This window comes from Styela clava, chromosome 10, assembly GCF_964204865.1.
Source record: "Styela clava chromosome 10, kaStyClav1.hap1.2, whole genome shotgun sequence".
In the NCBI taxonomy this organism is placed as follows: domain Eukaryota; kingdom Metazoa; phylum Chordata; class Ascidiacea; order Stolidobranchia; family Styelidae; genus Styela; species Styela clava.
Window position 1 is genome coordinate 10,351,077 of NC_135259.1, and position 144,179 is coordinate 10,495,255.

The 144,179-nt window shown below is 34.8% G+C and overlaps 11 protein-coding genes and 4 long non-coding RNA genes across 21 annotated transcripts; 7 read left to right on the plus strand and 8 right to left on the minus strand.

The window, feature by feature from the left end:
• The first annotated feature begins 1,145 nt into the window (after window positions 1-1,145).
• Window positions 1,146-3,798, plus strand: LOC120338113 (lactadherin-like). The gene is made up of 5 exons (XM_039406048.2): window positions 1,146-1,417; window positions 1,730-1,774; window positions 2,265-2,417; window positions 3,205-3,371; window positions 3,502-3,798. Exons 1-5 carry the CDS (start codon window positions 1,147-1,149, stop codon window positions 3,658-3,660), a joined length of 795 nt encoding a protein of 264 aa, XP_039261982.2. The 5' UTR covers window position 1,146; the 3' UTR covers window positions 3,661-3,798.
• A 7,973-nt stretch (window positions 3,799-11,771) lies between these two features.
• LOC120338524 (lactadherin-like) lies at window positions 11,772-16,012 on the plus strand. 2 transcript variants are annotated; one of them, XM_039406542.2, is made up of 6 exons: window positions 11,772-12,087; window positions 13,244-13,288; window positions 13,767-13,919; window positions 14,602-14,771; window positions 14,899-15,095; window positions 15,975-16,012. In XM_039406542.2, the coding sequence occupies exons 1-5, from the start codon at window positions 11,820-11,822 to the stop codon at window positions 15,055-15,057; spliced, it is 795 nt and encodes a 264-aa protein (XP_039262476.2). In that variant the 5' UTR covers window positions 11,772-11,819; the 3' UTR covers window positions 15,058-15,095; window positions 15,975-16,012. The 2 variants fall into 2 exon arrangements, with proteins under 2 accessions (XP_039262476.2, XP_077973485.1); XM_078117359.1 differs by lacking the exon at window positions 15,975-16,012 and having other exon boundaries at window positions 14,899-15,968.
• Window positions 16,013-18,604: 2,592 nt separating this feature from the next.
• On the plus strand, window positions 18,605-26,852 carry LOC120337705 (DBH-like monooxygenase protein 1 homolog). Its single transcript, XM_078117358.1, has 15 exons — window positions 18,605-18,796; window positions 19,137-19,247; window positions 19,530-19,679; window positions 19,766-19,856; window positions 20,554-20,607; window positions 21,009-21,139; window positions 21,338-21,415; window positions 21,633-21,837; window positions 22,009-22,175; window positions 22,755-22,849; window positions 23,252-23,408; window positions 23,665-23,761; window positions 23,848-23,906; window positions 25,412-25,507; window positions 25,601-26,852. The coding sequence occupies exons 1-15, from the start codon at window positions 18,629-18,631 to the stop codon at window positions 25,877-25,879; spliced, it is 1,938 nt and encodes a 645-aa protein (XP_077973484.1). The 5' UTR covers window positions 18,605-18,628; the 3' UTR covers window positions 25,880-26,852.
• A 2,224-nt stretch (window positions 26,853-29,076) lies between these two features.
• Window positions 29,077-33,051, plus strand: LOC120337769 (uncharacterized). The gene is made up of 3 exons (XR_013478171.1): window positions 29,077-29,321; window positions 29,514-29,634; window positions 29,906-33,051. It is a non-coding gene; the product is annotated as an uncharacterized LOC120337769 (long non-coding RNA).
• A 3,304-nt stretch (window positions 33,052-36,355) lies between these two features.
• On the minus strand, window positions 36,356-41,641 carry LOC120338196 (tyrosine-protein kinase JAK2-like). Its single transcript, XM_039406142.2, has one exon. It carries the CDS (start codon window positions 41,618-41,620, stop codon window positions 38,282-38,284), a length of 3,339 nt encoding a protein of 1,112 aa, XP_039262076.2. The 5' UTR covers window positions 41,621-41,641; the 3' UTR covers window positions 36,356-38,281.
• An 8-nt stretch (window positions 41,642-41,649) lies between these two features.
• On the minus strand, window positions 41,650-46,985 carry LOC120338197 (tyrosine-protein kinase JAK2-like). 2 transcript variants are annotated; one of them, XM_039406144.2, is made up of 2 exons: window positions 46,564-46,985; window positions 41,650-46,276 (listed from the first exon to the last, which is right to left on the minus strand). In XM_039406144.2, exon 2 carries the CDS (start codon window positions 46,126-46,128, stop codon window positions 42,973-42,975), a length of 3,156 nt encoding a protein of 1,051 aa, XP_039262078.2. In that variant the 5' UTR covers window positions 46,129-46,276; window positions 46,564-46,985; the 3' UTR covers window positions 41,650-42,972. The 2 variants fall into 2 exon arrangements, with proteins under 2 accessions (XP_039262078.2, XP_039262077.2); XM_039406143.2 differs by lacking the exon at window positions 46,564-46,985 and having other exon boundaries at window positions 41,650-46,549.
• Window positions 46,986-50,291: 3,306 nt separating this feature from the next.
• Window positions 50,292-71,119, minus strand: LOC120337256 (transmembrane protein 181-like). 4 transcript variants are annotated; one of them, XM_039404986.2, is made up of 16 exons: window positions 61,010-61,522; window positions 59,932-60,035; window positions 59,316-59,377; window positions 58,927-59,017; window positions 58,082-58,323; window positions 57,500-57,580; window positions 56,875-56,974; window positions 56,640-56,707; window positions 55,578-55,735; window positions 55,041-55,098; window positions 54,687-54,841; window positions 53,587-53,669; window positions 53,256-53,345; window positions 52,120-52,145; window positions 51,610-51,676; window positions 50,292-51,292 (listed from the first exon to the last, which is right to left on the minus strand). In XM_039404986.2, the coding sequence occupies exons 1-15, from the start codon at window positions 61,333-61,335 to the stop codon at window positions 51,638-51,640; spliced, it is 1,683 nt and encodes a 560-aa protein (XP_039260920.2). In that variant the 5' UTR covers window positions 61,336-61,522; the 3' UTR covers window positions 50,292-51,292; window positions 51,610-51,637. The 4 variants fall into 4 exon arrangements, with proteins under 4 accessions (XP_039260920.2, XP_039260921.2, XP_039260922.2 ...); XM_039404987.2 differs by lacking the exons at window positions 52,120-52,145; window positions 61,010-61,522 and adding an exon at window positions 70,629-71,119; XM_039404988.2 differs by lacking the exons at window positions 52,120-52,145; window positions 61,010-61,522 and adding an exon at window positions 69,864-70,064.
• Window positions 71,120-73,965: 2,846 nt separating this feature from the next.
• Window positions 73,966-79,965, plus strand: LOC120337831 (uncharacterized). The gene is made up of 4 exons (XM_039405725.2): window positions 73,966-74,185; window positions 74,524-74,626; window positions 76,664-76,758; window positions 79,765-79,965. The coding sequence occupies exons 1-4, from the start codon at window positions 74,108-74,110 to the stop codon at window positions 79,963-79,965; spliced, it is 477 nt and encodes a 158-aa protein (XP_039261659.2). The 5' UTR covers window positions 73,966-74,107.
• On the minus strand, window positions 79,571-86,644 carry LOC120337830 (uncharacterized). The gene is made up of 5 exons (XM_039405723.2): window positions 86,490-86,644; window positions 85,812-85,915; window positions 85,550-85,731; window positions 85,040-85,194; window positions 79,571-84,660 (listed from the first exon to the last, which is right to left on the minus strand). Exons 1-5 carry the CDS (start codon window positions 86,638-86,640, stop codon window positions 82,787-82,789), a joined length of 2,466 nt encoding a protein of 821 aa, XP_039261657.2. The 5' UTR covers window positions 86,641-86,644; the 3' UTR covers window positions 79,571-82,786.
• An 11-nt stretch (window positions 86,645-86,655) lies between these two features.
• LOC120337829 (uncharacterized) lies at window positions 86,656-91,406 on the minus strand. The gene has a single exon (XM_039405722.2). The coding sequence runs from the start codon at window positions 91,311-91,313 to the stop codon at window positions 88,749-88,751; it is 2,565 nt and encodes an 854-aa protein (XP_039261656.2). The 5' UTR covers window positions 91,314-91,406; the 3' UTR covers window positions 86,656-88,748.
• Window positions 91,407-97,602: 6,196 nt separating this feature from the next.
• On the plus strand, window positions 97,603-101,051 carry LOC120338403 (uncharacterized). The gene is made up of 6 exons (XR_013478165.1): window positions 97,603-97,778; window positions 99,275-99,405; window positions 99,493-99,563; window positions 99,635-99,709; window positions 100,122-100,205; window positions 100,355-101,051. It is a non-coding gene; the product is annotated as an uncharacterized LOC120338403 (long non-coding RNA).
• A 3,454-nt stretch (window positions 101,052-104,505) lies between these two features.
• On the minus strand, window positions 104,506-105,722 carry LOC120337939 (uncharacterized). The gene is made up of 3 exons (XR_005569035.2): window positions 105,314-105,722; window positions 104,957-105,009; window positions 104,506-104,645 (listed from the first exon to the last, which is right to left on the minus strand). It is a non-coding gene; the product is annotated as an uncharacterized LOC120337939 (long non-coding RNA).
• A 2,557-nt stretch (window positions 105,723-108,279) lies between these two features.
• Window positions 108,280-109,308, minus strand: LOC120336826 (uncharacterized). Its single transcript, XR_005568875.2, has 3 exons — window positions 109,097-109,308; window positions 108,727-108,779; window positions 108,280-108,436 (listed from the first exon to the last, which is right to left on the minus strand). It is a non-coding gene; the product is annotated as an uncharacterized LOC120336826 (long non-coding RNA).
• Window positions 109,309-113,215: 3,907 nt separating this feature from the next.
• LOC120337839 (cathepsin K-like) lies at window positions 113,216-126,481 on the plus strand. The gene is made up of 7 exons (XM_039405735.2): window positions 113,216-113,386; window positions 114,728-114,867; window positions 115,094-115,273; window positions 121,250-121,489; window positions 121,868-122,042; window positions 122,694-122,799; window positions 125,817-126,481. The coding sequence occupies exons 1-7, from the start codon at window positions 113,284-113,286 to the stop codon at window positions 125,917-125,919; spliced, it is 1,047 nt and encodes a 348-aa protein (XP_039261669.2). The 5' UTR covers window positions 113,216-113,283; the 3' UTR covers window positions 125,920-126,481.
• Window positions 126,482-127,344: 863 nt separating this feature from the next.
• On the minus strand, window positions 127,345-131,487 carry LOC120337731 (uncharacterized). 2 transcript variants are annotated; one of them, XM_078117059.1, is made up of 2 exons: window positions 130,429-131,487; window positions 127,345-128,690 (listed from the first exon to the last, which is right to left on the minus strand). In XM_078117059.1, the coding sequence occupies exons 1-2, from the start codon at window positions 131,354-131,356 to the stop codon at window positions 128,584-128,586; spliced, it is 1,035 nt and encodes a 344-aa protein (XP_077973185.1). In that variant the 5' UTR covers window positions 131,357-131,487; the 3' UTR covers window positions 127,345-128,583. The 2 variants fall into 2 exon arrangements, with proteins under 2 accessions (XP_077973185.1, XP_039261549.2); XM_039405615.2 differs by having other exon boundaries at window positions 130,339-131,486.
• Window positions 131,488-144,179: the final 12,692 nt, after the last annotated feature.

Sequence of the window (144,179 nt, forward strand, 5' to 3'; positions counted from 1 at the left end):
GGTTTAGTTCGCCTATTCCGTTTCCAACACACGCAATATACACGTAGTATGTGGTTATTCCGGGTATATTTGATATTTTTCACCCACTCGTTTTATTTAAAACAGCTCCACCTGGAGATTTGGTTCACAGAACTTCAGTAATTTGACTTCGATAATGTTTATTTTATCTAAAAATGAGCTTATTTTGCTTTTTTTCAGTTTTCGTGAATGCGTTTTTGATTTGTGTTGAAAATGTGTGAAAATCATCTGCGGTGGGTATTCAGTTACATTAACAGTCTGCCAAGTACTTCAGTCACGACATCTGTTTCGTATCAAAATAAACAATTGCAATTGAGCGTGATTTTGCGAGAAATGCGTTTTTTCTTCTGTAGCTTTGGATGTAAAAAGATAACATAAATATTTTGACAGAAATTAAATCTATCTTGATGGAAGGGTGTTTAGTAATCGGGAGTTAGTAGTTTGGGTTGATCACGAAAAAGGTTGTGATGAAATACACTTGTTCCACTATATATATAAAGAATAACGGTAATGTCGCTTTAGATGGGATGGAGATTGACAAAGTTTATAAATATGACAGTTCGATTTTTTTCTCCGAATACTGGTCTAATGTTTTTCCCAGTTGCGGGTTCGTTTTAACGTCGTAACCCTGTTGTTTTAGACTTTAAATAGAAGACTGCAAATGGGTCATATGCACCGCAGCACAAGATTAGCGCGATATTTTTCGTTGAGGAAGTTATGTATTAGATTTATGTAAAGGATGTCAAGTTTAATGCAGCTTACGTAGTAACAAACACTTTCTCGAATAAGGACGTGTTGTTATTGAGTCCGATGTAGAAGAGAATCTGTTTTTAAAATTTTGAATCCCACCACTGGTGATGGCAGGTGAGAATCACAAAAGCCCCAAATTATAACTAACCACTTTTGATACCGACCAACCGAAGTTATTAACTTAATTATGCTCGAAACAAGCAAGAATAATTATGAGGCTTAGAAGAAGCATTAGCATTCAAGTATCAGGCTATGTCTCCGTCGTATTTAGTTCTATTTCACGAAATAAAATCAAGATCATATTTCGAAGCACATTTCGGGGGTTTGATCGAATACATTTGGGTATTTTGTAGTATTATCAACTATATTTACAACACTATGAGGTATACCCTAATAAAAACTGGCATTGGTTTTGTCTTGCTTGCACAATGTGTGTTGTGTCACATGCCTACGGTATATGAATTCTGTACTCACGTTGTCGCAAATGGGGAACCCATTCATCAATTGACATGTGATTCAAGTCAATGCCAGGGTAGGCCCGGTAAAACAGGACCTCACGGACCAAAAGGCTCTATTGGCGTTAAAGGAGAGAAAGGTGAAAGGGGCACGACAGAACATCTGGTGGAAGAAAGAATTAGCGAATTAGAAGGTGAGCGAAGCAAAACTGGCGTATCTGGGTGGTTCAGCAAGAATTAGATTATGTTTATTTTCTTATCTACGATATGACGTTATTTCGCGGCTTTCGAATATGACGATAAAGCTTTATGGTTCTAGATCTACTTTCCAGTTTTCCATCTTTTTTTAACACCAAGTATGTACAACGATTATACTAAACCTTATAAAAAATACCTACTAAATGTGGGCGAAAATATATATACCTGTCATTGGCCCGTATTTCTTGAAGATATAATTTATCTGTCGAACTTGGTTTGAAAACATGCAACTCCGTTTTTTTTCATAGACTTCCAAGCCACTACATCACGAATTTTAGAAGCATTGCCCAAGTGTGAGTATTTTTGAAAGAAAACCGATAAATGATCGAATTTCAAGAGAATACGTTTCAATAAAACAATCTCTTGCAGTCCTTGCACCATTCCAATCGCAGCAATTCAAAGCGTCTTGCTCCATGCGATAATAGTATCAAGTCATTGACTGATGCGAATCTACATAAGCAACCACCGAAATCTTGTTAAACTATTTTCTGTAAAATTTCAAACTATTATTTTTTCAATATATATATTATTAAAATACCTGAAACGTGTGGACCATCAGCTATTGATATACTTTCAACGAAAATCCTAATTTTCTAAGGCAAGCAATCCGATATAGTTTAGAGTACGATGATCTCGACCACGTGAATGAATGCGTGACTAATAAGTTCAGCTCAAAATTAAAAGTCAGAAACTATAAATAAATATATATATATATATATATAAATCCTTTTGGTATTTCTACATTTTTTAATCAAGTTTTGCATTTTATCATTTGAAAAACAGCCACATACTGCTACATGGGGGTGAGAAACAGAGATGTTCCAGATTCAGCAATGACTTCTTTTTCGATTGCGGGTGGTGGATACGAAGCATACAATGGACGACTTGATAATCAGATCAGTTCCGGAAATCATGCAGTATGGGCAGCAGTATCCAGTTCGTAAAATAATTAACGTTGAAGGGTGCCTGCCTAAAGTGTCGGGTTCATTTTGTCTCAATTGTTTGATTCTCACTTCATACGATAGGCTACTCTAACCTTCTACTAAATTAATATTTCTATCCATTTGTCCCACAATATATATTTAACTCGGAACTGTGGGACGCGGGCATCGTTCCTGACTCCATTCTTTTATATTTTCAAAAACTTTAAATCGGGGGTCGGCGACCTACGGCCCGCGGGACGGATCCGGTCAGCGGAGTAATATAATCCGACCCGCGACACTTCACTGAAATGCATAACAAACCAGCTGTTTTGACGATTATATTCTTTAAGTAACTGCATTTATTGTGAGACACGTATAGACTAAATTATATTATAATCTAACAAGTATAAAATTCACAATTACTCCTTTAATAAGCCTATAATTTTATTATAATTAGACAAATAGCAACAAAACGCAAAAAAAGGTTAAGGCTAAGGGTTCATGGGGCCGAAAATATTCAAATGGGAGCAATGCAACGAGGGAATAAATCTATATTCTATTCGAAAGATCTATCACTGCTTGATCTTGATTATAAAAAGTACCATCCGTTCGGTTTTCAACTTTCTAAAAAATATGTGTGGACCGCCAATGACTTGCAACCCTTAATTTCGACCCGCGAGCGACAAAAGGCTGCCGACCCCTGCTTTGAATGCTCTGTTCTAATTAGTATTGACTATTTCATTGAGTGGCTAGTATGCTTATGGTATTTTAAGTTGTGCCCTTGATATTTATCATTCCAGATCGCCAAGGAGAATGGTTACAGATCGACTTCGGTACTCCCAAACTTATTGGTGGAATCATAACTCAAGGACGACCAATACACAGCCAGTGGGTTCGATCATTCAAAATATCCTGCGGAAGTTCTACTTCCTCGTTAACGACTATAAAACATAACAACTCAGATAAGGTATACTTTTGTATTTCATATGGCGGAGGAATATTTATATGCACTTTCCTGAGAACCTATAGTCTGTGTTACATCCACGACAAGACACAAATACATGGGGTACAATATAAATTTTATGCTGTAATTACAGATATTTCCCGGCAACCTCGACAGAGATTCGAAAGTGATCAACATGTTTACTGCGCCAATAACATGCAGATATATTCGCGTTCATCCGGAATCCTGGTATGGACATATCAGCATGAGAGTGGAATTCATTAACGGACTCTGCCATGGCATGGCTCTCTGAGTTTGCTACATCAATATTTCTCGAAATCCAAATGGAAGAAGAAACTACGGCGGTTTCCATTTTATTTAAAAAATCGATTTAAGTTTTCGTAGACAGTCCGTGTGTAAACTTGTATAAATATTGCTTATTAGAATACATTTGACGCAACATTCTTTTCGGTTCGTATGAGTTTATTCAGTTTGCAGAATCAAGCAATTTAATAGGTTTGTAACTTACGCACAAATTTAGCGTGTGGGCTATCGACAATGGCTATATAAGAAAAGAGAAATTCAAAGCGAAAGACTGTTATATAATAAAGAAAAGATTGGTAATTGCTAGTTTGTAGCAAAACAAAAAGAAAGACAGACAAATGCTAACATAAAAAAAATTGGGATATATTGAACGGTTATGTTGACTAATATTTTCTTCCTGTTTTTGGGGCATGCGAAAAATAGTGATATCAAAAAAACAACCCTCAATGTGATCTGTATTTTTGCCCGATCCTCTTAAGTGCGACCACATTCTCTTATGTACAATTATGGGCACTCCCGAAGTATGTGAACCAAGATGGCGCGCACGGCACGTATATGTGTACCACGTTAGGGTTAGACTATAATTTTATTTCAATTTTCCTTATTTTAGTTATATTATGAGTTCGGGGACTAGCCGAGTGACTCCCGCAGTATTTGTACCTGAAAATTATGGCCTAACCCTAACCTGGTACACATACTAAGTTCCAGTGTCCGACATCATGATTCACATACCTCGGAAATACCCAATTATGTGCCACATTACAAAAAGTGGATAATCAATCTTATTGCCATGCTAAAGTTTTAGACGTTCTCGGTTAGTATTTAGAGCATTTAGGCCTGGAGTAATTTCTCCCATAAAAGCAATCCAGCAGCGCCAGTCGCTGTTCACAACCGTATTTTGTTAACTATAACGATTCCCATTAAAGGAGGTTTCCTGCAATGGAAATTCATTTCAGATTGCATCAAATGCGTTGTCTCAAGGTGAATAATCTGTATGTGGGCTATTTTTACAGTGATAGTTTTATGTAGCCTTATATTCCATTTAACTTGTTGTTGACATGACACACGGACAAACCAATATTGGATATAATATATATAGGTTATATATAATTTATTTAATATATAATAATATATATTTAACTTGATGTTGACATGACACACGGACAAACCATTATTGGATACAATATATACCAGGCTTACCACACGTCCGCTTTAGGCGGGACAATCTCGCTTTTTAGCGTCTTGTCCCGCCGTCCCGACACGTCAGCCAAAAGTCCCGCTTTGGCGTTCAGCCATCTAGTATAATTCACGAACATGTTCTTGTTACTGTTGTTGTTGGGTAGCGCAACACTCGCCTACTTACTGAAGGTGAATACGTTATTTTGTTTGTTTCGTTGTTTCCCGCTAACATTGTTAGAGAACGTTTCACATGTAAAATCAATTCTAATTGGTCTTGTTCGGACGTTCATGTGAATGTAACGATGAACAACGTCAACAGCATGCTTGGACAAATAGGTGAATTCTCAATGCTTGAAAACGGCAGACTATTTCAGAGAACGATCAGAGAATGTAAACATCTACTCGCACCACGCGCAACAGAAAAAATATACTACAACTTCAGAAATATTTGAGTTGAAATAAATTTACTGCAATTATAAATCAGATCATATTTATTCCACCATTCTTTATCCAGGACCATTCTTGATACCTGTGATGACGATCATGATTTTATCATAACCGTAAGTAGCAAATAGCCTGAATCAATACAATAAATGATCCTGTAATATGTTTGCTATATCTTCGAGTGTTATTCAACTCTCTCTTCAGAATAAACGTGCGAATTGCAAAGAAACAAAACATTAAGTGTAAACAAAACATTATTACAAACTTCAATAGACCAGTGTTTTGCAATTATTTTGGCTATTTTCTAGACAAATAAAAATAATGCAGAGGATTCAAATGTTTTCTGCCTTGTTAAATTTGTTTAAACAAGACTAAAAGTATGCAGTAACAAAATGACAAAAGTATGACTTGAAATGATTCGTATATGCTTTGTATGATTTGAAATAATCATATATATTATATTCTTTCCTGTCCAGATATGTGTGAAGGTGGATGACCTGAAAAAATAAAAAAAGGAAATGAAATTCAAAGCTCACAATATTTTTATTTGAAACATAATTTACGGTTCTAAAAATTTACCTGATTAGCAATACAAAAATTCTAAACAAGTGACATACTAGGCCACGAAGATTTTGAGGATTTAAGTCAAGCGAAAATATTTTTTCGACAAAAAAATACCATGAAAAACTTGTAGGACCAGTATAAATTTGTTGATGTGTCATTCCAGATTTTTTGCTCATCAAATAATTGTAAACAATAAACAAAAAAAAGACTAGGATTTGGTATTCTGGATTCGATTTTACGTATTATGGAATGGTAATTGATTCTAAATTAATCACCATAACTAAAATATCATCACGACAAGACATTTCATAAGATGGATATTTCGGCAGCATAAGCATACAACAACAATATAAAAAGCACTTACCAGTACCAGGTTTTGGTAGGCCATATCTTGTGATCAATTACATCAAATAATATTTGTTTTGTCACAGGGTGTTTTATACATCCACAGACATCTGAAAAGACGGTAGAAAATGTAAATTTCATTACGAATTCCATGGAATTACGGGGTGACTAAAAAAAACAAATTGTGAATTTGTTTAATGATACCAACAAATGAGAAAAATTTATTCAACAATCAAATTTCGGTTTGTGTATGCGTGTACCTAAAGTTTCAATAATCTAAGAGCTTTGCGTAAAAGTTATGCTCTCTAGAATAGGTTCCAAATGACCCTGGTTCTAGAATACGAGGCAGAGTGATTATGGAGATGTCCCCTCTTATAAGGTAACATGTATCAAAAATAATATTAAGAACATTGGTTTCTAACCTTATCAGTGCTGAGGACCTTTTTTCTAGAAGTTATGGACCATTTAAATAAACCAGCCAATAATGTAAATGTACGAATATCAAAACTGTTTATAGTAACCAGCAGGAACCCTGAATTTAGAGAATGATGAAACATTTGCTCTGATAAACACTTCTCGAAGATATTCAGGTACACAAACTGCAAGAACAAGTCTTTTGTCAATCTGTATTTACTAACGTGCAATCTCTCACTATAATTCCATATAGTGTCACTAGTTCTGACATTTTAGAGGTCGTTCGTAGCTTCGCTCATGGATCATTCACTTTAACTCTGAGTGTGTCTTGTGACCTTGCTTTGGGCAAATTAAAAGAAAATGCAAATGACAACTTGATAATTTCTTGAATTGAATAATTATGTCCATTCATATGCGCATTATCTTGATACTGATGATCTCTGTATAAGGAAGATGAGCGGTTGGCGTTCTGTTTTGGATGCTTTAATATATTATGCATATGCAGGACCGCCATATTCCGCTTATTTCTAAGATTTGTGCTTATTTTCTAGCCCGCGTCTTATAAAGTAACGATGTGCTTTTTTCTAAGAAAAGTGCTAATTCTTGAGTTACGTGCTTATTTTGTCTTAGAAACATGGATGACTCGTTCACGTTTTGCGTGTGATCATTGAATTACCTGATTTATATTTAAGTTTCCGAAACCCAACTGAAAACTAACGAATAGTTAGTTAGAACGAGTTCAAAAACACGAAAACGAGGTAATGTTTACGACCACGCTTGAAAATATGTCTGAGTGAGAAAAGTGTCTGAGCGTATGAGAAAAGGAAGCATTGTTACGTCACTTTACTCATTTCTTCCCAACGATTGCACCACGCAATTAATCAAAACGATATTTCCTGATTCTGAGATTGTTAAGAAATTCTCAAGTGCTAGAACAACGAAGTGAAACTTTTTTTTTCGGTTATCAGATTTTTAACTTTCGAGTTGGAACTAGGGTGCGTATTCTCGACCTGCGAACGATGCCCTGTGAGTCCTATAAGCAGATAATGAACTTTATTCTTTCTTCTCTCGAGGAAAATGGATTGGGTTGAAAAATGTGACATCCTTCTGTGCTGACAATGCAGCAGTGAACTTTGGGGGTTGCGAAAAAAAAGGAAAAAACAATGTTTTCAATCGTCTAAACTGAAAAAACGAACTTCGGCACGTCTAATCCCAATTAGCTGTTCAGCACATATTTGCACAATGCGGCCGAAAAGGCTCCCAGTCGACATTGAAACAATTGTTCTGAAAATCTGTAATCACTTCAAAAGCCAAACCAGCAGAGCGGAAACTCTTAGACAATAATGCTCTCAACCCGATGCCCAGTACACAGCTCTACCTACTCACACTCCAACGCGGTGGACTTCATTAGACAATGTGGTGAAAAAGAACTTAGATATTTGGGAACCACTCAAACATCATTTTTGTCATTGAATTGTCCGCCACGAATTCTTGAAGAATTTTTTAAATCAGAACAATCGCTGACTATTATAACCTTTCTTCATAGCGATATGCTGGTTTTCGAGAAGCCACTATTACTATTACAAAAAACAACTGTGTTATTACCTCATCTGACTGATATAATCGATTCGTTCAAGGGCGCAATTACACAGCGTCGAAGTTCTGAGTTTAATGGGGCAACAACTGCTGAATTATTAAAAGGGGTTATGGAGAACCATGCTGTGATGCTAAAATCTAGGTTTCAAGAGTTTTACACAATCACTATGTCTGTGGATTAAATTAACAAGTAGTATCGACCAGAAGAGCATTCAGGTAACTTAGGGTGGACATTGCTGAGAAATTGGAAAATGAAATACGAAGAAGTATTAGAAATAGCAAAACAAACTGTGATCGTATCGTATGCTCTATTCCTGTTAGCAAGGCCTCCATGGAGCGAATATTTTCCATTTATCAGCGCAATGGACCACTGAAAGAAACCGTCTACGCGAACAATCTGTCAGAGCATTGATACAAGTTGGGGTAAATTTAGACTTCAGTTGCCCTGTAATGCACAACCTAATTCCCAGTGACCAGAGACAGCTGAAGCAAATTGTTGGTGGCGATAAATATAAATGATTTGACCTATATTTTAGCTCAATAAAGGGAATATTTAAAATTATGTGTTTATGTTATTTGAGAATTAATTTGTTACCCACATTTTGGATTGAATAACTGCGCCTCTCATTGAATAGTTGCAGACGCTCTTTGGGTTGTTGTTTCCTGTTCAATATGTCTAATGCCGGATGTTTAATATGTGTATTCTTACATTTTGGAGGTTGCATGTGGCTGTTATTTCGTGGCTTTCCGTGGTCTTTCGCGATTTTGAGGCTGCATACAACCTTGTTCGAAGCGACTTCTGATAAAAAAAAAACTTGAGTGGATAAAAAGTTGGAGCCCGGAAGAGACTTGTGTATGATTCCTTTCTCATTTTTATTTTGCGTTCTTGTCGTTGTAACCCCCAAATAGCCTTTAGACACCCGTGCTTATTTTTGGCCCCAGGTCGATGGTAACTTTGTGCATATGACATAGACATAAATCATGGCACTCAGCAGCATGCAGGACAACATGAGAGAGATCGATGATTCCATTACATTTAAACCCACGTACATTTGGACCTATGACAATTGCACCTGCATATTATCGCACCTATGGAAAGTTTTTTGTTTTACGGATATTTGGACCCATACTAACCCTAACCCATGGGTTTTACTACCCGCAAATTGATTGAACCCGCGGATATACACATGGATTGGATGGGTTTTTTTTTTTTAATTCAAAGACAGGTAGAGACGGCATCTTCACAGCCTCGATATCAATACACAGGGTTGAGCATACAGTGTAACTAGACTTGCCATACGTCCCGGTTTTAGCCAGTTGTTCCGCCGTGCCGGTCGACAGACGTAATTGACCCGGTTATGCAGTATGGCTGTCATAAATATATATATTTTTATTTAATATGAATACAAAATCGTAACGAAGGCAGCCGATTTACCACTGATTTGCAACTCACTTAACTAGTTCAGATAGAGAGATAACTTGTTATTTCATAGTTATGATATGAATAGGCTTACCATACGTCCCGCTTTAGGCGTCAGCCATCCAGCATAATACACGAACATGTTCTCGTTCCTGTTGTTGCTGTGTAGCGCAACGCTAGCGTACTTACTGAACGTGAATGCGTTATTTTGTTTGTTTCGTTGTTTCCCGCTAACATTGTTAGCGAACGCATCACATGTAAAATCAATTCTAATTGGTCCTGTTCATGTTCATGTAACATTGAACAACGTTTTTTTAAAGGCGTTATCTACAGAAAAGCATGCTTGGGCGAATAAGTAAATTCTCAAAACTTGAAAACGGCAGACTATTTCATTATTCTTTATTCCTTTTGCTGTACATAAAAAAAATCTAAATTCGGATCATTTGTATCGTTAGCGTCTATTCCTTTCTATTTTTAACTGAACTCGATATTTAGACAGAGAATATGCGCATGAACTCTCGATGTCAATATGGTCAATGAAAACAGCCGGGATGGCTTAAATGTAGGCTTAGGTAGTAAAATCGGAAACTGTAAAGTTACAGGAGGCGTCCCGCTTTGAAGTCAAAAAAATATGGTAACCCTAGATATGAAGTATGTATATACCAAAAGTTGAATTAATCCCCAATAGTAATCAAGTTGAATCTTCAAATGCCGTAAACAAAATGCAAGTTCTCGAAAAAAACCTCCATTATTTGAAGCAATAACCAATAGTGGATATTTAAGATTCACAGCTAATGTTGGTGCCCGTGTTCTACCCACAATGGTATGGATGAAGTTTAAACCATAGTATTACTAAGCCTCGGAATCGAACCGAAGTTGGCTTGTTAAATCCGCACTTACCCGTTTTTTGCTTCATATAACTTTTATTATCGGACCGGTATTGCATAATATTTGAACTCTCGGTATCCTTTATCCATGCGTGTTTGGAATACTCGCATACACGTTATTTTATGAAGATGTTTGTTTAAAATCAACTGGACCTTCACCTCGTTGGGACTGCGACGCCTTTTCATATTTTTTAAGTTAGGGACAGGTGGTTATTAGTCGTGACTTCAATAGAATTTAGTTCGCCTAATTTGTTTCCAACACACGCAAAATAAACGTAGTATGCGGTTATTCCGGGTATATTTGATATTTTTCACCCACGCGTTTGATATAAAACAGCTTCATCTGGAGATTTTGTTTCACGGAACCTGAGTAATTGGACTCGGATTATGTTTTATTCTATCTATCTCTTCCACCATTGTTTTTATGAAAGTATTTTTGATTTAAAAATCAGCTGCGACTTGTATTCAGATACAGTAACAGACTACCAGGTACTTCAATCGCGACATCTGTTCCGTATTTGGTTGCTCTCAAATTAAAGAGCCGATTTGAGTTCAGTTTTTCTACAAAATTTTCCTTTGCAGTTTTGGGTGTAAAAAAGAACATAAATATTTGAACAGAATTGTAAATCCATGTTGATGGAAAGATGTTTAGTAATCGGGAGTCAGTAGCTTGGGTTGATCACGAAAAAGAATTTAACAAGATGGCTGTGATAAGGGAAACTTATATATTATATAACAAACAACAGTAATGTCGCTTTAGGTGGAATAAAGGTTGACAAACTTTCGAAATATGAAAGTTTAATTTTCTTCTTTCAAATAAGCAAAATTGTTTTGCCTGAGAAAGGTAGGAAAATACGGTAATATCAGTGACGAGGTTCAGGAAGTATCTTGTGTTTTGTTGTGGTATTCAAATAGACGAGAAAATAAGTTACATGCAACGCAGCTGATGATTAGCGCTATATTTGACCTTTTTAATTGACTTCTATGCAAAAAGAATCTGCTCTTAAATTTTCGAATCCCATTACTGGTCATGGCAAATGAGAATCACGAAACTCCTAAATTATAACTTACCACTTTTGATAACGATCAATCGTAGGTTATTATTACCTATTTTCTTGCCACTCAAGAATGATTATGAGGCTTAAGAAACATTAGCATTCAAGTATGTAACTTATATCGCTGTCGCATTTAGTTTTATTCAACGGAATAAAATCAAGATCACATTCCTGAGCTCTTTTTTGTGTTTTGATCGAATACATTTGTGTATTTTGTAGTATTATCAACTATATTTACAACGCTATGAAGTATACCCTAATAAAAACTGGCATTGTCATTGTCTTGCTTGCACAATGTGTGTTGTGTCACATGCCTACGGTATATGAGTTCTGTTCCCACGTTGTAGCAAATGGGGAACCCATTCATCAATTGACATGTGATTCAAGTCAATGCCAGGGTATGCCCGGTAAAACAGGACCTCACGGACCAAAGGGCTCTATTGGCGTTAAAGGAGAGAAAGGTGAAAGGGGCACGGCAGAACATCTGGAAGAAAGAATTAGCGAATTAGAAGGTGAGCGAGGCAAAACTGACATATCTTGATGGTTCAGCAAGAATTAGATCATGTTTATTTTCTCTTCTACGATATGACGTTATTTCGCGGCTTTCGAATTTGACGATAAAGCGTTATGGTTCTAGATCTACTTTCCAGATTTCCATCTTTCTTTAACTCCAAGTATGTACAACGATTATACTAAACCTTATAAAAAAATACCTACTAAATGTGGGCGAAAAAATATATATATATACCTGTCATTGGCCCGTATTTCTTGAAGATATATATCGTCACGCTAATAACCGAATTGCGTAAGTCATTTTTAGCAGTTTTGAGAAAAACGTAAAAAACTTCCTAATGATTTTGTTATGCAATTGAGAGTCAATAATTTGCCATGGTTCAATTTTTTGATCGTAGCCGGATTTAGGTTAGTTTGTATGACGAAGTTAAGTGACGTCATAATGACGCACTGTGACTTAGGCAGAAATGTGTCTATGACTTGGGGACATACGCAATTTTGCAACTTCACTATATGCACCAGTCCTGAAAACTTAACATTCCAAAAACGAATGTAATTCTCAGTATCTACAATGTCTAATCCCCAAAATAGCTAATCAGTTTCAATTACATTATTTTTTATGTTTAAAAATATATATTTCATCAATATAAATCGTTCTGCAAACCCACCGAAATAAGACTAAGATTAAATATAAAGAATAAAACAGCAATGCACCCAATATAAAAGCCAACCAAGGTAAATTGGACTCGGACATTGAATATCACAAGTGAACGTCTTCCTATACTGTAGTAAAAATTCAAATTAATAAGCGCTGAGCTAGAATCCGAGATGCAAAAACTCGAAAATACTTCGCGGAGGTTATTTTGCCTTTGTGACGTCACAATAGTACTGCGGTAACAATGATAATTCATTATGACAAGACAATTACACAAATGTGCATGTCATACTAAATGTCCATTTTTATGGGTTTCGGAATTCTTAAGATAAAATCTGAGTTAACAGACAGGTGCGCAGCATTACATAAATACCTATTTTATAAAAAACTCAAAATCGCCAAAAATGACTTACGCAATTCGCTTATTAGCGTGACGATATATTTATAATTTATCTGTCTAACTTAGTTTGAAAACATGCAACTCCGTTTTTTTTTCATAGACTTCCAAGCCACTACATCACGAATTTTGGAAGCATTGCCCAAGTGTGAGTATTTTTGGAAGAAAACCGATAAATGATCGTATTTCAAGAGAATACGTTTCAATAAAACAATCTCTTGCACCATTCCAATCGCAGCAATTCAAAGCGTCTTGCTCCATGCGATAATAGTATCAAATCATTGACTGATGCGGATCTACATAAGCAACCACCGAAAGCTTGTTAAACTATTTTCTGTAAAATTTCAAACTATTATTTTTTCAATATATATATATAATAAAATACCTGGAACGTGTGGACCATCAGCTATTGATATACTTTCATCGAAAATCCTAATTTTCTAAGGCAAGCAATCCGATATAGTTTAGAGTACGATGATCTCGACCACGTGAACGAATGCGTGACTAATAAGTTCAGCTTAAAATTAAAAGTCAGAAACTATAAATAAATATATATATATATATAAATCCTTTTGGTATTTCTACATTTTTTAATCAAGTTTTGCATTTTTTCATTTGAAAAACAGCCACATACTGCTACATGGGGGTGAGAAACAGAGATATTCCAGATTCAGCAATGACTTCTTCTTCGATTTCGCGTGGTGGATATGAAGCATATAATGGACGACTTGATAATCAGATCAGTTCAGGAAATTACGCAGTATGGGCAGCAAAAGCCAGTTCGTAAAATAATTAACGTTGAAGGGTGTCTCAAATATGTCGTGTTCCATTTCTCCCAATTGTTGTTGTTGTTATATGTTTTATGGCGCGCATAACTTTAGTGGTATTTTGCGCCTTTGACCAATTCGAATTTAAAAATACTATACTAACATATAATACAATATTTACAAATATATAATTATACAATTGAATCAATTACAATAAGTAATTATTTTTAAACATTTCTGCCCGTAGACAAAACAAATTCGATAACAGTTTCAATAATGTCAACTAAGAACTTCTTCCAAAGTCATTCCAATTTAAGTTTTCTGGGCTACTTTGATGGTTATATTGTTGACAATGCAATAGGTAGTGGGCTATACGGTCTCGGGTACGAAACACTGTTAGCAAAATTCGTCAGAAGATTCTCACTTAATACGTTAAGCTACTCTAACCTTCTACTAAATTAATATATCTATCCTAACCCAGAACACACCTTCGTATGCTTACTTTACCCATTTGTTCCACAATATATATACGTGAACTTAGAACTGTGCGACAAAAGCGAGCATCATTCCCGACTCCACTCTTTTAGATTTTCAAAACATTTTAAATGCTCTGTTTGTATTATTGATTATTACAATGAGTGGCTAGTATGCTCATAGTATTTTGAGTTGCGTCCTTTGATATTTACCATTCCAGATCGCCAAGGAGAATGGTTACAGATCGACTTTGGTATTCCCAAACTTATTGGTGGAATCATAACTCAAGGACGACCAAAATCATCACGTCAGTGGGTTCGATCATTCAAGATATCTTGCGGAAGTTCTACTTCCTCGTTAACGACTATAAAACATAACAACTCAGATAAGGTATATATTTTTTATTTCAGATGGCGAAAGAATGTTTATACGCGCCTTTCTTGAGAATCCATACATAGTTTGTGTTAATCCACGACAAGACACGGCGATACAATATAATTTTATGTTATATTTACAGATATTTCCCGGCAACCTCGACACAGATTCGAAAGTGATCAATTTGTTTACTGCGCCAAGAACATGCAGATATATTCGCGTTCATCCGGAATCCTGGTATGGACATATCAGCATGAGAGTGGAATTCATTCACGGACTCTGCCATGGCATGGCTCTCTAAGTTTGCTACATCAATATTTCTCGAAGTCTATACTCTAGATCAGGGGTGTGCAATGTGCGGCCCGCGGGCCAAATGCGGCCCGCAAGAGAGAATTGTGTGGCCCGCGGAGAGGTGCTCATTTTGAATGGTGTGCGGCCATCTAACCTGGTTTTTAATTTAGTTTGATCTGGTACCCTTCGCGTTATATTCGAGTCCAATTTATTATCTATGCCTATGACGTTACAACTACCTAACAGCGAGGGGAACAACACCATTCACAAAGCTGTCACTTGCTGAGCAGCGAACAATTTAAAAAAAGTGCAGAGCAGACTTAATGAATTTGCAAGAACGGGCAACTGAAGATTATGCAACTATAGACAGCAGTTTGAAAAAATTTATTATTAAAAGACACAAAAGCTAATGAGTTTTGGTTCCAGCAAATCAGTTGATTTTGTCGAAATCTAATCTAAAATAAGATTTGACAGCAAATTATTTGGAAATGAAATGAATCTTGGCGCATTTTACCGAAAACACCAAGATAACTTTCTACACTCGAAAAAAGTCATGGCTTCAAATATGCCACTTTTCAGTTACATATTTATTTCTAAAATGGGCGTCATATTGAATTGCTAGCATTTCCATGAAGCAAATTTTGATAAAAGTAGTCGGGAAAAGCATCAAATTTCTCACAGAAATTTCTCTCGTTTAAATTGGATGTGACAATATATTTGAATTACAATTTCAAATAAATTTATGCGTTCACCTCATCATTTCTAAAAGAACCACTAATGATGACATGAGATCAACAAGAAAAAGAGACACTATATTGTGCCTGCAACTAATAGAAAGCTTATGTTAAATAGAGGTGCGGCCCGCGTTTTTTTTTTACCCAGTTATTGATATTTGGCCCGCCTGCGAAAAAGGTTGCACACCCCTGCTCTAGATGGAAGAAGATCCTACAGCAGTTTTCAATTTACATAAACAGCACGTGTAATTTTGTATAAATTTTTGAGGGTAATTGCTTATTATAATACATTTGATTCAGCATTATTTTCGGTTTATCTTGGTTTATTCAGTTCGCAGTTCGCGAATCACGTAATTCAGTTTAATAGGCTTGTAAGTTACGCACAAATTTAGCGTGTGTGCTATTAACAGTGGCAATGTAAGAAAAGAGAATTCCTAAACGACAGACCAAAATACAGAAAAGATTGGTATAGTTGCTAGTTCGTAGCAAAACAAAAAGAAAGACAGACAAATGCTAATATAAAAAAAAAATTGGGATAAAATGAACGGTTTTGTTGACGAATATTTTCTTTCCGTTTTCTGGACACGCGGAAAAGAGTGTCATCACAAGTACAACTCTCAATGTGATCTGTATTTTGGCCCGAGCCTCTTAGGTACGACCACATTCCATTATGTACAACATTTGAAAAAAAGTGGATATTCAATCTAAATGCCATGCTAAAGTTTCAGATGTTCAGACGTAAAACCAACCAAGCAGAACCAGCCGCTATTCACAACAGTATTTTATTAACTATAACGATTCCCATCAAGGTTTCCCGCATGAGAAAATTTCGTGTTCGTTCAGATTACATCAAATACATTGTCTCTAGGTGAATTAATCTGTATGTGGGCTATTTTTACAGTGATGGTTTTACGTATTGTCATAATCCATCAAATTTGATGTTAATATGACACTCTGAAAAACCAATATTGGTTATAATGTATATAGGTTATATATAGTACAAACTACATACTTTGTATCGAAAATGCGTAAACCCCCAGGCTAACTCTATTTTCAAAAAAAAAAAATATATACAACGGCCTTGACTGTACAAGTGACAGACGTTTACTCCGGTTTATAGAGAAATAGCTTAAGCTTGTAAAAATGATACTTATCAGAATTTGAGACAATATGAAAAATAATATATTTGTAGTAGTATACATTTACAACAAAAATAGCTAAATCTTCGGAATCTATTACATTCTCTGACGCTGCTTTTCTGTAGCACAAAATACGCATTTTAGTATAAAGTTGGGATATTTTTTCATATTAACTAAAGACATCGTATTCACGAAGAAATTTTACATTGGACCGTAAGTTAAGCATATGTCATAGAAACTGGGCGGGACCTAATTGAACTCGCGAGTGAAGATCAAAAATCGGATTTACGCATATTGTAGTGAATTGGACTAGTAAGATTGAACTTTCACCTGCCTTTTTTGACAATGATATAATACACTTTCCACATTATATACTTTCGATGAATGTTTATAACTCGGAGGTTCACAATCCTGACTTAATTCGGCCTTAAGTCTTTTATCTCATCTTTATTCGGAACTTAATCTGATGGTTTGGACCGCCAAATTAGTTTTTGTTCGTTGCGATTTACAGAATTAAATGAGATTTATTTCTTGGCGTCACAGGATGTGAATTGGGGACATTCAGTTCGACCACCCTAATTGAACGACAGAGTAATTTTTGCTGCATTGATAAATAAAAACACAAAATCCTTTGTAATCCTTTGTATTTTTTGTATTTAATAAATATTCGAAGCACAGTATACAATATTAAAATGTACCTGAAACATACCGATGCAAACAAAAACGGGATGTTTATTTTTCAAGAAATAAAAATGTATGTCCTTGTTTAGACTACATATCTAACTGTAAAATTGAGAGCGTCAAACGCATTTTATTGGACCACCGTCACGACAACTTGGAATTATCCGTCCAACATCTAGTGACGTCTTGAAGAAAACCAAATAAATCAGCGGATTATCAGATTTAACGATAAAATTCTCTTCCACAGTTTATTTCTGGAGATCAAACATGCTATTACAATAAATCGGAAATTTGACAGAATTTCGACGTAAATCGACTTTTTCCTTCGGTATTTTATGTTTAACTTACATACGTTGCATAGCTTTACATATTGTATGAATCCCAACAAAATATTTTAAAATTTATATTAAAAGTGAACAAATGTAAACGTTTTTATTTTCAGTAAATCTTTATTTACATAAATGTTTATTTTACAGCTAGTTATCCATTTTTGGCACTTGCACACAGTACATATTTAAATTTCTAAAATTATGCCCTTTTTTCTTACAAACGATTTCTAGAACTTATGTGAGAAACATTAGTGGTATTTTTAAAAATAACTTTTCTCTTAGGCTATATGATGTTATGCCGCTGTTTACCATTTATTTTGTTGTTGAGCGAGACGGGTAATATAATATTCCGTTCGATAATTCTGCCTATCCAACTAGAAAAGTTTAGATAAAGATTTGAGGTAAGTTTAAGAATGGAGGTAGTTAAAAATGCAGACTTTAAATAGAATAAACATTATATAGGTCTGGCTTAACCTTTTACAAAAATATGAATCGCGGTTATTTGGAGAAAAGGGGAGAAATGAAAGTAGATCATATGTATATATATATATGCATAAAGTATATTTTGTTAAAGAGTATATGAAAGAACTAGTGCGAATTATAACTCACCGTCACTGTCACGAGCTGAAGTGAATAATCGAAATATCTTACTTCTCGTTTACTTTATTAGAATATGATTTAGATGCATTAGGAATAAGATGCAGTTGAAATATATTTTTTGTTCGTTTATGCTGATGCAACTTTTCAATCCCTTGGAAGGAATAAAAACAACAAATCAACGTAATTTGCAATATTCAGCAAAGCTTGATTTTGAAGGAAAAGTGCTTTTCCAGTGGAGTTTCTCTGAGAGAATAATCAAGTTTGAGGTATTTTATTTAACACGAGAAAATGAATAAAACCATTTCGTTGCTTCAGACATTTTTTTGTTTCCGATATACCGACCCTGTTAATATTTAAAGGATCCATGCGTGTCCTGTATCGACTAGGACTAGCAGACAAAAACAAAATGATCCTGACATTTTAGTTAAACAAGTTTAAGCATAAGGACAAGCCACCCACAGAGTAGGCGAAAATCTATCTCCGGAGCATAGATATGGCGAGCTTTGGATACAAGTACTCAGTCCAATATATCATAAACACGCCACCAGTTGTTCACCATAGACAAGATGAATTCTGTTTTAGAAATGAATACAATATTATATACAGATCACAGCACCTACTTTAGGATGGATTGGAATCGGTTTTTCACCTTCTGGAACTATGAAAGGATCTGATATCATCTTTGCCTGGTTGAATGGCGGAAAACCACACATTCTAGTAAGCTATGTAAACTCAATGATGCAATTTTCTATTTTGTAACTTTCAATGCTAAACAATAAATATTGAAATAGTATGTTTTATTGTCGAATACCTTGCTATTGCTATACATTGCATTTAAAGCTACAAGTAGTATTCAATGCAAGGCGAACGATCAAAGAATATCTACTCCCACTTGTAACAAAAATATACTTCAAATTTAGAAAGATTTCAGTTGAAATACATTAATTACAAATCAGATAATATTTATCGTTTTTTTTTAATTCACCATTCTTTATCCAGGACATGCATGGGCGCCGAAACGGATTACCTGAAATCGATACCAAGAGCAATATTAGATGGCCGAGTATAACACAGAATGAAACACATACCACGTTGTTTATTAATAGATTTCTTGATACCTGTGATGACGATCATGATTTTATCATAACCGTAAGTGACAAATAGCCTAAATCAATACAATAAATACAAAAATAATCATGTATTATGTCTGCTATATCTTTGCATGTTATTTCAAGGAAGACACAACGAGAGTTATATATGCTTACGGTCATACTATACCAGAGGGAAAATTGCCAACTGTTGGAAGTTATCACGGAAGCAATAGAGGTTGGTTGGGAAAATTTCATTCTCTTCTGTTAGTAAAACGTTATCAAAACGTTACGCAGTATTATTGTGAGTTTTCGATAAACAAATTGAATGTCATCAGGCATAACTTGTTGGAGACAGTGCTATCTAAAAAGGTGATTGTTCCAATATATATATATACTTGTATCATTACAACAACAAGAGAGCTTTGTTTAAATATATGGACATCACGGAAAAAATTTGATATAAAAGCTTTCACAGTACCGGGATAGTCTTCCTCATCAAAAAAACTCTTCGACTTCGCTGACCACCAAATCGCAGATATAAGATCGCCAAACTGCCACAAAGTGCGAAATTTTTAATTTTGATAACGCATCATACAAAACTTCAAAGTGAAAAAAATCCCATAGAGCCCACGAAAATTTTTGAAAATTAAAGTAATAGCTTTCAACAACAATCTTCAACCACTGACAATCTCTAGTTCTAGCAAAAAGGAAAAACAATTCATGTGTTAACTTCGTGTGCAATAAACTCAGTGTTAGATTCGATTGTTGACACTAATCATGATAAACCCAAGTCTAATCTCCTACAATGTAGATATAAAGTCGATATGTATATACAGTATATGTATTTAATATTTATACCATAGATATTTTCCATTCTGTATGTATATCACAAGTAAATTTGATATCAATTATTTATAATGTATTTGATACAGGTGTAAAAAGTCTTCGACTACTCGACAAAAAATATACGGTGTTGGAAAAAAGAAGTAAAATATCTTTTCTTATTATTTAACATACCATAAAAATATGACATTTGCTCCACGTTTCCTAACTTGTTATTATATGCTAAAGGTGGATTCGTGAGTCTGGAACATTGACATTAATTGTAAAATACTATACAATATAATCTATCTTCTCATCAGATCAGACCTATTGTTGATTGTAAAAATAAACCTTAAATTTAATTAGCCCCGAAAGTCGACTGTTTGTTATTTATATTAATTATAACTAATTGAACGTTTTTTCATGGGTTATATAAAAATGACGGTAGATATATATATAGGGATATACCAATTTTGTCTCATATTTAATATGCACATTCAGAAACTCGAATTTGTAGATTTGATTTTCAGACTAAATATTAAACTTTTTTTGTCAAATTTTGCAGTATTAAAAAGGAAAGATACAAAATCACATGATATCAGGTCTCCTCATTTCACCATTCCAAAGACAAGGACTTATTATCACTGCTTCTTTCATAAACTTCCGGAACTGAATGTGAAACATCATATTATTCGGGTAAAGTGCTAAGTCCCACTCTTACATGAAGTACAGTTAGATCTATTTTATTATATTTCATTATTTAGTAAAATGAGTTAAAAATCTATAATATAATCGAACTATATAGAATGGTTTTGCACTTCAATACTTCGCATATTCCTTTTCACTCGTGGCATTTTTTCTAATTGATTTCACGTACACATTGTTGCTTTTTAGTTTGAAGCCATACTGACTCCTGGAAACGAGAAAAACGTTCACCATATCAATGTTTATCACTGCAATGAATCTCTTATGGTAGGTTCACATTATTGCCAAAAGTGTGGCTATCGTGTTATAGTCTAGTCTAGTGGGTCTATAGTCTACAATCCAAGCTTCGGATTCTATAGTTTCGTTTTAATTTAATTTCTATTGTTTATTTTCGTTGCTGTTGGTTGAATTGAGACAACTACTTTTGCTAATTACAACAAATTATCAAAACAAAATGTCTAAATATTTGTAAACTGTTTTTCAGACTCCAGAGCTGTTTAACGTTTCAAAAGAATGTTACACAGGAGATCTCGAACACTGGAATGTTTGTGCACCGGTGTTAGTCTCATGGGCTGTTGGTATGGAGGCAGTCACGATGCCTAGACATGTCGGTTTCCCTATTGGAGTACCTGGATCTCCCAAGATAGTCAAAGTCGAAATTCATTACGATAATGTTGCTTTAGAATCAGGTAGGTGGGATATTAAAAAATATTTTGGATTATTCTCAAGGCCTACTACCGGTAATGTGACTAACGTTATTCTTGACAATGCTTGACGGAATTCCTGAAATGCCTTTTGGTGAATGCTCAGATTTACCAATTGCTACTTTAAATATCAAACGTTTTCATTATTGTAATGAGGTATGAAAGATACAAGTGGTATTCGTATGCTGTATACACCAAGCCTTAGGAAGTACGATGCTGGTATTCTTCTCACTGGGTTTGATGTTTGGCCGACCCTCTTTATACCGCAGGGGAGTAAAGATTACATCGTACATGGACACTGCTCGGCTCAATGCCTTGAAGGGGTATGTTTGGAAATAAAAGAAATTATATAAATTTGTTGGATTAAGGCATAATAGATCGATCAAATTACGAACATAGTCAGATAAAAATCTGAATCAAATTGGCAGAAATCGTTTGTTTCTCGTGTCTTAGTAAAAATGTGAAGAAATATTCCTTAATCAATACTTACAGAAGGCCACTTACGTAGTTTGGTAATCAGCCGATCAACTTTTGCTTACTTTTATATCAGCAAAAAACATTGGAAATCTTTAAATACAAACCGAATAAGTAAATATAATGGTCTAAAATATTCACCAAATAGGACTGTATAAAGATGTATACAATTCCCCCGCGATATGATAGAAGGTGCTATATGAATATGGCGAAGAAAAGCCTTTTGTATTATATCACCAGTTCAGTACGAGTAGGGTCTTTAAACTTTGCAAACGCAAAGACGTTGTTTCCAATAGTAAACATTGTTTTACTATTATAATATTACGAACTTAATGTAAAATGAGCTACACATTATATTGAGAATATACAACAATATGCTTCAAGATAATTATAGAAATACAAACTAAAAATCTTTACTTAATGAACAGATAATGAAGCAAGGTAACAGAGAAACAATCAACGTTTTCGGAGTTTTTCTCCATTCCCATACCGCTGGATCTGGAATGGTTTTACGGCATTATAGGTATGAAATATTAGTTTTTGGGGTTAAGTTTCAAAAATTTAATATTCATCAAACTATTATGGCTCATTCACAACTCCTAATCGTCACAGACTTTTAGCTTAGCAAATTGACTTATTATTTCGATTCGACTACGAATACGCAAACTTTGTTCGTTATCATCCTAACAATTGGTATCAGTGGTAGATTCTTTGCAATAATATCGGGTCATCTGAAGCATTAAGTGGTTTGCTGTTACTCCCGAAGTTATGCCATGTTTTGCAGACCCACAATGCTGTTTTCTGCTAACCCATAATATATATTTAATGTCGTTCTGTATTGCGCTTAGCATTTTATGTAAATAATGCAGTTCAACGTAGTGGTATACGCAAGCATATGTACAAAACAAAGTGAATTTTCTGTTAGGAATGGTACAGAATTGGAACCAATTGCCAAAGACCTGACATACGATTTTGATTATCAAGAAACAAAATTGCTTTCAAGAGAGAAAATAATACAATCAGGAGACAATTTAATGTTGGAATGTATTTATAACACGGTGAACAGGAAAGGTCCGACTGTGGTGAGAAATTTCATTTTTTATTATTTTATTTTCAAAACTAACTAAAGAAATCGCAACTCAACTAGCTAAATAAATGATCAGCATGACTACTTGACTGAGACGCCCAAATAAATACAGGTTGCAAATTAATAACCAGAGACTTCACTATGACGCATGAAGTCTGTAGGCTATGTAACAATTAAAATAGTCGATTACCACCGAGTCGACATTTTTAACCAAAATTTGACCCCTTTTGCTGACATAGTTTTGCTTTCAGGGAGGGCTAGAAACAATAGATGAAATGTGTTTTGGATTCGTTATGTATTATCCTAAAATGCACGATGCGTATTGCCAGTCTTATCCCGTGGAATCACGTAAGTATTGATTTTCTCATTTAATTTTTACATAAGTATTAATATATATATTACTTTGATATGGTGATATTATATTTCCTCTTCAGAGATGTTTTCTGCGCTCGGTGCAGAAGATTTACAAGAAGCTTATATTAAAGCATTGCAGGTAAGGGATTTGCTTGTTAGGGATGAGTCTCGCCAACTCATTTTTGCACTAGGAACTGGTTTAAAAGTGAAATATTTTAATGGATCGGTTTCCAGAAACTTCTTTGCCTGCCTTAATTTACTTCATATATATAACGAGTGTTAACCAAATCATCAATTTCGCTGATTTGTTGACAATGTATTGAATTGTTAACTTAATTTACTCTGTGTAAACTTGCATTATATATATAGTCATGAAATGTTAAAAACCAAGAAAGAAAGAAAGAACTTGTATAACTTCTGTCAGAAATTGCGTCTAAATTGGATAGTATACGTCCTGACAACAAAACGGGTGGTTGACGACCGCTGATCTACAAAAAATCATGGACGTTTCCCGACCCTTACCCCAGAATAACTCTTTCTATAGTTTGTCATTGCACGTTTTTGATGCTGATTTTGAGGTTTTTTTTGCTATTAGCAACATGGTTAATAAATACCATAACCATCATTATAATTCATAGCATTCCACCTGTCATTTAAAAGTACTTACTAATTCAGCCTCATTTTATCGCAACTTTGTCGGAACTAAATATTGAGTAATGCAAACAAACTAAAGCTCCTCAAAAAAAACGACTATTGAGGTATTTGATTTATACCTAAACTTTGAAAACACAACTAGGAAACGGGCGAATTACCGACAGAACGAGCTAACGTTTCCAGTCATACCTGAACGTCTATTGATGTTTCCCAGAGCATAGATTTCCTTGTTTATGTTTGTTCAGCAATAAGTCAACAATGACGTAACAATTACAATTTTGGGGCCGCTCAGACACTTCTCTCGCTCTGGCCGATATGCGAGAATGGTCGTGAACTATGCCTCTTTTTTGTGGTTTTGCGTGTTATTTGTCAGTTTCAGCTGTGTTTACAAAAAATAATTTTAAATTAATTGTCATTATGTCTTCCGAGGGCCTTTAGTTTATTGCAATAGTTAATCACTGATTCCGCAAACGTCGCGATAGACAATAGGGTAGGCTTAAAATTGGCTATCAGTACCTGTGACCGGCACGTGGATTAATGTTTTCGATAAAAATGATAGTTCTGAGGATGTAAGCCAGTTTGTGAGGGTCAACTCTACAAAACACTCTCAAATAGACGTCGAAAATTTTTCAATGGTGAAGAATTTGTTTCAGGGGTCAAAGATCAGGGAAACGTCCATATGATTATTGGTAAACAAGAGAGCGAATCATAGTTCCATTTCGTGTCCAAAAGAGTCTGAGCGGCGGCTTAAATTCCAATTATTATATCACCGATGCCGTCCGAGAATCATTCAAAGGATGTAATGCACAATATTGTTGATAGGTTTTAATTGTGTAATGCATTTGTTACTGCTGCCGTAAATCACATCCTGGCGTGTGCCGGAGAGATCAATAAATGCCAGTCTTGTCGGGTTTTCTAAAATTATATTCAACATGACATTCGTCACGACATGAACTTTTTCTAATCATTTATGGCCCATTTCTTTTGCAGAAAAATTGGACGGACGAAGAGCGACAAAGTTTTAACAAAGTTCAACTCTACAGTCCGGTACATGAGAATTGTCGGACCTTATCCGGCCAAGTTGAGGTATATATATATAACAATGTAGCACACACTTTCAAAGAAGAATTCTAATTTAGATATTTGATAAATATATGTACCTATCTCTTTTACCTATAGGGTTTGAAAGATCCACACGAAATACCGGTGGTCAAAGCAAATTTTGTAGAAGAAGTAAGGCCATGTAACATGAGAGGCAAAAGAAAACATCAGAAAAAGGCTGTACAATCGCCTGACGTTGTAGGAAAATCGCATGGCGTTATGAAAAGATCGCAAAATACAGAATACACAGAAAGTCGTGAATATTCAAACATATTTCTAATACTAGGAGTAGGGGCAATATCATCTGCCATATTATTGACTGTCATTGGTCTAATTTACTACAAGCTCACGAATTAAATGATATATATCGTCACGCTAATAACCGAATTGCGTAAGTCATTTTTAGCAGTTTTGAGAAAAACGTAAAAAACTTCCTAATGATATTGTTATGTCATTGAAAGTCAATAATTTGCCATGGTTCAATTATTTGATCGTAGCCGGATTTAAGTGAATTTGTATGACGCAGTTAAGTGACGTCATAATGGCGCACTGTGACTTAGGCAGAAATGTGTCTATGACTTGGGGACATACGCAATTTTGCAACTTAACTATATGCACCAGTCTTGAAAACTAAACATTCCAAAAACAAATGTAATTCTCAGTATCTACAATGTCTAATCCCCAAAATAGCTAATCAGTTTCAATTACATTATTTTTTATGTTTAAAAATATATATTTCATCAATATACACGTTCTGCACACCCACCGAAATAATACTAAAATTAAATATAAAGAATAAAACAGCAATGCACCCAGTATAAAAGCCAACCAAGGTTAATTGGACTCGGACAGTGAATATCACAAGTGCACGTCTCTCTATACTGGAGTATAAATTCAAATTAATACGCGCTAAGCTAGAATCCGAGATGCAAAAACTCGGAAATACTTCGCCGAGGTTATTTTGCCTTTGTGACGTCACAATAGTCCAGCGGTAACAATGATAAATCATTATGAGTAAACAATTGCACAAATGTGCATGTCATACTAAGTTTCCATTTTTATGGGTTTCGGAATTCTTAAAATAAAATCTGAGGTAACAGACAAGTGCGCGGCATTACATAATATCCTATTTTATAAAAAAAAAACTCCAAATCGCCAAAAATGACTTACGCAATTCGGTTATTAGCGTGACGATATATTACCACCATTTGAGCTACATACGCATTTTTTTTTAAATAACTGGCAATGTGCACATAATCAAACATTTATGCTATGCTAATATTTTTCTTTGTTATGAAAAATCACGCATCGAATACAACAACGCTACGCACCAGTGCCTGATTTAAACACTTGAAAATGGGCAGAATGAGGATAAACATTGTTAGGTGAAAGTGGATTGTGGAATCCAGTGTTGGTTAGTCCCTAAACCACGAGTCATCCGATTCTAGAGTCACGACACCACGAGTCGTTGCAGTTTTGAGTCCGAGTCATAGCAGATTTCATAAACCACGGGGAAATAGACCACATACCGATACGAGTTCTCGGGATGGATAACCCACTGTGATGGATAACTGTAGAGTCTATAAATTGAGCTTAGTTTGCATTACAGCATTAGGAATCTTTTTGGAATTTCACCGTACCGGTACCTCAACCCATTGAGTGTATATGCTCATTGCTCAACTTAGCTGGCTTCGGTGCCGTCAGGGGAGAGGGGTTCGGGGTCGAATCCCCCCTTCTTCATTTTTTCGAAAACTGAAAAAGTCGCCAATAACGCGTGCAATTGCCTTTTGCTAAAACTCGCCGATTGTTTTCATCGTCGTGACGTGTTATTTAGGCCGTGTTTATTCTCTCTAGATTACAAATTTTTGTCATAATAACGATGATAATTACTTTATTTTTGTACTCGCACAGAATTGTGAATCCGGTGAGAGTTATTATACGTTCATCGGTGGCGAGATTCTAAAGACAAATAAAGGAGTAAATCCGCGACCAAATTTTTCGATTGAAAAGCGGCAAAATAAAATACTGAAAATAAAACCGTAAACAATATATGTTTTGTTGAGGCCCGCCGACAATCTGAAAACGCTTTTCTAGACATTGGAAATCGCAAAATTCTGTGTGCCCACTGCACACATTATGTCTGGTCATCGTTTAGAAACATATCGTCACTGAAATCTAAACACGGTTAATTGTGGGCGGTATCTGCTTTTTCATTCATTACTTTAAAATTGCCTTCCAAAATTTTTGTGGTAACAATAAACAAGGTTTAGAACGCAACCTTTTCCCCAGTTTGTGATGATATGTAAGATAATCAATCTAAAGTATATTCGATCAATTTTTATTGTACTGAAATAAATTTTACTTCGTTAGAATTTACAACAGATTTATCGATTTTTCGAAAGGTTTTATCTTTAAAAATAATCGAAGTGGCAGCATTGCAATTGAGCGGAGTCAGTTTTACAAGTACGTTCAAATTTGTAGAATTCTCAAAATAGCAAAAATACGGATCAAAACAATATACAATCGGGCAGTTTACCACGCATTTTTATTTTTAGGTCCGCGGATTGTCGTGGTGTTTTAGAGTGGCTCTTGTTTTGTCTATGCAACCGCAGGGTAAATTGAAGACAATTAAATTAATAATGGAAAACATTTCAAATATGCAAGTATCGGCTATGAATTGATTACTTTGCACAAGAGAAATATCGTTTTTCGTTAATAAAGTCGTTTTTTTAATAAGTGGCGTAATCACGGCGACTGTTCGGCGAGGATTTCAAGGCGGTGAATTAGTATTTTTGATTCACTGGTATACTTTTTATGTATTTTCATTGTATGAACGAAAATTGTACTAAACGGGATTTTATATCAGATATCGAGGTTTTACTAACGGCGATAAGGAGTTTGCAAGATTGCAAAAATACGTATCAAAATTGAATACACCAGGGGGCGTATGTCATATTTTATGTCCACAGATCACCGTGGTATTTTAGTGTAGTAATGTATTTATTTACGTTGGACACAATTAAATTAATATATAAGGACATTATTGTATAGAATCCCGTAGTTATCATGCATTGAATATTTTACGCGACAGAAAAATCATTATACGCTGAAAAGGCGTCTCTCGAGCGTAATCACGGTGACTGTTACAGACGGCAATGGGAATTTCCGATTTCTTCAAAACGTGTTGATGGAGACAAATAATAACAATAACAACAAAATTTTGAAACGATCGTTATGTCCACTACGTACGTGTCCAAAAACAAATCCTATGCAGCTCCCCGGGATATTTGAAATAAATAAAAGTAATAGCTTTCTAGCGAAAATATAATCTTCACTCACTGAAAATTTCATAGAAAATTGTCTAGTAATCAATGAGAAAAGCGATTTTCTCATAACGATACCAAGAAGAATACAGATAAAAACAAGAAGAAGAAGAGTGCCAGCATAAAATGCAAAACGATCGTTATGTCCACTAACGTCAGAACGTGTCCAATAATGGAAGCGCCAGATCGGTACTTTAATGATTATTATGCTTCTGGTATTTTGTGCGTGCGTTCTTGATTACGGGATTTGTAGTTGTGTGATTTTGTTTACAACAATACATTCAAGTCTCGGCTGCTGTTGGAGTAACGTGTGTTTGTGTCCTCGCTTGTACAGCACTGGACAGGAGGGTTTAGTTATTTAATGCAGACGTTCTTCTGTTCTACATGTCATGCGCCCATTAAACACAAAGTGTCAGAAGTGTTCGGTTGATGAAATATCAGAATGTGATTATTTGATTGCCGTGTTGATAAAACTGGTAAGTTAACTGTAGGCCTACCGTGGTTTCTTGAATATATCATGTCTGCATGTTGCGTAAGGTGACAGTACTCAAGCGTTGAACTGAAAGCATGGTCGGCGATATGATTTCACTCGGGATAAATATGTAAATCCTATCCTATCCTACTCGTCTACCTTTATACCCTTAATTAGTTTGTTGTTTTGTTTTTAGATTGTGGGCAAATTTCATCGGGAAAGCAATTTATTGATAATAAAGTAGAATATATGCAGTGCGTTTGCAAACCATGAGTTATTTGCTCCAGTCTGGAAGCTCTAAAACTGTTTTCATCCAGGTGAGTGAACACGTACCACTTCTTTTTAGCAATACCTTCCATCTTATATTATGTACCTACGTTTTAAGTCTTATCTAAGGTTTTGTTTGCTCTTCTGATTTCATAATCAGTCTTATTTATTTGTTTTTATCAATCATTTTATGGTTATGCTGATAAAAGTTGGAAGTTGGAATAAAGACACAGACTCGATAGACGAGTTAACTTATCCGCCATTGACCGTGTCCATTATCGTATTATTGATACTCGATTTTCTGTATTCCGTTATTTGCAGGTCTTGTACGTTACAGAATTTTCAAATCCGAAATGGATCGGTGTGAATTTTTACGGGAGAAATAAAAAAATTGAACAGAATGATAATGATGAAATCGTAGTTACGGAATCTGCAACTGTATTGAATCTAAATTATACGAACAATCTTTGACTTCGTCTTGATTTAAGCAAATATATTTCTTGTTGAAGTCGCCGCTTTTGTTCCAGACTTAGCTGCACGTTTGGTGTAATTCTTTTTATTACCATCAGATGACCCCAATGTTAACACTCGCAGTTATTTCAATAAATTTATGAACTTGCAAGCGAGTCACATTCGAATCTGATGCATGTACAACCTTGGCTTTCTTTTCTTCAATTCTTTTCTTCCTCTTTTGCCTCCACATTTTTTATTTTCTTATCCGCCTCCCTCCTTTTCCATTCCTTAACCTCCTCAGCAATTAGAGAAATCATAAGCCATAGGATTGGTGAATTTGCCACGAATGGCGGCGATTCGAAATTTTGCTCTGAACCTGTTCCAATAATTTACTATTCGAATATTCTAAAATACCCAAAACATTGACAAGACCTCCTCTCATTTGGTGGCACACTCTGGTATTTAAGCACCGAATTTTTCGTTTGAGTACAGGTACAGCAGTATTTTTCAGTCGACTACTGACTTGTTTATTAATCAAGTCATTTGACTACCGATGTATCACAGTACTTGCTTTAATTTTGTTTTCTATGAAAGCTCCAGTATGATAAGCAAATCTGGTATGTCCCTTTAAAAACCGAAGGTTTTCACAAAATTGATTTTTAATTGAGCTGCAGCTTGTGGGTTTACAATCTATGACAAAAAATTTTGTCAATCACACCGCCTCCAACAGATTCACCACCTCTGATTGATATAGGGGTACCCTAATTTATTTTTCCATCTTTTATTGTACGATTTTTTTCATATACACCATGTTTTGCCTTGTTTGAATTTGTTATTTATTCTATTGTGTCTGATTTCTATTGACGCTTTTATTTCACATTGAAATGTATTGTTTTTGTCATGTTTTGATTGTTTCAAATACTTTTTTCTGTGATTGTCACAAGATATTCATGCTAGTTTTTACTGATTCATAAGACGTTAATATTTGAATCTGTTTCAAATCATTCAAAACTTGATCAGAAAATTGTAACTTGGCCTCCAGTTAATGCTTTAGGTTTGATGAAAAATGCCGAATTTATCTTTATTACGCAAAATTTTACTCCGTGATACAAATTTTTTTGAGCGCGACAACGACTAAAGGATTTCATTTTTTTAAGGAATATCAAATTGCAAAATTATCCAAAGCGCATCTATAATTATCGGGTACTATTACTCTGAACTCCCAAGTAAACGCTTCGATTTTAATAATATAAATTACAAATTCAAGTTTATAATTTAAAATCTGAATCCAATAAAACAATCCAGAATCTTTTAGAAAAACTACTAAATCCGCCAGAAATTTAAATTGATCTCAGTTGAGATTTATAAGCCTTTAATTATTAAGTTTTAAATTCACTCTTTCAATGGAAATTCTCGTCCAAAGAAGTATCAATATACACAAGTTTTTTGTAAAACTTATGAACGAATTCCTCCAATATACACCATTTCTCATTCTAGCCAGGGTTATTTCTTTCATCATTATTTTCTATTTAAGCTCTTTTATCTGTTTCACATTAAAATGTAGTGTCGATTTTACTTTCATATATATTTTTCTTCTGAATCAGTTTTGTCACAATCTCTAAACCTAAATCTGAAGCAGCGGTTCTCAATTTTTTATGTCAAGCCCCGACCTAACAATAAGCTACAAATACCAAGGATAAAATGTCAATATCCAAGATGAGGATGAGGAGGGCAAGATCAAATCTAACATTTATCTTTAATTAGCTTTAAATAATTGTCTGCATTCTCCTTGTGAATATAAACGAACCAATGAGCGTCCAATACACATAACCCTAAATTCGAATTGAAACTATCGCTCCTATGAATATCTTTATTTTTGAGTAAAGACTTGTAGTTGTCGAAAATCTGTGACCGTCCCGTCTTGCTTAACCCTATAAGAAGCTGTGCTGCATTTACTCGCATTATATGTTAAATTCCGCCCAAAAGAATCACCCATATACACAATTTTATTTATAATCGTATTCTATATATGCTCATATATTGAATTTACCTTTTTGTGTCACAATTTTACTGAATATTTGCATATTTTGAAGAACGGACCGTCACTTCACCCTGGAACTGGAAGGTAGCAAAATTTTTTCTGTTGTCTCTTTGAAAAGCCCTACGCTGCAGTAACGTCCAGTGCCTTCTCAAGAGCATAGGTCAGACTCGGCAGAAAATCGAAGCCCAGTCATATCTGCTCGTTCAGAAATAATTTGGGGCATAGTTTAATCCAAGCTAGAGCACCCATGCCCCGAGTTGGGTTTCTTTTGCTTATGTATCTACTTAACCAAAGCATTGCTCATTAAACCTGTTTAGCAATAAGGATTAATGGCTTTATTTGGAGAAAAAGCTTAAAACGTTATATCTCCAAATACTGGTATTTTGATATTGACTTGTTCACGGCCTTAGTTTGAGTTTAGCAAGAGACCCGTGCCCATACCTGTGTTATTCTACGCTATTCTATCTGCTTTCAACCCCCCCCCCCCCCCCCCTTCCGAAATGCTAAAAAATATAGGCATCTTTCTGTATCATGCATAACTTTTCGTAGCTCGTAAATATTCTTACACACTCAAGACTCACGAAGGCCCATGTTTTCCGGTCTTTGGTCGAAATTGGCGAAAAGAAATTTCAGAACCTCCCTTGGAAATTTTCTGGCCCCTGGTTCTATATGCCCAGTTCTCTGCTCGCCCAAATCCGGGTCCGAAACACCCTGTAAGTTTTGTACAGTTATGGCCTATCAAGTAAAACCATTTTAATTCGAAGCAATGTTACCCAGTTTTCAATGTTGATACTCAAAAATACACAATATCTCAACTTTACACAAAGCTCTCTAAAAATGCAAATTATATTATTTATTTATATTGATGAAATATTAGAATTTTTGGTATTTTGTGTGCCTCGTATTTTATTAAATTTGAAAAATGTACTTTGAAATGCTTGTTTGTCAAGGAAAATGTGAATAAATTGAAAAAAGGAAATTTTTAAGTGTTTTGCTAAATTATGACGTCACTTCAACGCTAGTTCCGCAGGAATGCCACCCATAGTGTTTAACACTCATGTTATGTTTCAAAGATCCATATACTCCGTAAGGCGGGGAGCGAAAAAAGATTATTCTGTGGGAGAGGAAAACAGTTGAGACGACCTATCGGGTTGAAATATAATTCAAAGCCTTCCAATTCAGTAAATATTTTACAATTAGTAAGCTTAAGATTCACGGTCCAAGTCCGTCCGCCATTATTAGACCAGAACTGGAGTAACTTGGGAACATGTGGCCAAGTTAGAATTTCTTAAATATTTATCAATAACTAACAGCCAATCATAACGCGTATTTCAAGTCACATGATCGGCGCAGAACCCCATCTGCCATGTTTCAGCCATGCGCAGACGAACATCTTAACAGGAAGTTCAACCCCTTGCCGGAAGTTGCTGTTTGCCATGCGCATGAAAATACTCAACTCCCATTGGCTGATTCAAAATTTTTCAACCTGCGCAGTACATTACCGGTCATGTACTTGCCATGCGCGAGATTTAAAAAAAAATGACGGTTGCCAGATATTTTTTGAACGGTCTGATTCAGAATCGCACCGTTCAAAAACAAAATTCTGAAATCTGGCAACTGTCAAAAACGATGAATTTTCGCGCATGGCAAGTGCTTGTCCGTTTTGGTACTGCGCAGGTCACGTGACTTCGGAATTTTATTATTGGTCGATTTTTGTCCAATTGGAATAGTCCTTCATTGTATTAGGATTTAAGAACCCCGCCCTTGTTACTGCAATGATAATGAGAGAACTGCTAGCGTTTGGAGGAATCCTCAGGTATGCTACAAACTTTCCCCTAAGATTGAAACACTTCTAATACCTACTACATGAGATCATTTAATTTATCTCAACTTACTTTGGGTGAACTTTGGCTGTTAAAGAACTCTGCTGGGGCTTTTGCAAGACAGTTATGCACACAATTTTAATTGAGTTTTCACCACTGAGTTGAAACCTGCGATCTAGGATTGTGGTGATTAATCTGTTTAGGCATTAGATGGCACGGTTGTCTTAGAGCTGAAGATAGCTCCGATTTCCATTCAGCCCCCTCACACAAGGTGTAATGAACAGGGTAGGATTTAAAGATTCTAGTACATTCAAAAAATGAAAACTTTTTATGTATGGATCAACTTTTTCTTGTGTCAAGCTTTTCTCGGAGTGAAATCGCATTTACAAAAAAGCTGTTTTAGTGAATCTTGAAGACTCAAGCCCATTTCTTCTCTTTTATATATCAGAGTGAAACTTTCTCAATTTTGGGGAATTATAAGACAATGCCATAAATTATATGTATGTTCTAAAAATGTTCCATAGGGAGCTCTGAAATATTACAATGTTCTTAACTATTTTCATTATCAAACAAAAAAAGATTCACAACCTTTTATTTGGATGGTAATATTAATCAAGAAAAGCATGCAGAACGAAAAACGCAGGCATGCTGATTTTCAAGTTTCTGAATTTTGCGAGATTTGACGGAGCGATTATTTCGAACTAAATCGATAGCGGCCTTCAAGATTGTGGATCCAGTGTTGGTTAGCCTCTAAACTATGAGTCATCCGATTCTAGAGTAATCGGAGCCACGGTACCACGAGTCTGAGTCATAGCAGATTTCAAAAAAAGGGGCGAAATAGACCACATATTTATATGACTCAGTAATACGTCATCACCCGTCGTTTCTAAAGTCACAACTGCGGTCGATTTCGTATGAAACTAAGTCGACCTTGAGTAAATAGTAAGCGTATATGTATATCAAATTCCTCACAAAAGATTTTCCACGATAAGCCACCTTTTAATCAACATTGTTATGGATATGTAACCGGGATTTCATCATGTAACATGATTGACAACAGTTAGCTTACATAGATATTAGCACGGCCTAATCTGAGCTATTGCTTCGAAAAGCTTTCGATTTTTTAGTTAAATGGTGTTAATCTGCATTGCAAATCGTAATTATCTTCGGACTCATTGGAAGCTTCCGTTTCAGCAGGATATCCCTTTGCTTCCCCACCCATTGTAAGCAAGTACTCATTAACTTCGATGAACTGAAATTCATGGAATCACACACGATATATCGATATCTCTAGGAAGAGGATGAATCATTTTGTATACAGTAAATTATAAACAGAAGTTGAATTACATACAGAGATCGCCTCAGTTGCATAATCAAATATTAGCCACGATTGGCATTGCAAGTAGCTAGGCAGGCTTTACTGGCGTAGGCACTTGGTAACGGTAGTAAGCCTTTCTTGCATAGAATTTAAATATTTTCCAATATTGCTGTAATATCTTTCAAACGACTTCGATTAAATAAGGACATTTTAAGGCGGCAACATTTTAGTTTTCGAAACTAGTATTAACGTCTATTCCAACAAGCCCGATCTGGGATCAAATTAATGATTTTTGGAGCTAACCGACCGACAAACGTTGATCAGTGTTCATCAACAGACCGATAGTCAACACGAAAATGACGGGTTTCGAAAATACATGACGGGACAGACATGCATAGTCAAGGCACACTTTCTATATTTTGGTAGAGTTTTTAACCTTCTCAGTGGAGCAGAACCCAAATTAAACATTCCAGAGCGACCCATATGCAATACATCACATGTATATTTGTCATCATGAAATACGTCAATCAAAAAAAAATTTGTGAGACAAAAATATGACGCGAAACGCCTGAGAGTTTTTACGTAACAACAGTGAGACACACTTGTTATATGTCCATATTGTATCCTTTTATATGATTATGTTTAAAAATAATATACCGTACTCTCATATTTGAATCTAAAATCGCGCATCCCCCGGCCTGTACTATCGGAACACTGGAGAAAAATTAAAAAATATAATTCGGTACTGGCAGGCCTACCCCATTATGTTTTAACATCACAGAACCACTTTGAAAATGTAAATATAAACCCAGGTATCCTATGTACATTTGTGACTCAAATGTATGGAAATATAGGCATGAACAACAGATTATTTCGATCCACAAACTACTAAATTGAAAGCGGCGATTGTAACATCACGATTTCGAAGAATTGAAGTGCCATAAGGAATTTCCCATATTCCAAATAGAAGAGTGACTAAGTAGGAAAATAATTGTGGTAAGAGAACTCACGCTTACTGAAGCCAGTTTCTGTGACGGCCAGGCCACCTAACGCAAAAATAAGTTAATTCGTCGTCGGTTAATTCTATATGAATGCTACAATCCCTTTCTCCCTGTTGTTAATCAAAGATGCAGTAACTTCATAAACAACATGTATTATACACGATAAAAAAGAAGGCAGTGCATATTTACCCAATATTCATCATACTTGGGATATGGTGAAGCAAAGGCTTGAAATAGATTAAACTACCATAAACGATAAAATTCATCCATAAACTGGAACAAATCTGAAGAAAAAGGACAAAATGGCTTACACAAATATAGCTGGAAACTTACTTAAACAATAAAGGAAAAGCCCAATATTTAGAAACGGATCCAAGCAGTCTGTCAACTAATTAATTCGTTTCACATCATATATTATCTGTTTGTAATAAATTTTGATTACTGTTAGTCAAACTATTGCAGCAAAATCATAACAAATTTTAAAATTTTTATCGTAAAAAATTATAATATCGATCACACAATTTTTTTTTGGAATCGCATTAACTTTGTCTTAACTGTACTTTTAAAGTCTTCAGGTATTGTCCTCAAAATACAAAGGGTTCGAATTTTTATTGTGATAATGATATTTGGAAATTTTTACATAATAAAATTTGACAATACATGAATTCACAGCAAGAATGGCAAATTTACAATAAAAATTATCAAAATACCATTGCTCGAATAGCAATGATTAATGGACGGACACCTTACATATAGATAAAACCACATATTACCGATTTAAATTCACAACATACAAAAAATACAGATTTGATGATATTTCCATTGAATGGAACACCAACTCCTAACTCACTTTACACAGTACATAATTGGTTAGAACATTACCGGCTACCGCACACTGATCAAATTATAGTAAGATAAAAAAAATTATTTACAGGCAAGAAAGCTGATTTTTAATCAACAAAAAGAATCTTATTTAGCACTATTATACAATAATTAAACACAATTCGGCAAAAGCAGGAAGGAATTAAAAGGAAGAACAATATAAAAATGCGAAAAAAAAAGCATAGGGAGCTTACTGCATGATAAATGTTGTCATCATTGGATTCAAATTAATAGGAATTAGAAGATGCACCTCGAATAATAAAAATGAATAACTAATATTATAGCATAACACGAGTTAATACTCAAGCCCAGTCAAATTAATATAACAGAATACATTATCAATAAGAGAATGGGAAGTGAGAAAATGGTACCTGATAGCCTAGCGCTTAAGTGTTAGCCCCAGTTCAGATCCCATGACCCCACCTGGGTAGGCAATTCCAAACCGGAAAGGTCCCGGTCCTTCCAAATGACGGTAACTCCTTACGTATCGTTAGTTACCAGTGGCTGACTGAATAGGGCCTTTTTCAGAGTGAAAGATGTAAATAAGAGTGATACAAAAAAGTCAAATAAAACAACTGTTCCAGTAATGAACAATATATTGAGTGTTAATATAAAAAGATATTTCCAGTTTCAACTATATCCTTAGAAAAGCTTCCTCTCCTTATTAGAAAGTAGGAAAAGGTACTATACTGAGGGGCATTATTGTTATGCTTAATTCATCCGAATGAATGGCAAGAAATAAAAATAATTTTCTGATCAATATTTCATTTTTATCTATGCCCCCCCCCTCCCCTCCTTCCTAGATTACAGACATTCACATAAAGCTTGATGGGGACTAGAAATTATCCCATATATTATTCAAGTTGACTTTCACTAAGTCAGCAGATGACATACTTTCAAAAACAGTTACATGTGGAATCCTTGAATTTGCTATATGCATTATTTCCAAATATTCTTATAACTTTAGTGGCAATGTGATAATGTTTAACAATTTTAAGATCGTTAGATAAGAATATAGCAGCGGAACAGTATAGACACAATATACTGTCTTGCTGAATAATTTATACTCTATTGAAAATCTGATGCAGAAAAACATCTCAAGCATAAAGAGTCATTAGAAATAAATTGAATTTCTTTGACGTTTCAGTGGGTTTAATACACGAATAAACGAAGTTATTTCTAAAATGGAAGCTGGTCTGCATGTGGACTAAGACTATCCAATTTAGTCTTAACATCAACAAAAGTTAGTCTCTCTGCTGGTGCATAAGCCCAACAATCAAGCATTAACTGGTAAACATTTCTTGGGCAGTATTGTGGTTTTTCCAATCTCTGATTCCTTTGTAAGCAGTTATGTAAATCTTTCAACTGATCTGTTCTTGTGACTTGAGGAACATCTTTGTAATTTGGTTTATCACCATAGGAGAAAATTTCCCATATTGTGACACCATATGACCAAACATCAGATTCAAATTGAAATGCTTTGCGTGGTTCCTCACATAGACATTCTGGGGGATACCATTGTGATGGGAATTCAGTAAGGTTTCCAACATATACATCTTTGTCTTCACTTAGAAATCTTGATAGTCCGAAATCTGATATTTTTATGTGTGGGTTACTGGAATCATTAGCGAGTAAAATATTACGAAGTGCCAAATCTCTGTGTATGATACGTTTTTGTTGGAGCGCTATCATACCTTCTGCGATTTGAGATGAAAAACGTAGAAGCATAGAAGTTTGCCACATCCTTCCATATATTTTCCGTTTTTTCAAATCCTCTGCAAGAGAACCGTTTCTTAAATATTCCATCACAATTCTTCCAGAAGGGGTTGCGATCCCTAGTAAACGAACAACATATGCATGATTCAGTTTTCTCATTGTCTCAATCTCTTGAGTGAAATCCTGAAGCCTTCGATTGTTTCCACGTTTTGACCGCTTCACAGCAACGAGTTCAGTGTGATTGTTTCGATACTGATCATAAGCACAGAGTTCTACACATCCAAAATGTCCTTCACCTAAAGAACTTTGGCAAGTAAGTTTTTCATCCTCATATGTTGGTAAATCATGTTCAAGCTCAACAATGATATCGCAAACTGGTCCAGCAGGCAATGGTAACAGTACATAATCACTGGTCAAAGTGGATCCCAATTCACGCAAAATTTTCTGGAAGGACGGTCGACGATATGGATGTACGGACCAACAGCTACAAATAAGATTGAACAAGTTGATATTGTCGGTAATAAGTTCAGGTATATATAAACAACGACTTAAACTCCCACTACGATAATGCGTCTTCATATCTTCAGTCATTTCATTTCCATTCATAGGATCAACAGTAATTCTACCAGAATTTAGAATCTCAAAAAGCGTTGTTGCAAAACTCCATTTATCTCCTTCAATGGTTGGATATTTGGTTATCTGAGGCAGATGATCGATAAAACAAAATTCATAGCCAAGCCACGGTGAAGTCAACCTCGGTTCGACAATTTGTCTCCTGTTCGTTTCAGAAACTCGAATCGTTCTGATTCTTGTAAGGACTCCAGCATCGGAGAGTTTGATGTGAGGCTGTGGGTAGTCGCTTTGTAAAAGCACGTTTTTTCCTTGCAGATTTCCATGCGCAAATCCCAATTCTTCCAAATAATGACAGGCGCGAGTAATCTGCCAAAGAACCTGCAAACGCCAAGTTGGATTCAAAGCAACCTCATTTCTTCTGTCACTCTGTAAATAAGTGGTGATTGAACCAAAGCGGATATGTTCAAATGCGACCATATTATTCAATGTCATTCCAATATGTTGAACGATATGCTGGTGGTTGAGTCTGTTTAATACGGCTGTCGACTCTTGAAGAGATATATTAATATGATGATGCAATGCATCATCTGGTCGCTGGTCTATGATCGTTTTAAAGACAACATATCTGTCTATTTCACCCCTTCTAGTGTATCTCTTAACGTCTGTGAAATTTCCATTAGATAAAAGATGAACATGTGAATAGTCTTCCAACCTAATGAGCACAGTCCTTGGTACAATACCATGAACATCATAATCTTCGCTATCCCTATCCTCCGCACTGGAGCACAAACGAACAAGAAGGTTGCTTTTGTGTTTGCTTTGTGGAAAAACTTTACGACTTGGATTGATAGGAATTTCCTCTCCATCATAACGACCATCCTCGCAGGCGTGTAAAAGTCCCACGAGGGTTCTATGCTTATGAGATTGCACCCAACCAAATAATCCAAGCTGACTATTTCTTCCGCGATCCAATTTGAAATTTCTAATTTCAAGGGGTGATGTATGACACACTGTGTTGACATAATATTCATCATAAGAATCATGCGTCTGACGGATAATACAGTCACCTACTTCAACAATACCTTTTGCCTCTCTTTTTCTTAGTAAATCTTCAGCAAATGAGCGTGTTATTGGTCCATGGCATCCCAAACTTAATTGGTCAATAAATGACGGTGATGAAACTTCTTTACACAAATAGTGATGTGCATCAACGAGTAACCGATAATATCCATCAATGCACGATGCTAAATTTTCCGCTGTGGCCTCAGATTTCATAGCAAATTTTTTCACACTACCGTCAAATTTTCCAAGACTTACTAGATTGGCCGGAGTTTTAAGAGTCATATCAGTCAGCTCCGAAAAATCACACCATTTTTCTGCATTTTCCTCACTTTCATCACTATGTAATGTTATTCCAGAATCTCCGCTGACTGTTATATATCCACTTTTAGCCAGATTGTATCGTTCCACTCCATAAGAAGCAGAAAACAATTCCAAATTCAACAGATACCTCTGATGAAAGAATGCTAACGAATAACCGTTCCTGTCCCAAATCTGAGCAGTTGGAGAAAAATATCTCAAATAATGGTCAAATTTGTTTTTGACTCGAATTTTGTTGCAGAAATTGAATTCAGACATTTGGTGGCGACACGATTTCGGCAAAAGTTTCTTAAAATTTACACGACGTCTTACAGCAGACACATCCATATTTCCAGCTTTTGACATGCACATCATATCCAGAACTACAACACCAAGTGCTGCCGATAGCAAATCAGTTTGTGATGATTCCTCAATAGAAAACTTGATTTTATCGAGCAGAAAATCATCTCTTCGTTGTCTGTAATAATAAGCAATTAATGTATCATCCATAAAAGCAGGTGAGGTTTCTCCTGGAGGTGCCCAACGTTTTGCAACCTTTTTCTGCCCTCCTATTTGCGTTTCTGTCTTGACAACAAATCGAATTCGAAATTCCAAATGCTTATCTTGCATATCGATAACATTGCTTAGATTCATCCAAGATTTGTCCACAGGATTCCAAATAGCAAACATTGATAAGTATAGAGGAGAAATGTGACATTTTATTCCACATTTAGTGAGTAAATTATCATACGTATCTCCAGGAATGGCTGGGAATTCAACGATTTCAGAGTTGACAAGCAAGTCATCAATGGTAGCTTTCGCACCATTTATCAAAGTTTTTCCAATGAATACTTTAACAGGGATACTCATTTTTTCTAGTATTATTTCTATTTATACAATCTAAAATTATTAGAATTTTTTTATTAAAATACGACTATTACAAAAACTCAGGCTTCACTAACAAGAACATACGGCTAAAACCAAACATCAGGTACATTAGGGAACTATCAATAATAAAAACAGGTTTACTAATTAAACATCTGTTACCTATTTATCGTATGGGTACACACACACAACGAGCACGCAATCATCAAAACAGGAAATATCACATGATTGAATAAAATTACAAAATTAAAAACAAAAGCCTTGCAAGCTAGGTATTGCATGAATAATACAATATATTGAAAATATGGGAATTTATGATTAATGTACTCTCATGATTGGGAAAAAGATTTACAGGGCATTTAAGGATTTCAATAGATTCACAACACAAAAGGAGGAATGAATGTGAAACAGTTGACACACGTTTTAAATGTTTACTTTAAAGCAGTTAATCGTGAAAAAAATTGTCATCTATTTCTAACCTCTGATCAGATATTTTGATATATCTGATCAATTAAAGCTATCTCGATCCAAAGCGATTTATATGTATGATTGCAGGTGGGCAATGGCCAAGATGCCATAGGTATCAATATCAGGTTGGCAGTAAATTTGTGGCTGGCATTGTCTAGGATTTGGTAAAATTTATGAAATACTGTATTATGTTGGTAATGTAAATAAAAAATAAGATAATAAAAAGTTCAATTATATATATATATTGCAGTTTTGAGTTAGTTTGCACAAAATGACAATTCAAATTTTGATACGTATGACATAGAAATAACAACACTGGTGTACAAATTGTAAAATTTACTTATACATAATTACACCACTATTCTATTATATCATAATAAGTGACACAGTCACGTGTCAAACATTAGGAAGTATGTTTCTCCTTTGAAGTAATCAATTGAAAATGATTTCCTAACAGGCCTATTCATTTTCTAAATACAATTTTACTGCATAAAATTATTAATTAATGTAAACATCTATTAAAACATATAAAACTAATGAAAGTATAAATAAATATATAGTTAAAAAGTTTATTCTATTTCGAGTTAAAATAGAGACGAGTTAAAATGTCATAAATATAATTTTTATAATTCTTCAAATTCTTGAACTTCAAAGGAGAAAAGTATTTTAAAACATAAAATTCATGCTATTATCAAAAAAATATAAAACAGAAATAACTTTCAAGCAAATATAAAATTATTAATACTAAGCTGTCAGAAATAATTATAATCAGAAAAATTAAATGCTTAATTGACATAGAGTAATTGAAAAAAATTCATATAGCAAAATTATAAAAAAAAAATATTATGTTATGCAATCATTCATTATATTTATAAAGGAAGCTGATCAGCATGTGGAAACAAGTCATCAAGTTTGTTTTTAATTTCAACAAAAGATAATCTATCAGAAGGTGCATATGCCCAACACTGCAACATAAGTTCATAGACTTCAACAGGACAATCTCTTGGTTTCTGCAGTCTTTCATCATTTATTAAACAATTAAGTAAATCTTGTAACTGTTCTCGATATCTGATTTCAGGGCAAGTCTGGTAAACTGGTTTGTCCCCATAAGAGAACATTTCCCATAGAGTTACTCCATATGACCAAACATCTGATTCAAATTGGAAACCAATACCTTCCTTGCAAAGGCATTCAGGTGGGTACCATTTGGCTGGGAAATCAATGAGATTTCCCATATAGGCATCTGCATCTTCGCCGAGAAAACGAGACAGCCCAAAATCTGATATTTTTATACGAGGGTGGTCTAAGTCGTTTCCTAATAGAATATTACGTAAAGCTAAGTCTCTGTGAATCAAACGTTTTTGCTGCAGAGCTACCATACCTTCAGCAATTTGTGATGAAAACTGTAGTAGTGTAGACATAGGTAATGTTCTACCAGTCCTTTTCTTTTCTCTCAAATTATCCACAAGAGATCCATTTTTCAGATATTCCATAACAATCCTGTTAGATGGAGTAGCAACTCCGAGTAAACGTACAACATAAGGATGATTTAATTTTTTCATAGTTTCTATCTCTTGAGTAAACTCTTGTAGTCTTTTATTCATTGGTAGCTTCGATCGTTTCACAGCGACAAATTCAAAATTGTTATTTCTGTATTGATCATAAGCACAGAGTTCGACACAACCAAAATGCCCTTCACCTAAGCTTCTGCGGCAAGTCAGTTTCTCATCTTCGTATGTAGGTAGGTCGTGCTCAATCTCAACAATCATATCACAGATTGGTTGAGCGGGAAGAGGCGATAAAGCGTGATCACTAGCTATAGTGGATCCCAACTCACGTAAAATGTTGTGAAAAGATGGTCGTTCACTGGGATTCTTAGACCAACAAGAACAAATTAAGTTGTTAATTTTGGCGTTGTTTGTAATGAGTTCTGGTATACATAAACATTGATTCAAAGTACCATTTCTGTAAAACGTTTTCATTTTTTCTGTCATTTCATTCCCGTTCATAGGATCCACAGTTATTCTACCAAAATTTAAAATCTCACAAAGCGTCGTTGCAAAACTCCATTTGTCTCCTGCAATTGTTGGATATTTGTTAAAATTTGGTGAATCATCGATATCACAAAATTCATAAGCAAGCCAGGGAGAGGTCAATCGAGCTTCAACAAATAATCTTTTACAAGTGTCAGAAACTTCACTTGTTCTGATTCTTGTTAAAACTCCAGCATCTGCTAATTTGATATGGGGCTGAGGATAGTCATTTTGCAAGAGTATGTTTTTCCCTTGTAAATTGCCATGTGCAAAACCCAATTCTTCCAAATAATGACAGGCACGGGTTATCTGTAAAATAACTTGTAACAGCCAAGTCGGGTTATGCGATAATTCACTTTTCTGAACATTTTCTAGATAAGAGGTGATTGATCCAAAACGAAGGTATTCAAATGCTAACATATTATTTAATGTCATTCCAATATGCTGAATTATATGGTTATGTTCCAAACGGTTTAATATCGCCGTAGACTCTTGGAGAGAGATATTGATATGGTCATTGAGTGCTTTTGAATCAGCTGTGTTTATATCTTGATCAATAATTGTTTTGAAAACAATGTATTTGTCAGTTTCACCTCTTTTTGTATATCTTTTAACATCAGTAAAATGACTACTGCCCAAATAACGCACATGAGAATAATCTTCGAGTCTGATAAGAACAGTTGTAGGGACGATTCCTCGTACGTTATAAAAATCAGTTTCTCTATTTTCTTGATTGCAACATAGATTTACTATCAAATTATTTCTCTGTTTACTTTGAGGGAAAACTATTTTAGTTGGTTTGATTGGTACTTCAACTTCATCGAAGCGTCCATCTTTACATGAATTGAGGAGCTGGGAAATATGTTTATACTTATATGAATGTTCTAACCCAAATATTCCTAGTTGCCCAGAAGGATTTCTGTTGAGTTTGAAATTTCTAATTTGAAGAGGAGAATGATCGAAAACGGTATCAACATAATATTCACCATGCGTATCGTGTGATTGGCGTAAAATGCAGTCCCCTACTTCAACAACTCCTTCAGCCTCTCTCTTTCTTAGGGATTCTTCTGCAAATGATGGTGTTATTGGTCCATGACATCCTAGTATAAGATGTTCAATCAGCATAGGCGAGGTAACTTCCATACATAAATAATGATGAGCATCAACGAGTAAATTATAATATCCATTTATGCATGAAGCTAAATTTTCTGTTTCATATATAGATTTCATTTCAAACTTTTTCACGCTTCCATCAAATTTTCCAAGGGTTACCATGTTGTTTTGAAAGTTAAGTGACATGTCGGTAAGTTCCCAGAATTCACCCCAGTGTTCTGTGATTTCATCATCATCATCGCTATTTCTGTGGAAAGTTATTCCTAAATCTGCACTAACAGTGAGATAACCATTCATGGCCAATTTATATGACTCTGTACCATGGGATACAAGAAACTCATCCAAGTTTGAAATGTATCTTTGATGATAGAACACCAATCTATGATGATTTTCCTCCCAGTTCTGAGCACTTGATAAAAATTGCTTCCAATGTTGATTAAATTTTCTTTTAATTTCAGCTTGTCTAAATGAACGAAAACAAGACTTGGGCAAAAGTTTTTTAATTTTAATTTGATGTTTAACTGCATTTATATTAACATTGGCAGCTTTGGACATACACAGAATATCATAGACAGCAATTTCAAAAGCAGATAAAAGAATATCAGTTTGTGATTGATCACCGGTGTTTAATGTTAATTTATCGAGCAAATAATCATCTCTGAGTTGATGATAATAATACGCAATCACCGTGCTGTCCATGCAACGTGTTATTTGTTCTCCAGGAAGAGACCAACGTTTGGCGATTTTTCTTTCTCCAGCTATTTGGGCTTCTAATTTGACTATGAATCGAATTCTAAATTCCAAAAACTTTTCTGTAATGTCGATACCCCTGTTCATATTTTTCCACGATTTATCCGATGGATTCCAAATAGCAAACATCGGCAAGTAAACAGGAGAAATGTGACATTTTATTCCACATTTAACAAGCAAATCATTGTAAGTATCTCCCTCGAAAACCGGAAAATGATCTGTTCTACAGTTCACCAGAAAGTCATTGAAGAAGACACGAGGTGTTACATCATCCAGACTGAACAGTTTTAAAGGTATAGTCAATATCATGGTTTCCAATACTACAGCCAAGTATTGATATAACCTCACACAGGGCAGCAGGGATTAGAATATAAATTAACAATTATAATTCATATTGAATTACAAACAGGTACCGGTACCAGTACTGCGGTACCAGCAAATATGGTTTTGATGTTGCTATTTCTATGATTCTTTTCACATACTAAACTGCATAAAAAATGCAATAGACTAAAATACATAAACCTGTTTTATCAAAAAATAAATAACAAATATTATATTACAAACCAATGTTTCTCGACTTTTTTCAGGCTTCAGATCGCGTTCTTATATCGGCAAACCCAGTACCGAAAAATAACTGCAAACAACTTTTTTCTGCATACTTTTCACATTCAGACTTTACCGTACGCACACCCACACGAAACAGATTAAATTCACTTCCCTGTCCAGCATCCAGACATCCGCGTCCGCAAACATGATACGTAATACTCATACGAAGTCCCTTGCTTAGAATTCTTCGTACTGCCTATCTTTATCAATTACCAAGTGCCGGAAACGTAGCGTGAAGCAGAAAGGGGAAAAACGAATAACCAATTTGTCATCTACAGTAGGGATGTGCAACCTTTATTACAGGAGGACCAGATAAAAGTAACTGCGTGAAGCCGCGGGACGCACCTTTATTTAGGATAGCCTTTCTAGTAGTTGCACGCACAAAATATTGTTTTTTTTTCGGTATTCATTATACGGCATTGTTAAGGGTCCTTTCAGAAGAGGTAAAACGCATAAACTTCTGAAGAAAACTGCTATCCAAATTTATTGTCACACCGACTTTCAGTGAGTGAGTAAGTTTATTTCGACTCCATAATCAGCAATAGACGATGAAATAATTGATAAAAACAAAATAAATAAAACTGATTATAGAACCGGGAAAGCAAACGAAACCTCAAGTAAGTTTTAAAGCGTACAGATTTTAGATGGGAAGGTATTGATAAAAGTAGTAGTACGTGTTTGCTTACCCAAAAGTATTAAAACTAATTAGGCCACGCACGCACACACACACACACACATACAATCATCGAGACTGAGACATGATAAGTCGGGAGCAACGATTAACATACCGGTCGGGAGTGAAAAAAGCGAGAGGAAAAATCAATTACTCAGTAAAAAGGAAAATATATAAATAAAAAAAAAGAAATGGATAAATTATTTTGCCACACCAAATTAATAATTTGATGAGAATTGCCGAATTGGATACCGAAATAACGCAACAGGAGTTATATACTGTGGATAGAAAAATATTCCTCAAAAGATATCGTCAAGCTGATTATATTTGGAGGCACCTAATGCCATATTCCCCAATCAGAAGTGCCAAGTTGATTACATGAAGAGGTGGCATAGACCTACTTCACTCACCAGATAGAAGCCAAATTAACGTCCAAATTATTGTAAATAAATATTATTCAATAAAATTACCGGTAATTAAAATTAATTAAGGCGATATGATACAGAGGTAGGAAAATTGGTTACGGGAATATATAGGTTAATGAAGGTTCAAGTAAGGTTTCTGAAGGCATGGATTATAGGCAAGCAAATTTAATTGAGGTTGTTGACCACTGTGGTCAGTTCTAATTCATCACGGATGATTCATCAATCCGCAAGATTTGCTGATGTAAACACCTTTTATGTTGAATTAGCTAGCTTTTAAATTGATCATCATGACGTCCTGAAAAAATATATCTGCGAGTACAATATTCAATGCTCGCAAATAAGGATTCAATAGAAAACTACCCTACACTTTTAAGAGAAAGTTGTTGATTTGTGTAAATATTGATCAATATTAATTAGCTATCATCAAACTGCTAGTTGAAAGGCCTGGAAAAGAGGAGATTGTGGTTGGGACACAGGAGAAACTGTTCACAAATCATGCAAAAACCTTTTAATGTCGGTCAAACCACACTCATGTTGTTCATCATTTTAATCACCAACATCACACTAGTCAACACACATTTGCATGCTGTAACTACACAGCATAAATTCGACCAAGGATAAAATCTTTGTATACACACATGACACAGCATATAATACTACAGCGAGTTAAAATATAGGGGAGAATCCAAATATAGCTCGACTGGCCACCTAATCACAATAATAGGTACAGGAGTTAAATTGTACCGTCTACAACCCTCACAAAGAATCCACCCAATTAGAAAACAAAGATCATGCATGTGGAATATCAGAAACCCAGCATAGAAAAAAGGAAACATGCGCATGCAGATGTCAGAATGTGAACAGTCATATGAGGAAAAATTCTTTTATTATGCATGCTATAGAACAAAATAAATAGCCAACTAGAATGCAAAACAAATGAAGGGAGCTTAATGACTGCTTGTTCAAAAATAACTATCAATCTCGGAGATGATAACAATATTATGGCTGTTCAATATTCTCATGAAAATAATAAGTATGTGCAAGTGAGGAGTGTCCCAACTTATGTCATGGTCTTTCTTTTGAAGTTGTAGCCAATTAACTCTCCGCGGGCCGCACAATTTTTTCTTGTGGGCCGCATTTGGCCTGCGAGCCGCAGTTTGCACACCACTGATCTATAGTATATATAGAGCTCTACTATTCGATCCTATATTCTCTTATCATCATTATGGTAATTACATTACTTGTAGATAGGTGAATTTATATAAATATCATTTATAAATTAAACTTATTGCACTCAATTAGTAGTGAGTTAGAAACCCATGTACATCGTCTGTACGAGTAGAATTATGCATGACAACGTTTTGCAAAATACAAAAGCACCTGACATTTTTATTTGGCGTTTATTTTTATTCCGTTTTAATTTTATTTTTCAATTTTTTTTTATTTTTAATTTTACGCATGACAACGATAGGCCACCATAAACATCTTTGCATTAATATACGCCTATGAATCCATCAGCATGATAGAGCAAGATTAAATAGAGTCCCCAAACTTAAAAAAATACCTTTAGTGAAATGCTATTTCAACGTTCAACGACTTATGCTTTTTAACAGTATTGAAGTTACGCAAAATGCTATTTGAACATTCAACTACTGACGCTTTTTAACAGTATTAAAGTTACGGTGAAATGTTATTTAAAAGTTTAACGACTGACTCTTTTCAACTGTATTGAGTAATGAGTACCAAACCAAAGCAATTGTCTATTTTTCTTAAATAGTTTGGTGCATACATATTGTCAAAAGAAGTGTAGGCAAAACAGTAAAACTGGTGGGAATTCAATACAACTCCACATGGTGGTCTCAGTGTGAAATGTGAATCTCGAGACGCAAAATGGCAAATAATACATTATATTTGAGCAAGCGGATTATATATGACCAGCTAACGATTCCCGCTTGCATTACAAGTCATGAATTTTGCCACGTAACTGTGCAACTAATTCTGCATCAAAGACGCTGATAACCAGGTATTGAATCGACACAGGAAAACCAATTTGATTGAGAATAACGCCAGTTGAAGGCAAGATCCTTCTGGTGAAATCTACAGCCTTTCTCACAAATTATGATAACACCCAGAGCTAATCCATTGTATTTAGCAATCGACTTGTTTCTGCTTTGAAAAATATTAATATTAGACGCAAGCACTCAAAACTGTAAACTTGGCCAAATAAACTTATAAACTAATATGAATTTTATGCACCAGAAAACAGATCCTGCTAAGTGTAGGCCATAGGCGAGTGCAAGTTACGCGCTCGGTAGTTGGACGAAATAGTTGATTTCGCCCTTTTCCGAGGGCCACAAGTATTTGTATTCGACTTGGTTTTCCAGGGATGCTCGAATAAATGATTGTTTCGACCTGAGAGAATAAACTAAAGGAATCCGCTATCGCTCACCTCAGAAAACTATGCCAAACTTATACACTTTAGCTTTGGGAAAACAATATCGGGTTTGCTGAATATGACAACCTGCCAAGAATGGGTTGGCACCCGAATCCCACCATTGCCTTAACTCACACCAGATATCAGACCACAATTACTCTACAAAAAGAATTTAATTAAATTGCACGTCTAAGGATGCTTCAAATACCAGACACCAATGTACAATGATTTAAATAACAAGTTAAGTCAGTTAACTTGTCCCCAATTCATAGAAAAATTTCCCCCAGCTGTACACAGCTACATTCATTTTAGACTGGCAAATTAGTGGATTAATATTTGCAGGGAGTCAAAAATCTGGATTTATCAACGTGATCGATCCACTCTTGATAAAACATGATTTAATTGGAAATGTTAGATCAAATTGGCAAGCTATGGAATATATATGTATTAATACAGTAAACACACTAAAAGCTATATGATGTCTAACCATTGCTGAAAGCCCAAAAATAAAAGATACAAAGAGAAAATAGTGCAAATGGAGATTGTTACAATTCAAAACAAAAAGCTACAAAAATATGCAAAAAAAAAATTTTCCCAACTGAAAAAACGTCAAAACTAGACTAAAATAATCTACTGACGATAACTATTGTTAAATTCTGTAATAAAGTACTATAGATAACCAGTAGTATTGCTACACTCATGCCACTCTGTCAGATGCAATATATAAATGATTTACATTATCACATGACACAAACCAAAACAGATAATGAAATGAAGAACAGTAATAGCAGGAAATTTTGATTTTAGTTCGATGTAGCTTGCAATTATCCAAGTGTTCTTTGTCATCAACTGGAAGGAATCCACATGGTATGCGCTTGTACTACATTTGTATTGTAGTTGTATGTAACACAATTTAAATTCGGATTTGCTGCATTTGAATCAGCAATGAATCCATACAAGATGATACTATCCATATTGCTACTATGTCTCATCTACTCTTGAAGGAACTCCAATATTTTCCATTGAGCTTACAGAAGTGTGTGTTGGCAGGTGATCCCTTTGCACCCACTTTCTTTATTTGGTCAGTCCGAATCATCATAATATTGGGGTTTTCGAAGCTTGCCATTACTGAGTGGAACTTCTTCCGAATCACTTCTAAAAATCAACAATGATATATCATGAATTTTCATTATCAAAGATTTGGATTCTTCGAAGTGTATTAAATAACCATAGTGTGAATTTTGTGATGAATCTAACCTTCATTTGACATATACCAGAAGATATGGAGAAATATAACTACCTTCAAGCAGTATGTTTCAAATCAGCTGTCAGCAGTTTTACCCATTTAGGGTCGATATGTGACTTGACGTGAACAGCTTGGTTGCAGTTGGCAAGTCTTTATACATTATGAAATCCAATCATTATAGGTAGTTTTAACCAAAAAGCTAAATATGTGAGTCGGCAAAACTTACCCATATAAAACATCTTCATCTGAATCATTTAAAAGGGAGAATCCTGGGTGATGTTCAAAGTCTGATTCTGTCAAAAAAAAAACAGGGGCTTGTGATATCAACTGCACTAAAGTAAGATGTTAAATTTAAAGCATAAGAAAGTGCCAAACACTGCCAAATGACATGCAAAAATTTAGGAAATTTATGTACTACCATGCAAACATAGTTATCATGTATATGGTAGAAGGCGCCAATAACAGTAAAGTAATTGTATAAAACAGTATGCAATGGGACCTAAGCTAAGCACTAGTCATTCAAAAAATAGGGCAATGAGACATCCAACTTTTGTCTTACACATCCCGGTTTGTTAATGTCAGGCAAAGGTAATTAGACAAACTGTATTTCTAATCACCGATAGTATATTACAGGCATAAACAGTGGAGCACCCAGCAAAAGTGTGACACAAATTCAACTAGCATTTCAGTGTTATTATCAGCAGAAGTGACACCATTTCACCCCAGCACTACTCACGCTAATTAATTCTGTTGAATCATCAACTGGTCAGAAAGATTGAAATGTTAGAAACATTTGTAGAATAAAAGCATGACATGCCAACTAAGGATGGCAAATTTAATTGAAGTAATACAAATATATATATGTATATATACAGATATAAAAGCCTTTTTATTGTTTCAGGGACAAAATTACAGTTGTATTTCTATAAAATTTAACATTTCTGTATTGAAATAATGATTTGTGTTACACTTCACATAGTACATATTGCTACGTATTGTGATTTTGCTTTAAACGGTTCTGAAACTGGAAGCAAATTGCAAGGTAGTATTTCATAATTGCTAATTATTCAGATATAAAAATCAACACCTGAGAAACACCTACTTTATAAATTGTACAACATAATCAGTTAATCGTGTTACAAATCTCCAATATCTTATTTATCTTCAGTCAACCAAAAATGAATGTTATAACTTATAGATTAGAACTACATTGACAAGACATCAAGCATGAGATTTTTTATTGTATAGCAAACCGGTACTCTCACCCAGCCATGCCAACAACTCAAATAAAGAAGAATATACAAATTGTGAAATACTACCACCAGATTCATATCAGTCAGCTACAAGTTATTATTTATCAAGCAATTTGTTTCTTGCTTATTTACTATTATAACCTTATTTTAAGCAAATGTTAAAACGAAGTAATGGAAGGTTTAAAATGAATTGAGGCAGATGAATGAAAAAAATTGCCACACTGAGCCAAACTTGAGAAATCTTATGAAGTACCAGTATATGATCGAACTACTGAGCATTTCACTAAAATTTGCCTTTAGGCAATTTTGTTAAACAGGACCTATCAGATTTTGTGAAACATGAATTGGTTTCAATTCTGCAGAGAATTAATAGAAATTTTGAATTTCCAAACAACATTCAATCAAGGCATGATCCTTTACCAAAGCCATATTTTAATACAATAATCTGATCCAATCAATAAAAAAGTTAGATTCAATTCTGAACTGAAACATGTTTGTGATGGAATGAATATACTTCTAATAAAACAGCATAATGCAAGGCAACCATTCTCGCAGTCTTTAATCTCCTAATGATGCTGATAGTAATAATGTTGACTAAAAAATAGAAATTTGCTCTTACCTTCTTGAGCAGTCTTTGATGGAGAATACACGAAAGCCATTGTGAACATGTAAAAATTCAGTAAAGCGTAGAAACAAACAAATTCAGCTGGTTAACATTACATTAAGGAATCATATACAGTACAATATAAAATTGGACTACGAAGAAAAACTTATAAGATATCTAGAATATCCAATTTTATATTTATCATATGATTGTGATGTGATGAAATTGAACAATCTTATCTGACTATGACCACATGAATTGAAATGAGTAGATATAGTTGTCAATCTTGCTACATTATACAAAAATTACTATGATACTATGACTATATTCGATTAAAAAAGGATATAATTATCATATTGCGTTGATATGTCAGCAACAAAATTATCTTGCAACATGGTAGCACCAAACCTCAGTACAATGATTGCAACACTAAAAAAAATAATAGTATCGTTTATTTCACTATAATTAAAATGTTATTGAATAAATAATAAAAAATGAATTGGCTGAATCAGGCGGGAAAGAAATATCACAAGGTTGTCAATAAGGCAAGGTCATTTGAATTCTTATAAGCAGGGTTTTTGAGTCAGAGAAAATTATGACCTTTTCCAGACTCTAAAGTCTGTCTCCCAACTCCTGATTGACAAAAAATTTGACTCCAATTTGAGTTGTTACCCCGGGTTAAAGGATATGTGGACTCAGCTTATGACAAAAAAATTATATTTTAACAAAGAAAACTTCATCATGCAAAGGTCTTGTTGAATTTTCTTTCAATAACAATGCTTAGTCGACTTGATGTTTTCAGTTTCTGTTGCAGATTTTGATTTCGTTCACCACCATTCGTTCCAGAATCGTGAAGTTTTGACTCCGATTCCCAACTCTGAAGAATTCGAAACTACCCCCACTCGGTTAAATTTTGGAATACGATCCAAGTTCAGACTCTGATATTAATAAGATAGCAACTAATGTGAAACCTCCAAAAGGTGCACAATTTTTTATTTTGATGACGGCATCACATACAAAAAACAAATCTTATAGAGCCTCCAAGAAATTTTTGGAATTAAAATTCCATGCTGCTGAAAACAAATAACTGGCTAACTAATCCCATACATGGGCTGGTAATCGGACGAGAGGCCGTGGTTCGCCATATGATTAGGCTGTCTTATCGACTTTCCTCTCCTCCGGGACGAATATGTGAATCCTATCTTAATGGCATTTTCGTGCCAAATACAATCTTTAACCACTGAAAATTTTAAGCAAAGTGGAGTGATGAGAAAGGCGTTTTTTTTCACAACAAAAAGAAGAAAATATTGACTAACAACAAACAACAACATACCGGTAATAACAAAATGATGTCCTCTTTGTGTCCAATAACATGTTACCAGTTTTTACTAGTAATAATCATTAGATAGTATTGCTCTAGGAATCTATATACAAGTCAGTACTAACCTTATGATTAGGACAAATGCAGTCAGTAAAGTAAGGAAGCGAAGTCTCAAATTAAAATAAGGTTTCAAACGAAGTTCTGAGCAAGCTCGAACCAATAGAAACAACAGATATAGAATGTATGCCACTCCAACTGTGAAAAACATTACTTTCATGCCCTGCAAAATAGGTATCAATGTTGATTGTGATACAGATATAAAAAATAGAGTATAATTGAGCATGAAAAAACAAGGAAAATAATCCTAAATTTGCCTGTAATGAAATGGTTTGAAATACCAATAAAGGTGGTGTAAATGATAAAATGAAAGCACAAAGAGGGGTATTGTAAAATAATGGAGAAATAAAGAATCAACTCACAGTAAAATTTGTTATATCCAATTTATACTGGTATGTTGGATCTCTCAACTCATTATACCTGTTGAAAAAAAGATAAGGATTACTTGAATTATATGAGATATTATTATGCTTAATAATATATGGTTTTTCAAACTAGGTCCTCTGCCTCCCTGGGGGGCGACAGAGTGATTCTCCAGGGGCCATGGGCAAAGGCCCTCGCTAAGTACCATTTGTGATGACTAAATCAATTTGAAGTAAATTTGCTGTGACTTTTTTAAAATTCTTAACTGTTATGCATTTATACTTTTGTTTTCGTTTATTTGGAACATAAAATAACTGAAAAAAACATGTAAAAAGCAAAACTAGATGTTTCATATCAGAGTAGGCGACCACAAATGTATTGAGTTGAAAGGAAGCTACAAATCAAGTTTGGGAACCACTGAACTAGGCCGATCAATTGAGATGATAACTACTAAGTCAAGAGTTGGCTTATTAGTTCTCATCCCAATTTATCAGTTTAGTTCAGTGCTTCATAAAAACAGAAATCAAATCACTTACTGTTGCCATGAACCCAAGGTTACTGCTGCCAACCATAATAAAGAGCAAATAATAAGTTTTGGAAGATAGAAAGTTGAGAATCTTCTTCTGTCTGTTGCTGCTCTTATGCCATGGTAGACACACAACCAGAATAAAAGTAGAGCACATAGAAAAGTGGCCTGGAGATAAAAATATGATTTAGTTAGATTCTTTATACACCTGTGCCATACAAAAATATTATGGTTAGATGTGGTAAGAACAGGTCTTTACAAGCTTGAGTGTGATTTTGCATGGATAAATTGTTAAACTGACGAGGATCGACCAAAGAGCAGCAATTTCAATTCTAATATATATGCACTCTATTTATGTACAGGGTGACTGAAAAACAGAACCCGTAAATTTCAATTAATTTATGATAATGGGGAAAGTATATTTTTGAACTCCTGTTTGTGTATGATTGAACCCAAAAGTAATCTAAGACGATTTTGCACATCATGTTCTCTCTAGAATATGTTCCAAATAACCTGTTTTTGGGCCACCCTGCATTAAGGTAAGTTATCACATTCATATATAAATGATTTGTTATTCAGGCATTCACGTTTGCATTTAATTTTTGTTTAAACATTTAAATCCTATTTTTACATTCAAAAACATTTTTACATATTTCAAGTTTATATTCAGGCAGATCCAAATTGATTTTTTGACAGTTATACTAGTTTAGATATTCTTTTCAAACATGGAATATTACATTCTTAAATTAGTATGCGACTAACATGATCGTATCGTCCCCATTTAGAGAATTGTTCACTCATACCGTATGGATCAAATGCATTTATAGTAACCTAGTGACTGAGATATAAAAATCATATTATTTTCTCTTCACTCTTCATTGACACTTCGTATTTTATCAGTAAGTGTCAACATTGTCTTAAACAAGTCAAATATGTAACAAAATGTGTGAGTAAAATACAAATCTGATTGAGTAAACAAAAATGAGATATAAGTAACAAGTGCTTGATCACCCCTCCTGTAATACCCTGAATAAACATTGGCAAAATTTAGATATAGATAATGGTGAGTTACCTGAAAAATTGTGTCAATAAATCCAGGTATCCAACTGTTTATCAAAAAACTCAGTGGAAATAAGGGATCTGAAATAAAAGGAAGATATGTTTGTGTCTTATATTTTCAACTACAGTAAGTTAAAAAATTTAAAAAACAATTCAAACGATTCTTAATGTTATTAAAATAATGACCAAACAAAGTTTATTTTGAACACTCAAAAATAAAAAATAAAAAGATAAAATAAATATCTCACCGTTATACAATAATAATAGAGGTAGAAGTAATGAAATCCATTTTTGTTCTATCGTCCAATCTCTCATATGAAAACGACGTAAGGTATGTGCAAACATACACTGAAACAAAAAAAATTTCACAATATATAATAAGTCAATAATTGACCAATTCTTGTCTGTTTCAACAAGAGATGTCCTAAATCAAGAAGTCAAAATATTCAAATATATTTGATGTTTTAAATTCTTGATTCAAGAAATAGTTTAGAATAGTTTTGAAAATTATTATGACTGTGACTAAAATGCCTTCATTTATTTTTTAAAAAATGCAAAAATGAGGAATCAATTAAATCACTTTTTATCGTAGCTTTTCCATTTTTCTTAACATTTCAAAGTTTAAATTCAATGACTTTGCACATGCACCATCTTTTTGTATTCATTTGTTGTCCAATTTAGAAAGCATTTGATAATATTCATTTCGGGCAATCGCTAGTTCTAACATATACACATTTATTCAAAAACTTGACTAGATTTTTGTAGAAAATGCCTATGAAAAACTGCAACCTTCCTGATATTAAAAATTTATCATATACAAACAAGTTGATTAAGAAATACTTGCACCAAATATATGACTAATAATAGACTTACCGTGACAAGAAATGAAATAACAAGGAAGACGAATCTGAACCAGATTTCAACTTGCGTGAATGTTGGATTGTAATATTTAAACTGAAATGAAAACAAAAAATTTTAAGATAATTTGATGAATTGACGTTAATTGACAAGACACTGGGTGTAGGCCTAACGGTTAAAGCATCAGACTTAAATATATTGGCATCACAAATTATACACATCAGGTTTGAAACCCATGCCCCCACTTCACCACGGGTTAATAAATTGGGTAAACAATGCCGAACTGTAAAAATTACGGTGCTCCCTAAGTATTCGTACTGAGATGGCGCACAACCTGAACATAGTATGTGTACCAGATCAAGGTTGTTCAGGTTGTGCGTCATCTTGGTAAGAATACGTTCAGGGCGCCAAAATTACAGTCCTTTCTCATAAAAGTAGCTCCTTTTGTATCATAAGATATCAGTGGGCAGTGGCTGCTTATATATGGCCTTGGTCAGAGCAAACGGTGTGGACACAGCCCGCCAAGTTTATTTATACCCCGGGTAAGTGGTCAGTATAGGGACCCTAGATCTTCAACTCGTAGGTTGTTCAACTTACCTCGAAGAAAACATCCTCGACTGAATATTTGAGGTTTTCAATTCCATAAAAGTTAACTTGCACCCTTATTCTTGTATATTCGAGATAGCCAAGATGCAAAACGACTAACGGATCACATTCACTTCCAGAACAATGTAAAGTCCTCGTGCGATTGTGAGTTCGTGTTCCTTCATGGCCAGATGCATCAGGGCTGATCGAAAATATCATAACACCGAGAGTAAAATCTTGTGAAACTGTAGCCCCTGAAAATATAAACAAAGTAAATAGGATGTAAAATCATAAATTCATAACAAAAGCATTATTATTGTAAAACTGGGAGTGGAATAACCATATAGTCCATCTTTTCAATTGACTTTTGGGACCTCCTGAAATATGCGCACCAAGATGGCACACAACCTGAACTCATGTTGTGTACAAGGTTAGGGTTCAGGCTGTGCGACATCTTGGTACGCATACTTCAGGAGGATGGTACAAAACCATTGCTATATGTTAATTTCCATTAAGAAAACTGGTTTCATGACTTCAATTGAAACTACAAAGAGAACAATGGTTCAATATTGAATTTCTTTTATACGAGTAAATGACTTTCTCTCTGAAAAAGGCCTTACACACACAGTCACTCCTAGTCAGGAACAATGATATTAAAAAAAAACAGTTCCATATGTATAAAACCTGAACTACCTGCTTTACAAACATCCCATAGCAAGCAAATGGTATATTTCCCTTTTTATAAACTACTTGCTGGTGAATGTGGAAAAAATCACTAAAAATTCCACATACATTTTTTGTTTTGGATATTTTTTCCAAAATTCCCAATGGTACCAAATACTAACAACAGTTCTAACCTGATGGATTTTTCACTTTGATATTTGCCAGTAACCATAACTGTTGATTAAAAGTTGACATAACTGGTGACATAAATGTGTAAGGTCCAGTCTGAAAAAAGAGAAATTACATTTTGGACATACTGACAAAAAGATTTTATAAGAAGTAAATAACCAACCATAAATCAAATAAAAAACAAGTAGGCTATAAATATTAAATAACCACATGCCTAACAAACAATTATGTATGTGATTGCCATTAAAATTTCAGAAATTCAAGTATCTATTTATTAAAAGTATAATATCAGATTTTCAACAAGGAGAGACATGCTTTAAAATACCCATATATATTATATTAAGCATTCATGAGCCTCTAATGAAGATATGTGTAATATATCGAGGATACTTACGGCTATATTTTCTTGTTTCACATTGCTTGTGTTCATATGAGTAGAGCTTATAATACGAGGACCTAGAAAAAATGAGGGAGATTACAGGACATGGAAAACAAAAATTAATTCCAATGTATATAGAGTTCTTCGATGGATATGAGAATAAGTATTATCAGAGAATTTAACAAAAATAAAATTTTACTTATAATTTCAATTATGATCAAAATTTGTTCTTATAGTATATGCCGCTGTAATTTTTTTCAAAATTTTCAAATAAAATGGGTCATCCGTCAAAGGTTTTGCTATTTTGCTATATCTATATAAGAAGTTAATTTCAAAATATTTTCAAGAATTTTTTTTTAGAATAACCAGTTATTCAAATATTGAACTCCATTGAAAGATAAGACAACTGACTGAAGTTCTCAAGGAGTGTGAAACTGATCGATAAAAAGAATAAGGAATCTAAAACATTCATCAACTAATATATTTGTACAAATGCCATTTGACAGATCATATACCATGATTTATGAGGAAATGCATCATTAGAAAAAACAAACATTACCACTTGTAAGAACATGATTCAAAGCAGCCTTAACAAACCAATGAAAAAATGATTCACAACAAAATAAACTACCTGCAAGTCCAACAAGAACAGTGAGAAGAAAACAAGTAAAAAAAGCAACAAAAACCAGCACAAATTGACGTTTCGACAGTGTGTACAATCTCATCTGAATCGTCCTGAAATAAAATACAAGTTATATAAATAGTAAAAATAACATGATCTCTTTCAACGAAATAGTAAGAATCCATATAAATAAGAATCCATATATAAATGGAATCATCGTTTTGGCAAGTGAGCAATCTTGCTACTAGTCTAATCGAAGTACCGGTATCCATGTGAATGTGACAAATTTTATGAGTTTTTGTTACACCATCACAATGGTCTGTGTAAGATGCCACTGACTACAAAAAGAGTTATTATTTTTGGTAGGATTGAAATTTACGGTAAATGCTTAACCAATCAATTCATTACAGCCTGAGTGAAGTGGATGGCATGAGATTAGAAACTGGGAATTACCGTACACAGGTCGGTCCAACATGTTAACTAGTAGAAAGTAGGCAACCGTGTCAACATATATTATAGAAATTCATTTCCTGAGTAAGCCAAAATATTTATATTTAGCTAAACTTGGACTAGCAGAGAGGCCAAAAAATAGATGAGTGTATTTTTAGTATTTCCTAACTAACCCTAACCCAACTGATTGATAAGTTGGTGTTTCATTCATTCAAATAAACCAATATCTGAGCAGTATGATAAAAAAAATCATACACATGCTAGTCTAATGTATATTTATATAGCCTATATTTGGGTTTAATGTTACAGACAAATGGTTAAACAGAGGTATGAATTAGAGCCACAAATTTCCCCATTTCGAGAGCTGATTGCATTTCCATTTCTGGAACGTTTATGCAATTTGAATAGAAATGGTGGCAGGAAGACAACCACAAATTTAAAGTACCACCAGTATGAATGGTTATGCCTCAAATTTTGATATTTTGACAAGTACCAACGATTGAGTTTATTTGTGTATCTGTATGGGCAGATAATAGATTTGTGCATTCTTTTGAGCAGCAGAAGTATAACAATAAATAGAGTCAAAACTTTACTCAAGACTTGCCAAGAAGGAAAAAATTTATTCTCCAATACTCACTTTTGCGTTTTAGCACATGACCCGTTGTCATGGCTGCCGCTGTGGCCAAAACATTTCCGAGCGTCTTTCGTTACTGATAACACCATAACAAGGAATATTGCAAATGCGGGTAAAATAATAAAGTTATCTTGAAGTCTTTCAGCGTCCGTGCTGTATTTTTCCACTTGTGATTTTACAGCTGATGCGATTTGCTGTCCAACGGACAGATAATTTTTTTCCGCTTTGCCGACATAAATATAGTCTGATATTGATCCACGCAAATCTCGCGGGTTATACCTCACAAATTCTATTACTGCCGCCGACGGCAGTTCAATTGGGTTTTCCATTTTTACGTGGTTTAAATTTAACAAAAACGCTAACGGGTTGTCGATTTATTAGATATCGTAACCTGAAGCAAGTCCGCCTTTTTGTATTTTAACCGGGTATCCCAGAGGGGTTATAGACCCGGCAGTAGCGGTATGCTGAATTGCAAAAAGAAATGATACATTCTTATTAAAATGAAAATAAAGAAAAAGTTTGAAAGTTATCTCATGGCTATCATCTAATCTCTAATCTAATGTATAACTTTAGTAACAGACTTCATTTGAAAGTAAAACGTACGCTGGTGAGACGAAAACGATATAGTCTAGGGCTCTAGGCTGAATTTCTTCCCACCTGGGCATGTATTACTTTGATCAATAGATCTAAATTGAAATTTATCAGATATTTGAATGTTGCGCCTTTTAAGATCAATAACTGCGCTATTTCTCTGATCACTCATCAGCTGCAGACTAACGAATAAACGCCGAACACGGAACCGTCTATTGACTGCAATCTCATTAAGTCTTGGATTGGTTGTAAACATATTGATCACTTCGAGATTTATTCGTTCTGTTGAAACTAGCCAGCTTAGAAAGAACTATTCTCAATTAATTTATTTATTTTAAACGCAACGCTGACGTAAATTTGACGGGAAGCTAATTTTGGGTCGAAACTTTACATGTATATTACGATTAATGTGATAAACTGTATTGAGAGCATAGCGTCGTGATGATGAATCTTTAGAGCATGCACGGTATCAACCACAAATATAGTATCGAGAACAGAAAGACTTGATCTGATTGCACACGACGATGACATTCCCATAATCTACAACGGCTGAGTGATTCAAACAACGCTGAATTGTTGCACACTTCAAACTTAGACCCTAACTAACTGTGTTAGACTCGTCAATATATTATTCACTTGATATCACCGGCAATACACTCAGTTTATTTATCTAACAAAAACAATCCACTCTTGGGTCATCGGTGATTCATACATTTTTGCAGGTAGGCTACAGTGTGAAAATAACTGTTTTTATACAGCATAACATCCAAGCCAAATCAATTATGTCGTCATAAAGGAAGTAGGAGAAACGTGACATTTGATTAACAATACAAAAAATAACTATAATTCAAATTTAGTGTGATTTTTCTCGAGTTGCGCATGATACGAAAGAAATTCCAAAATGCCCTTTCTTTTTCACAGAAAAGTAGGAAACATGTCATGAACTTCCTTTCCAAATCGGGTCAAATTGCTGGCGGGAAGTGAACTCACTACTCAAAGTGGATATTGATTCAACTCTGATTTTATACATGATAATATAAGTCATTTATTTTAATCAAATTTTAATGAAGTTAGGATCGATGATTTCCGTGCGGTGTTGATAGATAGAAACAGAACGTGAAATAGCAAGACACGCGAAGTGACATAGCCGGAATAGCAAGCCCAGTGAGTATAAGATTAGACGTCGGTATGAATTCTCTCTTGATGGCCATTGGCCATGCCCGTATATTATCAATCTTACAAACGCCATGTATTATTCTTCGATAAATTCAACTGCGAACCATTAGAATGCATCTCAAAATGAGATAAAAAGCGCAACCTTCATATTCTTGCACAATTAAAACAACGAGCTATCAAGCACGAGCAAAGATGGAACCTGTGTTTTATCTATGACGGGCTTACGTCCCACGTACACCCAAAAATAACATAACGTATCGCCTACAGTTTCGACAAAATTCAATTTAATTATTTCCTTTCTACATGGTAGCAGAGGCGTATTATAATACGTACTACGGTTACAATAACATTTGCAACCATAACTATGCTTTATATAACTTGCCACATAGGAGAAGTGCCTCTTCAAATAATTTGCTGCTCTTCTATTTTAATTCATACATCTAGCGATACTTAAGTTTACCAAGTAGCTTCAAATATCGAACAAATTTTATAAACGCGGATGTCATCGTTAAATTTCAAGACTTTTAACGACAGCCAATAAAATTTCATAATTCCCCGTAAATATATAATTTCTGTTTAAATTCAAATTGTACCGCTACACGTTCATAAACACGCGGTTGATAAATTTAAACTGATAGTATATAGTAATAATCTAAAATTGTACCCATCGCATTACGAAACTTTTCATTCTAAATAAGTAGTGAAGCTTGCCAAATAAGGAATATCCATCGCCACTTTGCTATTAAGATTGTGAAACGATTATCAAACATGCCTGCTTATAAATTAGTATCTCTATTAGGTAAATCTGAAAATGCATTCCATTCCCTTGCTGATATTTCTTTAATACTAAATAATAAAACAAAACAAATTTTTCTATATTTGCAAACTGTCTTAATATGCGAAGTCGATCGTAGCATTATATACATCTATCCAAACACGCTAAATAAAGGACATACAATCTAATGCCCAAAACAATGGGACGAATTAACATATGCAAACAAAACATTGGGACGGAAACAGCTGTAACTATACAACAGCTTAAATCGAACCTTTGGTCCGCGTATGGCCGAGACAAAAAGATTAAGGATGCAATAATCCTAACAACATTGACAATTTGGCATGAGCGACGAGGCCGGGGATTAATATTTTCTGCATTAAAACAATTCAAAATGTTAAAAAATCAACAAAACGTTGCAGGCGCGATTTCCTGGCGATTGTGTCAGTTCGTTGCAGGGTGTGCAGATGATATACAAGTAAAGAGAACGCATTAAAAACGCCGATGAAAGGGAATTTCAATCCACATTGAATCTATATAGTGATGGACAACGGAAAAACAATCCGCTGAAACCCGAATTAAATAAACGACCAAGTATATAATATATTTCAATTAATCATATCTTACTACAAACTCGAACGATACGGTTAATCTAACTGTAGGACTCTGCGTGTTGTCATATTATAAATATTCTTATTAATTTACATATACGCGAAGAACACTTAGTGTGGAAGAGGACTCCCCATGGGGATGTAGGAATATGAATAAGATGTTGATTGCATCGTCATCAGATGAACGCCAAACCACAAAAATGATTTATATTATACAGATATATTATGTTCGCAAGAACCGACCGTGGCTATGAAAATACGAAACCACGATCCAGTCTTGTTGTGTGGTTATTGTTCTGTATTTGAAAGACACGTTCGGCAATCGGTGGCGACATAATGTTGAACAACAGCCAATAGTCTGACTTAAGAATGTAACCACGGTGTGGATGTTGCGATATACAATCCACGGAGAACGTAACATATTTATCGGCCACATATTTACCCATTACCAACTAATTTATGTTCTCTGAATGATTGAAATAATCTCGGTACATGGAGCCAGATTGTCGATCATTCAACACTGATAGTGAGTGAATATGCATTATATATCCCAATGGTCAATTCAACGGGCTAATAGCAAAAGTAATCTACAACAACCAAGCGCGTCTACAAAACATATAATTTCTCGTCGCGGTATACGGCGCTTCATATTAGAATGAACGCCACGGGACAGGCGACTGACTGACAAATGCGATTTGTCATTTTAGGCCAGTATTCAGCTATCTTATCTTTAACTGATTTAAAAAACTTATACCGCGCGGTGCGTGACATTTAGCTGCTCTCTCTAAGGAAACTTTAACGTAACACTGAACGAAACACCGCTGATCTGTTACGCTCCTCAACACCAACAACAACATGATCAATACTCCACGAAAATCAAAACAAAAATATATCGAACTGATACGCTTAGTAGTGCAGTGATAACTAAGGATGCTCATATCAGAATAGTTTGGTATTCCGAGTAGTAGACCCAGTTTGCAGCAAGATTATGAGTTTTATCAGATTTGCGACGCAAAACAATAGATTTCACAAAATACTGTAATTTCGATTCTTCCTTCTTTTCGTAATTAATTTCAAATATCGATCGAACCAAATTGCTTCCTTTTGACATCAACAGTGATGTATGAGCAACAATTTGTTTTGGGTATCGTTCTATCCGAAATAGTTGTTACATACATTTGACAACACAACTGCAAAAATACTCGTCGCCTCAAAAAATTATATATCACTGGATCATAGAGAGCAGCGTTAACATAACATAGCAAATTCGCTACTACTTATCTAAGCTGTATGTGATTTCTTCGCCTTCAATCATTTATCTCAAAGAACGTTCTAAAACTGCCCGTGTTTAGAAGCATTCCTATCGTAGTTTGAAATCGAGAATACGAACATAGAAGGACGGTCCTAAACGACATTCTGTTTCTTGAGTCCGTGGATGGCCGATTGTGAAGAAACTATCGAAACCATAGATATAAATTGATCTTCAAGTCGCATTAAGTATATATATCGTTTCGTCTTCGGCCGCAAACGTTGCCTCTCAAAACAAGATAGATTTGACTTGGGTGTTCAGTTAATCACAAACAATAATGTTCCAATGTTTAGTCGATCCCTCTTTCGCTAACAATGTGTGTGCAAAAACACCATGTATCATAACAAATTTATCCCAGTAATGTTGCACATGAATGCTACCTTGATTACATGCTTCATAAGCTCTTGGAAGTTTAATAAATATAGGCAGACAGCATAGCATGATTGTACCGAGTATGGCTATCCATCTTAAATCAGGGGTCTTGAAACGACATTCCTTGGGTTACTTACTTGCAATAACGATCTTTTCCTAAACCAAAAGATATCCTATTTAAAACCCCCCAATGGCTGTATGGCTGTGAGCAAGAATAGACTAACAACTGGAATAACCAGATTGAGATATCATTCAAAAGCTATTTTTAATATGCTGAATACGAGTTCATGGAATTCAGTTGTAAGAAGCTTGCTGTTCAAGCATTTAAAATCATTTATCAACATTGAATGACATACCTAAAAGTAATTAACCCAGCAAGTACTTAAATAAAAGGAAGGAAGAAATGACTAATCATAACATAATAAAGTACATATCATTTTGTAAATATTATATATATTTAAACTTTTATAGTAAAATATAAAGCACACCAAGCATTTTAGATCATAGAAGAAAATCCTGAAAAGCAGTATGCTTCTTTGATGAGATATAATCAATGATATATTTCAAAGATTTATTCCTTATTCTCCAATATTGTGTAAGCTCTTCATTCAATTTTGTTAATGTAAGTTGAGAACAGTCAGATACAGCAAACATCTGTTGAATGCTCCTGGTGTATATTCTGAATATCTTTTGTTTAAGCCTCTTATGTTCCTTTTTCAATGGGGGATCACAATTGTCAAATTAAATGCGAACAATTTTTTTTCCAGTAAACAAGGGTTAAAAACTATTTCACAACTCAATTCTCATAAGTACTTTTAGCATAAAAATCAAATTTTTCATTCAGACAAAAACCTACCCCTGAGCGGTCATTAATCAATGAATCGACAGAATCTACTGAGAAACTACACTGCATCATACCAATTTAAGCATGACTTGGGCAGTTTGGTATTCACTCAGTGCTGAATGTTTTTTTAGCTTTTTTAATAATATGTTGGAAATAGGTGGTAAAGAATTCCCAACTGAATAGTCTGACACATGAGACATGTTGTGCACTAAACAGAGGTGAACACCGAACGCAGAGATAGATAGCATGTCAAAGTCAGGAAGAAGGTGACATTATATGACGAATGAGGTTATTGACTTAAATTCAAATGTAATTTAAGTTTGTATCCTTATTGTATGATTTTTTCTTACCAAAAGTAACTTTTTCATTTTATTACAAATTTTATTTTGTCAGTTACAAATGCTTACTTAATTTAGATGTTATTTTGGATATACCCAATGCAAGTTTTCAATCTGTAGAAAAAGCATCATCAACATACTGCTGACTGAGGCATTCTTGAACACAATATTGTATTTCTGAAGTAAATGAGTATACACTCAAAAAAGTACTGAATGGTTTTATTAATGTTATTATAAATCTTTGGCTTAAGTGAGCAATCTATAATTTTAATTAACCCAGTAACCTATATAATGCTATAGTCTATACCAGGGCTTCCCAAACTAGGGGCCGCGAAGAGAACACCAATTTCACACAAAGTACTATATCTATTGCATTTTTTCACTCTTGATTTGAAATACAATTATTAAAAATAGTGTAAACGATAATTTCACGATTCCGAGTGAATATACATCATCATACCGTGTTTTCCCAAAATTAAGACATTGTCTTCAATTTTTTCTCGAACACTGGGGCTCATTTTTTGGGGATGTAGAGAATAACGAGATTTTTCTAATATACAAAATATGAATACCGAAATATGATACCAATTTAATAGCACGTTTTCATTTCTAATAGAGGCTACATATAGATTATTAACCATTTAAAAAGTAGATTTCTTTCTATCAACCAGGACCCAGTGGTTTTCGAACTTCATTGTATCATGACGCCCTCCAGAAATATGCTCAAGTTGCAACTTCCCGTGAAACATACCGTACGTATTGATACATTTCAATATAATACCTTTTTTGCAATGAGTTTTATATAAACGAACAAACAAAACCTAACAACAGTCAGTAAAATCACATTTATTGGGCCATGGTAGAAAATCCTGCTTTATATAAATACAAAATCGCAAAGGAGATGTCGTGCGAAGCGCTTTTTGAATCAAGGAAAAACAAACGTTATCTACAGAAAACCGAATTTTCAGAATTAAACTCATTACTTATAACATCATCACAAAATTTTGCGACGCCCTAGCAGAATTGAAACTTCCACGGGATTAGGTAAACAAATTGCGCTATCGACGAAGTCTTTTTTCAAGGCTAACGGTTGTATTGAAATCATTTTTAAAATTCCGGTTTGGACTTATTTTGGGGGAAACACGGTAGAATCATCGAGCTTGCAGAGCAATGTATATTCTGATTGTTAGATCCAATTTGCGTGCTTGCATAACAATGCCGACTTTAATCGCTAAGCTAGCGGTTTCGGAAGGCGATTTGCTCAGTGCGCCTCTAAACATATCACATATATATTTTATTTATTCTAAATGTTTTATTGTTTCTCATTAAAGCAAATGATGAGTATATGAATCAAATTCATTTTAACTCCTATATTATTTACTCTCTGTTACGTTGTTACGTAACAGCTAAACCCTAATGCTGCAATTTCGTTGGTCGCAATTTATTCATTTGCTGAACCGAGTTTATCGAACACAGGGAGTTTTAAGCATTTTAAAGAAAAACTAGGCAGAGATAAAAAAAGAAAAATTAACCTTTTGCCTTTATTCCTTAGGCCTACATGTTTATAAACTTCAAAAGACATAAAGTACATATTATCGATGACAAACTTGTGTTTTATTTTGCGACAGCATATTTTTCGTGGAGGTGCGCCATTGGTTTTTTCCTTGATGATTTGGTGCCGCTGCAAACCGCTGCTTTATGCTAAGTTTGATCAATAAGAGTGAACAATTCCGGATTAGGACCAGGTAGTCGGTGGGCAGACATCGTAATTCATCATTAGGCCTGCATAGACAAACATTGAGCCACGGCTGAACTTGCTATGCAGCAAAAAGCATTCGCACCCATTACATTGAATAATTGAGTAACTTTAATCAGAGTAAATATGTGCTTGTTTTTGTTATTGAGTAGGCCTACTGGAAGCTGGGAATTAGCTGTGTCAATAAAATATAAAAAATGCATATTTCAAAGTGTTTAGCATTATTAACTTGAACAAGGGCCGCGAAAATTTTTAAAATATCAAAAGGGGCCGCGAGCTCAAAAGTTTGGGAAGCCCTGGTCTATACTATATTTATCTTCAACTGAGACACAACGTATGAAATATTGTAATCTACAACAAAAACACAATAATCACAAGACTGCAAGAGCTAGGTCAAATTATTCCATGGGTTATCATAGGATAGGATTTACATATTTATCCTGGGGGAGAGGAAAGTCGATAAGACGGCTTATTCATATGACTAACCACGGCCTCTCGTCTGGTTACCATTCCAAGTCGGGTATGGGATTAGTTATATTGTTTGTTTTCGGAAGCATGGACTTGGTGGTGGAGGAAGCCGTAACCGACCAGCGGTTACGTGAACCACCCAACGACGGCGAGGAGTCCAGCAATCCTCTCGCACATAACCATCCCTGCATGGGATTCGAACCTGCGAACCCACGCAGTGTAATTCAGTAATTAGAGGTGCGGTAGCGAGCGTATTCCTAACGCTTAGCCCGTTGAGCCACACTTCAATTCCAAATGTTTTGCAAAAATGAGACATAAAATAACTCTTGAATCTGAATATTGTACATGGTTACTAGCGGTATTGATATGCTCCTAGGACTCCTAGCCTATTTAGCTATGATAAAACTATTCTGGCCAATTTATATTTAATGTGATCTTAAATCAATAAATGCTGAAATGTGATAGAACTACACATATTTCAAACAGAAAATGAATACCCCATAGAATATAAAAATTAGAAAAAACATAAAAACTCTTTTTCCTCATATTCATTTTATTATGTTACCGGTATCAAATGAAAAGTTAATATACATTCAGAAGTTAGAACATTTACTTACGAGTCCATGTTTATTCAATTTGAGTTCAAAGTCACGTGGACACTGATACGCCAACTTTCCTCTTTTATCAAAAGCTTCAAAACTTCATAAAATCACCATACGATTGCAGACACTACCGGTATTTCTAAGCCCTTTTTTATTACGCATAACCTTCTCGACTTAATGCATTCAGACAGAAAATCATGGTACAATGGCCGTAGGCAACACGTCGACGAATGTAAACAATGGTGACGATGACGTCAGTACTCCGCATCCCCAACTCGCGGAAGAACTTTTAAGTGCGAGCCTCACTCGACAGTAGCGATTTGCGAAATAGAAAATAGTGTCAATTTCGGAAATTTGTTGCGGGTTTTTTTATCGCGATAAAAATCGAAGTGAATGCAATAAGCGTTTAAAATTTAAATAGCTTTGTCAGCGTAAATTGTCAATTCGACGTTATCAAAACTTTTATGGAATTGTGTATTTCAATAGTTATATTATAATACACTCAGTAAATAAATTGATTGCAAAATAGAACGATCAATGTATTATTTAGGATCCAAAGTGGAATGTGCTTTCTGTAGATTGGTTGGGTATATATACAGACTTTTTCATTAAAAATGGCCGAATGTTTAAAGTTTAAAAAAAATGTAAAATATTTGCCAATATCTCAAAAACAAATGATTAAAATAATGAAATTAAGAGAGTTAAATTCAAATTAAAACATAACCATAGATTGTACATGACGTCGGAAAAACTAGCTCATGAACAACCATGAATATTCACCTTCCGCCTGGAGCGCCTGTGTATCCGGATATCAGAACACTTGTTGGTACCATATAATCTTCGATTCCTTCCCTCAGTCTTTGTAGCACGGATGATGAGTCTTGTACGGTTTCGGAATATTCCAATAGCTTTTCGGTAAAAGTTTTGTGGGTCGGCTTTGGACTACTATGTATTGCATCTTCAATAAACGAAGGAGTGTTGTCTCGCGTCATGAATAGTAATGTCGACAGGTGAATACCACCAAAACCTCACGGTCTCGAAGAGCAAATCTAATTCCGCGGCCACCAATGCAAATTCCGCCGCATGCAAGTCGCTATCGATTTTTATTTTACAGCTATTTGGTTTTAGTAGTCTGCAATTTTGTAATCCATCTGCTGGCACATGTAATAATATTTATAAATGTGTGTAATTCTGTCTTCCAGAATTAATTTTGTGTCAGAATCTCAGACCTAGCGTAAATCTGAAGTAGCTATGTAATAGTGTACATTACCGCAAATTGAACATTGCCTCAAGGAAATTAAACAATAATCGGTGTAATTGTCTTTAACTAGAAGTAGCCTGAAACTATAATCGGGCAAAAATATATTAAATCTCAGGATCTATTTCCCTGCAATTTTTATTCACCAATGGCACCAATTAAATCGTTGAAAACTGGCTGCTAAGTAATTACATACGAAAGCGTCAGTATATGAAAGTCCTGGCCAAATAACATTTAATAATCTAGGAAATAAGAGTTACTCTTTGCAATCCCTGCCACGTACATCATACTATTTTATACTTTTACAGTGTTTAACTATGGGCGGAAATGGATACCGCAAACGCTCTACCAGGCGAATCGCTGCCAGCGAAACTGAAAGGGTCGCCCTTAATTATACCGCTATACAGCATCTGATGCCTCATCTCCGTGTGCGTCATAGCGCAAGGCTACATACTATATGTGAAATACATGAATAATTTAGCACTCATCACCCAAAATATTGATAGTGAAGCAGAGCAAAGATAAAATAATATATGAAAACGTTTGATCGAAATTGGTGGATTGCATTTGGTCAATTCGATTAAAAATGCCTAAGGATATTATATCTACAATGTGATAGACTTGAGGTTTGGTTAAACTACCACTTACATTTTCATAACAAGTACAAATCCCGACCGCAACTAGTTGTGAAACATACCAAAGTGTTGCCCCTCCGGCCAATTTGGTATAGTAGCTTTCGACTGATCTATGGTTGAACAAAGGGTAAATTTCGCTATTATAGGTTTCCGTAAATAACCCTGTTCTGATAGGACATTCCTTATACATATATACAGGTATATTGAAGACGAAAGTGAACGTCATGCACGTAATTATCCAATCTAGCTGTAATCAGAGTAATTATGAATCGCATATTAGCATACGGTGGAATGGGATTTACATATTTATCCCACTGGAGAGGAAAATGGATAAGACGGCTTAATCATACGGCAGGTAATCGAGTGATAAGTCGGCGAAGATGTTACAGAATACATATCTCCGAATAAATACGTAGACAAATGAATATACCAAAATCATCCCGACCAAAATTAACTCGGAACCCCACCCAGACACGTGAAACTGAGAATTCTACAAACTGTCTACTGTCAAAGAAACTAATGTTTTCAATCCTTACAACTTTCTGATATGCGTCGTCGTAAAAAAAGAAAACCGTGGCATATGTTACATGCATACCGTGTCTCCTCCGTCATAATTGTAATAATCAAAGCTGAACGAAATATATCGATCTCTGGCAATTCTCAATCCTAACAGGCGTCATACATACAATATATTGTTTATCCCCAAGCGGTTTATTGTTTTCAAGAACATGGCGATTTACGTATTTAAAATTCGTATACGCATTATTCTTAGCGCATTGATTATATGTCCGGTGCTGGTCTGACTGAAAATCTTCGACCTTAAAATAAAACTACTCACTGGATTCGGTTATTAATTTCAACAGGGCAAATCGATGCGAATACACGCCCGATCTAAATAAACAACCGGCGATCCAAATAGAGGCGCGGTTGCTCATTGCGTGATTTATTTTGAGAGTAAATATTGTCTATATCTGTGTATCTATTCATTTACGTACAATGAAAATAACATATTTGGCTGTGATAAAATACCTCCACAGCGCAATTACAGCTGTTTAGCCTGATATTTCCAAGTGCAACAAGATTTTTGTATGACCACGGGACTCACATTAGTTTTGAAACTATTTCGCACTACAGTATTAGTATTGAAACGAAACAAAAACAATTTTGAACAGGCGGACTAGGTATGTATCACGCTGTCGGCCGCAGCAATCAATATACATCATTACCTTATCTTAGAAAACATGACATGGATCATATTGTGCAGTATGATACAGCGGGAAATGATTGCATACGACGCCTCTGTAATAAAATGTCACGAAACATAAGAGTCACTCCTGATTATGTGATTGAACAACCGGTCAATTTTGCAAAAACAAACCGGGTCAAACATACTGGTTTTGTTAGTACAATTGTTTGGAATCGGGAGATAACAACCACAAGTTATTCCTAGCTATGTGCAAACATAAAGATAGATAGTTTATTTTGAAAACCCCATAATACATACAAATTAACAATGGAGAATTCTGGAAAGCGGGTAAAACCTTCAAAAAAGCATGAAAAATATCATATGCCCTCTAACCCGCACACGCACAAAAATTTACAAAAACACAAACCTTATATGAGGCTTGGGTCAGAAATAAACAAACAAAAACACGCAAATATATTGCACTTTCGGGCTGTTGTAGACTACTTTTGAAACACTAAAGCTAATAATGACCAATTTACTCTGATACAGTATAAATCTTAATTTAAATGTTTTTCAAGGATGGAAACATAAAATTCAATTTTTAATCCTTACGAAACTTATTAGGCCTACACTGATACAGCAATAAACATACATATGCTGGAAATTAAAGTGCCGTTCATTTTGCCCCATGACTCAGTGGAATTGCAGTTAACCGAATATATTTAGCATAAAATGTAAATCTTGATTTACCGACAATATTATTTCGAATCCTCAAATTTTTTTTTACAATATGACCAACTGACCATTACAAATAAATGTAATAACACACAACATACATCAAAAACGTTCAATGTTATTTGCAGGCGGGAATGATACGGATGGACCATACATCATTGACAGGTAGAGTAGAATTGATATGATTCATATTTGAGCAAATCAGTGGCACTGCACTGATAAACGTAGGCACGGAAACATTATCTTCTGTCTGCAATCTAAATTGTGCCTATTGATAGACACAACCCCAGCCCTTCATTGTTGGATCAAAAAGATGTATTGTGACGTGTTCAATTGATCGTTATGGCGGGTTGTTTTGCTAGCAAGTAAGAATGAATGTAACTCAACTTGTCATTCATCGCTTTCTAACTGGCGGTTTTGGTGGACTACGGAGACTTTCAACAAAATGGGAAGTACCGGCGACGAACTGAAGGAGTTTCAATCACTTCATGGTATGTACGAAGAAAACGAAAATTGTTTAGAGGTATGTACGGAAGAATTTGTATCCCTAAAGCAGCCATTCTTTCGTGTGCGTCTGGAAAACGACGTGGACTCGACCGTTGTATGTAATCGCCAGTATAATATAGTAGTGGGCTATCGAGCTGAACAATGGAATGACCGATTCTATGTGGATTTTAAGTGCAGTCTAACTAGAAAAACGAATCATCAAAACTACCAGGCATGACCCTTTGCATCAATGACAGTAGAGAGAAGAATATATCGTGAATCCGGTTACCACGATTTATACTTCGTTGTTGTGGGCAGTCTATCGACATTGGGCCAATTCGAAAATAATATTTAGCGTCATGTCTTTTATTTCAGTGTGCAGTTAGCGGCAATGTAATTACACAGCCCAAAAGATGCAGAAGATTTGCCAACGATGAATGCGACAATGAAGCAATCACGACTGAGCTACTAAAAATAAGTGAGATAAAAAAGTTTTTTTGGTCCATATCGCTCATATCGTTCAAGTTCATATCGCACGAATCGGGAGGTCTGGCGGTACTGTTGTAGATAAATTTCATCCAGATATGCCTCGACTATGACTATAGCCGAGAGGTTCGACAATGTGACGCCATACTTTTAAACGGCACTATTTTACTCTCTGATTACAAATTGCCATTTGTAACAAGTTATTTGCCATTGTCAGCACATCAGAAGGATTTTTTTTCCACGACGCACCCAGAAGTATAAACAAAGTAAAACGAATCAGCCAGCGTTTTAATTCTTGTATATAAAACTATGCCAACCTGTAAATAAATAGAGGTAAATCCCGCATTATAATGAATGGAACTTTTTATAAATTTATGAGATGATTTGTCATACTTTTCGCCCGTCTCACATTGTAAAAACGTACTAACTCAGTTACCCGGAGGCCTGTTTCAAAGCAAATACCTTACTACTTCTCTGAACATCTTCCGCTGAGAGCGGACAAATGTAGTTATATATATACATTGTTTAAACTGGTCCACGTTGTGAAGCAATAAATATCTGGGGTCATCTAGTTAAAAATGAAGGCCGATACTCAAATATATGAAAACGGGGACCACCCGTCAGTGCCGGTACGGTAAGGCCTGACATCACCGAGTTTCCTAAAGAGTAAAAATTTAAGCAAAACGGAAGCGGTTTTTTGAGATTGAAAGAAAAACAGCAAATTTTTTTCGAATTAGATCATTATGGTACCCAAAACATTTTAAAGGCAATAAAAGAAAAAAAGACTCCGCGTGTTTTCTTTCATCTCCAAGTACTGATTAATTTCAGAATAAAAGAGATTTCTTCCCAATCATAACAAGATAAATTCCAAAAAACAAGAATTCCGCAAAACAATCCATATGTGTCCGTATTTAGTAGTTTGATGTTTTTACTATATAATAATACGGTAAAATTTGAGCGAGATAAACACACCGAGATAAGGTATAGTTTCTTTATTAAACGTCATATATATTTCAATTTCTGTGCTAAAGATAAATAAGGTATTAAAACACATTCTATACATATATAGGCATATGTTTTCGTGAAATGGTAGAACTTATTACCTAATATCGTTGTGAAAAGTTGAATGCTGTTGAAGTTCGACAAAACCTCCGTGTCCTTTAATAGCGTTCCTCAAAAATTTTGCTTTATAGACCGAAGTTGTATCATTCAAGTTTCGTAAAACATCAGAAAAGAGTTCAAGCTTCATCAAAGATAATTGGGGGCTCCCGAAGTATGCGAACCAAGATGGCGGACATCGGAATGTAATATGTGTACTAGGTTAGGGTTAGGCCATAATTTCAGGTATGAATACAACGGGATGCTCTTGGCTAGTCTTCGAACTGATAATAGGACTAAAATAAGGAAAATTGAAAAAAAATTATCGCCTAACCCTAACCTGTTACCCATGTTACGTTCCGATGTCCGCCATCTTGGTTCGCATACTTCGGGAGCACCTAAAAAATTCCTTAATTACCTTCAAATTATACTGCACTATGTATGCGATAAATAAGAGCCAACTTTCGCACTGTCAACTAACACGCCAATTGGGGCTAATATGCTAACCATTCATATCCTGTGGAAGAGATATGTTGCTGACATTCTGCGTAGTCGTACTGTCCTGATCGGTTGTGGTTAACTAGTTAATTGGTTCATATCAATAAACTTTAATGGTATCATACTTATTGGGCGTTGTCGTTTTCTGAAATATAGCACTGGAACATAACTTAATTAAAAGGCTTGTCCCGAATTTAGGAGCCGGCCCAGATTCCCAATTTCATTGCACCTTGGGTAATTAAGAGCGTAGGATAACTTCTGAACTTTAAATCCCAGTATGGTACTTTGTGTATACTTCTATATACGGACGCTTTAAATAATACAATCACATTATCCCATTTTACAGTGAAATATCTTGAATTGCACGCATTTGTAGAGATTGTGATTTCGCCACGTCTTGCTATTTCTATGAAATATATTTTATGAAACACAGGCCAAGATTTCAAGAAAAGAATCAGTGAAGAAGTTTCATCATACTGTGAAGGAATGGAAAATGCCGTTTTGGGGAGCAGCTCTGAAAACACATTGGTTAGTCTTTTAAAGCCTGCTAGAATTTCCAAAAATAGTAACTAAGAATTTCATACGCCCTGAATAAATGCAACTTCGAACAAACAAAATCATCTCATCGTAAATTGAACTGGTGATCGTCCAAAGCTATCAAACCGCGATGAATTGCTGGCGTCTGGGGGTACTCTAACGTGTTTTATATACCTACCCATTTCCATGCTGTATCCCGTTAACATAGAATTGCATACAATCGGAAGAGGAAACAGATGAAAATGATTTTTCACGAATCTATCTACCAGCAACAGCAATCCTTCGCACATATTCATCTCTGCAAATAGGAAGCCCCCAAGCATTACCGGTACATTTTTGCAAATAAGAAAGAAGTTGAATGCGTATTACCTTCGGGAGTGCAGACGGTTCTAATCGTACAAGTCTCCTGTAACGATTCTATCTGTTGTGGCAAGTCTATGCATGCCACTTTCTCACATACATACCGTAGTTCATTTTCTCGTGATTTACGTTTGTTATGTAATAAAATTTCACTGAACAATCGATTTTTTCTGTAATCACCACTCAAGAACCGCAGCCACAATTTTTTTTTTTTTTTTTTTAAATTCCAGTTTGTATAAAGCAGGGGTGTGCAAAGTGCGGCCCGCGGGCCAAATGCGGACCGCAAGGGAAAATTGTGCGGCCCGCGGAGAAGTGTCACTTTTGAATGGTGCGCGGCCAGCTAAACCAGTTTTGAAATTTAGTTGGATCCGGCTCCCTTTGCGTTGCAAAGCTTATATCCGAGATCAATTCACTATCTATGCATGTGACGTAACAGCGTCCTGACAGCGAGGCGAACAACGCGATTCACAAAGCTGTCCCTTGCTGAGCAGCAAACAATTCAAGGAAATACGGAGCAGAGCTAATGAATTTGCAAGAACGGGCAATTGAAGATTAGGCAACCGAAAAGCAGTTTAAAAAAATAATATTATATAGATAGAAAGGCTAAATGAGTTTTGGTTCCAGCCTGTCAATTGATTTTGGCTAAATCTAATCTAGAATAGGATTTGACAGAAAATTATTTGAAAATGAATCTTATCGGAAACACCAAGATAACTTTCCACATTTAAAAAGAGTAATGGCTTCAAACATGGCACTTTTCGGCAACATATTCATTTCTAAAATGAGCTATTTTGTGCCTGCAACTAATAGAAAGCCTATGTTAAATGACGGTGCGGCCCGCGGTTTCACTCAGTTATTGATATTTGGCCCGCCTGCGAAAAAGGTCGCACACCCCTGGTATAAAGTATTGCCATGATCTTCTTTTGATCAGTGTCTCACATTTGAAAAAAACTGATTTAAAAGGTATTGCCCGATTTTACATCGCGTCTTCATTTTATTGTGTTCTTTTGACTGTTTTTGGTGGACGGGCATATACTTGTACGTTTTAAACTTTTTTATCAAGTTATGCCCGTACTCAAGGTCCTCTGCATTTTGCTTGTTCGTTTGTTGTTTTGTTTCTTTCATAGTGACCACTGGCCAAAGTAAAACTGATTAACCCAATATGCCTGGCGGATCATTCACGCGGTGGCAAGAGTATTCAAACGCGTTGAACTGCACTATGCACCAATCGCCAAGGAATTTCCATGCCCACGCTTGCTTCAACTGAAAATTTGGAGCATGTGCGAAGCTTTGTGGTTGATATTTTTTTTTACCTTGGAGTCGAGAGTCGTGAGATTAAAATTTTCTCCACCTTCACGACACTACTTCTATGTCGGTGTTCACGACAAAACAAAAACCGTGGTAATAAAATATTAAGTGCTTTCATAAATTTTGCCATCGTGGTAAACATAGATATTATTTTCTAATCGGTTTTATGAAATATTGATAAAATGGGAAAACCTCTACAAGAACAAGTGCATTAATATTCATGCCAGAACATTAGTACTAACGATCATAGGACGCTTATGAAACGCTATAATTATACATAGGAAGCCATCTATTATGGTTTCATCAGACTGAGGATCAGTTACAGAAGTCTCAAACCAAACTATCAAGTACACGGTATTAAATATTTCTTTCTGAATGCACAAACATTGAATTGCTGATCTCAGGATTTTCCATTCCTTAAGGAAGTCTATCTATATTATTGGTTATAAAGCTGACATGGAAAACTAGGGCCAATCCGACCCGTTGGGTAATTCAATCTGGCCCGCCTGATGCTGCCACAACCAAACTAAAACCAAATTTTGATGTTTCAGCTAAAAAATAGCTCAAGAAATTTGTTGAGATTGCCATTAAGTTTGGCTATTGAAGAAGGCTCATTGTTTTCACTTTTGCAACACTGTATAAATATTGTTCATGAACTGTAACTTTCACTTCAAACTTACATGGCCCGCCAGTCTGAGTGGGCAAAAATGTTTGGCCCCTGGTCCAAAAACCTTGCCCACCCCTTTTCTAAAGTACACTAGTGGTGAAAATATTCACATGGGGTTCGGGGAGGTGCACAGATCATACAGCCTTGTACGTTTTCCATTTTTATATGGGTTGGAAATGTTTTGTTTGGTCTCCGTGCAAGGATACAACCCATCGCGACCGTTTTGGCTGAGGATTATAATATCAATGAATACATATCATCCATATGTTTTGCCTCTGGCAGATGTACCTTTGTTTGGTATATTTGGATATTGACTCAATCATGATTATGCCATTTTGTCAAGTTTCATAATCTTGTGCTTTGCACTGTAACAAAAATGATTTTGCCTTACAATGAACTTAGCCATTTTGGCGAGCTCATTTTTAAGGAAAAAAACATTAACTGTGCAATGTAATCTGAGGAGATATCGATGACAAATCATTGGTATATTTCAGACTATTGACGCATTAATCACATGTGCATGTGCCACGTATTAATGCTAAAATAAAATGTGCCCATGAAAGTAAGATAATGGCCATTGTGACGTAATTCATAGAACTCAATTCTTCATTGAAGCCTCCTAGATAGGTGTACAGCTATTCCAGTGATTTCTTTATTCGTAGGATGACAAAAACATGATTTGGCGAACAGTAGAGAAAGACAAGACACTGAGGTGCCGACGCTTGAAGAGAATTTGTATATCCCGAGATGCACCAGTATCTTTGTCTCCTGATGATCGACGTATCAATGAAGTCGTATACAAGCTTGCAATTGATACGCTGGAGATTGAGAATTCTCTTCGCTTGCACGGAATTTTGAGGTAGCACTTTAAACAGAACCATATGTGACGTATCCTCATGTTTTGCCTTGAAAGGAGCAGTTGTCATTCTGAGAGCCACTGGAAGGTTTAGAAATTCAAACGCGTATGATACATTTTCTCGATGTGCATGGATTTTAAATGACCATTTCAAGTAGGATTTTTTTACCAGAGTTTACCATATCTCTTATTTCATTCAATATTATATTTTTGAACTTTTGTTTGGAAACAGTCTATCAACTGCTTCATTTTTAAATTGCTATTAAATTAAAAAAGCTTTTAGTTCAATTCTGGTAACAAATAGTGGTAAAGCTTGATCAGTGAGAATGAAGCAGGCAGATGCTGTGGTTATAAAATAAATGGTGGGTATCAGCAACAAAATTTTCCAACTGATCATGTGTTTCTTTTCTGAAAAATTAAAATACACATAAGATAAAACATGAAACGAAAAAGTTTTTCTTTTTCGCTCTTTATTTTTGGTTTGTTTCATAATTAAATCCTCCAATCATTTTTCACATAGTAAGCAGTGTAAAAACTGACACGTTTAGGAAGGTATATACAAAAACACACAAATTGTAAAAAATGATAATACGCAGATTCGCTGCTTAAAAAAAATACACACTTGATACCAAATTGCTACCAATACATAATGGAACGTGTAGGACTATGTGCAGAGTAATGCTGGCTTAATCATGATAGCATCGCAATTTACACACGGCACTTCCAAAGTATGAGTTCTTTTATGGGGCTAATATAGTGATCACTCTCCTAACCATCCAAGGAGTATTTACGCTGCACATTTAAAACTTCGATAATCCCAAATTTTTAAATGTATACTTATATATAACCCCATTTTTTCAGAGTGTAGGAATGGGAGAACACCTCATGTCAAAAAAGAATTCTGAAATTTTGTTGATATTTGAATATCATCATATATCATATTGAATACCATGAGATATCACTTTTCAAACTAACTTCAAGTGTAATGATGTATTTTCACTTTGAAATAAAACAATGGTAGTGCACACAGAGCACTAATATAAATTGATAGATGATTCAATAGGAGTCATAATATCACATAATACAAAACAATGCCATCAAATTTCACCTCTGTATTTTTGACTTACTTACTGTAATTAATTGCTATTCAGGTTGTTAACAGAAAAAATATTTCCTATTTGATAGTAAATTTTAAAAAGCTGAGGTTATACACCATTTCCGAAATTGTAAAATGTGACTCGAAGTAGTTGTTTTTTTATTACAAAAAATGCCAAAAAGGGTATTCAAATTACTACAACGAGAAAAAAAATTGTCTATCGGTGATATCTGGATTTTTTGGTATCTTGGTTCAAATACAGTATTATCATGATATTTGACATAATAATAATTTCTTCACAATCAAATTCCAAAATATTTTCTTTTCGCTGTTTGGATTATAAAAATCACTTTCTAAGAGGGATGAGGATTTCAATTCAACAAAATTTCTGAAAAACCCTAAATATATGATATAATTCAAACAAAAAATGTAACAATACTAATTAGAAACCTTACAAAACCCCAAATAATAAGTCGTAAAAAATGACAAATTACTAACATTCAGAGTGAACAAATATTCCAGACCATTGGTTCATCATTAAATTCTGGAATAGAAAGCAAATGAACACAAGATAAAAAATCTGCTGTACGAAATAAGATTAGTTCAAATAAGACTGATCTACATATTGTTCCCTTAAACATAATATATATCAGATTGTACCAGACATCTTCTAACAATGGATCGTTTTCATTTAAACCTTGAGTATTTTCAATTTTGCAAGGATTAAAAATTTGTTCAATTTTCTTTTTCGCCTCGAATGCAAATTTACTTACTAACCTTGTCAATTTAACACAGTTTTCAATGCCAAACTTAAAAAACCATCAAAAAAAAATCATAAAACAAAACTTAAAATCAAGAGAAGGAATGAAAGACTCGATATTGATATCATAATGTTTCAAAGTTGTTCTGTAAGTTTTCAATATTAAATATGCATTATGAAAATAATAAGAGTTTGAAATACATTGTGCCCCATCAAAATAATGTACTAATATTTATTTATAAACTAGTTTAATGTAACATTACATGTATAGATCTCTAGCCAAATAAATTTTCCAGACCATAAAAGTGTGAAATCCAATTTTTCCAGGCAAAATAACACCAGAAGAATGGTAAAGGAAGCAAGCAATTTTTGCACACATCCAGTCTGTTACTAACAATTTCTGATTAGTTAAAATTACAAAAAATAAGTCTGCCATAGATTTGATTCAGCCTGTTAAATATTTTTGATGCTATAACAATATCCGAACATTTCAAGAAGTGATAAGGAAACAAGAAGATGTGAAAATACACTTTTTAAGGTCCGGCTTACTGCCTAATGTACAAATATAAAGTAAAATCCTACCCTAGCTGTATTGTATGTTTATTAACGCTATCTCAAAAGTGCGGAAATTTTCATAACATTACAGCATTTCCCCAAAAGCAGCTATATCAAGTAAAACATAGATATGTATATGGGACTCACATGCCCAATAATACTCTGCCTGCATGTAGGTATGGGTATGTAATCATCATCTGCTGGTGCAACCATAATAAAAACAAATTTTTAGAAGCGTATTGGTTTAAGAAACAATTTAGGTATGGAATTGGCTGATATAATTGGCATGAAATGATCTGTGGTACTATTGGATATAATTGTAAAACTTTTCATGTGATATGATGGTAAAATGTGTGAAAATATGGCAGATTATTTTAAGAGACTGCAGCACTCATTTTGAGCCTATGCGAGACAATATTACGCTACCGCTTGAGTTGTGTCTTCTTTTGGGTTTGTATCAGGCGCGTCCGTATTCTTTTGTGAAGTTAATCCATTTTGTATAGGTCCATGGTCCCCAGACCCGATATGTTGCTGCTTGGTGTCTGTTTCAACAACTGCCGGAGTGGCAGTTACAGCATGTGAAGTTAAATTGTGCCCGGGATAGAGCATCATACCTGCTGGGTTAGCGCCAAGAAATCCCTGCGCCATTAATGGGTGGGGCGCATATGTTACGTTTGTGCAAGATGGCCACGATGTCGTAACACCGTTGGTAACAGGGTCAGTGGTGGGTTGTGGCACGACAGGTGGTTGAACTAAAGGGAGACCAGGATACAACCCCAGCCCACCGGGGGTTAACATCTGAGGTGTTTTGCCATCAGACCCTGGAACAAACATTTGTTGAGCAGCCAACATAGCCTTGTATTGTGCCATGAATGCAGCAGCTGGATCTGCATATGGTAGCCCATGCATTAGTGGGTTCATGGTTCTTAATTCTTCCCCTGTCCTCGGGGTATTAGCGCTATCGGGCATTGAATTATTTTTTTCATCTGCCATAGTCAGCTGTTGCTGATGTTGGGCTAGCATGGTTTTATACATGAGTGCCTGTTGCTCAGCTAAAAAGGCTTGCTGTTGGGCCAGTGCCGCATTTGGCAACTGCTGAAAATGTGGATTCATTAGGTAAGGTGATGTCGAGTCACCCATAAGAGGAACATGGGCGTGTGGCATGAGGGAATGTGCAAGAGGCGGCAGCATGGTTTGCGGTCCGTTCGTTGGTGTCACGACCTCGGTTCTCGGAACAGATCGAGGTACAAGTTGTTGAACTTGATTGGTTGAAGGCTTTTGCACATTGTCGTTTTCAACCAAAATCACATCTGCATTAGAAACTGTGGTCTGTGGTTTCTCAGTAGTTGAATTGTTTACTTTTGCAGTGGGTTCAGTGAGCGGATCCGAATTGGTCGCGTCTTGAATTCGTTCTGCTGCAGAAATTGCATCTTCTTCTTCAGGTATGGTGTTTTCAATGATGTCAGAAACGGAGTCAGGTTCGTGTTGCTCTGCGTTAACATCTTCAATGATGGCACTACCTTCACTATTCAATATATCATGATTTTCATCATCACTAATTGGCGTTCTTATTGCTTTATTATCTTCATAAGATATATCATTTACACGTTCATCAGTCGCATCATTTGTGCTAGATATTTGCGCTATGTGTTCCGTTTCATCGTCGCTACCGTTATCAATAACGGCATACATTTCATCATTGGCTGGACTGCCATCATTACCCAGTGATTCTATACTAGATGGCATTTGATTTTCACCCACCTCCCCATTATTCGATAAAGCCCTTTCTGGGGTATGCAGGGGGGTTGAGTCTTGTGACTCATCGATCACTTCATGCTCAGAATATGTTGGTGTATTTTCACCTTCTTTCCCCTCACCCCCGCTTTGATACTTATCGATTTCCATGGGGTTTTCTTCACCCCCTTCATTATCCCCATCGGACTCGCATTCCTCCTTGCAAACAAATTCACTATTTTCAAAACTAACAGCCGGCGAGTCAACCCCAATTTGGTTTTCGTAAATACCATTCACACCAACCTTAGCTTTAACATATTTTGAATCCTGGTCCCCTATTTCCTTTTGAGAAGTCGTTACCTCCATTTGATTTTTCGTTCTTATATCCACGTTTTTATCTTTAGTTCTCTCATTCTCAGAGAAGTCGATATTTTCCGTCATTTTCTTATATTTTTCTAATTCTTTCCTTGAGTCTGTTAATTGTTGTTGAAGAAGTTGTATGGTACTCTGCATTCCTTCCACTTCCTCATCAAGTTGAATTACGAATTCATTCAGCTCTGTGAAACAAAATATTTGATAGCATTAGCTCTATTAAAGATTTTTAATAAAATTGGGGTAAATTAACTCGTGTCCGGGAAATCCGTCACACGAAATTTCGCTGTAGGAAATCTCGCCGCATAGGAAAATTCGACGCATGAAAAATTCCCTCAAGAGCATTTTGCTGTAAAACTAGTATTTGTGATAAAAACAGTTCGGTTTATAGGGTTAGGGTATGCTCTTAAATAATGAATATTTTTTAAATAAAAAGGTAATTCAAAAAAAAACTGTTTTTATCACAAATACTTGTTATACAGCAAAATGCTCTTGTGGCGATTTTTCATGTTACGATTAAAGTAAGAAACTGAAGATTTTCAAACTGCAAGTAAGCGAACGAACCTTCCTGACTTTCTTTTAACTCTTCGCTGTATTTCTTTTGCAATGCAAGTTCTGCCTCAAGTTGAGCTACTTTTCCTTGTGAGAGTTGTTTTCCAAGTTCCTGGTTCTCGGCAATCAGCGTTCGACAACGTGACATCAGCTTTTTTCCAGTTTGGCTGCAAAAAAATTGAATAAGTAACTAAAGTAGTCCAGCAGCCGATCAATAACTTTGTGTTAAAATATAAAACAATATATAAATAGAATGTAATAGATATCGTCTACCACAGGGGTGGGCAAAGCTTTTTTTACATAGGAGTCGGGACGTACTCAGAAGATCTCTTAAAGGGCAAATTTAGAAGTTGACAGTTACTATACCCAGTCGCTATGATAGTGCCAAAGTTGATGGTGACTGACATCGTTGAAGATGATGAAACATTACTAATATTTCAACAATTTACAGTTTAGATTTTTTTTGATAAAGTTTTTAGATAAAAAAATTTTCACAACTTCAAACAGGTGAAACAAAGATACCTGTCAGGGGTAAATTTCCAAGCACTCAATTCACTTTGTGCTTGTTCAAGTTTATCTTTTGTTTCTTTTAGTTCATCTTTCATTTTATTGAAAAGCAGATTGATAGCCGGATCCAGCATTACTTCACGTAAACTTTTTGCAGCTGCATCTTCCTGTGCTTTTTTAATGTGAGTGATTTGCGCCTAGAATATGACAAATTATGTATGTTTTAATAAGTAGTACACAGTAAAGATGCATAGACTAAAATATGATCCAAACTCACTGCATATTGTTGCATTTCTTGCTCTTTTGTTGCTAGTCTCATCATTAACAGATTTTCCCGTCGACTTGTTTCACTCAGAGAATTTTTGGTTTTATCTCCACCATCTGCAGAAAATTGAAATTTTAATGATGGAAGTTTGTAGAAATTCCAACAATAAGGTCCACTAACTTTTTATTCTAGTTCTTTTTAACATAATATCAAATTTGATTTAGCCGATTAGTGACAGAAAATACATATACAAAAAAGCATTCCAAGTTAAAAAGTTGAAGATTTCGATGTAATACATGTTTACATGATTCTAAAAATTAGTAATCGACAAAAATTTGGTGAATCAAATATTGACTATAAACCAGGGCTATGGTGTCAAAAGTTTTTTGGCTCAGACTCTAAGTCAAGAAGAGATTTAACTCATGACACCAGGTAGTCCAAAATTGGACTTTAACTTTAGCTCTGGACACTAAAAAAAGCAAATGTTGCTTACAAAAATTTATCAACATATGTGAGCCTTAGTGAATTTTGTAGATTTCGAAGAGAATATTGACTTCTCCTGACATTGCAAATTGGACTCTGACACAAGTGCAAATACGGTAAGCCAAACTCAGGTCTCACAAATCCACATTCACATTATAATATTAACATATTAAATCCACATTATAATCAACAAATACTAGTGCAAACCTTTAGCTGTATCCCTTGATTTTCTTTGATTTCCATCTAATAAATCCTGTTGTTTTACATATAGATCAATCAGATCATCTTTACTAATTTTTTTAAGGTCCTCACCCGAATAGCGCATGCGCTTGGTGGGAGGCGGACCACTATTGTTCATTACTACCCCTAGTGGCTAAAATAGGTATTGATAGCAATATTAAAAAAAGATTAAATAGCACCGATAGTAAGTGAGGAGAAAAGGAGCTTGCAGGTGAAATGTGAATACAGTTATTATATTGAAAACGTAAAAAAAATCCAACATTAAATCATATTTTACATGATCATTTAACTAATATCCAAAACATTACATTTTAGGAATCATAAAATATAAGTCATAATAGATCAATATTGACTGTTATGACAATTACAGAAATATTTCAATAAACGAAATTCGAAGCAAATGCCGAGTGAAAGATTCATCGCAAATTTGGGTATACAAAATTTTTATTTATGAAATTTGTCACTTATTTTGACTTCAAAATAATTTATCTTGTCAATAATGTGTTTCCTATTCAGTAGTGAATCTGGTTATTTATGTCAAAAATTAAACAATCTACTATTATCAAAACGATATGAAAGTAATACTTTCAAATTCTAAGTGGAAAAATTTTGAATTTGAAAAAAAAAAAAAAAAAAAAGTTTAGACATATAATAATTTTTGGTTGGTTCTCAATTACTTTTCAAACGGAATTATTCTAAATAATTGCTAAAATCCAAATTTGAAAATATCGAACATAATTAATTCAAATATTTGATATCCCATTTTAAAACATTCAACTAATGAGGCACTAGTATAAACTAAAAATTTTCCCTAAAAGCAAGAATTTTCTACACTGAATATAAAAATTTTCAACTTGTTTTGAACTATCTTGTGGGAGATAGAACAGACTTATGTCTTCCGTGATAAAACTGCCATATCTTGAGTTTCACAATGGTCCACGATATCAAGAAAAAAACTATCAAAACATATACAAGAATCATTAAAAAAAAATAAGTATAAAAGTCACTGTTAGTACCATTGGCAATTGAACGAGTTCAAATATATAAGGAAGACATTAAAATGTTATAAAACGAGATCACGAATGAAAAATAAAAATCAATGGTTGTCATTGGCAACATGGGAAGGTATTTAATCATTGTGCATAAAGACGAAGATCATATGAACAGGGTAAAAAAATACAATGGCTCATTTTTTAATGGTTTGTGCAGTTAAAAAATTTGGTATAAGACAAAAATAAGTGTATTGATATATGAAAATAGCAGAAAAATTAGTAATCTAAAATAATGGAAGTTCTGAATTTAATCATGTAAAATATATTCAAACGGTTTCATAATTATGCTAATGATGAATTGTTCAAAGGCAAGCAAGTGGCTATCCTTGACAGCATAAGAATACGCTCAAAACAGATCAACTTGTTACATAGGAAACTTTTATACAATGGGGTAGCAGAACTACATTGAGAATTATGTACTTGCTGTCATAGTAAACAAACCTCAATCATTGTTGGCTGCAAAATGCAATATCAGAAGAATAGTAGTTATAAAAAACTTTTTTTTATGTAGTATTTACCTAAACCAAGTTGCGTGCAGTTGGAGTAATAATAAAACAAACTCTGTTATGACGGCAGAATTAATTGCTAATACAAATTTATAAAAACTCTGAACCCATTGATATTCAAATCTACAACTGCAAATCATATTCTGCATGTAAAATATTCAGACTAGGATTCTTGTTTGGATAAGATATTACTTATCATTTAGCAACAAGTTAACATGAGAAGAGATTGGAAAATATAGTTATACAAAACCTACCTTAATAGACCTAATTTTAAAATAAAGGAAAATGGACGGAGTAAGACTCATAGAACATGATATAAAAATAACTATACTATTTTTAAAAACATTAGTTATAATAAATTCACTAATTTGTTTTGTGGCATTACTGAAAAATAAAAGCATTCCAATTGGAGGTAAAGTATTGAAATAGTATTAAGTCAAGATTAAAAAAAAGATATCAGGTACTACAGTTGTCTTAAAGTTTTATTTAGTATGTTTCCAATTACCTGAAATTGAATAAGCCTATTTTTAGACTTTTGTTAGTGAAACGCTAAAATTGATAATTTTTCAAATGAAAAATATAAGGAATTTTTTTTTTCAAAACAAGAATTTACTACATCAAGGATAAATAATTCTGAAGATATTTAAACATCCAATTTACTTTTGCGGTTATATCCAGCTTTGTCCCTCAGGATCACCTCTGGAGTGTGATCGAGATGAGTGACTCTTTCTATCACTAGAAGATTTCTCAGTTTCCCCTCTTCTTGAGGAATGAGAAGATCTGTGTGATCGCAACCTTCTGCCCGAGGAGTCTCGATTTGAAGATTTCTTATTATCCCGATGGTCACTTTGTTGCGACTGTTCTGGAGATTTAGGACTCTTTCTTGGAGATGGACTATCCATGTGGCTATGTCTACTTCTAGAACTTTCTGGAGACCTATGTGATTGAGATTTATTTTCACGCGATGACGAATGTCCCACATCTTGCTGATGTTTATGTGATTTTGAGGATTTATGGCTACCTCGTTCACTGTCTCTATCTGTATATTTCTTCCTTGGTAAATTTTCGGACATCTTTTCGTTAGTATCTACTGTATTTGGGCTGAATTCATCCAAAAATGCTGGTCTGTATTTTTCCGCTTTTGGTTGTTGTTTAAGTAGTGGGATATTTCCTGGACTGCTTGATGGAACTGCAGGAATAACCTGTGAATTATTGTTACGTTGACTCTTCTTACTTCTGTTAGAATCCCTATGACTTTTTGGAAGTATTTGGGATTTTGTGTCTGAAACTCTTGCGCTTCTGCTACTTCTCAGTGATGCAGGAGCTTGTTCTGGTATTGGTGTGGATGACTGAGGAGGTGTGCTTGGTAAAGGAGGTGGAGAAACCGTGGAAGAGAGAAGGCCCTCTGTTTCAGGGTTTTCTAGGAATTCAAAAGTTGAATCCTCGCCCACTAATCTTTCATTAGCAGTAGTTCTGGAATCTGGTCGGGCTGATGATTCCTCAGGATCAATTTCATTGAGGCTTTGTTTGCTAGCTCCTCTTCTAATATCAACCCATTCTTCTTCTTCTGGCGTCGGCAGTTTTTTAAAGAGTTTTCTTCTAGGAGCATAAAATATTTTACCCCTTTCATCAATAAAACATTCTAAATTTCTGCCACGCTGTCTATTTCCCCGTACAACAGTGTTGTAACTGTTTTTGTATTGCTTCAAATTTTCACGCCGCAAGAAAAATATTTCACTTGTCTCAGATTGTTTACACACAGTCCAGTCCGATGGTACTGAAGGGTTCATCGCTGAGCAACAGCATATTTTTTGCAGTTTTGTAATTGACGGATAAGCATTTCTTGTGTAAACACTCATCTTGTGCACAGAAAAGTAGTAAATTGTGCAAAGGACTGCACCAAAAACATTCAATGTTAATTCAAAGATTAAAACAATGTAATATTGATAAATCACCAGCATACTTTCTTCATCAAGAATGGAATAATAAACTCCAGGTATCAAAAATAAAATTATATTTTCGATAATAAATGCAAAGTAGAACCAGAAAAGGTAGCAATATGGTTGTCCTAGAAATCCATAATTTTGAGGTCGGACGCTTACGAAGATGCCTATAAGGCTATTGAGAAACACACTGAAGCAATCTTGACTTAGAAACATGTAAGCCCTGAACTTATAATCCGCTTGAACAAGCTGTTTTGTCTTTTTATCAATGTCAGTTGGATACCATAAGTATACAAGATAACACATCAGAACTGCCCAGTGAATGAAGACAAACACAAGAACATACCATTGGAAATATACAGTGAAATAGACAAATACCAGTATTCGTGCAGCCAAGAAAAATCCCTTGTACAATGACAAAAACAAAATTTGTGGCCACTCTAGTCTTGTAGTGAAAGCTCTGGAGTGGAGTAAAGTGCGATCAACCATCAAGCGATCGGCTTCATTATCTTTGCGTGTTTTGTCATATCGAACAATTCCGCCACATAAAGAGAGATATGATATTGTAGCAGATATGTACTGTATAATAGGTGTTTCCTGATAAGAAACAATCAGGTATAAATTGATCAGAAGCTGAGGTAGAGATTCGAGCATACTTTCTATTAATTTCATTTTATTTAAATGAGAAAGCCACTCTTCACGAGTGAGTTCTTTCCACCATGTTTGATCAGTATTTCCAGGATAAACAATAGGAGGAACATCAGATGACGCAGGAACTTCCACAGACATTATTGCACGCCGCCCGAGAGTATTTGCACGGTCGTCCAAATCGGCGAGATTTGACATAGACATTTTTTTATCCTCTTCTCTTATAGGGTTATTTTCTTCGTGACGTACATTATTCAGCCAAACTTTAAGATATCTATAAGAGAGCTTAAAATGATACCAGATCACAGTAAGCTGAAATGGTATGTTCAGTAATGTACTGACAATCACATTTCCCCACTTTACATTTTTGCCAAACATTTTAAGAAGAAATTGACATTCGAGAACCGCTAGTAAAATTGAAGGCACCACAATAAATCCAATAGAGAATCCAAAAGCATAGTACCATTCTCTGTCATAATAAGCTTTTAATGTGATTATATCCGTGACGATATCAGCAAAATAAACGATAGTTGTTCCGAAAGTAAATGCAAATTCAATGAACAGAAGCCATCGTAATGGAATGGTTGGCATACGCAGGCAACAACATGATTCTCCACCAGTTTCCCCAGACTCCTGCGTCATGTTTATTTCCTTGTGTTACTGATCCAGTAATACAGACATCCCAAACCCTAGGACCTACACATTAAAATTCACTGTCATTATACTGAAAATAAAAAATATTTCTGTGTTTACATCATTTTTATATGTTGCAAATACTCTTTGTTAGCCTGTAAGAATGATACGAAAACGCATTTTCTCGCTATAAAATGTGTGCATCAAGTTTACAGATCTCATGTAATTTCGTACCTAACGCACTTCTAGTGAGCTTGGCATAATAATTTTTATATGTTGCAAATACTCTTTGTTAGCCTGTAAGAATGATACGAAAACGCATTTTCTCGCTATAAAATGTGTGCATCAAGTTTACAGATCTCATGTAATTTCGTACCTAACGCACTTCTAGTGAGCTTGGCATAATAATTTTTTGGAAGGTCAATCCTAACCCCCATCTGACTTCGCCATCCAAAAATTATGTCACTACGACATCACAATCACGTCATAGAGCTTGCCAAATATGCGTACGATCTCCTAAAATGGCATCGACGCCGATGATGAAGAACTCATTAACGTCATTGATTTCTCCCATATTGCTGTATTGGGATCATTGCGAAAAGAAAACGAGAGAAAAAGCTGTTCGATTTTGGGTGCTTGCTCGTCTTGAATGACAGTTCGTTTAGTTTGAGGGGCTCTATTACGTTACTGTGACGTCGTAGTGACATAATTATTGGATGGCGTAGTCAGGTGGGGGTTAGGATTGACACATGAAAAATTGTTATGCTACGCATACTCTGCCACTAGAAGTATGTTAGGTACGAAACTACATGAGACCCCAAGTTTGCTATGTGCCGTTATGCCGTGTCAGTGTAGCGCTTATAATCAATTACAGATTACTTGCAGTTCACCAGATGCAATAGAACAGACAGAAATTAGAAAAATTGTAATACAGTACAGCAGTAGGTAATAGTGAAATAAAGTAGATGAAATAGTAGAATACAGCAAAAAAGGAACAATTCAGTAATAAAAGAAATTTGGAATCAACAAGCATGGTTAAAGGGGTTCCAGCAAAAACAGCATAATACATCAGTACATTGCAAAACAGAGAAACGGTAGAACTGCAAAAATTTGAGCTGACAGAGTCACAGAAATTCCAGAATAATCACACAGAAAAAAAAATATTTTCACCGATTTAGGATAATGTTACAAAGTGTATATTTTGATTGTTTCACGATATTTTGATTAGCACAGGTACGGTACCGGTACCGGTAGTCTACAACCAGACAACTGTCAGAAAGTGAGCTCTATCTAGAGTGCATGAGTGTATGCTTGCAGGGACATAGTTAACTATACAGAGAAGTTAGTTTCATAACATTTATATATCATAGAATATGCATGGTTTCAAAACAAAAACCACCACCCAAATAACTCCGAAGAAAAGTTGTTGTCTTGATGAATCGCAAGGCCGTTGCATTGCGGTAATAGAGCCGCGAGCCGCGCGGTCTTAAAATCTATTTCAACTATGGGTGTTTGGGAGGTGATAGGAGCGTGAAATATTCATATCGACACACCGGATCCCTACAAAAAACAAGTAAGGATAATCAGGAATCAGTATTCATAGTATTTCTAACGCTTAGCACGATGCGTCACACCGACGAGCCAATTATTGCAATCAACTTTCTGAGGATTTATTATACAAACTCTTCGCTATTGAAGTTCAGCTGGATTGCCTCACATTTTAAACAATGGAGCAAGGCTCAAATAAATGGGCATGATGGCTGAAACGAGATAGTACGGGTACTACAATCTTCCAAAGTAGCACTTTGATTTCATGCAAAGTTGGAAGGATGGGATTCGGACAATATAAACTAGTTTTACACCGTTGTGCCAGACATCAATCTTTGATTCAAGTCATTATTTAGCTTATTTGGAAAAGTAAGCCAAAGTACGAAGTTCAATGACCTAACCATATTATAAGAATTTCTATCTTAATGAATAATATCCGCTTTTTCATTTACTGTTTGTTCAGGTCTAGAGTGAAAATGTATACAGTACACCACTTGTTTGTGCTAGCGCACCGGTTTTATCATTGGTGCGCCACAATACATTTTACGCAAGGCGTATATTACAAAATATGACATCGTATTCTGACGTCACAACTTTTCATGTAAAATGTCATCCATTTTGATATATAGAGGACTTGCACGGGTCACGTGACTTTGTTTACTGGACGGCAAAAAAACAAAAACGTCCATTTGGCTCCTGTCAGTTGCAAGTCGGATTATACGTTTTCGTTTTGTTTGGCTGTTAAAAATCGTTATTTCGCATTGTTCCGTTGGCTGTACGTATAGTAGGCTATAGACAACGAAATGGATTTTCAGTTATATTCCACTGTTTTCAAAAGATGTGGAACGTCGCGCAATGTGGATATCATCTACCGGTATTGGCAGGACTGCTTGGTGTCAAGTCCAGAAGTCATCTCGCTTGTGTTTCACTGTTTGCGGACAGCACTTCGTTGATGGTGAGTGATAATGTGTCGTTATCAATTTCTTTAAATATTCATAAGCTCCCTCATTTCAATGGAAAGCAGATGACAAACTACTGTTATTGGTAGGCCTAGGCTACTTGCAGACTTGACTTGTGTAAGGAATTAATCACCAATTGCCATAAGGTATTGTTTCTCTAGTTGGCAGGTAATCTATTACTAAGTGTGAAAGGTTGAATAGATAACTAAGTTTAACTCCATGGGCCATGCAAAAAATAACCAGAATTCATTTGAATTCGCCATCTAGAAATACGCTTGCCACCGCATCTCTGATCACCCTGGTAGTTTCACAGGTTCCAATCCCATGTAGGGATAGTTATATACGAGAGGATTGCAGCTCTACTCCCACTGAGGGTGGTTCACACGACCGCTGATCGGTTACGACCATCCCCCACCATCCAAGTCCATGCTTCTGAAAACAAATAACTGGCTAACTAATTCCGACATAGAATGGTAATCGTACGATGTTGCACCTTGCAATCCTCCCCCTCCCAGAAAAATCCTATCCTAAAAACTACCGGCATTGGTAGGCATATTTGCGTTTTAAATTAAAAGAAATCTTCATTAATGGTCAGAAGGTGTTGTCTGATTGTTTTGTTAGTTAGCAGGTAATCTATTACTGATACGATATACAAACTTGGCACTGTCAAATGATGATTAGTGTTTAATTTCTTTTCGGGAAAAAGGAAAGATAACCCATTTTCAGCTGCTTTCAAAAGCCATCAATATTTGAATTTTCGCCATCCCCAGAGAGGAAAAGAATATCAATCAATCAATCATCATTTATTCGTCAACACAATTTAAACATGGTAAGATATATGAAAAAATATTACAAATACAAGTGGAAACTAACTTAAATTGTGTGACAGGAGTCGCGAGGGACCTCAAGAGGTCTTCAGGCAGCGACACCTAAAACGCTTGTTGATTCAGGTTAATAACTTAAAAAGTTAATGAAATACCAAAACATTTCAAAATAAATATTTTGAAGAAAAAAAGAACATTTTCAAAAAATACCAAATATCCATCATAAGTATTTAAAATAAAAAAAAAACATAACATCCTGGTTACGAGCATGTTTTTTTATTATTTAAATCAGTGGCCAAATTCATAAAAGATGAAATGCACTGTATGAATTAAACGGTTGCACGAAAAGACATAAAATATGTTATATATCGATTTGGAGTAAAAAAAATATAACGATTAACTATAATTCCCTTTAGACAGAATCTTTCAGTATCCTCTGACATGATGTACGCAATGTCTTTAACCAAAATTTGGTTTTCAAAAATTACGACTCCACGCACATCTGATTCGTTCGCAGAGCTGCGCTTTGTTTGGCAGAGTAGAATAACCGTACGTTATTAATACGTTGCGACCAAAGTGACTATAACACTTTATAGTCAATTTGGCTGCGACAGAGTAAAGGGACAGGCAGGATTCGAATATTTAACCCAGCGGATAGAAAAAGAGGGATTTTAAAGACAGGCAAGAGACAGGACCATTTCAACAAATTCTGTTAACTTGTATGCGTAACTAGGGAAACAATACCTTATGGCAATTGATGATTAATTCCTTACACAAGTCTGCAAGTAGGCCTACGCCTAGGCCTACCAATAACAGTAGTTTGTCATCTGCTTTCCATTGAAATGAGGAAGCTTATGAATATTTAAAGAAATTGATAACGGAACATTATCACTCACCATCAACGAAGTGCTGTCCGCAAACAGTGAAACACAAGCGAGATGACTTCTGGACTTGACACCAAGCAGTCCTGCCAATAGATGATATCCACATTGCGCGACGTTCCGGATCTTTTGAAAACAGTGGAATACAACTGAAGATCCATTTCGTTGTCTATACTCTATAGGTACAATACGAAATAACCATTTTCAACAGCCAAACAAAACGGAAACGTATAATCCGACTTGCAACTGACAGGAGCCAAATGGACGTTTTTGTTTTTTTGCCGTCCAGTAAACAAAGTCACGTGACCCGTGCAAGTCCTCTATACACCATTGATGTTTTGACCTAGGAGAGTGAGAGACATAGATAATTTTCGATGTTAGGAAACACGTTAGTACATCGGCTATGGAAACCACGAAGTCCCCTGAACATGATTACGTAGCGATCGATCGTGGTGCTGTTTTCATTACAGAAGTTAGCTACCGAATCCAAAAACCTGTTAAGTTTGATATTGTACCACGGTAACGACTTCAGTACATCAGTGGACAATGGGAAAAATTATTAAAAGCGAATGCTTTCCGAATGTATATAAACTTACTTTCGATACCAATCGAATGCAACCAGGAACAGCCAGGTGCCCCAGATGTATTTTTTATTTCAAAATAATAATTTTTTTTGAGAGCATATTTTGATTACATGTTTTTTAGGTAAACGATAGGTGTTGGGTTGAACCACATGAATTTTGTGTAATGGTATAGAACTATAGGTGGTCCTCGGTTGGAAACCCTGCTTTAGCAATTGAGATCATTTCATGTTGTTTTTAGTCAAACCGATAGGTGACAATTGTATCACATGAATTTTGATGTAGTGGTGAAACCTTGATTCAATATTCCACTTGTTGTATGCATTACATATATCTTCTACAGGCAAATAAAACGCTGCTTTAGTAGAGTAGTTATGAATGTGTGAAACTAAATCGTTTTTTCCGCACGGTACCGAAACTTTGGTAATGTTCGACCAATTTCATTCAATTAGATGTTTTACTTTAACTTATTTCCTATGACTAAAAATAAAATACGCTTTATCATGGTTGTATATTTACAGCCGTGGTTCTTAAAGTGGGCGTCGCGACGCCCGGCCCAAGTGCGTCGTTTCAAATTTGCTAGGGCGTCGCAAAACTTTTCTTCTTTCGCGGAATTGTACCTACGGTGCGTAGAAAAAGTCAAAATTCTCGTTATTCTCGTTTGAATCACACTTGAAAACTGGAGATAACAATATATTAATTCTTGTAACGATCAACCTTATTTATATGTGGCCTCACTGACGTCATGCACACACTGGATAGACTTGAGTCATGCATGTCATTCTATTCTAATTCTTTCATGAACATGGGCATGTCGCGCGTTGTTGAGCAACGTTCAGCACTTCTTCTGCGCGGGGACTATAACGGATATTCAATATAGACACCTGTAGCTTTGAGTTCATTTTTCCATTTCTTTCTTATGCTTTTATTCTTTATGTATGCTATAAAAGTATACCACGCAATGCGACACGGTCTTTGTTGCAAACAAAAACATGGAAATATTGCATTTTGGTACTATTATCGTATAACAATAAAATATATAGTTGATGATGTACTGCTCTAGTGTATTGCTATGCAGACGGAGGAAATAAAAATAACGAATGAGGGGCATGCCAACTACGGAAATTTGTGACTGAGTCGGATATGTACTGCTCTAGTGTATTGCTCTGCAAACGGAGGAAATAAAAATAACTAATGAGTGGAATGCCAACTACGGAAATTTGTAACTGAGCCGGATATGTACTGCTCTGCAGACGGAGGAAATAAAAATAACTAATGAGGGGCATGCCAACTGCGGAAATTTGTTACTGAGCAGGATATGTACTGCTCTAGTGTATTGCTCTACAGACGGAGGAAATAAAAATAACGAAGGAGTGGGATGCCAACTGCGGAAATTTGTGATTGAGCAGGATATTCGTTTGACTCCAACCCATGGCATTTAACCCAGAGAACACTCAGACGTTTGCGACGGAAACAAACATATTTCTATATGGTATAAAGAAACTATAAATAAGCAACTCACCTTTAAAATATTGGTTTATTGAATTTTACGTTGCTCTGAAAGATTTTTGAGGTCCGTGCTAAAATGAAGTCCACGCTGTTGATTCTGTCGATGTATATAGTACTGGCAAATTGCCTGAAATGTGGAATTCCTCCGGAAGAGGACATCGATTGGAATAGGGTAAGATTTTTGGGTACTCCCGAAATATATGCCTCAAGATGGCGGGCGCCGGAACGTATTATGTGTACTAGGTTAGGTCATAATTTCAGGTACAAATACTACGGGAGTCCCTTGGCGAGTCCCCGAACTCGTAATAAAACTAAAACAAGGAAAATTGGAATTAAATTATGGCCTGACCTAGAGTGGTCCAAGGTTGTCGGCTCCGGGCCACGAAATTATTTTTGCATTGTTCGCGGGTCACAATAGTGCCAAGAATAGGTAAACAGTGCAATACAAATCAAACACTTTAATTATGCAAACACATTGATCAGTATTTGTCATTTATCAAGCTAAAACATGCAAAAACCACCAAAAAACTTACTAAAACCTGCAAAAGTTTTTTTTATATCTACATTTAGTGTAAGATTTCAAACTCTTCATAACGGAAAAAGTGCTTCCGCAAATGTGAGTGCTTTCGAACAACTATAAGATTTTCAAAGCAAAATCCTAACTTTGGAAAATGCTCATTGCTCACAAGATTCTAAAATGTCGTTTTAAAGTATATTCTTTGTCACCATCACAACTTGCCGACATATCGAGCAAGCAGCATAGTGGTATATTCCCTATCACATCCAGTTAAAAATCTGTTTGAATTCGTCAGTTTTTTTTCGAACTCATGTCTTCAGAATAACTTACAGATAAATAACTGCAGACTGATTAATTACCAAATGTGAGGTACAGGAAGGTAACTACTAAATTCTTCTGACATGTAGGCAGCATTTTTTGCAATACTGTTTAGGCTGGCTGCATCCGGCAATATTCAACTTAGTACTTCGACTTTCTTTACCAATTGATCCGGCAAGAATTATATTGTAAAGCCCATACCATTTATATTTAGTTATCAGACATAGCTAGCCAAGCTAATAGAATCCGCATTCGATTTTTAGTTTTCTATGATGGCAAAAGTGTTAGCATATATTCGCGACCGAAAAGATAGAAAGCCAGATAGCAATTTAGACTGCCAAGCACATCATTGAACTTCGCTAGTCGTTTCAGAACACCAGTCAATTCAGTGATATTGCTGATGTAACAATACGTCAAAAGCTTTTTCTGATTAATTTTATGACGAAACAACACCAAATGCTATATTTGATTACCTTCTGAATGCAACGCGGGCCGCAAATAATGCGGCCTTTTGGCCCGCGGGCTTGGGTTTGAACCGCCTGTCCTAACCTGGTACACATACTACTCACCGGTGTCCGCCATCTTAGTTCACATACTTTGGAAGTACCGAATTTTGGTATTATAGTTGGAATGTGCTGAGTACAACATCTCCATACCATAAAAACTGATTATTTAATTTTTTCAAAAAGGTCTCAACCGAAAGTGAAACAATATGAGAGAATCGTAATTTTAGTGGCCAGATGTTATTTTTCTACGCAGAAACCTTATTAACCAGTCTTATTGCTCTTACTGATATGATTATAATGCTGATGTCGTTCTGCAAATCATTTTAGATCCGACGGGGCAGATGGTACGATGTTGTGGATATCCCACATACGGACTATCCTGCTGGTTGCTGGGAGGCAAAAGAAGTTGTTCCTACTAAAGTCGGGATTTCATTTCGTTATTAAATCTATGTAGGAGGGTGAGTAATATTTTGTTTAATTTTTTCTTAACTGACCAAAACTGTTATTCTCGGAAGATAATAAGATTATTATATTTAAAATTGCAGTGAACAACCAGAGTTTTTAACAGACCAGAACTTCATCCGTCAGAAGTCCGGTGTTTATCGTCTATCTGGAGGTGAATTTAAGTAAATTAGTTTGTATGAAATTTTCACCATGATTTAAAACTGATTTCACTTATTTTTTCAGCTGACTCTTTGTTGACCGCCTATGACCATTTATTAGACGAATCTAAAAAATCGACGGAGGAGATGATAGTAAACGGTATGTATATTTTTATATCGCATTAGGTGTTCATATCTGGAAAATATGAGCATTCCGAATTGGGAAATCGATTAGATAGTATAAACATAGTCATAGAGAATAGTGAGAAATGGAAGTGAATAATAGATGAACAAAAGTTCGAAAATGGCGCTCTTTTAACAAACGTTAAATTAAGTTAATAATATGTAATATTTAGAATAAAATGTACTGTAAAAAGCTTTTAAAAGTCGATATTATGAGTATCTCAGAAACCGATGCAACTAAAAAATAATTGGAATAACTCAATGAGATACATGTCATCATGAGCGTAATGGTTTGTGCGCTTACAACATCACTTGCTTGATGATGTCAGTTGTTTTACTCCTCCTTCATTGTATTATAATGAATAATGTAAAATTTATTACTGTTGCAGAGGCTAATGATTTTACTGCCAACGACTGGACATTTTTCACTGATTATGAAACCTACATGATTACAATCACTTGCCACAAAGGAGGTAAACAATAAATTAGAATAAACTAGAAATAACTGATACACAAGAAGTTTACGTTCCTTCCTAACACGGAAGTTACAATTCGTTTAAAAATTATGTTGCGTTAGTGTCTAAAATCTAATTTTTTAACCAAACTGTAATTTTTTGTATAGGTTGGGAAGCGTTTGCCAAGTTTAGTACACCACAAATAACAGTTGCTCAATTACAAAATATTTCGAAAGTTCTTGTCGATCATGGATGGATTTCCCCAGTTATGTCACTGAAAAACGAATGTTTGAATAAGGGTCAACAGGATTTCGATGAAGCTGCCACAGTCCTTAAATAGAAGAGAAAAGACTTAAATTCACAATTCCTATAAACTTCAATTTCCTACCTCTAGTATTTGGTATCTTTGATACTGACTATAACAGATGGAAATGAATCAATGTTATACTATCATTTATTATACGGAACCGTGCAGTATTTAGACTTAGTCATACAATCTGGGTGATTCTTATTCGTGCTTAAGTTTAGAAATATACATATATACAGTGATGAGCTGTAGCCGGATCGCACTGGAACGGCGTTCCGGTTGTTGGACATTTTATTGCATTTGCGTCCCTGTTGTTGAAATGAAATTATGTCATGGAAAGTTTAGTTTCTCTGGTAAACTCAGTTATTAACTTACGTTTTGTTACGTAATAATTCATTTTACATTGCGGCAAACAATTAGTCAGTACAGCAGTAACATGTAGTGAATTTTCGCCGACCTTTGACTCCGTGAAAATTTGTCCTGTTACATTCTATTGTATTGAATTGGTATGAATATTCTTGTAATTATACACAGACATATTTCAGATAATGAATTCATATTTCATTGTAGTTCTTCGGCTCTATCTTGGGACAGACAAAAATTTCTGCCAGCGTCCGCGTCGTGTTGTAAATATATTGCATACACGAATTAGGCGCGTTCCGGTTGTTACGATTTTTCCAGCTCATCACTGCATATATATATATACCGTATATATAAATAAGTGCAAACGTTTGAAGCATTCCACAAACTAAAGATTTAGGAAATGGACTTTGGGGCAAGTTGGAATAAGTAAAAATTGCAAAAATGCACCACTGATATCTTTATCTTATATGTGAACATGATAAGGACTCCATAATAGTCGCACATATTCACGCCTATTTCATTTCATCTCCAAATACGCGCCCAGTATAGATTAAAATAATGTGGTGTATGAATGAATATATAAAGAGATCGAAACTAATTTCAAACCTAGTATGATGTGCAGCACCAACTTTTGCATTTACGAAATATCGTAAATTTTCGAGAGATTTATTTCGCGCCAATCCGACGTCTCGTACAATGGTGACGTACATTTGAACCCATGTGTATATCCGCGTGCTCAATATATACGCCTGTGCTAAAACACAAGGGTTAGGGTTAGTATGGGTTCAAATATCCGCAAAACAAAATTTTTTTTATAGGCGTAATAGTATGCAGGTGCAATTGTCGTGGGTTCAAATGAACGGGAACCTCGTAGAATGCCTTCCCACATTTTCTCAAGAAATTGCCATTCGCCAACTTTCTTTAGTGCGCTAGAAAATTAACGATGCCAAAATTACCCTTGTGGGGCAGTTTGGCGTGTTCTTAGTAGAAATTCAAGGTAAAATAGTCTCGTTTTGGTGTTTGCCTACTCCGTGGAAAATTTGTTATAGAGATCTCAAAAGTTATTTATAAGCCATTTGTGCATATTTTGGTGGGACCAGTAACTGATTCACTAGAAGAGATCCTTGTGTACCGGTATTATAACATCACATACGAAATTGTTTATACTTACAAAGCTGATTAATCAGACAATGGTTTTGTCCAACGATGTAAGATTTGGAGAGAATGTGTCTGGCCGTGCGTTAAGTGCAACGACTAACTTACCGGTTAAGTGTGTACAATATATTCCATGTATCGCACATGAGTGATTTCGGTGTTGCGATTTTGAGAGACACAGTTACGTGGTCGTAAACCTTGCTTTTTACGAAGTTTGGAGAATGACCGTCGGGTTGCTAATCATCACGTCATTCAACGTATTCAGGATTCCCATAATCCAGTGGGGTTTTAGAGTGGTTCCGCGGACCACTGAGGGGCCCGAAAAATAGTTTTATGGGATCCGTAAAGAACCCCGTCCTAGAATTTTCTGCGGGTCATAGATCGGTTAAACACTTTGGACGGGTAAACTGGGATCACCTTTTCCTCAAAAACCCCACAAAAATATTCCAGAGTTATAACAACCTGATTAAGCAACCAACATTAATCATATTGGGCGATAAACTCTATTTAAAAACAAACACATCAATAGAGCGGCGACGTACTTGGGAATCAAAATTCAATCAAACTTTCAAAAAATTTATGCTTTTTCCCCTCAATTTCATTATCCTTCACAAAAGCATGCGAGGGGACCAAACCATTTTTGGATTTTGTGAATAATGTGACAATCTTAATAAAACAATATACAATTATATAATATTTTCCATGGTAATATGGTATAAGGATGACTATCATGAGACTCAGCTTGAAAAAAACTAGTTAACTAATATTTCTACAATATTTGTTTGATTCAAATGTGAAACGTAATCTTCTCTGTGCGAAAGTACTTAGGTACTTGGCGTGCAATGCAGAAAAAATATGAAATACAACTCGTCTAATATTTTTGTTCCAAGAATTATTTATTTTGTGAGTCTAGAGTGACAACAGATTTTCACAACGAGTACTTCGTGCCTAATTATTGTTCATTACTATCGAGAAAAATTGTTTTTTCACTGCGTATTGAAGTCTCTCAAAACATCTGAAGTATTCCAACTGAAAGTTCGAAAGGTTTGTCTCTGACTTCAATCTCCAGGCCTGTTGATCAGATAGGGCGTCAATAATGATAATTTCTACAGTAGTTGTACTTTTCATCATCAAACAACAGATTTCTGTGTAACGATGTGGGTCACGGTACCTTTGTTTCCATATATTTGTCTAATGACTCTATTATTTATCATTGCCTCATGATCATATAGCACAGGGATTCCCGAACTTTTTTTTTCGTGACCCCAATTTTCGTAAAATTAATATTTACACATATTCACGATCCCGCTACAAAAAGGATACGATAGAAACTCTACCTGCGAAATTAATCCGTTCCTGAAGCCCCTTTGTAGGCAGAAATATTTGTAAGTAGAGACGCATTTGTGCGATGTTACTTAGGCACAACCGTATGTCATCTTTAACATTCAAACTTTTTCTGTTTTTTTTTTGTTCAAAGTACAGGCATTGTATTAAATCCTACTTCATGGAGGTATGTTGTTGCAAAAGGAATCAACTCCCTTATCACAAATTTACGGTAATCATTAACATCGTTATATTATATACGTATGTTTTTTGCTTTGGCAAAAACAATAAATTCTTCCACCCCGCAGTCAGTTGAACAGGTGGGGAAAATCTATTAACAATCACCCGACTATCGAAAGTACATCGTTATGCAAATTGCGACACCGGTACGTTTCAACGTTACGTTACCTGCACACCGATACGCAACGGAGAGAGGAACAACGAACGCATCTGTGCGATACAGGGATATAAAGATAGTGGAACTAACTTAAGGTCACAGACCTAACTCCTGGAAATATATCTCCCTAAAACCCATTCTGTCGACAAACCGAATTCAACCGAAAACATAGAAGGTTTAGCCTGCAGGTGTACGTGTAAAGAATGTTGTCAGATCATGACCATTGTCAACTACTTATTCGAATTTATTACCCACAGAAAAGCTAAAAACGGGGATATATCATTGACGTTCTTACCACTAAATCGCATTCACATCTGACCAAAAAAGTCGCTTTCTGATTTCAAATTCTAGTTAATTGTAACCGAATTATTGCACGTTCATGGAAGTCAGGCGACCGCATGCAGAAAATCTTCACTGATATCGCGTAAGACCTCTTATGGAACAAGGTATGGAAGAAGCTATTCTAAGTCAGTCGCTGCATTTATAAAAAATCTGTATTCTTTAATAATTATAATCATTATGTGATCATTCTTGTCGATGGGCGTTCAGAATTGCTTTGAGCCAAATTTTTATTTGAATACTGTAATTTTTGTTACGTTGACTAATACCTGTTATTCGCATTTAACGATTTTACCCGAAAGCACGAAATTATATGTTGATACAATTATTTGATCCTTTTTTCCTATTCTATAGTAATTAGTTTACCACTGTATAATGCACTTTCCAATAACGTAGCCTGCCACCCGACTGTGTATCAAGAAATACAATTCGTTTATCTATATATATAATAAATTTATAATTTTCGTCAAATTGAAATGACAATAGCATTACTGTATATGTGACAAATGATGCATCCTTGTTGCATTTTTCTGATTTTGCTGTTTAAACAGTCAACGGAAAAGAGCAATATCATCTGAAATAAAATTATATATTTACTTTATTTCGTAAATTTATTTGACAAACGTTTTTTTTTCATATGCGCCAAAACGAACGGATGATTATTTAAATAACAAAAAAATATTCCAGAAAAAGCGCAAATATTGAAAATTGGAATCTCCCCAAATTGCTTTCATAAATGAAAGAACACCATACTTGTCGTCAGCAAGATATTATCAGATTTACATAAACATTTACACGCTCCTGGATAAAATACATGAGCTACTTAACGATTGTGCCCTTTTTATATTATGGCGCTACATTTCATAAATAAATGTATTTTAGTACCTTCATTGTTCGGGAATAAAATATCACGCTTCTTTCTTTTCCACGAGGCGCCTCTGTAAAAATAATGTAAACTTTGGATCTCCTCAAGCAAATATAATCTCATCCGATTATTAATAAGTTTCTATGTTTACTTATTGTCTTATTTCAACAACTAATCTAAATATTTCTCACCCAATGCATTTTAGTATTATACTTGATTTAAATTCAAAATCGACGAATTTAGATTCAAGTTTTATAGCGAATTGTTTGATAATAGCAATATACACTACTATATTGAATACAGTAATACAATATTAACTGATTCTATACTAAAAAATATCAATTACATGACTATAGTCGTGTACAGAAATTTCTTACTCGATCATCCTCCTTTGATTAGTATGACCGAGAATGTCGAGCTCAATTCCATTCTCTCCTTGATCGTCGTCATCTTCAGCTATAGCACCACTGTAAATGGTAGCAAACACAACTCCAATGGCTATTAAAATAAATACGTTCTTCATAGCTGGTATTTGGATCTTTAAAATATATATCTTGAAGTTATAAGATGAATTAATTTGCGAGTACAGATGTGAGGTTTAGAATTCCTAATAGGAGCGATTCGAATCAATATCAGTTCGGAGCAATGCCAAATAAAATGGATCGATTTTATTTACAAAATAGTCAAAAGTCACAAATATTACGTTGGCAGAGCACAATATATCACAACAAATTGTAATTGTTACGCCATATAACCTTAAATTGGTTTTTAGATTTTACTTACAAAGTATCATTGGCAAGTACAATGTATATTCGTAAGCGACTAAAAATAGCGACTATTAATAGCAAACATTTCAAGCACAAATACGACACTGAGAGGTCTTTACACATATTATTGAACAACATGCCCAACAGCTAATTGATATTCAACGCGGCGATCTTGAAAATATTCTACAATATTAAAGCCGGTAAATACATTCGTTCATTATGAGTAAATGTGTTTCTATCACATATATATACATATATATATAGATAAGAGAATAGTTTTTGGAAGAGCCTAGTGTTTTATACTCTTTCTTAATCTTGACAAATCCTTTAATATGGACTCATTAGGAATTGATACTGAAGGTACAGGATAATTTTATTGAAGGTAAATAATAATTTGTAAAGAGCAGTCAAATCGATTTTTAGAAAGGAAATTAAAAATTTCCCCATATATTGACAATATAATAGCACTGTATGATATGCGTTGTTGCATAAGTACATGTATTTCAACATAAGCAATTACGTTTCGAATTAATAACATGTAATTACAGTACGGTATGATTATAATAGATGTATACACTAAATCAATATTTACCTTACGTAGTTAATTATTTGCTATTTAATCCATAAATGGCAGTCTGACAAAAACCCATATATCGATTTCTCACTGCGATGAATAGCAAAAGGACATTCTACTCCGAGAGAGCCATATTTTTCTATCGACTTTCATACGCAATCAAGTCACCATCATCCTGTCCCATTGATATTTCAGATTTCTGAAATCTTATCAGTAAATAAAATCTTAACGATCTTATCAGAGAATAAAATCTTAACGATCTTATCAGTAAATAAAATTTTGTTTTCAACAGCTTGGAAAACGATTAAACTGCGAGGTAGCATATAAATTCATTGTACATACCCAAAAACATTCTGCGAGGTTGCGAGTAATCAATAGATCGATTGGATTGTTATGTCATGAAAAGCATTGTTGCTAGTGTATGCCTACCGTTATATACCATATTTCAAAAGTTCACTTATTGTTGGATTGAATAAGGAATGTTTCATTATCAATTTTCATCGAATAAATTCTTGATTTGGCGGGTCATGGAAAAAAATGGTCGGTCACTTTGAGACTGGGTCAGAGGTTTGCCATCTCTGTTTATGCAATATCTTATGACCAAAATGTTAGGTGCAAAAGACTGATGGATTTTTGTGAAAAATTAAATCTTTTATTTTTACAAAATCTAGATAATTTACACAGCTCATTTTAACAGCTGGTATATAAAATATATATAGCAAACGTATGTAACCTAAAATCAATTTCCAGGTTATGCTTGTTTTAGCGCAATTCAGATCTGTCAAGCGGAATTTTTGGATCATCGTCCCAGCATAAAAGAGGCATGAATATTTGAAAACTACATTATTCTAAAAATAATTTTATTTATGAAACGCATGTGAGTTTATTTGGTTGAAGATTCATTTGATGGCTTTGTTTTCGACTTTGATATGACTGATTAACTTACCTCGCGACAACTAGATTCCCCTTATCCATACTTTCCCTGGTAGGCGATGATATAAATTCGTTGTTAGGGCTGGGCATTTTCGAATACCCGATGATGTTAGAATCGAATCGAATATTTTTCCGAATCGAATCTCGAATACTTGGGATGTATAAAATTGTATGTAACCTTTTGCTCTGAACCGATTCGAATAATTTACTATTCGATTCGAAATGCCCAGTCCTACTCATTGTTAATGAGCCGTTTGACGACAACCAAGCTTACGCGAGAACGTATTTCGGTCACTGATGAAAGCGAGGGTCAGTAGGAATTCCTTAATGGGTTCAACCCTTGTCTGACGCCGTCTGACACTGATTTCCCAACGCACGTTCGTAAGTTTTTATATTAAGCAGACCCAAAGATAATATATATGCATTTATCTTTATGTATAAAAGTTAGAATGCTTATTATATTACTTGCGGATTTAGTGTTCGAAATTTCTTGCATTAAATAGTGACGACGGGCTGACATGTATATTCTGATATCTAGAACATATTTTATTTATCCCTTATTACGAGACAAATTGCGTTCAAAATTATATATATTGCTTATTAGTTTTGGGGTTACCGGGCTCGTGGCTATTATGAAAAGTCACTTTTCTCAAATTCCCACTTTCAGTACTTAAAAAAAGTGGATTCCCAACCTTCTCCCCCCCGACCACCCTTGCCAATTTCAGATATCTTTATTTCACTCTCACTATGCATCGACGAGAAAAAAAAAACTATTCTAAGACAATCAGTCTTTGCATTCATTAATAATCATAATATTTTTATTCTCGACAATAGGTTGTTATGGGTGTTTGGGATCAAATTATTATTAATTGATTACTGCATTTTTTGTTACTTCGATTAATGATTGTAATTCACATTTGACGGTCTTAACCGGAAGCTCAAAATGATATGTTGATACAACCTATTTGCTACTTTTCTTTTTCCTATTTCATAGTAATTGATTTACCACTATCTAGTGACGTAGCCCGACATTCGACGCTCCAGTGTATCAAGGAAAACAAGTCATATATATAATACATATAACATTTTTATTAAATTCCTAATTTTTATTAATTCGGAAATATAATAACATTATACGTAATTACGTAACAAACGATGCATCGATGATTGTTGTATTCCTTTATTATTGTTGTCCAAATGAAGTCAATGAAAAAGAGCAATGTCATCTGAAATGAAATGAATTGTTTTGATCAATGGAAAAAGGACATTTTTCATATGCGTCGAAATGACAAAACGAACGGACACTCATCTGTTAAAAAAAAGAATGTCGGAAAATCGTAAATATTGAGGTTAATACTTCCCTCGTGATGCTTTCATATTTGAAAAAACGCCATAAATGTCTCTGACAGGATTTATAGGATTCACATAAATAATTACATGCTTCAAGCTAGAGTATGTACTTAACGATAGTAACTCAACTTCTATTATGACTTTATAAATAAATGTTTTTCAGTACCTGCATTGTTCGAAAATAAAATGTCACGCTTCTTTCTTTTCCACGAATCCAATCTGTAAAAATAATTTACGATCTTATATTTGTAAGCAAACACAAGCCGATTAATAATCGTTTTCCCTGTTCACCTTTGTTTTTCGTTTCAACGCACCATTAAGAATATTTTGCACTCAACGCATTATAGTATTATATTTTATTTAAAATTGAAAATGATGAATTTAGATTCAAATTATATATATAGCAAATTAAAAATAAACATAATCAATATGTTATAAATAATAGTAACATACACAACAATATATTTGAAATTTTCTATTGATTATATGCTAAAAAATATCATTCACAAGAATAGTCCTGCATAAACATTTCTCACTCGATCATTCTCCTCTGATTATCCTTGGAGCCAAATTTTATTCCTACATTTTCTCCCTGGTCGTCGTCATCTTCAGCTATAGCACCACTGTAAATGGTAGCAAACACAACTCCAATGGCTATTAGAATAAATACGTTTTTCATGGCTGGTATTCAGATCTTAAAATTTATATCTCAAAGTAAAAAGATTGAATGAGGTTGAGAGAACAATGGCCTAACATTTGCAAGTCGATGCACAAACTGAGCAGTTCAAAACTCTATGAGTCTATGGTATTAGCATTCCCTCAGCTTTGTTAACTCAATTATTCCATCGGTAAGACACAATATATCATGACAAATTGTTATCTCATATAACCTTATATTTATTTTCAACAACAAGCCCGAAAGTGGGAGTCATGTCCAAAGATGGAATATGCACATATTATTCAACAACATTCACCAAATTTATCTAATACATATTCAGCAAGGCGATTTAAAAAAATCCATAACTTATCATATGTACACGGAAAATACTTTCGTCTGTTATGACCAAATGAATTCTGTTTCGGAAACATAACTATATATATGCAAGAGGAGAGCTTTTGTGAGGTCGATATTGCATTATCTTGATCAAGCTTTTAATGTGTACCTATTAGGAATTGATAATCAAGTAGTCTGCTCAAAATACAATTTTGTTCAAAGTTACTTAAAGTTAGTATTTAATAAGATATTTGAGAGGGAAACGAAAAGATTACTCATATATTGATACACTATAATAGGCCTTTATGGTATGTGATGGCGTATAAGTGCACGTATTTTCATTTCAATATCAGTGTAATTGCATTTCGAGTTCATATCATATTATTATAATAATTTCTACATAATAATCTCAGACAAGAAAGAGTGGGTTACGGCAAAGTAAATGTTTACTTTACGTAGTTAATTAGCCGTCATTTAATCCATAGGAAAACAACCTGAAAAAAATCCCATACATATTTATATTCCTCACTGCGGTGAATAATAAACGAAGTAGAACGTTATGCTAAAATATTTTAATGCTCCTCATTTTATATTATAAAAGTTTATCTTGAAAGTAAGGCTCATTCACCCATAATTAAAATTGGTCATTTCAATAATTGGAATTTGTTTAGACGGAAATTCTGAATCGACGCCATCTTGTTCGATTTTTCGTTCCTCAAAGGTCAGGGTGAATTCGTTAATTTTTTATTGAAGCCACAGTTTTAAAATGCAATTCTGAAATGTGACTTTTTTCTTCTAAGTGATTCATTGGTGAAACATGGTTTTAGTGTGTGTCAACACTCAGCGATCTGTATGTGTGACGGATTCTATGCTTTCAATAATTTGTAAACGGGCGCGTTTAATCTGTGTTGCCAAGTATATCAAGGCGTGACCTCTGGTTATGAACCTCCCTAATTTCAATAGTCTAATATCCAAACGCCGAAAATCCTTACACAAATTTAAACTTCATTATAAATATTATCTTTCAGTATTGCATAAATCCAGAGAAATTTAAGTAAACCCTAATTCTTCAAGGCATGTATTTGATGTAGATGTTTACATATATATAAATGTGGGTACTCGTAGTATGTGAACCAGGATGGCGGACACCGGAACGTAGTATGTCTACCAGGTTAGAGTTAATGTGGGTACTTCCGTAGTATTTGTACCTGAAATTATGGTCTAATCCTAACCTGGTTGGTACACATACTATTTTCCGGTGGCCGCCATCTTGATTCACATACTACGGAGCACCTAAATTTGATGTATATTTCCGAAAGGATCAACTTCTTCAAGAATTAATAATTCACAGATCATAGAACCGCATGGTGTCACTATGGAATAATGGATCAGTCTCTCATTCTACTATTTGTGGCAGGGCTACTCAACTGGCGGACCGCGGTCGAAATCCGGACCTTTCGAGTATTTGATTCGGACAGCACATCCATCTTTATTTTGGATCATTAGCTACATTTTAAGTTTCCTTTTATAAAAATGACTTTTATAGCTTTGAATATATATGAAAAGAACTATAACGCCATAATAAACAATCTTAATTAGCTAATAATCATTAGCCGGTCGAGTAAGTGTGCGTTCAAGGGTTGCCGAAATATAATTTCTGGAAATACCAATAATTTTGAAGTTTTGTAAGCGGACCTTCGGTAAAAATAGTTGAGTAGCCCTGATTTGTGGTATCCATTCTATTCCTGAATCTGAATTAATATACGTATGACATTATTTCTATTTAATATATTTAATATACGAGACAACTAAATTGCCTTACAGGATACCCGGGATTCATTTCGATCAAAAATTGTTATTCAAATACTTCGAAAGTGTTTTTCATGTGTAAAAAGCGAACAAGACTTTATGCTAAATCTCAAATAAAGCATTGCTTTTATCAACATGAATCTAAAAGTATTTGCATATGGAACTGACGAAAGCATTTAAAATAATTTGTTGAGAAATCCTGGGTGAGCGATTGGTTTTAACTAAGAATTTCATGATCAAAATAACGATTCGACTTGCTGTAAACCACAAGACGTATTTGACGTCATCTGAGGTTATTTTTCTTGTCATTTTGTTTGATAAACATTGATAATCTTTTCATGTCATTAAATTCTGCCAAGTCAGCAACCATAAACAACTGATTCTGGCAAAAAATAGCGACATTTCTTTTGTTTGTAATTTTTTGATATGTAATTAAAGAGTGTGTCGTGCCGTTGCACAATGAATCTTTCATGAAGGTACAAACGAAGTAAACAGAACGTAAGTTTCATGATATCGAGATTAAACCAGGTGATTTTTAGATGTGTAGAACATTCAGAAATATCGCCGTATAGCATTTTATTGTTTGCTTGATATCTTGAAAAGGTACATTTTGTCACTCAAACTCGGAAATAAATTTGATCCAAAAATTCAATCAGCGAAAACGGCTATTGCCATGTTTCTTGTTTATCCTGTTTGCCAGCAGGGTGTGGTTTTCGTCAAAAAGGGTCTGTTTACAATATTTCAAATAGGAAATGTAGTCTATAATTCCCAACCGTGGAATGCATTAGTATAAACACTCGAGGACATATCATTCTATTTTAAAATGGCAATTGAAACTTTCTGTACGTTTCCATGTCAACAGTACGATAACACTTAATTTTGACGTCATTTGAAGATTTCAATTCGGGATTTGCATTTATTGACAAATTTCAAACGGGATGGTTTGAAAATAGGCCACATTTAATAGGTACAGTCATTCCTCTTCAGTTTATTTTGTTTCATCTGTTATTTAGGCAGTATTACTAAAAAAAGACACGTGAATAAGTATATATATCTGAAAAATTGTGTGTTTGCAGTATACTGAATATATGAAGTGATATTGTTCGGGTACGTGAAAACGGCAATCGTATAAAAGAAAAGTTTTTCTTGTCTTCAAAAAAGATGGAATCGCATTAATCATTTTTATGTTATGGAGTGATTTTCAGGTTCAGATTATGAAGAATGTTCACCTCCTCTGTATTAAGATAAAAATATTGCCAAACTTCAAAAAATTTTTGTTGATGAAAACGCACTCACGTCGTTTTGAATGATAATACGTGTACCAATATTAAAACCTAAAAAGTAGTATTTTTTTTTAGTAAAACAGCTCATCTAGTTACATAGTACTGATGCCTTCGCAGGCAGATGTCTACGACATTTTCTTGTAATCTAAACAAGTCTGTAAATCTAAAAATAAGATGAAAATAAATAAGAGAAAGCTAAATTAATTCAAGCGTGTTTAATCACGGGTTACTGTAATTTTATGTCGTGCAACTTTGCTAACTTTCGCAATAGTTGCTCTATAATTGAAATTCAATTCTATAATGTACTTCAATCGTTAAGTTGTTTATCAGATGATTGGTCCCTTTGTTTTATTAGCCGGCATTATCACAGCATAAAATCTGAGAGCATTTGTCGTGAAGCGTACAAAAATAAACTAGCATTAATATGTAACGTTAAACTGGATTAGTATATTGAAAATATTAACAAACTTATATTCTGCTAGAATGATAAGTACTTTGTTTGTGATAATACCAAAAGTGCAATGTTAGATAGTTCAACACCAACCATGCTATTTTATAATTTTTTTAGTTAGCAAATGTAAATTCTATTAAATATTATTGACGAAAATTGTTAAACACGGATCAGCAGTATAGAAGAATGAATTTGAAAGTATTTGTAATACTACTCACACCAACAATTATTTTTGCACTGCCGCCGACATTAGGAGACATATTTTGGAGAGAATGGAAGCGAAGTTACGGTAAAATATTGATATTTAAACTGCTTTTGTTCAATTCGGATTGTTTACACTTGAAACCTCGCAATTTGACTTATGACAGTGAATGAAAATGTCGCGATGGTGAAGCAAAACGGAACACAAATATGCCACTGTAAACTCTAAACTCACAGTGTCTAATTGTGTTACATGAATCAAAATCTGTACTTCGTCGAGACAGCGTGAACACAAATTTGACCAGTATGTTTTTGGAATGTATAATATTTTGCAAGGGCATTCAAAAAAGGGGTTAGCATAGGATTACGACAAGTGTTTAAAATTGTTTAGAGTTGAGACCGAGTCTGCCTTTTAAGTCTTGATGCATTCAGAACGGCGATAAAGTAAACCGCCTGTCTTTCACCGCTGACGGCGCTCAAGTACTTTGTGTTACAAGTACTCAGTTGTGAGCACACCAGAGCCGACGTGGAGCATAAGACGAAATAACGTACAATATATGTCCGCCCCTTAAGCAAGAACTGCAGAGAGTAGGATTCAAACCTACGACTTTCCGATAGTAGCGCGGAGCAGTCAAGCATGCTTCTAATCTATACATATATTTTAATCCCCTATTTGTGGTGATTCTGCAAATACGCCTCTGATTTTGTTAATTAGTTATTCACGTCTACAATGAGACAAATACAAAAAACGTTTCAAAATAGGTGGTAATCGAGTTGGTATTCAATCTCATATACCATAATTGCGGATAATTCAGTTAACGAAGCTTTGTCAATGTTGTTTGCAGTTATCACATGCGTACGGTATTGTTTTCAAGTCATCGTCACGAGTCATCTCTAAATTTAGACAGCCAGCGACGTATACGTTAAACGAATTAGAATTTGTTTTGAAAAAATGTGCACTTTCGTTAAAGGTTTTAGTAAAATAACAGTTTTGCATTTAAATACCGGTAGCTTTATATCCATTCTACCAGAAGATGTCTCATCTAGTTATAAAACTATACATATTTGCCGGTTTTCGCCCAGTGCTGGTCGAACAGAAAAATATTTATTGGACTTTTCACGTTCCAGATACATGAAGTTAACACATATGTTTATTGATTTACCCCAAATTATAGATTAAAATATTAGTATTTGAATATACAAAACCATTTAGAAGCACTATCACGAAGATCGCGAAATTTATAAGACCTACCGGCGTTAGGAACGATGATCACTAGTGTCATTGGCCTTACTATGTTTACTTGTAGAGTTTTGGATTTCTATGCAGGCAAATATAATATATATATTCTATCTTGAATTTCTTTTAGTGTTTAACATCTTACCAAATTTGACCTTATTCAAACCTCAGAATAATTACGTTCAATTCCAGACAAATCCTATACAAGGGCGGAAGATTTCTTCAGAAAACAGATGTGGGAAAGATCGCTGGAACAAATTGCTGACCATAACTCTAGATATACGGCTGGAAACGTAACTTTCAGGGTTGAATTGAACAAGTTTTCAGACTTCGTAAGTTTTATTTAATTTGCAAATAATTCACTCATTTCTAAGTAAATAGGAAAAAAAAAACACGAAAGTATATTCATATGCGTTTTATTTTGTTTAATTGACACTGGCTGCTCATAATATTTTGTTTCTTTCGGATTGATGAATGTGATTCTTTGTATTGTTGTATTAATTGGGTAAACAATTGAATTTCAATATCTCTCACGAAAATTCATATTCTTTCATTTAGGGTTACACTGAACTTCGGTCAAAATTCACTCGGACATATTTATTCTCGGCAAAAATGCAAAAGTCAAAAAAGGTTGAAAAACGATTACCACGTAATGTCGATTGGAGAAGGAGAAACGGTAGCTGCGTTTCGTCTGTGAAAAACCAAGGCGGGCCAGGATCCTGTTTTGCTTTCAGCGCCGTAAGTTTTAATTAATATTTGGTTGATTTATACTATGCATATTATATATCTTTTATTATACAAGGCTGGCGAGTTGGTTCTGTTGCGAGAAAACATTTTGCACATAGCATTCGCCACTAATCTGATGTCCAAAGCTTACTCTGTACATTTGAATATAGTACTATATTTGTCTTAAACAAGATCATAATCAATTGCCATACGATTTTATTGTTTATAAATTTTATACGATTATTTCATGACTTCAAGAAGAAGTAGGTCTACTTGCTTGAGATCGATTGATGTCTTTGCTTCCTAGTCTGTTAATACCATCCATTGCCAGATAATCTTTTTAACACAAGCATAACGAAAAACTAACCTTTGTCAGAATAATAAAGAAGCCACAGCATTTTGTACACCAAAACTTTCGGACAATGGCAAATCTTATTTGATGATTTATTTTTGTAACTATCCGGTCATTAATTTTAATTCGACCCCAAATAGAGAATCTTGTGTTTGCATAACGTAACTAGGAAGACACCTTTCATCACCAGCAAGTTGATGTGAACTTGCTTATTACAACACACTCTGCGAACTATGCATTCTAATCGCCGTTTTTCCTCAAGCAGGGGTTTTTAAACAAGGGAACATTTCGACTTTCAAGGGGTACATTAGATTTGGAATGGTATAAAAATATTCTTTCCATGAATTTCTTTCTGCCTAAAAATATTTTTATCACTCAATAATAATAATTCAAAGACATGAGTTTAAGAACTCCTTAGGAAGTCACATTTTTATCCCAGTAAAAGCTAAACTACATCAACAGTAACTACCAAATCTATTTCCTGGGATATTTCCAGCAATCCAGTAAATATGAAAATGTTGGCACTCTCTCAAGCTGACAGGAGAAAACTACAGCCCTCGGGTCAAATCCGGCCCGTTGGGTAATTTGATATGGCCCGCCTGATTCTCCCACAACCAAACTAAAACCAAATTTTGATGTTTTAGCTGAAAAAAAAAATCCAGGGAATTTTTTGAAATTGCGATCGAATTTAGTTTTGGTAAGAGGTCTATTGATTTTCACTTTTGCAACCATGTAAATATTGTTCATTAATTAAATGTAACTTTATACGTCACACTTCGGGGAAAGTGGGGAAGGTTGGGACACTTTTTTTCTTTTGCATATTTTTAGCCGTTTATTTTGCACGTGCACGTTCATTCGGACAGACCCTGGGGCACAATGGGGCATTCTGTAAAATACAACGATGTATACCCTAAAATGAGCAACTAATCAGAATTATAATCTAAATTCTAAAGAACGCGAGAAATTCATATTTGAAGATTTAATATTTTGGAAATCAATGTTCAACTAAAATATTTCAGATATTTTTCCAAAGAAAATCTGCAAACAAATTGAATTATTTTCTTTTTCAAATCTTTATCTGAAAAAATATTTTGATTCTCGAATATATTTCATATGGGCCGAAAGAGACCCTAATATTACCCAAAACATAACGCATCTCTGGGCCTTCACGCACTTAATGAATCAAACACTGTCAAATTGTGCCCAGTGGGGACTGTCAAATTGTGCCCAGTGGGGCATGTTTCACTGAACCCCGGTCCATTGTTGCCATCAAAAAACAAATATTTTAAGACTATCTCACGACGAGATTAGGAAGGCACATACACGCCAAAGTTATGAATATTTTACAGCGCACTAAAGCTGAAATTTTAGTTCCAACCCCCCAAAACCAATTTCACCTCATATCTTGCGTCGCTCTGCACGGCCGTTGCCCGTTTGCGGGGACGTTGTAACTCACCTGAAGACAGATTCAATATCAAACCGCAAACCGGATATAGAGCAAGTGTGATTTCCACTGTGCCCCATGTCCCACTTTACTCTACATGTCCCACAAAATGTTGTGCCCCTGGTCTAAAAACCTTGCCCTGCTCTTGAGGGATGATTTTTTTCATTTTGATCCTTGCTCATTTTGTTGATTGTCTTGATCATCATGGCACGCTTTAACATACATCAAATCTACAACAGTGCACTAAATACACTGTCAACTTTCTTTTAAAAATGGGACTATGAGTTGAAATTTGTGTCGCGGGATTATCTCTCCACAGCACTTGTATGTTGTATCGACCCACATTATACAGAGTATAACAAACATTAAGTTTGCTTAAGCGAGTTTCAGGTACAACTCAAAATTTAAACGAAGCCTCTACAACATTGTTTGGTGTATTGTTCTCATAACCACCAATATATAACGAACAAATGTGCCCAAAACAGCAAAGCAGAAGTCCGTTTGGTCCAGCCATAGCTATATTTTCTGGAGCTTTTAGATATGGGTTTATATATATAAATCGTTTTTTTTGCAGAAATAGAAGTTGTGTCACTTCTAAACCTGTTTTTTTTTTCATTTCATTCATGAGGTTGTCTGGTACATTTATATTTCTGAGCCTCTCGTAAGAAACATCTATCAAAAAGACAGAAAGCACGCATAAGTGGCCTAGTTATGTCTATAGCTTTACATGATTGAAATACGTGCTCAATGAAAAACAGGTTACTTTGCCAATACAGCATCAACTTCCACGCTTTCTGTGCTGATACTAGATTTTCCAAACTTTTGTCATTTACCATTTCCTTCATTCTAGACGTTTTTCGCCATAAATAATTTCGCATAAAATTCAAGAATTTCATCGATAAAGTCGCAGGCAGCACACGTCACATTCAGATTACTCGATCGTCCGAAAATGGAGCTTTTCATTTTTCAAAATGTCAAGTGCGCACGACTTTTCGTAAATCGTGGCTAAAAGTGTTCTATTATTTACGAGCATTTATTTCTTTATCGTCTAATTTTCACCACCGCCGTGGTTGGATAATGGCCAAATATGACCACAGCTTCTAAATCAATTTTGAAAATAATACGACGAGCTACAGATGACTAGACGCACTCAAGAAAATATATGAAACATGGAAGAATATCATTGAACTTCTTCATATCTCGACGTGTAACTGCACGATCATCAAGTGTAGAAGAGTTGATGACATTACCAGAATTTCAGCGAAATCCTTGGACAAAAAGAGATTTTCGAGAATCCATCGAGGGCGTTTTCAGTTTGGTGTGAAGGAGGATGACAAAATTAGTTGCTCAGCAATCCTTTCGTACATAATTATGCATCACGATATTCGAACCTGTAGTAACTAGAGGTGACATGGCTAGCGTATTAATAACGCTTAGCATGATGTGCCAATCCAGTTCGTTCAATCAATCATAATACTGTAATGAAAACCTAAACCATAAATATTATTTAATCAGTTTTATTGTTTCATGACTATTTTATCGAACAGATCTGCAAATACAGTCATATTGCTGTTCTGGTAGGCTACGCTAAAAGGCCAGTGGGTTACGGTACCGGAAGACTGTTCAGTTGCTCAATAATTTGGCTTAAAATTAGTTCAACAAGTTCATTTCTTTCGATCGACAAGGTCAAGTCTGAAGTCTTTATATTTACATTCAATATCAGCTCGACTTTGCAGTTTTCCAAACATTGTGAATGTTACATGTCGTGCAAAATATATCTAGAGCCTAGATTCCAGACTGTCGATACCAGAATTGAAAATCTTGCACATTTAGACCACTCGCATCGCCTGCAGGGCAACCTACTAGCTACACTCGGAAAACATTTTCCAGTCGTGATAGTAATTTTTTTCTAATGTAATAGCAAACCGCCAGAAACTACAATATCCAGCTGCTTATGGAATATTGCAGTAGTACGACAGTCTGTGAGGCCGCAGAAGATTCCTTGTGCTGCAAAGTCACACAATCAGTTCGAAAGGCTTATGGCGAAAATCGGTCTAATTTATCATCTATCAATTTCACGATTTGAACAGATAAAATACAGAGCAACGAAAACAAGTCCGACCTCAAATAGCAGTAAGACAACGAGGAGCGAACGGCATGCTAAACCGGTGTCACATGGACAGATATGTTCGGAGTCAGCAAATAATAGTCAAATCTTCCTCATTGGCACTGTGACGGTACAGGTACTGTCATAGATATTTTAGATCCTGTGACAATGATCCATTCTTCTTGATTATATTGAAACATCAATTGAAATATCTCGTTATACGAGTCAATTATGTACCGTATTACCGGATCAGGTACGAACCACAGTCAAACATTTCACATACAAACGTTACAAAATAACATGCGTCAACCTAACACCACCTGAACCGAGCACAAATTTCGGTACAGTGACTGTCATAGCCGCTTAGGGCTGATAAACAATTCGACTACACGAACAACTCACCAGGCCTATCTGTAGTCGAGTTGTCCGTGCGTGGCAATGATCTATTCTCCTCCATTCAATTGCAACATGAATTGAAATATTAAGTGATCCGTTTCATTCCCTTCTCCATTATTGGAACAAAATCCAAAACACAAGCCCCGCTTTTACCAGACAGCTACGAGATAGTTTAGTGTCACTGCTCTGTGCTACAGTACCGGAACTGCCCTATCTTTAGCAGTTCCTGTCTTGTGACAGCGTGAATTGAAATTGCAAGATGGTCCGATTCACAACTGTAGTAATACCAACGATCCGAGTCATTACTGTAATATAACACGAAGTACGGCACTATTCACCATTTCTCAAATTCTGGCAAAGCAAGGATTCCGTTACGAATCACCGACGTTCGATGGCACGTGATCAAAAGAACATGAAGAGGAGTGCCAGCATATGCGTCCGCAGAACGTTCGTGGCGTCATAGCAAACAAAAACAAATCCCACGGAGCAAACAGGAATATTTGCAGTAAAATCAAAAACCTTCTGGAGCAAAATTTCATCTTGAACCACTAAAAATTTCAAAGCAATTAGTTCAGTAATGAAAGAGAAAAGCGGTTTTTTAATATGTCCACTAGGTGTCCTATTCTGTGTCAAAGAACAGGAACAAGATATTAACACAAGAGAGCTATGCTCAAATATATCGACACTTAGAATGAAACGAAATATATTATCATCACTTCACCGAAAACCATAGGGTACACTACGCCTTCGGTACGGTATCCTGTACGAATCTGAACAGTGAAACTGCTACATGGCTATGGTAACTGACTTACTAGTAGGCCTACTTGGGTACAAATAACGGTACATGGACTGTTATAGCTCTTCCATGTCCTGTGGTATTGATTTATGTTGTTTACATCAGAACTGTAACGAAAAGATGACCAGAGGTAACGTACGGTACCTTACCAGTACCTACCTGTTGCTTTACTGTCGGCCTGCTATTCGATCATGGAACGGTTCTTCTCTGGCTTATAAAAACTCAATTCAATTTGCTCAAAATTAACTTATACGGTAGGCCGGATTTGCTAGAAAACCTACATTTGACATTATTGCAATAGTAAGATCGCGAAAGGAATAAGCTAATTTCACTGTGGTAGGATAACTGAGCAGTACCGTACCTGAAGGCTCGATCACGCAACCGCTTGAAATAAGTTTAAAACAGTATTCCCAAAAGAGTAAATTTTAGAACAGCGAAATTTTGAATGAAATATCAAATCTCATAGAATTCATAAGAAATTTAGAAATAATTAAAAGTAATAGCCTTCTGAAAATTAAATCAAACTTTAACCATTGAAAATTTCGAAGCAATTGGTCCAGTATTCGAAAAGAAAAGCGATTTAGAATAATGATGGTGACGAAGAAAAATAATAAAAAATAACAACAACATAATATTGAAACGATCCTTATGTCCACTAAAGTGTCCAAAAACGATCGTTATGTCCACTAACGTGTCACAATATTTTTCTCTTTTGTTTAATGTTTCCTATTTTGCTGCTGATAAACAGAGAATAAATGCATCGCCGCCTTGGAAGTACAGTTTTAAAGGCCTTGATGTTTCTAACTTAGATACATTTCTTCAAATCTCATTCCAAAAATCTCCAACATGAAACCAGATTCAAGCAATTAATCACATTTTTATTTACTTTTCAGGTTGGTGCTATCGAAGGTCAATTGTGCAAAAAAATCGGAAAACTGACGGGACTCAGCATACAACAAATATTAGATTGTGATCTCGGTAATTGTGGAGGATATATCGATGAAATATTCAAATATATTAAACGACAAGGTGGAATAATGAGTGATGTTGATTACCCTTATACATCATGCTTGGATTGCATGCAATGCCTCGTGAAGGACCCAAAGAAAACTTTTATACCGAAAATAAATAGGGTCAGTGTTACACAAAGTCTTAAGTACAACCTTTGTATACCCCACGTGAGAATAGTAGTCGTAAACATTTTTTTACCCTTATATCTTACGGGGAAAAACATGCAAAAGGTATTAAAAGGTACTGTATATGATAATCCGTTGACCAGGCTAAGTAAATGGCAAAAGTTTAAGGCATCTGACACAATGATCCATCTTATCATCTGTAGACCGTTACTACTGTCAAGGGATGCACAAATTGTCAGTGAATGCAAAATGTATTATTGAGAATTCTTCAATTAAAGCTAAGTAAAGTACTACAACTTCGTCTGCGATAATTACCACTTCGTTTGCCTCGAGTTGCAAGCTTTGTATTATACTAATCGTTCCATGTTATTTCAGTTTCTCTGCGATAGTCATTGTAAATACAGATACAGAATATCGAAAGCAAAATTACAAGGATTTCGTCGAGTTCCTTCCACCGAAGAAGACTTGAAACGAGCTGTTGCGACAATAGGCCCTATTGCGGCTGGAATAGATGCCAGATTTGATTTTCCTATGTATAGCAATCATAATGGTAAGAAAGCTATATACAATAAGCGTATGGGCTTGCAAAAAACTCAAAAGGAAAGTAGTTTTATTGTAGTACATTACACAAATAGTAGGGCGGAGCTGATGTATCGGCTTCGTTTTTGGCAAATTTCGTTGCATCAGAAACAATGCGTCAGTTATTGTATATTTATTTTTGAGTCTTTTATCTAATAGTGAGTTTAAAGGAGACATCATAAGAATATTATTTTATGATGTATTTACTCACAAATTATTTATGAGTAAATTATTTATTTACTCATTTTTAATAATAATGAGTGAATCAGTGAAGCATTAGATTGACTAACGTGCACATCACTTGTTCATTATCTTATTTGGCTACGTTGTCATTGTAGGATATAAATTTCGGGGATGAGAAATATTAGATCGAAATCGAAGCCATATCTCATTCTCCACTTCACCAAAGAGTAAAAAAGATTATACCATCTCTTTTTCATGGATATCTCGTATGCGTGGATGACTGCAGAGGCATGGACATTGGTTGAGTTAATAAGTTATGTATTGGCTTATTCACATTAATAGACTCCGGTTCATTACGAAAAAAAACTTGGGATTATGACAACCCACTAATCTTCGATATGTAATCGTTCAGAGTTATATGCTCGAATTATGTTTTCAGATATATATTACGAACCAAGGTGCAGCAGGAGGAGATTAAATCATGCTGTTCTGGTTGTTGGATATGGCACTAACAAGAAAGGAGATTACTGGATTGTGAAAAACAGGTAAACTATATTATGCAATACGTTTCAGGCGTAAAAAAAACGATTTGTAATTAAAGAATTCACATAAAGATTGCGGCCAATAATATATTCGGTATAGATTTCGATTAAAAATTCTTCGCATTTTGAACCTTTAATTAATAATGTAGATAACCTAGCTCGATACTCCTAAATAAACCTGTTTATTGTGAAATTGAAATTTCATATTATATGGCTGAATCCTTTAATAAGTTCTATATCGCATCAAGTCGCGTTGACATGACCTGACCAAATGTGTATGTCACAATCCCAAGGTCTTTAGCGTGAACATTCATGTATGTTCATTAGTTTACCTATTTGTTCACAGTTCAGTTTTCCGAAATCATTTATCCCAAATAAATTAATGATTTTGGGGATCATATCGTACCATATTTAATTTGGTATACCAGTACAGAATAATATTTTATATATTTTAAGAAGAAAGCCAACGCTGATAAACGTTACAACTTGTAAAGATTGGCCGTTCTAATATTTCCACCACCTCCGCTTTATTTCAAGAAATCGTTTGTAAAATAGCCATCTTCGTTTGTATTCCAACGTAAATAACATTGCGATCAGATCAGGGGATGAATTAAACATGCAAATTCTAATAATATATGATTTCTTCCGGATTGTTTCATAGAATTATATTGATTGGATTTTGGATACTTTGACATTTGTAATACATAACGAACGGATATACGCATATAGATATATACTCTGTATATAAAAGGTGTATTTTAAATTTCCTTCCCATTTCTTATATCGTAAGAATTAGATGTTCCAAATCCAAGAAAATATAATAAATAGCTTGACCTCGCCAAATTTGTGTCACGCCTGGCTTTGTGCCACCGATCAATTTATCGCGAAGCAAGGTGACAAAAAGGAACATGAAATCGTGTCATTGAGTGATTTACGAAGACAAACTGATCAGTTCACTATCATTTATCACAAAAAATTTATCTGGAATTCCCGTCGAAGCGTATGATAGTTTTCATTGCCAAAAATTGCAGAATCTCATTTTTCTTCAATGAGGTATTTATGAAATGAATTCATTAATAAAATTTATATCATACAAACGTATTGTTCAAATATGAAAATCCAGCAACTTCCGCGAAACTGCATAAGAAATGACAAAGAATTTGTCACGTTATGTCACGGATAAATCGATTTTCTTTCTCGTTATTTTGTAATGTGCTGTTCCGTGTCCAGTTTTGACCCTAATCTGTGCATAAATGAATTATGGGATGGTCATTTACCAAGTGTGATTCAAACCTAAAAATAAAGTTAATCGGACAAATGATTATTTGTGTTTTAAGGAGATGACAATTTTGTTGTATTTAATATTCTATATTATAGAATCTATAATACCTCTTTATTATAGATATATTGTGCAATACTGTTAGATACATTTTCTATAAAAATCGAAGAATATTAAATTTTTAACTAGTAAAAATCGATCGATTCAGCAATGTAGAGCGACGGAATCCATAGCATGACCAATCGGGCTGTACCTCGTTGTAGGATTTCGGAACATTTGTTTGAGGACTCATGTATGCACGATACCCTGATTTGAGAAAACTAATTTGAAAATATTGAATGCAACTTGGAATTAAAACTTAGAATTCGGTTCGCTATGCGCAAAAGTAGTTGTGATGCAAAAAATTGAAATGTAGGCTACTCGGTACCTTTTGTTTCCATGAATGGTATGGGGTATTCATTTTATGGATTCACGAGTTGCATGTAAATCTGGCAGCCAATATAAGGCTTTTTAAACTTATGTATATGCAAATAAAGAATTTTATGTGTATCTCTCAACAAAACCTAATTTTTGGGGTCGAGTTCTTACTCGAGTATGAAAAAAAAGCGATTTTACGCAAAACATGATACTAAGCCATTAATTTTATCAAACAGATCTAATGCAGACAGAGATGATAAACGCCATTTAATTGAATGGGTATTTTCAGATTTTTTGGATCTAGTTTACGTCTTCTTGTTTATTTAAAAAAAGTTAGCTACTAGTTATATCTAATGCAGATCAAACAGATCTAATGCAGACATAGATGATAAACGGCATTTAATTGATTGGGTATTTTCAGATTTTTTGGATCTAGTTTACGTCTTCTTGTTTATTTAAAAAAGTTAGCTACTAGTTATATGTGTTATCTTTATATTTTATTCCATGACATGTGTTAATAATTAAGCATTGTATCGCAGGCCAAGTTGTCACTTCTTTCACGACGTACCAAACAATTTTGTGATATGCTAAAAAAAATTTGGAATTTTCCTCTTTTTAGAATATAGAAAACGACGCCATATTCTATGTCGCTTTTGGAAAAAATCGATCGAAATTGTGTTTCCATATTCCGACAAATAATTTTAGCATAAGTTCAATTTCATGGTCTTCCGGGCGAAATTTGATGAAAGGAAAATTCGAAAATAAAACGTGATATTAGTTCGTAGAGAAAATTAATTTATTCTCAGTTGTAACCTACATTCACATGCATAATTCACAGCCACATGCCACTGTCTTAAACTACAAATCTGTGAAGTCATATACATCTTCATATACAGAATGACAGCAACGAAACTTTTGAATCTAGATTTTTGCGCTCAAAATTTCGAAGTACAAATTTAATAAAGCGACAACGTAAAGCCGTATTTGACATTTTCTGTCATACATCTTTGTCTTGTTATATGTAACAATATAAAATTTATCGATTGCGATATTGACTAATGACTACACGTGTTGCAAATGCATGTTCGGGGTTTTGATAGTTGATTTAAATACTGGCTTTGCTATATTTGAATGAGTATATATGAAAATCATTTTGGAACCCGGGGTATATCGAAATCGAAGTATTTAGAATTGATGGTTATGTCCACTATATGTTGAAGCAGATCTGTCATTTAACACGCTTTAAATGATACTTTATATTGATAATTTCACTCATGCAGCATAAACTCACCGGGTTAGCTGTAATTGCATTTTTTTTTTGCAGCTGGGGCACAGATTGGGGAGCTTCTGGATACGTTCGAATGAGTCGAAACAGGGGGAACAATTGTGGAATTGCTACGGCTGCTATGTATCCAATTTTAAAATAAAAATACTTTTATTTCACAATGATTTATAAACAAATCGTATTTGCAGTGTTCTCTCGAAATTTTCTTTATTTGTAAATAAACATTAACATACCAACCCAAGTTTGTGTTATGTTATTCATTTTCTTTCTTAAATTTGGTCAAAATCGGATGGCGTGTTGTAATTTTAAGCATACTAATTTATTACAAACTGGAATGCGGTTGTAACCACCCTAGGACTATCATAACAATGTATATAGTATACGATAACCGATTATTTGCGTTATTACCACAACTCAAAGTTTACATCAATTTTAAAAAGATTACGGTTATACACAAGTACGGTAAAGGGTAAAGCATATAGACTACTGTAAGCATATTTTAAATTAAATTTATTCGTCTCGTCGCAAAAATTCTTAGAAAAATCGATTTCCCAAAACCTATTCGTGATTTACGGCGAACATCACGAAATAAAGTGTTTTTTTAGTTGATTCGATTTGTTCTTGTCAAACATGCGTGAGTTAGAAGTAAGGATGGTATCCTGCCCGATTCTCCAATAAACTGTTTTCTCGCAGCGGGGGACATCTCCACTACACTAGCGAATTCTAAGCACTGACAATTGGGTTTTGTTTTTTTATCAATTCTAAAAAAACATCGTGTTTTAAAACAAAGGCTTGTTTAAAATCAATTTTTTTCTGTGTTTTCTGTATTTTTTTTTATTGAAATACCCCCTGCATCGCCTCGAAACTACGCCAAAACGTTGCATTTTGGCAGCTGCACACGCAGCCAGAACTATAATTTCAAAAATGTGAGTAAAATTTTTTATTTTGACTTTTACTTCTATTGCGTACAATCATCGCCACGTTTGTATATCCACCAAAGTCATAAGATTTTACCCGGGATGTTTAGCCGAGATATCAGAGAGATGTTTTGAGTAAGAAAAATTGACATATTGACATTTTCCTCATAAAATGAAGGCATTATTACGGTTAATACTGTTCGGTTCATTTATGCTTTAGCATACTTTGTTTTTAAGGTTGAAGTGATAGAGTTTTTCAAAGTTATACAAACAAATTTATTCGATCGCATATTAATTTTCGCAAGGTAGTTTCATCGCAGCAGGGTCGTTCACAATACTCTGTTACTGGTCAATGAGTACATTTTATTTAATGTTACCAGTCCGGTAGGTCAAAAGGTTGAGAACCGTTGATTTAACATTACAATCTGACCTATTTATCACCCATGGCGGGCAATGCTTGAACGAATCGTTCCAATAAGCATGCTGTTTTATGAATGTTTTGTAAAGCTGGCTGTTTTAAACATATTATTGTCTTGGCTCATTGTCAAAATACAAGGGAAAATTTCAAAATTAAACCTGCACATTTTTGATTACCAGTAATATTAGGTGATCTTGGTTATTAGTTTGAAGCTTTTCAAGTAAAATAAATGTTCACTGACCAACTTTATTACAAAATTAAAAGAAGAATCACGTACATTAAATCTCGACATTGAGGAAAATATGTAAATATATATTTGTGACAGTGATAAAGGGTTACTTAGACAATCAGAATCTCTACCTATAGGTAGATGTGGTTTGTCCCGCGGCACACTCTCGATATAGCGCATATAAACACTATATGTTTGGCGTATGCCGCGTGATATAACTTAGGTTTTTACAATAGGGATACACATTTTTATTTTCTATATTTTAACTGCGAATTGTGTAGGGAAATAAAATTATTCTATGATAAATTGCGTCTACAAAGAAAAAATAATTAAAACAAGATAAATCAAAATTTAAACAACGAAATTAACTGGCTTGAAATTCGGACTGTTTAGGGTTTGAGGTGACTATCTATCTGCCATTCACATTGGAGGATAATATGCATCATTGACACTAAGTGTTTCGTGTACACACAAGTTGTTATTCGTCATATCTACTAAGTCAAAATAAATATGAGTCGAATATTCGGCTTGAAAATTGAAAAGCGAAAATAAATGTCGTGGTGACTTCAAATAGACAAAATAGCATGAAAGGAAAACAATTGTCAAAATTATACAGAATATCACATGTTGTGCAAAATTTTGATACCAAAATTTAACACAGTTGGAAACATATTGTATTCATGTTATCTTTCGAATTAATCATTCAAATAGTGGGTAACCAATTGCTAGCGGAAACGGGAAACGTATCTATTTATATGCTATACTTCATTTGGTTGGTAATTTATTTAAAGATTTAAATAGGTAACAATCAATGTAATTGATTGAAACTACTGATTCATCTGTATCTGTAAATTGGACATGCGTTACAACAAATCCAATAATTTGTCTGCATAATTAGACAATTAGACAGAATATGATAAATTGAGTTCAATAATTTTTTATATTTTTCTCTCAAATCATTTTCTTCTAAAATTCGGATTTGAGTTGATTCATTCGGTTTATATGTATGAACTAGTGTCCATACAAAAATATGTGAATTTATAATATTATTGATTTCTTTTTACTACGTTATTGAAATTGAATTTTAAAAAGTGAAAAGTAATAATAACAACGAAAAATTATGAAAAACAAACAAAAATACAACTATTCATCATCGATTGAGATCAATGATATAAACTCGATTATTATGATTTTTATAGGGAATAACAAACAATAATATAATGAATAAAACTTTAGTATGTGTTATAACTCAGTCAAAAGTTTTTGTTCATTATCATTCAATGGTGTAGAGTTTTGTAAATGATTTTTTTCATCATCAGAGCAAGGGTATTCGCGATGCATTTTTTGTCCTGTAATAAAAAAATATCATTATCAAACTAGTGGGGCATTCTGCTGAGAAAAATATTAGACATGAAATAATACTTAGGAATCAGGTAGAAATGAAAAAGAACATAATATGATGATGATAATGAAATACAGTTTAAGATATTTAACTACAATAGCTACATTAATTGAATAGATATAGAACAACACAATCGCACCACGGTAGAAGATTTCTTTGGGAAAGGGTATCACAGCGCAATTCAGTATATTGTGCTTCTGCGCAAGATTCGGGATTTATTTTAAAGAAGCATACACAAATTGCATCAAACACATAAAAACTCAGGTATAATTCACACGCAACGATAAAGCCGCTTTCAATGCACGAGTTATTTAAAATTTTTGGATCCACTTCATGGCTTCGAATGAATCGAGATTTTATGTTTAGTTTCACTTGGCACTGTTGAAGAATTGGACGATAACTCAGTGACCAAAATTACTACCATTAATCTTGCCTCACTAATCTATCTATCGTTCAATTAATATCATGGCATGGGATATTATGGCGGAATTCTTATAAAAAATCGTTGCAGGTAAATGTATTTACCGGACAATCGATTTAATTAAACTTTGCTACTGTAAAATGCTTTTTGATATGAGGTGAACATATGAATTTTTACGCTAAATTGTTGGTTATTCGGATGAATATACAAATTAAAAGTAATTTACGTGCAATTAAAAATTTTGAAAATTATTAAATTGTGTATTTTTAAAGGTGGAAATGTAACAATTGCTCATTGTTTTCAAAGTTTGTATCTATTTGAATCTCAGAAACATTAGTATATATATCATTTATTCGGAAGTAGCAATCATGACATGTATCGACAGGTGTTTCGGGCCAGTTAAGGTTTGGACCTCTTACAATTCCGATCTGAAACGTATTCATCAATCAACAAAATAATAAGACAAGACTGTTCATCATATTGAACATAATTGTCATAAAATATTTTACGCAAAGACAATTTATTGATAATGTAACGGTAATCTAATGGTTACGGTGGAATACTTTGGAGTTACAATCACTTATTTCAAGCGCATACTGGAGGAGTTAAATTTGTCGCTACGCTCATTTTCGAATTGTTATAAATTATATGATGTATTATAATACCGCCAATTAAACTATTAGTACGTGTCGTAATTAACTCTCCCCTTTATTTTTTGGGTTAAATAATCAATGTTCATAGTAGTAAATTATGAGTAAATTGAGCAACTGTCGGTTAGTCATTTATACCTAGTGAATCACGCACGTGCATAAAAAGCAGCTGATTCATTAATTCATTATAACGTGTTAATCTTTGCAAGAATATGCATCTACTCGTAGACTGCAAGATATAAAGCATTCAAGAGCAGAAATTCAACTTATAATCGAATATGAAATATATAAAATTTACAAATAATACATCTATTTCACTTTGGTCTGTGACATTCGCTCACTATTGACCAAATAAAATTGTTGTTATTGTTCGGCTTTCCATGTCATATATATAGAATGTATATAGAGTAGGATATGTTAAAGCATACGTAGTATCTTCAGCTAAACTGGGTGAATAATTATGAACTAGGTAGCGACTATATTAATGAGTTAGTCTAGCGTGATATATGTTAGTTAGTACACACCAAGTTAAATTGAATTCGTGCAATGTGTTGCAGAAGCACTTTCAGACGCCGAAGTCGGTGGTACACTCTCTTCTGGCGTCGAGTACTCACTTCGGCAGCAGCACCGTGGGAACACCGTTTTCTTCCAATCAGGAAACGAGAGAATCACCATCAGCAAATTTAGGAGAGTGCTGATCTGCATTGCTACACCTATTGTGACGCCATCATTGAAAACTGATGAGGCGGCAAGAATAGCGGTTCCAGTATCAGTGATGGTGCAAATCAGTGCTGTAATGAATGCTCTCATTATAAGGGGTTTAAGGTTGAAGTTTCCCGCCGGCATTCCGTTCATATTAAATTGGTGCCTCAGAAGTGGTTGCAGGAAAAGACCAAGGAGTATAATTTGCATTACTGCAGACGTCACGCCAATGATTATCCATGGTGTTTCAGGGTTGATTGAAGACCCAACTATGGCGCATCCTGTAGCTACCACTTCGAAGGAAAAGCTTGCGATATAGATGATGGTGTTTGTAACAGGCGATGCTACTAGTAGGAATACCACCACAAAGCTGAGTGCTCGGAAGATTGGCGTTGTCAGGTGTCTGATGGCTGCGTCGCTGTATATCGATCTCTGTCGAAGCCACATCACCAAATAAGAAAACATAAATGCTAAGCTCCCCGTTATCGCTTTAACACATTTGCTAAAGCCACACATATCCGGCAAATAATAGTCGACAATCACCTCCTCGAAAATTCCGTCAGCAAGATGCAGAGCTACTGATATGCTGAGTAAAAGAGTAGTAACTTTCATGAGGTACCGATATCGTTTTCCTGATAGCTCTTTGACGGTACTTTTACGAGCTTGATGCACATCCATAGATAGTCTGACTGTAATATACAATACGATTGCTAGCGTCACATCCGTCAGAAAAATATGTCGAAGCCAGTTCTTGTGGCTAGCTACATGAGGGTGAGTAACATTGCTAGAATTTGAAAATGTTGTGTTCGGTATCGTCGTTGACGGATTCGTTGTTTCCATAGTTTCCGTGCTCCCAATTTTGCGATATACTTTGTAAAATGAACGCCCACTAGATTAGGCAAGCGAACTATAGTAGTTGAATGTTTGATAAATAAAATGGTAAAGCTATGCTAAAAAAAAAGAACAGCTTTAATATCATATTTTACTCTGTATTTATTACTATATATATCTCTTTATTAATTTTGTCAGTCTTGAAAATCACTAAATTTTTCTACTCTGCAACCGACGCTGCAAACCGACTTCCGAGGAATCGAAATGCCTGTCTGAGGTTTATCGCCAATTTAACCCGCTGATCATATGCATATTGTAGCAATTAAGTCGACAGCAAATCAATACTAATCTTGTATCAATCACCTTTTTTCAAATGCCCACTCCAAAATTTCAAATTAGGTTTCCAATTATGGCTGCCAATTTTAGGTACATGCTCTCTCACTGTTTCACGTCGTCATCTGGGCACCGCATTTTACTGTTATTATATACAGGGCGTTGTTCATAAAGGTCGGTTACAATTTCAATTTGGTTAGGTCAATTCTTGGTATATCTTAACCATGTTTGTTTTATTTTAATTATAGTTTATTCGCGTTTACTTCATTTTATACACCTGTAGAGGCCAATTTATCGATCGATAAGTTCCTTTTGCAATTTAAAAGCTTTTAAGACTCCATCAACAACATGTATATCTTTCTAATACTTAGGAACGTGCACCGGCGAAAGAGGGTTTTTGACTCGCGCGCCAAGTGGCTGAAACTCGCGTTGAACTTCACTAACTGATAATCTCAATAATTTTCTATCGGTTGTTGTTGAACTTGAAGTTAACATAACTCTAAATATATTTACCTCCACGTTTATATAATATACCTAAATTCACGATAAAACTACATAACACTTATATTGCTGAACGGGTGGTTCGTTTAAGATTACACAGTGCACATTTCACATAAATTAGCCTACTACACACGTTAATATAAAACGAGTATTTGAAGCATTCACCCATATCGTTATATAGCAACTTGAGATTCTAAAAAAATCCAGTAATTTCACGTGACAGGTTGCGTCATCCACTGGATAAAACGCGTTTTGAAAATGAAATATGTGTAGAATGTGACTATTATCGTTTATCACAGATGATATCGAACATACACTACAGGAACCAAATTGAAAAACAGTTAACAGAGAGTAAATCCGATAAATTTTTGGTATAGTGAGATAGTCTGGCCCATTCAAATAGACATGATTCTAGTGCACTCGATATACTCGAAAGCACACTTCTGTTGTGAAAACACAGTTTTCATTTTGATATTTCTGTTTGTAAGCCGCATTCAAGGACGGCTAATGAGTAGACATAAGTCAACTAATATTTTACCGCAATGCTATTATCGATAAGTTCAACTGTGTAGAAAATGCTTAAAGTTTCTCAGAATACGCACGAGCGATTGAAAACCATTATAGGCCATAAGTCGAATTTTGGCTGCTCAGCTACGAAGAGGAAATTAGAGATTCTTTCCAAACAGATTTTTGAAACGTTTGAAATTCAGAAAATGGTACCGTACATCAATTTGTATAACTTGCGGGAAAAAATCCATGACTACGCTTTTGACTCAAAGCTAAATTTTGTGAGAGATTGCTGACTGCTGCTACAACTACAATCTGAAAACAAAACTAATTTCAAGACTGAGGATCGAAAAATAATGATTTTGTACAATGTAATGTTTCGCAGTGTTCAATTAATTAGTACCTGCAAATAATTACGATCCCACAAGAAAACAATTATAGTTCCCAAATGACAGCATCATATAACCCATGATCATAAAAGAATGACATGGAATAACAATAATAAAATCTTTCACTTTACCTGATATACCTACACGACCTGGACTTATCGGTTCAAACGAACCTAATTTTACAATGATTCAATTATAACATTATGGATTAGGATTAATAATTAATATCGCGAATATTAACGTATCCTCACGTACTAATTAGTTTTCGATTCTTACTGCTATCAGATGTTTAACGTAATACTATTCTATATACTGTCTAGTAATTTAAATAAATATACCTATATTCACCAATCCTGCAATTTTGATATATATAAACAAATATTGTGTTTATTAACATTTATTAATATATATATATATATATATATCCTATTTATATGACTTCCAACTCCCATTTATTTAGGTAATTTAGTTAATTTGCTATATATATATATTCGTTTCGGTACAAAATTTATATACTATAAGTTAGTGGTATTTTTATCCTCCTTTTTCGACTTGCATTCACATTATATATCTGTTGAACTCAGCGAACAACGCAACGGAAGCACATCAAAAACGCGGCATGGAATTAAAATCTGAAACTGATACATACAGACCAAATCCTTTTGTTTAAAAAAAGCAACAGTGGTCGCAGACCATTAATTTCAGATAATTATCAGTATCAGAATGAACTGAACCTATTTTTGGTGTGAATGATTCATTAACAAGAAAAAATTCTGTCACTAATCGGATTAAATATTGTTGTGTCTCTCTACGATAAGATGATTTATATTAATACTTATTGTTTTTATTATTCTATTGAGACTTTTGAGAAAATTGTCGGCCCCTACTGAATATGCATTTTTCGTGGCAATAAGTAATTGCGGTTGTATTCTCTGCCCAAGCCTAATAAAAAATACATGGGTCGGCAAAAGCCGTTTAATATAAATAATGATAATATAAACATCATTAGTCATAATACGAGATTTTAATTTACATAAGAAGGACGGCCATTAAAATTCAGTAATTATTTATAATGCAAGACATAAGAAAGTCAACGAGTTAATTTTACCATATTTTTTAGACAAAATTAAATACTACGCATTATTTCAAATACTGAATTGCGATCGTTTCCAATTTTTTCAGCAAAGGAAAACATTTTATATAACTAATATGTGAATCACATCAATTAAATCGAAACTCTTCTAGTTTTATCGTACTAACAACATCTTATCGCCAAAATGCCACTCATACGAGTCATTGAACTCCAACAAAGTAGTTGCTAAACCATACTATTTTTATGACGATTACGTTGAACGGACATACATATATTACATTTACGGCCTATATATGATTTCAAGATTACAGGCAATTCATCAATGACACGAAGCAGACTTCAGTAATGCGATTAATATGATAATTAGATTATTTAAACTAAAAATCATTTCTAATTTCTTGGTCTGGTAAACCACTGTAAATTTATTATTCAATCCATTATCGCTATTGCCACCATTCGTGTTGTTTAAATGCAAATTTGTTTCTCAAATTCATGCTATTTTATTTGATACATAGCCATTTTATCAGCAATACATATAGTAACAAACCAACAGAATATACATCAGTCGAAAGCAATAGCTAAATGCATATTCTTTTTCAGATTTATTACAGAAAAAAAATGAAATTGCCACAACTGACTTCGCTTGTCTGTAGATGGTGAAAATTGCTCCCCAATACCTATTTCAATTGCAAATTTTACTAAATTGTATGCACTCCATATTCCTCAATATATCCCATCCCAATAGCAGTTAATGTGCCACAGGTGCACCATTATCCAACATATATGAAAGTTTGTCTTTCGGAAATCGAAAAAGGCTTAATGATACCTTAATCCAATGTAATTAATCATACGATATCAGTAAGCAGTTGAGTAAATTCAAATAAATTGCATAGTTATTTTAGTGGTGTACATCTATGCAGATCTTCAGTTCAAGTATCTTTAACCGGGAATATACTACTGATTAGTAGAGCCTTCAAGATCTATTCAGTGTTTAGAATATTTTATCCGGAAGGATCCAAAATCATCATTACATGGAAATTTTAGTAATTTGGCCATTGTGTAAAATCATATTGATACCGCATCATTGGAATGTTCAATGCATTATCTCGAGGAAATCACGATTTTACTATAACCACCGTGTCAATACTCAAATTAATCTCAATAATTAAGTATTTATTGACAGAATAGTTCCTGAGACTGAGGTGGCATGAGGTCGTTCAGGCTGAAAATAAAAGTAAGGTATTCACGATTCTAGACGAAACGTCTCGTTCGTATTGTTGAAATCATGTCATATCGTAGGTGTTCTTCGTGAATGAAATATATCAAATTTGAATTGTTTGAGTTTTGATAAAAGTGACATCATTGAAGGTTCCAAAATTCTGCTTTGGAGGCCAACTTGGGAGTAAAATTGATTTCTAATTGTTCCCTATCCTGAAATATTTTCATTTGTTTCGATTTTATACAATATCATTCATACAATGTTAAGACTCATATTTATTTGATAATTTATCGATGTTTACTGAATTAGAGCTTCATCACAATTAAGGCTGTCTGAAACTAACTGTTGATTTCCTGACTCCGTATGTTGTACGATTGTCTTCTGATATCTTTTGAGCGTATAAGCCTATCTTACTATCGCTAGGATATCACGTATACATGTCTGACTACCATTCATTCCAGTGACCGTCATTTATATATTCGCATAAAATATTTGGAATATTTGTTGCCTAATTTGCAGAAATTGAAACATTATACTTTGCACTGTTCCTAATTCAACGAGAAAGTTATATATCAAACGCAGCCAATTTTGGATAATTTGTCCAGGTCCGCCACGTACGACACGAAATTGAGCGCGCCATACATGCCACTACCAACTAAGATCCATACTTATTAGATTTCAGGTATAACAGTGCGTTGAAGAGTAATGTCACATTGATAAAATATTGCATGGTGGCGTTTATGATAGCACCTATACAAGACAATACTGCATAGAAATATATAATACAACATACAGTTATATTGGAAATGTTTAAAATAAACAATATTTATAATCCCATATGAAAATAGATATAAAAAGATTTGCAAAACCCATTTTAGAGTTTCAGGTATGTGTATAGTTTATCCTTATAAATTTTATCATCCTGGATTCGATTAGATTATTAGAAAATGGCCTTACAACACCTCAATACACTCTTTCATAATTTAAAATTCAATCTCATGATAAAGTTCGTTGCGACCAACTTACTAAATTAAACGGAAATGAACGCTATTATTATTTTTTTCACACAAACAAAACATTCATCTACAAAATTCTACCCATGAATACTAAAGTGTAGTGAAACCATGACTTTGTAACAAATTGTTTCTTCGTTATTCCAATCACTGCTAACCAGACAACGGTTGGAATGATAAAAGCCCACGGCATGCGTCTGAATGCAATCTATGTGAGCGGTTGATAACCGTGTTATTCACCTACCTTGAAACGTCACAATTGACCCGCATTATTAATAGTAAAATAATGTTTTGCATCATAGAGAACATAAATAAAATTTGTTGCACCCGAAGCTCGAAATTAATCGACACTGAAATACTTCAAAAATTTCTGCTTTAGTATAATACTCTAGTCAAACGCTCTAAAAGTGATATGTCGAATGAAAAACAACGACAAGAACAATTTGACTCACTTCAAGAAGTTCCGCGTCGATTTAGAAACAGTTGAGCCTTTTAAAATAAGGTACTATTTACGTCGGTCAATGCCTTTCCATGTTTTTTGCTTGAAATGATTTCTAACAGCAAATCTTCATAATTGACTAAGATTGCAATTTGACCCGGAACTAACATTCTTTAACATTCAATTTTATCTACTTTTATTCAAAACTAAACACGTAATAATCATTTCACATAGATATTAGTTGCAACAAATCTGACCTATATAACGAACATAGCTTATGTATGACATTTGAAACTTAAGACATGGGCTTTTCGTACTTGCTTTTTGCGACGCTTTCGCATCGGTTACTTAGCCAACCGGAAAATTGTCAAACCATTCACGATTATCTGTTTGATTCCAGCTAATGGCGTTGACGCTGCATCCGGTTCAAGGTAATATTATTTAAAATTAGGATTATTCTTAATAGGGATAGTTTAATAGGGACAAATTCAATCACCTTATAATTAGCTCGTATATATATACTATAAGGTACCAATACAAATAAACTGCGTGAATTTGATGAACAGAAATTCATAAACTGCAGATTCCGAGAGTTCTAATATTAGGTTTCTAAGCCACTTCTAATATTCTGTAAAAAAGTATATACCCATATAGTATAACAATGCAGCTTCAATGGGCCAAACAAAGCAACATAACTCAACGTAGGAACTATGTTGGCCCAATAGAATAAATACATAAACTGAATAAAATACATCGTCCTGTAGTAATTTGCAACTTCCTACAAGTCCATAGACTTTTAGTCATGTTTTCATTTCATGCTCTTCAACCTGGTCTATAATTAAATCTAATTTCCTGAGCAATTATCTTTTCTTGGTATAAATTTTTAACACTGTCTTTAACAACAAGTCCGTTCAGGACAGGATTTACGTCGCTAAACGAGATAACTGCTGCCTTTCAATCTGCTTGACTTTCAATCGCTAAATTGTAATTACATGCTTGGCTGTCTCTGGACCAAATTACAATTTGTCTGGATCGTTCAGCCTTGGAAACAATCGGGATTATTTTAATTTTGCAGAGAGGCGCGTTATGGAATATTTCAATGCGTTGTGACCTTATGTAGAATGAGCCTCTGTCGTTTCCTCCGCACATTCAACTTTCACGATAAAAAATTTCGTACTTTACTACGCAAAAACAAAAAATGTGGGCGAAAACTATTCTTAAATTATATGTTGTTCAATGACGAGAAAACATGCCACCACGCATCTGCGTTTTATCGAAATTTCAATCAAAAATCTAATCATGAATAATTTTAAGTGAATGAAACTACAACAAAGTTGATTCTAAAATAATTCTATAGAAGAGCTGCATATAAAAACTATCACATAATTTTTGATGCAACAAAATACATCGGCAAACAGTGAATACTCACTCGTATTCTGACATTTAGATTATAAGTTTACACAATCATGCCCGCAATGACCAGTTTTATAATAAAATAAATAGAAAATTTCACACTTTCATTATGGTACGAAGTATGGGTATTTGCGTCCGTCGTATATGAATCACAAATGAATAAATTGTATATACAGAAATGAGTAACAACAATTTGTAAAAACATGCGTTAGACTATATCGAACCGGGAAGTACGCGTCTTTTCTAACTCTGTTGTTACATGTATAATCCCTATTGTGTATTGTGAAGCGAATTATTTTTCGTCCTGACGAGATCACGGGACTGTTAAAACAATACGAATGAATCTATAATATCACTGGTCCACCGCGCTGTACACTTACTTATTCATCACAATGATACACACGAGATACTTTATGCCCCATATCCACCCGTCAACAGTGACAAGCAAATTTTCTGTTTTACGTCCACGTTAGAATGGGAAAATAAAATATAACAGCGCAAGTGAAGGGCGCTCTCTTCTTTATAAACAGAAACAAGTTCATTTATTCGTCTTTCGGGCAACCTGTCACCGAAGCCTTTAATATCGATCTCATATATCTTTTGGTGCTTATTTATCCCTCCCGTAGACATACGGTATGAATCTTCGAAAATTGATAGAACTAGTAGCAGGAATGCCGAAGTACACATTTCTGTGCAGGTGAGACTATGAGCCATTATTGCAGTTTATAGCAAAGCGTATGAACGATGACAAGGCGGGTGTTAAAGGTTCATTAGGTGTATATTAAATTTTACCGAACCAAAAAATATTTTTATACAAAAGACAGGTTTTCGGCACATATTTCTGACTGTGATTGCCAGTCACCCAAAATACGTCAATAACTTTAAATGCACCATTTAATAATAACAAATATAGAGCAATGCATACATTTTTGAATTGGCATGACAAATAAATTCAGTTATTTTTTCATTTTCGCAGAGCTCAGATTTTTGCATATCAGTTTACACTATTATACCATATTCGGAAAACGAATATACGAATATGACGCAACGAACAAGCAAACTAAAACGAAACCACATTTTTACATTAAAATATAGAACAATTATAATAGGTTTGATCCCCTCCACGTATGCAACCATTCCAGAATATGAAATTGGTAGTTATTGATTACCTGAGATAGAAATATACAAAAACGAATGTAATCTATTGTGTTACAAACAGAAGCAGTCAAAACTCGGGTTGAATACTAGGGAATCGTTCACGTCTTCCGTGAATTCCGACAAGAGCACAACCATCTGCCAAAATTGGAAAGGTACATAAACATTCATATTGTAACGTTTCCTAAATACGTTATTGTATCATTTGGAAGGATTTTTTGGCATAAACCAAGACTACATGGGAAAATTTATAAATCGTGTTATTTTAAAGTGCTTGTGCACGTCAATGAAATTACTAATCGGCCCTTACAGCGAACGCTAGTCTGTAGCATTGATCGAGCCAGGACGCATCATCAAGCCACGTTTGAACAATGGGCGAATGATTCTCAAAATACACAATTTTTGGTCGACACTCACATACTATCAACGATGGCGTACTTCAAATCTACCATGTTTCCTATTCAACACAATTTTCTCAAAAAATATGAAGAATTGATGATTACACCTGAAATCTAACTCAATTAATCTTGGCAATCTGGCTTAGTACGTCACTTAGGTAATCTCTGATTTAATATACGGAACAATTTGAACATATTAAGTTAAATTTGTTTTCTTACTTATGCTATATTTTAGTATAGCGCATGTCCAAGGTGATAATATTACTCAAAGCTATCGCAACTTAAAATCATGCCCATTACGCATTTCCTCATAATCCCCTGAGGATCTCATTTTCGAAATAATATTTGCTACAATTTTGAGTGTCAAGGGTGGTTAAGGGCATTAAATTCTAGGCATTATCGTTTGTGCAAATTATCCTCACTAAGGTGACTGAAAGCTTCCGTCATGTTTGAAAATATATTACTATATTAACAGAAATTTTCCAGAACGAGCGATTGTTTTTTTACGTGAAATATCTAATTCTCGCATAAATGTTTTCTACGCCTAAAACCAGTTTCGTGTGTATATCTATATTACGTAAATATTTCATGCGCTAAATTGCGCATTCGAAACTGCCCATATCAAGAGACACCTGTCAGTGGTCCGTATCATATTCCGTTAAATGAAGTAAACAAATTCATTTTATTGACATCTAATGTTGAATGCACTAAATTAATTTTTACGTCTGAGTATATAGGTGGCTCTTATACGTTTGTTGTAGATATTATTATGACGGCAAAATTGCATGCGTCTGGTTGTTTTGGTTTCCGGTTTACTAACTCTACCGACTGGTAGTGAAATTTGTACTGATTATCAATTTTGACCACTAATTTCACTTATATCTCAGATGAAATTAAGGAACTTTGGCTCATGCATTACAAGTAGGAATGAAAATTCCCGTGAAAACATTTAGACTGCTAAATAGCAAAATTTACTGGTTACCCGCTGCTGGTTATAACAACACCACCAATCGTAGCATAATGAAAAAACGGGCATTTTACGCTCTGATACTGAAGGATTTTTGCACAAATTTGCCCTGAAGTTGATGGGAGTTGACCGGATCGGAATGGTCTTGCAACGGATTGCCCAAAAAGAGTATTTGCTTAATTTAGTTTGGCAGAAATCGCAATGATTTAATGATTTGCAATAGACGTTCTCAACATTACCGTCATGGAATCATTTTCGAATCACGGGCAACATCTTCTGATCGGAAACTAACTAACTAACATTACGGTATTGCTATCATCAGTAGCCATCGTTTTTTGAGTTAATTGTAACATTTTTGGTGCAAATCAACTAGTGATCATGAATTGTATAAGTTATTCGTTACCGTCTAAAATCGGTTAACGAATTAATTATTCCCAGCCCTAATTATAAGTATGTAACAGTTCAAACAACCAAATATACCAGCGATTTCTTATAATTATTTGAACAATTATCCTACTGATATCTTACTGAATAACGCTTAGCTTGTAGTGTAGTGAAAAATAGAACATAAAATCTTTACGTTTAAACAATTTATTTTCCAATATATATGGGCCGTACGGAAAATATCAAGCAAGTATCAGTAATTTTATTTTTTAGTTCGGATCATGGCCGCGGATAACCCCGCTGATCGGTACATTACACCCGTGCTGTTTCGTGAGTTACATACCTGATTGTAGATTCCTGAATAGCAATTCAAGAATGTCATTCCAACAAAAACAGGAATAATTCCTGTTGATATCCCTGTGATATGAACTGTCCCGTTAGGTATTCTAAAAAAATGATATATATAGGGCATATGCTCTATAACAGGGGTGGGCAATTGCTCTTCTGAGTGGACCAAGTACAGATAATAGACTTGGCCATTGTGCTTGAGGCTTGAGACTTTATATGAAAAACTATGAATGAAAATAGTTTATTTACAACAGCTGGGTTTACGTTTATATAATAATAAGAAGGACAATGTAACAATCGGGGTCATTATGACGTTATTTTCAACGAAAATTTATATCCATGAAAACGATAGTCATAATTTCAGCAGACACAAATGGGCCGGATGAAACACTTCGGCCCGCGAGTCGTAATTTGCTCACCCATGCTCTAAAATTAAGTATAAAATAATGACCCGCTCAAACCCAATAAAACTAGAATAAATTTCAACTGCCCTCCGATAAATGCTCGTCTAAATACTCTGCAATCCGTGCTGATTATCTGAGTATCGAGACCTTCTTATAAACCAGGCTTTAGGGTTTTTATCTGACTAGTTTAAGGTTATTCCAGCTTTGTTACATATTATTATACAGCTTTGAATAAAATATGAATTGTGGTCTGCTTTTCATGTGACGCTGCATATCTTCGCCTGAAGAAGATTATCACAACTCATTTTTATGTTTGAAACACTTAGTTCAGAATTGAAATCTTCGGCTCTGCTAGCAACAGTTTGTCTAACTAGCAGAATATCGCAGTGTTGTGTTTAAGACAATGAAAGCAAACGTCATACGCCCCACAATTGAACACAATACAGAGTTTCAAGATACATTGTCAAATCTTTTGTTCATACTCTTATCCCATTGTTCCTAAAAAAATCACTATACGTGGTAGATATCAACTGTAGGTAATAGTTAAAGCATAATTTGAAATCTGATTATTGCCGGGAATATTTTTATGTTTATATGAAATTTATTTCTAGTTTGATAATATCGTGTTGACGTTTCCGTAACAATAAAATATATAACGGAAGTTATCCTTACACCAGGGCCATTTTGCTGTCTCAGTATATCGCGATGGAGGCGATGCAAACAAAAGTTTCGTTCTTCAACTGTCGCCTACTCGCCTAGAGTAAACTGAATTATTTTCCTCTTTCAACATAATATTGATATTGGGGATATTTTTGAGCAGGATGTGTTAGAATTAGGGTTCTAAGTTCAAACCATACTGTAGATCTCATAAATGACCTAGAGAATAAGGAGCACCAATTTGGTGAGAAGTGATTGGATTGAAACCGGATGAGAACATTCGCATCCCATCACTATTAAGATGGCCTGTCACCTGTACTCTGTCACGTGCACGATCAATCAGTCAAGCATTCTTCTCTGCCACAAAACATTACAATATTTAACACAAAAAAGTTTCAAACAGGTCAACAAGGTGCAGAAAAAAAGAAGAAGGGCAATCATAGCCCAAAAATAAGGTAAAAACGTTCATGAATACTCGCCCATCCACCAGATAACAAAAAAACAACACTCAAAAGGTTTGAAATGTTTGAGCACGAATGCTAATCATTATCAACACGCGAGCGTTGGTTGTGAATGGATGCGTAGGTGCCGCGCACTGCCATCAATACAGACAAATTATCTACATCAACCCTATATAATTATATTGTTGAACTTTGATCATTCTAGACACGAAACGCACATGGAGGCGCTTGGTGGCAAATTCACATGTAAAATAGCTTTCTCACACTAAAAAAAGCATATAATGAAACCAAGTCACAGTCATCTCCGTTAAGTTTTACGCTTCCTGATGAACATAATGTTTCTCATCTATGTATAATTGGATTCCAGTTTTGAACACAAAATGCTAAATTGTTGTTATAGTTGTTGGAAAACTTTGCTTTCCCAACCACTCGATTTTGAACTTTCAGTGGTTGAAGCCGTTTTGAGGCTATTATACCTCCAATTTCACTACAAGGTCCCCGTATTTCACTGCAAAGAAGCCGATATCGAAGCAGCAATTAAACACGAAAGCCCAATGACAAGCCGCGGTATCGGTCTATGCGTGTTTCGTCGAAGTATGTTACGTAATCATTGGAACGATTCGAATCCAAATTGGAAATCAAGTCCGTAATCGCAGATGAGCAGTGAGCACTAGCTCTGTGGCAAAGATGTCGGACTGGTCTGGCGGCACTCCCACGTGGTAGCGCAGTTTAGCTGAAAATATCAAAATTTTGGGATGAAATATCGAGATTCATATGAAAACATCAAATCCGCTCAGTCTAGGTCGACCATCGTCTATTACCTCATCAAAATCAAGATTAAGAGCTAAAGGTATACATTCACATCCCAACAACGAGGCTCAACAGACTGCACTTGTCATCGGACTGCAAATGAGCAGAAAGGTGGCGAAGTCATTCCATTGCGTACGGTAGCAGGTCGATAACAAAACGGTGCTTGGGCATCAGCGAATTGGTTGTTGTCGATTCGTTTAAAATGAATTGTTTACTGCATGAGAAATAAACGAGTTATCTAGTTAACCCGGATTTACGCAGAAGGACAGTCTTTCCAGAACATCCAAGGGGAAAACCTAGCCCCGTCCGAGAGCATTGATCAACGCCGGTGGTGAGATAGC

Excerpts from the sequence above, each read along its gene's own strand:
- LOC120338524 (XM_039406542.2), top strand. The coding sequence starts at position 11,820 with ATGAAGTATACCCTAATAAAAACTGGCATTGTCATTGTCTTGCTTGCA. Across the intron at positions 13,289-13,766 it reads TTTGGAAGCATTGCCCAAGT|CCACATACTGCTACATGGGG; the intron begins GTGAGTATTTTT and ends TTTGAAAAACAG. Across the intron at positions 14,772-14,898 it reads AACATAACAACTCAGATAAG|ATATTTCCCGGCAACCTCGA; the intron begins GTATATATTTTT and ends TTATATTTACAG.
- LOC120338113 (XM_039406048.2), top strand. The coding sequence starts at position 1,147 with ATGAGGTATACCCTAATAAAAACTGGCATTGGTTTTGTCTTGCTTGCA. Across the intron at positions 1,775-2,264 it reads TTTAGAAGCATTGCCCAAGT|CCACATACTGCTACATGGGG; the intron begins GTGAGTATTTTT and ends TTTGAAAAACAG. Across the intron at positions 3,372-3,501 it reads AACATAACAACTCAGATAAG|ATATTTCCCGGCAACCTCGA; the intron begins GTATACTTTTGT and ends CTGTAATTACAG.
- LOC120337705 (XM_078117358.1), top strand. The coding sequence starts at position 18,629 with ATGCAGTTGAAATATATTTTTTGTTCGTTTATGCTGATGCAACTTTTC. Across the intron at positions 18,797-19,136 it reads AGAGAATAATCAAGTTTGAG|ATCACAGCACCTACTTTAGG; the intron begins GTATTTTATTTA and ends TATTATATACAG. Across the intron at positions 19,680-19,765 it reads ATCATGATTTTATCATAACC|GAAGACACAACGAGAGTTAT; the intron begins GTAAGTGACAAA and ends TGTTATTTCAAG.
- LOC120338196 (XM_039406142.2), bottom strand. The coding sequence starts at position 41,620 with ATGAGTATCCCTGTTAAAGTATTCATTGGAAAAACTTTGATAAATGGT.
- LOC120337829 (XM_039405722.2), bottom strand. The coding sequence starts at position 91,313 with ATGACGCAGGAGTCTGGGGAAACTGGTGGAGAATCATGTTGTTGCCTG.
- LOC120337830 (XM_039405723.2), bottom strand. The coding sequence starts at position 86,640 with ATGAACAATAGTGGTCCGCCTCCCACCAAGCGCATGCGCTATTCGGGT. Across the intron at positions 85,916-86,489 it reads ATCAAGGGATACAGCTAAAG|ATGGTGGAGATAAAACCAAA; the intron begins GTTTGCACTAGT and ends AATTTTCTGCAG. Across the intron at positions 84,661-85,039 it reads GTTAAAAGAAAGTCAGGAAG|AGCTGAATGAATTCGTAATT; the intron begins GTTCGTTCGCTT and ends TTTGTTTCACAG.
- LOC120338197 (XM_039406143.2), bottom strand. The coding sequence starts at position 46,308 with ATGATATTGACTATACCTTTAAAACTGTTCAGTCTGGATGATGTAACA.
- LOC120337831 (XM_039405725.2), top strand. The coding sequence starts at position 74,108 with ATGGGAAGTACCGGCGACGAACTGAAGGAGTTTCAATCACTTCATGGT. Across the intron at positions 74,186-74,523 it reads AAAACGAAAATTGTTTAGAG|TGTGCAGTTAGCGGCAATGT; the intron begins GTATGTACGGAA and ends CTTTTATTTCAG. Across the intron at positions 76,759-79,764 it reads GCAGCTCTGAAAACACATTG|GATGACAAAAACATGATTTG; the intron begins GTTAGTCTTTTA and ends CTTTATTCGTAG.
- LOC120337256 (XM_039404985.2), bottom strand. The coding sequence starts at position 61,335 with ATGGAAAACCCAATTGAACTGCCGTCGGCGGCAGTAATAGAATTTGTG. Across the intron at positions 53,670-54,686 it reads GCATTTGTCCTAATCATAAG|TGTTGCAATCATTGTACTGA; the intron begins GTTAGTACTGAC and ends TATTTTTTTTAG. Across the intron at positions 51,677-53,255 it reads ATCAAAGACTGCTCAAGAAG|AATCAGACTTTGAACATCAC; the intron begins GTAAGAGCAAAT and ends TTTTTTTGACAG.
- LOC120337731 (XM_078117059.1), bottom strand. The coding sequence starts at position 131,356 with ATGGAAACAACGAATCCGTCAACGACGATACCGAACACAACATTTTCA. Across the intron at positions 128,691-130,428 it reads CCCACGGTGCTGCTGCCGAA|GACAAAAAATGCATCGCGAA; the intron begins GTGAGTACTCGA and ends TTTTTATTACAG.
- LOC120337839 (XM_039405735.2), top strand. The coding sequence starts at position 113,284 with ATGAATTTGAAAGTATTTGTAATACTACTCACACCAACAATTATTTTT. Across the intron at positions 114,868-115,093 it reads TGAACAAGTTTTCAGACTTC|GGTTACACTGAACTTCGGTC; the intron begins GTAAGTTTTATT and ends TCTTTCATTTAG. Across the intron at positions 122,800-125,816 it reads TACTGGATTGTGAAAAACAG|CTGGGGCACAGATTGGGGAG; the intron begins GTAAACTATATT and ends TTTTTTTTGCAG.